This window comes from Callithrix jacchus, chromosome 2 (assembly GCF_049354715.1).
Source record: "Callithrix jacchus isolate 240 chromosome 2, calJac240_pri, whole genome shotgun sequence".
Lineage (NCBI taxonomy): Eukaryota > Metazoa > Chordata > Mammalia > Primates > Cebidae > Callithrix > Callithrix jacchus.
Window position 1 is genome coordinate 191853316 of NC_133503.1, and position 144179 is coordinate 191997494.

General features: G+C 37.4%; 1 long non-coding RNA gene across 3 annotated transcripts; it reads left to right on the forward strand.

The window, feature by feature from the left end:
* Positions 1-23063: 23063 nt before the first annotated feature.
* On the forward strand, positions 23064-107521 carry LOC118151595 (uncharacterized). 3 transcript variants are annotated; one of them, XR_004739991.3, is made up of 5 exons: positions 23064-23142; positions 35020-35110; positions 68998-69129; positions 74361-74461; positions 106985-107521. It is a non-coding gene; the product is annotated as an uncharacterized LOC118151595 (long non-coding RNA). The 3 variants fall into 3 exon arrangements; XR_004739992.3 differs by lacking the exon at positions 106985-107521 and adding an exon at positions 97741-99548; XR_013532687.1 differs by lacking the exon at positions 106985-107521 and having other exon boundaries at positions 74361-75784.
* Positions 107522-144179: the final 36658 nt, after the last annotated feature.

A 144179-nucleotide genomic window follows, 5' to 3' on the forward strand; every position in this document is an offset into this window, starting at 1 on the left:
TATCAATCTCACCATTCTTCACTTCTTGTCTATTCACCTATGATTCCCTCTTCAGTCTACTCTTAATTTGGCTTTGGCTTCCAATAAAGCCACCCCGTCCCAGGTCATCAAAAACACTTCATGCTGCTGAATCTAGTGGGCATTTCTCTGCCGCTGTGGTACCTGACTTCTCAGAAGCCTTTGACACAGCTTTTTAAATAATCTCTTTTCTGTTTCCATGACGCCAAAGCTATCTTGAACTTATTTGTTATATTTAGCTTACATATACACATATATATGCAAATATGTATTTATGTGTATATATGCACACATGTATTACTAAATGTAGTGTATTTCACATAGATATGACACAATAGCATTTATGAGAAACCTCATTTTCTTCATTTGGATACCATTATCATGCTGCAATATTATTGATAGAGTGTGATTATTTACAAGTAAAACACTTCATTTATTTTAGGTTCAGGAGTACATATGCAGGCTTGCTATATAGTTAAACTGTGTGTCAGTCTCGCTCTGTTGCCCAGGCTGGAGTGCAGTGGTGTGTTCTCGGTTCACTGCAACTTCTGCCTTTCTGGTTTAAGTGATTCTCCTGCCTCATCTTCCCAGATAGCTGGGACTACAGGTGTGCACCACCACATCTGGCGAATTTTTGTATTTTTAGTAGAGACAAGGTTTTTCCATGTTGGTCAGGCTGGTCTCAAACTCCTAACCTTAGGTGATCCACCTGCCTCAACCTCCCAAAGTGCTGGATTTACAGGTGTAAGCCACCGCGCCAGCCTGATAGGTAATTTTTTGATTCCCTCTCCTCCCATTTCCACCTTCAAGTAGACCCCAGTGTCTGCTGCTTTTTTTCTTTGTGTGCATGTGCACATGTGCACTCAACGTTTAGCTTTTACTTATAAGTGAGAAGATGGATGTGATATTTGGTTTTCTATTTCTGCATTAGTTTGCTTAGGATAATGGCCTCCACCTCCATCCATGTTGCTGCAAAAGACATGATCTCATTCTTTTCATGGCGTGTAGTATCCTATGACATACATGTACCTTCTTTTCTTTATCCAGTCTACCATTAACGGGCATTTAGGTTGAGTCTATGTCGTTGCTATTGTGAGTAGTGTTGCAGTGAACATAGGTGTGCATGTGTCTTTATGGTAGAATGATTTATATTTCTTTGGGTACATACCCAATAAGTGGATTGCTGGTTCAAATGGTAATTATGTGTTAAGTTCTTTGAGGAATTGTCATACTGCTTTCCATAAGGGCTGAACTAATTTACATTCCCACTAGCAGTGTATAAGTGTTCCCTTTTCTCTGCAACCTCACCAGCATCTGTTGTTTTTCGGCTTTTTAGTAATAATTATTCTGACCAGTGTGAGATGCTCTCTCATTGTGGCATGGTTTTGCATTTCTCTAATGATTAGTGATGTAGAGAACATTTTCATTTGTTTGTTGGCTGCTTGTATGTCTTCTTTTCAAAAGTGTCTGTTCATGTCCTTTGCCCACTTTTTAATGGGGTGGTTTGTTTTGCTTGTTAATTTGAGTTCCTTGTGCGTTCTGGATATTAGACTTGTGTCAGATGCATAGTTTGCAAATATTTTCTTGCATCTGTAGGTTGTTTGTTTACTCTAGTGATAGTTTATTTTGTGGTGAAAAAGCTCTTTAGTTTAATCAGGCCCCATTTGTCAATTTTTGATTCAGTTTCCATTGCTTTTGGTGTCTTTGTCATGAAATCTTTGCCAGGTTCTATGTTCAGAATGGTATTTCCTAGATTATCTTCCAGGATTTATATAATTTTAGCTTTCTATTTAAATCTTTCATTCATCTTGAGTTGATTTTTGTATATAATGTACAAAAGGGGTCCAGTTTTAATTTTCTGCATATGGCAAGCCAGTTATTCCACCATCATTTATTGAATAGAAAGTCTTGTTCCCATTGTTTACTTTTGTCAACTTCGTTGACTATTGGATGGTTATAGGTGCATGGTATTATTTCTGGGCTCTCTATTTTGTTCCATTGGTCTATGTGCTTGTGTACCACTACCATGCTATTTTTGTTATTATAGCCTTGTAGCATAGTTTGAAGTTGGGTAACATGATGCCTCCAGCTTTGTCCTTTTTGCTTAGGATTGCCTTGTTTATTTGGGCTCTTTTTTGGTTCCATATGAATTTTAATTAATTAATTATTTAAATTATATTTTAAGTTCTGGGGTACATGTGCAGATCTTGCAGGATTATTACATAGGTATATACATGCCATGGTGGTTTGCTGCCTCCATCCCCCCATCACCTACTTTAAGTATTTCTCCTAATGATATCCCTCCCCAATCTTCCCACCCCCTGCTCTCCCTCCACTAGCCCACCACCCCTCAACAGACTCCAGTCTGTGATGTTCCCCCCAGCCATGGTCTATGTGTTCTCATTATTCAACACCAACTTCATTGCTTTTGGTGTTTTAGTCATGAAGTCCTTGCCTATGCCTCTGTCCTGAATGGTGTTGCCTAGGTTCTCTTCTAGGGTTGTTATGGTGTTAGGTCTTATGTTTAAATATGTAATCCATCTGGAGTTAATTTTTGTGTAAGGTGTAAGGAAGAGGTCCAGTTTCAGCTTTCTGAATATGGCTAGCCAGTTTTCCCAAAACCATTTATTAAACAGGGAATCCTTTCCCCATTGCTTGTTTTTGTCAGGTTTGTCAAAGATCAGATGGTTGTAGATGTGTGGCATTACTTCCAAGGCCTCTGTTCTGTTCCATTGGTCTATATTTCTGTTTTGGTACCACTACCATGTGTTTTTGATTACTGTAGCCTTGTAGTATAGGTTGAAGTCAGATAGCATGATGCCTCCAGCTTTGTTCTTTTTATTTAGGATTGTCTTGTCTATAATGGCTCTTTTTCTTTTTTTGGTTCATATAAAGTTTAAGGTATTTATTTCTAGTTCTCTGAAGAAGATCAATGGTAGCTTGATGGGGGTAACATTGAATGTATAAATTACTTTGGGCAGTAAGGCCATTTTCACAATATTGGTTCTTCCTAACCATGAGCATGGAATGTTTTTACATCTGTTTACGTCCTCTCTTATTTCTTAGAGCAGTGATTTGTAGATCTTCTTGAAGAGATCCTTTACATCATTTGTTAGTTGTATTCCTAGGTATTTTATTCTTTTTGTAGCAATAGTGAATGGGATTTCACTCAGGATTTGGATCTCTGCTTGTCTGTTATCGGTGTATAGGAATGCTTGTGATTTTTGCACATTGATTTTGTATCCTGAGACTTTGCTGAAGTTGCTTATCATCTTAAGGAAATTTTGGACTGAGATGACAGGGTCTTCTAAATATACAATCATGTTGTCTGCAAATTGAGACAATTTGGCTTCCTCCTTTCCTATTTGAATACCCTTTATTTCTTTTTCTTGCCTGATTGCTCTGGCTAGAACTTCCAGTACTATATTGAATAGGAGTGGTGAGAGAGAGCATCCTTGTCTAGTGCCAGTTTTCAAAGGGAATGCTTCCGGTTTTTGCCCATTCAGTATGATATTGTTTGTGGGTTTGTCATAAATAGCTTTTATTATTTTGAGATATGTTCCATTGATACCTAGTTTATTAAGAGTTTTTAGCATAAAGTGCTGTTTAATTTTGTCAAAGGGCTTTTCTGCATCTATTGAGATAATCATGCGATTTTTGTCTTTGGTTCTGTTTATGTGATGGATTACATTTATAGATATGCATGTGTGGAACCAGCCTTGCATCCCCAGGATGAAGCCTACTTGATTATGATGGATAAACTTTTTGATGTGCTGTTGCATTTGGTTTGCCAGTATTTTATTGAAGATTTTTGCATCGATATTCATCATGGATAACAGCATGAAATTTTCTTTTTTAATAGTGCCTCTGCCAGGTTTTGGTATCAGGATAATATTGGTCTCATAAAACTAGTAAATTGATTAGGGAGACATTTTATGTTGGTCTCATAAAAGCAGATAAAATGAGTTAGGGAGGATTCCCTTTTTTATCTTGTTTGGAATAGTTTCAGAAAGAATAGTACCAGCTCCTTTTTGTACATCTGGTAGAATTTGGCTGTGAACCTGTCTGGACCTGCACTATTTTTGGTTGGTAGGCTATTAATTGCTGCCTCATTTTCAGACCTTGTTATTGGTTTATCCAGAGATTCATCTTCTTCCTGGTTTAGTCTTGGGAGGGTGTAAGTGTCCAAGAATGTATCCATTTCTTCTAGATTTACTGGTTTATTTGCATAGAGTTGGTTATAGTAATCTCCTATGGTAGTTTGTATTTCTGCGGAATTGGTGGTGATATCCTCTTTATCATTTTTTATTTCATCTATTCGATTCTACTCTCTTTCCTTTTTTTTATTAGTCTGGCTAGTGGTCTATCTATTTTGCTGATCTTTCAAAAAAACCAGCTCCTGGATTCATTTATGTTTTTGAAGGGGTTTTTGTGTCTCTACCTCCTTCAGTTCTCCTCTGATCTTAGTTATTTCTTGTCTTCTGCTAGATTTTGAATTTATTTGATCTTGCTCCTCTTGTTCTTTTAATCACGACAATAGGTTGTCTATCTTAGATCTTTCCTCACTTCTCATGTGGGCATTGAGTGCTATAAATTTCCCTCTAGACACTGCTTTAAATGTGTCCCAGAGATTCTGGTACATTGTGTCTTCATTCTCGTTGGTTTCAAAGAACATCTTTACTTCTGCCTTCATTTCATTATTTAGCCAGTACTCATTCAGGAGCAGGTTGTTCAATTTCCATGTAGTTGTGCAGTTTTGAGTGAGTTTCTTAATCCTGAGTTCTAATTTAGTTACATTGTGGTCTGAGAGACTACTATGATTTCCATCCCTTTTCATTTGCTGAGGAGTGACTTACTTCCAATTATGAGTTGCTTTTAGAGTAAGTGCGATGTGGTGCTGAGAAGAATGTGTATTCTGTGGATTTGGGGTGGAGAGTTCTGTAAACGTCTATTAAGTCTGCCTGGTCCAGATCTGTGTTCAAGTCCTGGATATCCTTGTTAATTTTTTGTCTCATTGATCTGTCTAATATTGACAGTGGAATGTTAAAAATCTCCCACTATTGTGTGGGAGTCTAAGTCCCCTTGTAAGTCATTAAGAACTTGCTTTATCTATCTGGATGCTCCTGTATTGGGTGCATATATATTTAGGATAGTTAGCTCTTCTTGTTGCATTGATCTTTTACCATTACATAATGCCCTTCTTTGTTTCTTTTGATCTTTGTTGGTTTAAAGTTCATTTTAGCAGAGACTAGGATTGCAACCCCTGCTTTTTTTTTTTTTTTTGCTCTCCATTTGTTTGTTAAATCTTCCCCCATCCCCTTATTTTGAATCTATGTGTGTTTTTGCACATGAGATGGGTCTCCTGAATATAGCACACCAATGGGTTTTGGCTTTTTATCTAATTTGCCAGTCTGTGTCTTTAGATTGGGGCATTTAACCCATTTACATTTAAGTTTATTATTGTTATGTGTGAATTTGATCCTGCCATTTTGATACTAGCTGGTTGTTTTGCCCTTTAGTTGATACAGTTTCTTCATTGTGTTGATGGTCTTTACCATTTGGTATGTTTTTGCTGTGGCTGTTACTGGTTGTTCCTTTCCATGTTTAGTGCTTCCTTCAGGAGCTCTTGTAAGGCAGGTCTGGCAGTGACAAAATCTCTCAGCAATTGCTTGTCTGTAAAGGATTTTATTTCTCCTTCGTGTATGAAGCTTAGTTTGGCTGGATATTAAGTTCTGGGTTGAAAGTTCTTTTCTTTATGGATGTTGAAGAACTCTCTTCTGGCTTGTAGGGTTTCTGCTGAGAGATCTGCTTTGAGTCTGATGGACTTCCCTTTGTGGGTAACCTGACCTTTCTCTCTGGCTGCCCTTAGCATTATTTTCCTTCATTTCAACCCTGGTGAATATGATGATTACATGCCTTGGGGTTGCTCTTCATGAGGAACATCTTTGTGGTGTTCTCTGTATTTCCTGAATTCGAATGTTGGCCTGCCTTGCTAGGTTGGGAAAGTTCTCCTGGATAATATCCTTAAGAGTGTTTTCCAGCTTGGATTCATTCTCCCCATCACATGCAGGTACACCCATCAAACATAGATTAGGTCTTTTCCCATAATCTCATATTTCTTGGAGGCTTTGTTCATTTCTTTTCACTCTTGTTTTCCCTTATCTTGCCTTCTCATTTTACATCATTGAGTTGCTCTTCAATCTCTGATATCCTTTCTACTGCTTGATCAATTCAGTTATTGAAACTTGTGTATGCTCTGTGAAGTTCTCCTGCTGTGTTTTTCATCTCCATCAGGTCATTTATGTTCTTCTCTAAGCTGATTATTCTAGTTTGCATTTCGTCTAACCTTTTCCCAGGGTTTAGTTTCTTCACATTGAGTTAGAATATGTTCTTTTAGCTCAGAGAAGTTTGTTATTACCCACCTTCTTAAGCCTGCTTTTGACAATTTGTCAAACTCATTCTCCATCCAGTTTTGTTCCCTTGCTGGTGAGGAGTTAACAATTCCTTGGAGGAGGAGAGGCATTCTGGTTTTTGGTGATTTTTATCTTATTTGCACTGGTTTCTTCCCATCTTCATGATTTATCTACCTTTGGTCTTTGAAGTTGGTGATGTTCAGTTGGGTCTCTGAGTGGACCTCCTTTCTGTTGATGTTGAAAGTATTTCTTTGTTTTTTAGTTTTACTTTTAACAGTCAGGCCCCTTTTCTGCAGGACTGCTGACGGTCCACTCTAGGCCCTGCTTGCCTGGGAATCACCCACAGGGACTGCAGAAACAGTTGCTGTTTCTTTTTCTGTTATGTTCGTCCCAGAAGGGTACCCACCAGATGTCAGCCAGAGCTGTGCTGGGAGCTCCATTGCTCCCTTCAGAGCTGCTAGGCAGGGATGTTTAAGTCTGTTGCAGCGAAACTCACCACAGCCCCTTTTCCCAAGTGCTCTGTCTCAGGAAGGTGTGGGTTTATTTATAAGTCCCTGATGGGATGCTGCCTTTTTTCAGAGATGCCCTGCCCAGTACGGAGGGAGTCTAGTCACAATCTGCCTGAAGAGGCATTGTTAAGCTGCTGTGGGCTCCAGCCAGCTGCTGTGTAAACTTCCTTGTGATTTTGTTTGCACAGGTAAGGTAAGAAATGCCTCAGTAATGGCAGACACCCTTCCCTGACACCCACTGAGCTTCTCCTGCAGTCTTTATGGCCCACAGACCAGGAGATTGCCACCAGGCTGACAAGCGCTGCAGGTTTCCAGCACAAATCTGGGCAGCCATTTCAGCCAGTACTGCAGGTTTTCAGCATAAATCTGGGTAGTCATTTTAGCTAATGCTGGAACACCTGTGTGACAGAGAGGCTGGAAATGTCCCCGATGGCCTCTGGTGGGTGGGAGTAGGTGTCCTCCAGCCCACTGCCCTTCCCGGGTGAGACAGTGCCTTGCCCTACCTCTGTTTGCCCTCCTTGGGCTACACCCACTGTCCACCCAGTCCCGTTGAGATGAACCTGGTACCTTGGTTGGAAATGTGGAGATCACTCACCTTCTGCATCAATGTTCTGGGAGCTGTGTTCTGGAGCTGTTTCTATTCAGCCATTTTGGTGGAAGTTCAATTAGTTTTTTTGAGACAGAGTCTCACTCTGTCACCCAGTCTGGAATGCAGTGACATGATTACAGCTCACTGCAACCTCTGCCTCCTGGGTTCAAGTGATTTTCGTGCCGCAGACTCTCCAGTAGCTGGGCCTACATGCTCATGCCATCATGCCAGGCTAATTTTTGTATTTTTGGTAGAGACAGGGTTTTATCATATTGTCCAGGCTGGTCTAGAAGTCATGGATTCAAGCAATACACCCACTTCAGCCTCCCAAAGTGCTGGGATTACAGGTGCAAGCCACTGTGCTTGACCTCATTTGAATTTTAAAATACTTTTTCCTAGTTCTGTGAAGAATATCAGTGGTAGTTTAATAGAAATAGAATTGAATCTATAAGTTGCTTTGGGTAATATGGCCATTTTAATGATATTAATTTTTTCTATCCATGAGCATGGGATGTTTATCCATTTGTTTGTATCATCTTTGATTTCTTTGAGCAGTGTTTTATAGTTCTCCTTGTAGAGATTTGTCACCTACTTGGTTAGCTGTATGCCTGGGTATTTCACTTTTTTGGTTGGGGCCATTGTGAATGAAATTGCATTCCTGCTTTGGTTCTTGGTTTGACTGTTGCTGGTGTATAGGAATATTAGTGAATTTTGCCATTGATTTTATATCCTGAGACTTCATTGATGTTGTTTACCAGTTTAAGGAGCTTTTGGGCTACAACTATGGAGTTTTCTAGGTGTAGGATCATGTCATCTGCAAACAGGAACAGTTTGACTTCCTCTTTCCGGTTGGATACTTTAATTTCTTTCTCTATACTTCCTGGACACATATACCTTCCCAAGACTATACCAGGAAGAAATTGAATCCCTGCACAGACTAATTAGCTCTGAAATGGAATCAGTAATAAAAACTTACTGTCCAAAAAAGCCAAGAACCAGATGAATTCATTGCTGAATTTTACCAGATGTACAAAGAAGAGCTGCTACAATCCCTGCCAAAACTATGCCAAAAATTGAGGAGAAGGGACCTAATTCATTCTATGAGACCAGCATCATCCCAATACCAAAATATGGAAGAAACACAACAAGCAAATAAAACTTCAGGCTGATATTTTTGATATACATTGATGCAAAAATCCTCAATAAAATACTTGTAAACTGAGTTCATCAGCACATCAAAAAGCTTATTCACCATGATCAAGTAGGCTTTATCCCTGAGATGCAAGGTTGGTTCAACAAACATAAATAAATAAATATTATTCATCACATAAATAGAACTAGAGAACAAACCACATGATTGTTTCCACAGATGCAGATAAAGCTTTCGATAAAATTCAGTACACCTTCGTGTTAAAAACTCTCAATATACTAGGTAGTGAAGGAACATTCCACAAAATAATAAGAGCTATCTACAGCATCATACTGACTGAGCAAAAGCTGGAAGCATTCTCCTTGAAAACTGGCATGAGACAAGGGTGCCCTTTCTCATCACTTGTATTAAACAGAGCATATTTCTATTTTTAATTGACAAATAAAAATTTTATATATTTATGGAGAATATAATGTTTTGATATATCTGCACACACATTGTCCAATGATTAATTCAAGTAAATTCACATATCTAGCACCTCATGCACTTATCACTTTTTTGAATGGAAACATTTAAAATCTGCTCTTTTAGCAATTTTGAAATATATGGTACATTATTATTAACTATGGTCACCATTCTGTGCAATAAACCACTAACACTTGTTCTTCTTTTCTAAGTGAAACATTGTCCCCTTTGACCAACATGCTTATATTTCTATTTTCTTAATTATTGGCCCTTTCTCATTCTCCTTTGTCTTGTTTTTCACCTATTTTATTCTATTTAACCATGTTGGATATTCTTGCAACAAGGATTTATTGCCTATTATTTTCCTTATGTAGTGTCTTCATTTATTTCTATGACTTTGCATATAATATTACCTATGTCTTGTCTATATGTTTATATTATATATATAGATCTCCTGTACAAATTTAGCCTCTGATCTATTTATGCACCTAACTTCCCATCTAGTAATTGTCTTATAAAAATGTTACAGGAATTCTCACCTTAGCATCTCAAAAATGGAGCTCCTAATTCCCACCATCCCCTCCAAGATCACTGTGCTTTTCCTCACTTAAGTGAAAGTCATTATGATCTACAATATTTGGATTTGGGGGCCAGTGGAAGGTACATGAGCATCAGGTTCCTGCTGTTTGTAGGGCCATGAATAATAACATCCTCCGTCTCTGACCTAGGAGTCTCAGGTCTTCTGCCAACATCAATGAAACTGTGGCAGACTAACCTGCTAGTGTGCAAGTTGGATAAATCTCAAGCTCTTCACAGTTCGTCCAATGGGTTTTGGCAAGCAATTTCAAAAAATTATAGACATATTCTTTGCTTTGCCAAAATATGTCTTTTAATAACCATTTAGCTTAGTTACAATATTATGTGATGTGCAAAAGTTCCTCAGTATGCTTCTTCCACCTTCCTCCAAACCCCACATGCACTCTTTCCAGGAATGTTTGCTAAGCTATATATCCATATATTTAGAAATGTATGCCAAGGAAGACAATAACCTACTTTGCAAATATTACTGCAGTCTACAAATAGTGAAGTGTCAACAGAGTGAAAAAGCTTTTCATGTACTTTTTGACTGATTTTGCACTGGCATCCTCAGAAGGCCCTATTTCACATCTTACTATATAATCAGTATGAGAACAAAATAATGCACTCTATATTTAAGGATATCAAGTAAGTCATTTTCATATATATAGGAAAATACATACATATAGAATTCTTCTTTCAGGATTAATTGTTTTGAAAGCATAATTGGCACCTATCTATATTTTCAAAATGTGTTTTTAAAACTATAATTGTCTTTTCTCAGGGAAATTAATTATGGCATTCACTAAGTGGACTCAAAAATTTTATATACAGTCAAAGCTGAATAGGAAGACTGGAACAACTGCACCTTAATAAATAGAGCTATCATTATTGACTATTTTTGGGAATTGATTGTACACAAATATTATAGTATACAAAATATTTTACCATGTCTTTTTCTCAGACTAATGGCAAAAGTTGAGGTTCAGAATTTCCTCATCTTAGTTCTCACTCAAAAGACATCTCCTCCCTGGAACTCTCAGTCCTCCTATAAAATTAAATTAGTGCTTTTTCATGCTTATAGTATCAACTAGACTTAGGTTTGCCTTTATTTAATAAGGTACAAAACCAAATGTAAATAGGATAAAGTGGCTTAAGCAAGACAGAAATTTCTTTCTTTCCTCTGACAGTGAGTTTGCTCCATAATCCCCAGGGACTCAGAAGGTTTGCTGTTTACTATTCTCAGCACGTGGCTTTCTTGCTCAGTTACCTCCTGGTCCAAGACAGCTTCTGGAAATCTTATTATAATGGTCCCATTCTAAGGTGTAAACAGAAGGGAAGACGTTACCTTCTTTAAAGAGACTTTCTTGAAATTATTGCAGAACGCTTGCCTACACTCCGCCAGAGGTTGGTCACATGGCTACTGCAGTTGCAAAGGAGGCTGAGAAAGTTATTCTGGGTTTATATATCCAGCTAAAACTTGGGTTCCATTGCTTGAGGAGGGATAAATAATAGCTCAGTTAAGAATTATCAATCTTAATTTTAATTAATTATTAACCTTAATTCTTCTACTTAATTCTTACATCATCTTGTCTGATCATAGTTAATTTTCACATGAACGCTACCATCACTACAAACTCTAAGTTTCTTGTGGGAAGAAATTCTGTGTCATTTTTCCTACTTCTCAGCACCTAGCAACATCCTGCCTTATAATCCATCTTCAATCAATATATGCTGGTTTTAATAGTGTTTATTGAATAACATAGGATATTAAATATACCACTTTTTAGAAATAGAATCTCCATTGTCTTTAATGTGCTATTTAATTCCCATGACAAAAGTCTATGAGGATGCTTTTAATGTTCAAATCTTTATTTAAAACATGTCTCAGTAAACTTCAATTATTTACTAGACAAATGAAATGAAATTTGAGTGTAGCCATAGAATTTATATTAATCTATTTTTTTAATTAATTGGCTTTCTCATTCATAAAATATTTATAAAACATTTTTTGCTTGCAAGGCATTTTGGCAGACTTCTTTGGGTACATAAGGATGAATAAGATGTAATTCCTGCTCTCAACAAACTCAAAATCTAGTGGACATCTATGGCATGCACGGTATCATTGCCTGTCATATACTTGTCCATATGGCACAGGTTTTCAATTCCTTTACATTTTGATGTAAGTAATTTTCTTTTGTAATATTTTCCTTTGATTGCTACCATAAAAAAAATTAACGGCCCTTTGGGCAGAGGATTAATTCACTCTTTGTGAAAAATCTATTCCAGAATAGAATTGAGATAAACTGATGGAGTTTAATTATAAAATAAAGATACTTAAAAGGACTTCTTTACCCCATAATTTCTTCTGTTAAATTGTTGAATTTCTTTTTATAACCACATAAGATTTATCTCAACAGGGTATTCTTTAAAGTCTAATATGGGTCTGTTTCAATATCTTGTATGACCTTACAGAAATCAATAAATCTATTATATGTATTTTTTCTGGTTAGTACTCTTGTTGCCATTGTTCCAAACTGCTTTTAAAACTTTTTTCTATTGAATACAAATTTACTTATTTCATTGCAGTGCTAAATTAATTTTGCCTCATTGTGGATTTTAGTCCCATGCCTATTTACTGCTAATCTTGTGCATTTGTTCTCCTGGCTGCCATGTGTTGCTTACTGATGGCTCACACTGAGTCCATTCTACTCAGGATTGCCTGCAATTGGCTATTAAGACTCATGGAGAATATGTGCACTCTTAAAGGGAAGTTCTCATGGAATGACTTAATGATATAAGGGATTCAAAGACCTGGCTGTCTTTCTTTAAATATATTTCTCAAGGCCAAACCAACTTCACAGCTTTCCACAGAATGGGCTGAGGCCTTGAGGAATTACCACACTGTCTTCCGCAATGATTGAACTAATTTACACTCCTACCAACAGTATAAAAGCTTTCCTATTTCTCTACATCCTCTCCAGCATCTGTTGTCTCCTAATTTTTTAATGATCGCCATTCTAACTGACATGAGATGGTATCTCATTGTGGTTTTGATTTGCATTTCTCTAATAACCAGTGATGATGAGCTTTCTTTCATATGTTCGTGGGTTGCATAAATGTATCCTTTTGAGAAGTGTCTGTTAATATCCTTTACCCACTTTTTGATGTTTTTTTGTTTGTTTTTTACTTGTATTAAGTTCTTTGTAGATTCTGGATATTAGCCCTTTGTCAGATGGATAGATTGCAAAAATTTTCTCCCATTCTATAGGTTGCCTATTCCCTCTGATTATAGTTTCTCTTGCTGTGTAGAAGCTCTTAAGTTTAATTAGATCACATTTGTCAATTTTGGCTTTTGTTGCAATTGCTTTTGGTGTTGTAGTCATGAAGTCTTTGCCCATGCCTGTGTCCTGATCTTATGCTTTCTTCTAGGGTTTTTATGTTTTTTTTCTTGGAAACACAGAAAATCACACCTATTGAATTGAAGGGCAGAAAAAGCTGAAGATCAGGCCCAAACCAGGTATTGCGTAGGTTTTCTTCTAGGGTTTTTATGGTTTTAGGTCTTATGTTTAAGTCTTTAATCCATTTTGAGTTAATTTTTGTATAAGGTGTAAGGAAGGGATCTAGTTTCAGCTTTCTGCATATGGCTAGCCAGTTTTTCCAACACATTTGACCCAGCAATCCCATTACTGGGTATATACCCAAAGGATTATAAATAATTCTACTCTAAAGACACATGTACCTGTATATTTATTGCAGCACTGTTCACAATAGCAAAGACTTGGAACCAACCCAAATGCCCGTCAATGATAGACTGGATTAAGAAAGTGTGGCACATATATACCATGGAATACTATGCAGCCATAAAGAAGAATGAGTTCATGTCCTTTGCAGGGACATGGATGAAGATGCAAACCATAATTCTCAGCGAACTAACACAAGAACAGAAAACCAAACACTGCATGTTCTCACTATAAGTGGGAGTTCAACAATGAGAATACATGGACACAGGGAGGGGAACATCACACACTGGGGACTGTTGTGGGTGGGGAGCTATGGGAGGAATAGCAATAGGAGAAATACCTAATCTAGATGACAGGTTGATGGGTGCAGCAAACCAATGTGGCACGCGTATACCTATGTAACAAACCTGCACACCCCACACATGTACCTCAGAACTTAAAGTATAACAACAATGACAACAACAACAAAAGAGTGGGCCGAGGCATCCATTGTGAATGCCATGCAGTAGTACTGAATGGTAATGCTTCCACCGCATCGGGATGGAAGGCGGTTAAAGAGAATGCAGTGGTTGGGGCTATATCAGGCATTTGAGAAGTTTGGGACAATGAGTAATTACTAGACTATGGAATAGAATGGCTCATGTGGAGTGCTATTGTGTTGTAGAGAAAGAAATGAAACACTTAGGGCAATTCATTCCTCATTTTGGTCAGAGACTGAAGTGTGCATAACCTTCTTTGTAACACACAAAATCACACCTATTTAACTGAAGAGCAGAAAAAGTTGAAGATTGGGCCCAGAACTTAATTATAATGATGCTAGGAATCTAAAGATGTCTAAGTTTTCGACCTCATAAAAATCTGCTATGCTGAAAATAGCAGGTTGGATAGGTATGGCACCCTGAGACTTGAGATGGGAGACATCTGGCCTGATTCTGTTGACAATCTTGAATCCCTAGTTTTCTCTGAATGTCTTGGATCTGCAGATGTGCCCCCTTTCTGTTAAGAGCTAGCACTCTGCATTGTTTGAAAACAGTGCGGGGGCCTATGCTGTAAGATGAAAATGGTGCTGTAATTTTGTACAAGGTGAAAATGGACTGCTGCTGCCCAATCCCCCAAGTCTGATGTAGTCCTGAAAAGTGGTGATAAAGGAAAATTAAAGGGGAGAACTTTGTGAGGAACACTTTATCATTCACATTGTATGAAAAAAGAAGCAGTGAGTGTTTAGACTCAAGACCATTGGTGAATGGTTTGTTTGGCTGTTCCTGGGCCTTGAAGGATCAAGATTGGCATGTCAAGGACAGGAACACCTTATGAAGTCATGTGCATTGATTTATGGGAGTGGGCATAGAGGGAAGGTCTTAGGATCCCATGTTTAATGCCCACTGAAGAGCATTAATCACAGGATAGGTATAAACATAGACAGAAGGACTTGGCCATATGTCAGGCAGCTCTACTATTATCCACTCCAGAAGTGGCACAGTTGGCTTGTGAACAGATGAGCCATTGTGGCAGAGAAAGGGGCAGCACATGAGACCAATGACATGACCTTTCACCCACCAAGCCTGATCTAGCTGATCCTTTGCTGAATGCCAGTTGGCCAGAATTAGAGATCAATGCTGAGCTCCGTATAGGGTGCTACTCTTGAGAAGACCAACCAGCCACTGTGGCAAGTTGATTACAACGTACCTGTTCTGCACCAGAAGAGATAACAGTTGACTTTGAATGGAACCATCATATACTTTAGGCATGTGTGAGCTCCTGCTCACAGAGCCTGTGTCAGCACCACTCTCTGAGAGCTCACAGAGGATTTGATCTTCGGACACAGGATCATACTTAATATTACATTGGACCAAGGAATGAAATCTGTAGCAAAGGAGGATATAGCCAGCCATTCTACTATATTCTGTACTATCCTGAAACTGGGGTCTGAAGTAGATTTTTTGAAGCTGCAGAAACCCTTTGATAATGGGGTCTGAGCCTCCATAATATAGTACACACACGAAATTAGTGACTTCTAGAATTGTGTTTCCAAAAGGGAGAATATATTGTCTGAGAATCCAAAGCAAAAATAGGATTGGCCCTGCTTCTCATTGTTCCTAGCGACCTGCTTAGGGGAATTTGTATATCTGGGCCACATAACTCTATGCTTTGATAAAAGGTCTTCATCCTGTGGGGGAAATTTGCTACTAGTTAACAAAACAGGGTCCATTAAATTTTAAGTGACATCTGCCCCCCATTTCTTTGAGCTTCTTGTGCTCAAAGGAAAAGAAATACCTTTAGGAGTTAGTAATTCTGACTGTCAAAAAGTTGGTAGGGCTGTTATTATGTAATGCAGAAGGGTTGTATCTGGCATCCAGATATGAAAACTTGGGAATTCCACTCTATATGGAGAAGTCCACCTATAAGGGCATGGTGGTCAGTGACTCCAAACCTCTCAGGAGCAAGGGTCTAGATCTATCCAGCAGGTAAGCTATGTAGACAGGAACATTGTTAGATGAGGATGGATGTGAGTCTAGAATGGATAATAGAGAAGGAAGGTGGATATCAGTTGCAATCTTGCAGCCAGCAGTAACAGGTTTTATAGTTTATTCTGCTAGGTTCCTACAATTTTTTTCTAGGAACAAAACCAAAACAAATTAGAATCTTTGACGATAAAGTCAACACATTTATGAAGCAAGTAGCAATTAATAGTGCAGGGAGGTACTTCAGTGGTTAATAAAGTGCATTGCCCAGATCACCCCAAGATGCTGAGAGCAATATCTACTCAAGGTTCAAAGTTCAGTCCCTCCTAAAGACTTGCCCTCAGCCAAAGAGAGCTGCCTAAAATTATGCCACCTTTCCAGGACAAGCCTATATTAATGACTAGCCAATGAGATGATGAACATTCTGGCTCCTTTTCTCAATGGTGAATAACTGCATCCTTGTTGCATGATTCCCCAGTGGGATCAGTTGAGGACTTTATGGCAACTTAGTCTCAACTCAAGTTTTCTTTCTGCTCATTTTTTTCTTTTATTCTTGTTACCTTTACTCCCTTACAGATATCACTCTCAAGGGCACTCCTTGGTAAAATTCCTTGATGAAAGTCTCCATTTCAGAATGTTCATGAGGAATCTAAGTGACAGTGCTTTGTTCTCTCTAGTATTTTTTTTAAGTTTTTCTATAATATCTTATTATTATTTCTATTTTATCTCATAGCTAACAATACTTTTTAATTCTACTATAAAATACATATTTGTTGCAAATTAAGCTTGGTGAATGCACATTCTTTTGTAATTTATATCTTCTAGTCCATTGTATATTTTTGATTCAATACTTACACTTAGCTCACTGACTAATCTTATGGGAAACATTTTATCTGATTTGTGCTTTTCCAAAGAACCCTATTTATTTTAGCACCATTATATTATCTATTAGGGTTATATATCATTTTCTAATAAATGTGGGGTTCAAGTTCCTTCAGTTTTATTCTAGGAAACAGTTGTTTAAAATTCATGCAGAGATGTTACTCTTCTGCTTCAGTGCAGGTTTCATTAAATATATAAATCAAAAGTGTCGTTTGCAGGCTAGAGCAAATCAAGATTCAAGTAAGTAAGTAAAATATTGCTCTTGGCAGGGCTGATGGATTTTCTATCCATTGTCTTTATCAATTTCTACATATCAGAATGGCCTCATCCATTTTTCAGTTTTACACAGTACCTTTTTATGTGTCTATCTATCCATCCTACTGAGACCTATTGAGCATCTTATGTAAGATGCAAGATTATCCATGCCCCCAAAACACATGATGCTGGTCACAGCTAAGTTTATTAGTTATGGTAATTTATAGGAGAGAAGGGAGTGCGGGCTTTCTCATAGTTATTACCCAGGGTCATGTGGTGGTAGTTATTCATATGGGTCTGCAGCAGCCTCAATTCTTGCCACCTCAGAAGAAAGAATTTGGTTGAGGGGCAAAAGGCAGAAGGGAGACGGAGGCAAATTTTAGATTGGGAGTGAAAATTTATTAAAAAGTTTTACAGAGTAATTTACAAAAAAAGAAAAAGGAACGTATACTTGGAAGAGGGTCAAGTGGGTGCCTTGAGAGACCACATGCATGGATTGACATCTTGACTCCAGGTTTCATACATTGGCATACTTCCAGGGTGTTTGTTATTTCACTTCTGATATCTTACCGGGAAACTGCTGATCACCAGCTCAGATGTTTTCTGTCTATTAGAGGGCTGCCGTTCCCTGGCAGCAGCTGCGACCAATTATTACTTTAGCGAGTGAGTTAACAACTGTCTGACCGACCATCACCTGATGGTTGCCCAATACTCCTAGTGTGTGTGTGTGTGTGTGTGTGTGTGTGCGTGCGTGCGCGCGTCCTCTCCTGCTCTGCCCTTACCTGACTAGCTACCTACTGCTGTAACACCAGTAGCCTGAACATTCAGCAAAGAGAACCTTAAGAGGGAGGAAATCCCTCCTAATGTGAGCTCCATACTTGGGTGTTGGTCTAAAACGGGTCTATTGGTTTGCTAGGGCTGCCATAGTAAAGTGTTACAGGCTGCGTGGCTTAAACAAGAGAACTTTATTGTATCACAGTCTGGGAGACTAGAAGTCCAAGGTGTAGGTGTTGTAAGTGAGGCCTTTCTCCTTAGCTTGCAGATGGTTCCCCGTGTCTGCACATGGTCTTTTTCTCTGTGAGTGCCTGTTTCCTATTCTCCTCGTCTTATAAGGATACCAGGCAAATTGAATTTGGGATTACCCTAATGACCTCACTTTAACGTTAATTACCTCTTCAAAGACTATCTCCTAAGGTACTGGGGGTTAGGACTTCAACATATGAATTTTGGGGAGGACACAACTTAGCCCGCAGTGAGGGAGTAGGGAACACCTACTTACTCTTTCAAGTAGCAAGAAATAGAAAGAGGTCCCACTCTGGACCCAGCACAGTGCTGGGGAGAATGCATACTGGGGTGGGTCCAGATCTGCATGCTGATATGGGAAGCAGAATATTCCTTTTTAAAGTTTCCTTTCATGTTAAAGAATGAGTGTGCTAATAACGTTGTTAAGCCCTATTATATGTAGCATTAGACATGAGATGCTTACAGACACATAGTACGTTCTATGTCCTTGTACTTTAACCAAGATATCTGTGCTGGTTGTTCTCACAGGCATGTCCCAGCTTTTCATCGCTTTTACCTGTTTAGAAAAGTTTTAAGTTGTTAGCCCATTGGGTTTTAGTTTAGATTGTGAGGTTTGGCTCCAGCCAACAGAGAATAGACACAGCAGCAAGGACAACCCCAAATGTGTAAGGGATAAATTTGTGTGTTTTCCTTTGTTCATTGTTCTCTCATGGCATGATGGCTAGCGAGGGTAGCCTTCCTGTAGTCCAGGAAGTAAAGATGGAGTTGCTGAGGCCGGGTGGGGTGGCTCACGCCTGTAATCCCAGCACTTTGGGAGGCCGAGGCAGGTGGATCACGAGGTCAAGAGATCAAGACCATCCTGGTCAACATGGTGAAACCCCGTCTCTAATAAAAATACAAAAAAATTAGCTGGGCATGGTGGCACGTGCCTGTAATCCCAGCTACTCAGGAGGCTGAGGCAGGAGAATTGCCTGAACCCAGGAGGTGGAGGTTGCGGTGAGCCGAGATCGCGCCATTGCACTCCAGCCTGGGTAACAGGAGCGAAACTCCATCTCAAAAAAAAAAAAAAAGATCGAGTTGCTGAAAGATCCTTTTCCTCAGTGCTGATTTTTCTTTGTGGCACCGAGCATCTATTTCCAACACTGAGAATCCCAGGAACAGTGATGATATTGCCCCAAAGCCCTGCTGTCTTTCTGCAAAATGTCTTGGTGTAGGTGAGCTGGCTTGTTGCCAGGCATCAGGTGATAGGAAGGAGAAAAGTCCTTACAGACAGCTAAAAGTGGATATGGATTTGGTTCCTTTCACACCTACTATATAACAGGCACTATTTGAGGCTATATATTAGGCACCATTGATACCTGCATATCTGGTGGGCCATTTACTTGTAAATTTAGAGTGGCTTCCATAGGGAAAGATGTTCACTAATAGAGGGGTCCTAGGGTATCCCTAGGGCAGTCTGTGTTGGTTCTGGTTTTAGGTGGTCACAGTGGCATAGCTTCCATTCAGCTTTTTCAACTGTGATCAATGTCAGCAGTGACTGTGGGTACCTCAGTGGCCGAGGCTGTACAAGTTCATGGCAGTGATAGTGAAAGTGAAGGTTGTTAGGGTTCTCAGTGGCAAGGGCTTTAGTTGTCCTTTCATTCTCACTTTTTCCTCAGTGAGGAGGCTTGTTCGGAGAGATCCCTCTTGGTGTCTGGTCTTACGTGACCCACAGTGGCCACAGCTACACTGTGTTCTAGGGTGTAGGAGTGACTGTGAAGCTGCTATCCCATGCTTGGTGTCCTGTTAAACTAGGTCTCTCATGGCACCTGTGTTGTGGGTGCAAGTTCACTCTCTGAGGCATGGGTAGATGCAGCTCCCCTACAAAGCTGTGGGATGTGACTCTGAGGCACTCCCTGGTAGCTTGGGCCCAGGGAGTGTAGATACAGCTGTGACTCTGATCTTAGGAGTCAGTCAGCAGCACTAGCACAGCTCCAGGGAAGAAGGAGTGTTTCAGAGGCTTGGGACCTGGGGAGCTGGGCACAACTTTGGCTCTCAGTGCCAATAGGGCACAGTGGTAACTTGAGCACCCAGGGAGGAGCTATTGCCTAGTGATGACCCTGGATGTTGGGAGGTGAGACCCAGAAGATACCCAGGTTCTGTCAGTCTAGATTCAGTGGTAGCAGGGACTCAGGAAAAGTGAGGCACAGTGGTGCTGGGATCTGAGGGTGGGGAGCAGCACAATGATGACTCTATTCCCCAGGGATGTGGGGTGCCTCAACAGCTCAGACTCTGGAAGGGCTAGGCCAAGTCCTGGAGCACAGGGTTTGTTCCGCCAAGAGGGTGAGGTGGCACAGCCCAATCAAGGCTTGGCTTCTCTGGTGGTAGGGCACCATATCAGCTTGGGGTAAAGATGCTCCACCAGACCAGTGCTTCTGGTCACCAGGGAACAGGGCACCATGTTGCCTGGCGCACCTAGGGTGCAGCTGCTTTGCTGAGCCACAACTCAGATTTCTAGGGGTCTGGGTGCTATGTTGGCTCAGGTGCTGGATTTGTGACTGCTCCACTGGACCGGAGCTCCTGGTTCCACAAGGAGTGGCCTGCCAGTCAACTCAGGCTCCAGGGGGTATGGCTGCTCTGTGGGGCTGGTGCTCTTGGTCCCAAGAGGGAAGTGTGCTGCATGGGTTCTGGCATAAGGGTCATGACTGCTCTGCTGGGCTGAAGCTCCAGTTCCCATGGGGTTTAGGCAAGGGCTGGTTCTTGCACAGGCAGGTGGTGGTAGCAGCTTCTCTGCAGGCTTTGAGTAGTTGTGGGTTGGAGCACATCTGCAGTGGGACTGGGGGAGATAAAGTGCCTCGGGGCAATCTGGCTGCAGCAACTCAGCTGGGGAATGGTGCGCCACTGTGTATGTGAGCATGCGAAATGATGGAAGACCTTCAGAGATGCAGAGATCAGTGGCTAGTGGCCCCTGGAGCAGGATACCTTCTGGCAGTGGCTCCACTTTTAAGATGCCATGTGCAGTGACAATCTGGCCACAGGAAATGAGGCATAACCCAGGCTTCTCCTCTGGAGTAGTGCTTCCATTACAACTTCAGGCAGCTCCCTAAGCTGGGCTCAGGGCCTGCAAGGACTACAGAATCCTCCAGTAGCAAAGGCTGCAGTTGTCCTCTGTAGTAATGGGAGCTGCTGGGAGCCTCCTACTCACCTTTTCCCTTGTAGGGAGAAGTCTCTCTTGCTTGTGAGCTGATACCTACCAGGTAAGTTAGGCAGGTAGAGGAGATGGATGTTTCTTTCCCTTTTCCTTGGGGCCATCCTGAGTTTCTCTGCTCCACACGGTTTCTGCCACTCCCTTGCTATACTCTGGCATGTTCCTTTAGTCACTCTGGTCAAACTGTAGTTGTTTACTGTGTTGTTCCTTTTTTGTGTTTGTGGGAGAGGAGCATTTGTACCTTCTCACTCATTTATCAGTTTATTATAAAGGATATTTCAAAGGATTTTAATAGCCAGAGGAAGAGATGCATAAGGCAAGGCCTAGAAGGGTCCTTAGCACAGGAGCTGCTGTCTTAGTGGATTTGGGTCCATCAACATCCTGACATGTGGATGTATTCGCCAACCTTGAAGCCTGTCACGTTTTGTTCAAGGATTTTTATAGAGTTTGATCTCCTGAGTTGTACAGAGTTTCACCCAGAGGTCAGTGGGTGGGGCTGAAAGTTCAACCCTCTAATCCTCTAGTCACTTGGTCTTTCTGGCTGTGACTGGTCCCATCGTGGGGCTCTCTAGGGGCCCCACCCAAAGCCACCTTATTAGCATAAATTCAGGATTTGTCAAAGCGGCTTATTGTGAATAATAAAGATATCCCTCTCAGGAAATTCCAAGCATGTTAGGAGCTCTTTGACAATAACCAGGGACAAAAACCACATATATTTCATATTAAACCACAGGTACTCTAGCCAGAAACCATGAAGCATTCCAGCTGACCTCACCTGCGTGGGCAAACTTAATAGAGATCACCCAATTCAAGCCTAGACCAGAACAATCAGCAGATGACCTACAGGTTATTGAGGACATTAAATACTTACTGTTTTAAGTTGCTGAGTTTTGGGATGGTTTGTTATGCAGCAATAGCTAATTAATACATATGATGAAAACCGTTTTCTAAAATGAAAATAGATATAGAAAAAATAAACTAAATCCAGAGAAGAAACTAAAACATAAAATGCCTACTGTTACAGTAGGTAGCTAGTCAGGTGTGAGCAGGACAGGAGAGGGCTTTCCCCCCACCACACTCCAAGAGTGTGGGGTGACCATCAGGTGATAGGCAGCTGTTAACAATCTCCCTCAGGCTTTCCCCCCACCACACTCCAAGGGTGTGGGGTGACCATCAGGAGATAGGCAGCTGTTAACAATCTCCCTCAAGTAATAATGGGTCACAGCTGGTGCCAGGGAAGGGCAGCACCCTAATAGATAGAAAACACCTGAAACTGATCAGCAACTTCACAATAAAATCTCAGGAGTGGAGAGAAGTGATGTAATGCAAGATCCCGGAACTATGCCCGCGTATAAAATCCCAGGTCAAGTGGTCAATCAGCACACTTGGTCTCTCAAGTTGCCCATGAGGCTCTCTTCCAAGCGCACCTTCCTTCCTTTTCTTCTTTTCCTCAGGTATGTAAAGCTTTTTAATAAACTTTCATTCCTGCTTGAAAACTTGTTTTAGTCTCTCCTGCCTTAAGCCCCTCAGTCGAATCCTTTTCTGAGGCGGCAAGAATTGAGGTTGCTGCAGACCCACCCACAGATTACCACCGTGATATGATTTGGCTGTGTCCCGCCCCTCACAATCTGATCTTGAAATGTTGCTCCCATAATTCCCAGGTGCCATGGAAGAGACCCAGCAGGAGGTAATTGAATCATGGGGGCAGAGCGTTCCTGTGCTGCGCTTGTGGTAGTGAATAAGTCTCGCGAGATCTGATGGTTATAAAAGTGAGCGTTCCTCCATAGAGGCGCTCGCTCGCCTGCCGCTGTGTAAGACGTCTCTTTGCTCTTCTGCCTTAATTGTGAGGCCTTCTCAGCCGTGTGGAACTGTGAGTCCTTTAAGCCCCTTCACTTTATAAATTACTCAGTCTTGGGTATGTCTTTATTAGCAGCGAGAGAATAGGCTAATATACACCAGTAACAATACTATATAAAATGTGTTCATTTGTTAGAAGTAGCTGAATTTTGTTTTCTGAGCTTTATAGCAACCAACGGGAGGAGGACTAGCCACCTATTACACGGTACATAATATAAACAAAATAGAAGTAAGCTAGTTATAACGATGCCTTCAGCATTTCTAATAAACCTCGGAGTAAAATTATGCCACATTTGAAATTGAAGAAGAAATGATATAAATATAGCCCTCTTCGGTTTTAAGCACTTTTATTTATTTATTTTTTAACCATGGAGAGGTTTTGATTACAGTAGAATGTTTTTATTACTGCTACTTTACATACTACCTTTTTATTCCTCTTTTATGTTCTTTGCTTCACATTATTTTTCTTGCCTTATTTCCCTCCATTTATACTCACTGGTAAAGGTCCACAGAGATTAGAATGGCAAAGTTAGCACTGAAAAATATTAGGTCAAAATTAATTGGGAAGGATAATTCTGATCCCAATTTTTGTCTTCTTCAAAATATATTTAGATACATGACCTTTCATGCTATTCATCATCAACAATGCTTCAGTAGTTAATAAACTTCCCATTTCACAAGTTTATCTGATATCATATTAATTAGAATTAACAGGCAACTTATCAGTGGAAGCATGTGGCAAAAGATTTTTTTGTGTCAAAATTGCAAATTATTTACTAGCAAGTGTAGAAATATATCACCACCACGCTTTCAAAGAAATCTTTGAATATGTGTGAACATGTACTACTCTGCCTTTTTGGCTTCTGAAAGACTTATTATCAAATTCTAGCTTCAAAACTTAATGGATTTTATCTTTCTCCACTCATCTCTTTGTTATAAATCATGAAAAAATATGCTTACCGAATGCCAATATTGGCCACAACTAGAAAGAATAACAGTCACCAGAGTAGTAGTTGCTAGAACATGAAGGCAAATGAGCTCTTCTGGGGCCAATAAAATAAATTGCCATTGGCCATGGTGATGTCTCTATTCCAGTCTATCAGTGCTTGGGGCAGTAAGGTGTTATGGTAGGTACCCTGATGACCTGAGGGGTGGCAGCTGGTCAAAAAAAAAAGACTTGAACATGTATAAATTTAATATAAATTTTAGTGACATAGAAGATTCTTAAAGATCTACTGTGGAATAACTTAAATAGAAAATTGAACACTAAAGTATACAAGTCAAAAAATACAAAAATGTCCCTTCTCTTTCTGAGACACATTTTAAAGCAGGTAATTATTTTTTCATGGTGTGTAAAAACTGAAAAAGTCTTTGGTTGAGCAGCTGAAAAGGGTTGTTAAACTCTTTAACCCTTTCTTGATCTGTTGATGTATCCCGTTTTCTCCTCTCTCCCTCTTTTACTTCTTTCTTTTTCAGAATTGGAGTTTCAGAATAATTCTGGAGAGGAAATGCTGTGTTCAATGGTAGTTATTAAGGAAAGATCTATCTGCTCTCCTGTTACCAGGAATACTGGAAAAAGTGAGGTGTTAGAACAGAAAGCCCAGGTGATTTGATGAAAATGAATCTTAAGTGAATGGGTTCTACCCAGCCTAATCTGCATACACTCTTTGAACTTTAAGTGTGAATCGGTGGGCTGGTTTCTAAATTTCTGATGGAAAAGCTAAAAGCAAAAGATGGAGAAGAAAGCAAAGGATAGAGAAGCAGACTGGAAGATGATCCCCAATGATCCCAGACGCCTGGCATTTACAACCTTATATAATCCCCTCCCTTTGAGGGCAGTGTGCACTTACTGATGAAGAGACTACAGGAGTGGTGGAAAATCATTTCTGTGATTAATTTACATACGTACACAAAAGTAGCTTCTATTTTGAGCATCCTTTTGCCCTTTCTTACTCTCCCAGAGAGACCATTCACTCTGGGAGGAACAAGCTGCTGTGTCATGATAACCTATTGAGAGCCTTATGTGGTAAAACAACTTATGTCTTTGGCCATAGCCAGTGAGGACCTGAGGCGTGCTGATGGCCAAGTGCATGAGCTTAGGATTCTCCCCCAGCAGATTGTGGAAGGCGACTGCAGTCCTCACTGACTTCCTCGATTGCAGCTGTGAGAGTCCCTGAGCCAGAGGCAGTGGCCCAGTCTCACCTATGTTCCTGACCCACAGAAACTGTGAGGTAGTGAAGATTTGTTGTTTGAAGCTGTTATTTTTTTGGGGAAACACAATAGAAAACTAATACAGGGAGAGGCAATTTGATTCCTCCATCTTGTGCCTCAGTTTCTACTCTCTACGTCTGTTGTCTAAGTTTTCATATTTTTGTTTTATTTTACGTTTGAGACTCCTTGGACTTGTTTTTAGTGGTAGTATATCCTAAGGGCATGCAATAGAGAGCCTGAGGCAATAGGGCAAAGCAGTATAACCTCCCTGGTTTTATATGTGTCTGGCTCTGGTGTTTAGAGAAGGCCTTCATTTCCAGAGCAGAGCCACTCTATCTCCTCTCATGTAATGGACAGAGAATAGAAAAGTAGGCCAGAAGGTTGGGCCGGGAACTCCTTTGCTTTCATTCTACTCATCAGTCATCTTGCGGTTTTTTTTTAAAGCAACTAAAAGAGGACAATGTTTTTCATATTTTTGGTTGTTCTTTTAAGTTCTGGTTTTCTGTAACCAATCTCACTAAACATTAGTCCTGTGTCTTTTTTAAATGTCACTTTCTCTCCTGACTGGCCAAATTGAAATTGTATCCCATTGTCTTACCTTTACCTTCCTTACCTCTTATAACTTACTCTATTTTTTTCTTACAAAATCACTTTATCACCAGCTAATGTAATATATAAGCAAATCATGTTTGCTTACATATTACATTTATTATTTAATATATATGTCCACTAACTACAGTATAAAAAATTCATAAGTAGTTTGTTTTTATTCACTGGTGTATTTTAATTTCCAAAAAGACTTAATAAATATTGCTTGAATTAATGGATTTATTAATAGTATTCTGCAAAATTAATGTATAATGATAATATAGAGAGCTTAAATGTCTACCTTCTGATTAAAATATAAGGAAACAGAGCTGAGACATAAAAGTAACTTTGCTAAAGTCACTTATTTAATCATGGACTAAGGACTATATACTAGATCTCAAAATCTTTTTCTATTATGCCTTCACATTTCCAAAACAAACCTAGGAAAATATAATTAATCATATTATGAAACAGTAACTTTGGATGTTTTTCTTTTTTAATATTTTTCATGTGGAATATTATCTCCAGAATTTTTAATCTTTCTAAATTTTCTCCATTTAGTGCATTTCAGTAGAATTTTAACTTTAATTCATGAAAATCCTCTATCCTTCCCCAAATTTGCCAAAATCATATTGAATGCCTATAAGTCTGCCCCCTAAAGTCTTAGAAACTTACACTGTTATTGAAAGTTACAATTTTTGTTGGAATAATATTCCCAACCTAATTTTTGGCAGTAAAGCAGCATGCTTATAATAAAGATTATGTTTTTAGTTTGGGGGAATAGCTATGTTTTATCTCCAAAATATGTGTTATGCTTTCAGGTTTTTAAGAACTATCATCTGTATAGTCCCAGGCTTGTTTGTGTGCTTCCTGAAGCCTGGCCTTTGAGCCAGACCATTCCTTCCCGACTCTGTCATTCATCACTTAATCCCTTCATCAGTGTGCATTATGGAATCCTTTAACCTCAAGGCCTGCCATCAGACTTGGGTTTTTGATGTCAGATTGCCATCCAATGCCCTAGCCTTTCAGTTTCTTGGCCTTCTCATCTGTGGGGTGTTCATCTCCCTGTACCCCAGTCATTCCTTTTCATCCCTTAATTCCAATCCCTGGACCTCATAACTACTGCACCTTTGAAATTGTCAGACCATCCCATTCTCTGATCATAACTGCTGCTCCTTCCACTTTGGCTACTCCCATGATGACCACTTATCAACTTCAACAACAACATGGGTCCATTGGGTCTTTGGCTTTGTTTTAATTTATTCGTGTTCTAGAGTCATCTTTCTTAGATGTCATGGGCCAATATTTCAACAACATTCTTGCCAATACTGTTATCATTCTTCCCTGATTTCTGATTTTGTCTATGTGGCAAAAAACTAACCATGGACAAAACTATTCATGTTTTTACTTCTGCACCTATGTAGCAGTCTCTCTGGAGAGAATCTTAGAGCAGGAAAGATGTGGTTTTCTCTGAATTCACAAGCCACATCCTCCACTGCATCAACCCTGATCACCTTCTCATATGCCTCTTTCAAATGTTAGCCTCTCTCTTCAAACTGCCCTGTGCCCTCTTCACGTTCAATTAGACTTGGTTTCTGACTTTTTCTGGTACATTATGAAAAAAATGAAAAGGCTGAAGGTTATTAACCTCCCAATACCCATCAATAGGCATCAACATTCGATATTCCCACTCCTAGTACAATAAAGGAGCTATCCTAGGCTAATCCCAGCTCCACTTCAGTTCACAACCCCTCCCACCTTTGCAGGAACTTTATACTACTGACTTATTTTTATCTTGTGTATTCAAGTTTTTTCATTTAAATAGAATATTTCCCAAGCTTGCTTATTTCACTCTTATTTAGAACAAGCAAGGATGACTCTTGACTCCACCTCTCTTTCTAGTTGCCACCCGTGGTGTGTTGTAATTCCCAAAAATGGGTTGCAATAATGTCTCCCATGCCACACACGTTTCTTGCAATGTGACCTTCACTCTTCTCTCACTAAGTGCTGGGAACAGTTTTCCTCCCCACAGCCTGGACAGAACTTTACAGCTACCTCCACTAAAACAGAGGAAATGATATAAATGTGGCCTCTTCATATGATCTTTCCTGTGGTCATGTTTGAACTTCATCACAGCGTGGTAGTTAAATTCCAATGGCAAGTATCCCAAACAAACAGGGTGGAGCTACATACCATTTTTATGACCTATCTGACCTCGATAGTCTTATGGGGTTACTTCTTATCACAGCCTATCAAAAATGCATGTTGTCAAAAGACTTATCACTGATGATGAAAGCCTAGATCACCTGGCTGAGATAGAGTTTGTTAGGTTTTTCCGCAGCAAAGTTATTCTTTGTATTTCTTTCCATACTGTACTCTTAGAAAGGCAGTCGCTTTGCACTGCTCACACATCTGGAGGGGGGATTTATTTACATGCTCCATTTCCTTGGAGTGTCTACATAAATTATTTAGAATTCTGCGTGGGAGATCTATTCTCTCCCAGTTGTTTATTATTTGATCACTTATTCCTATCAGTATGGATGCTTGAATATTTATTGTATATGTTGTATTATCATGGAATACTATGCTATTTTTTTGGACTTGAATATAATTCTGATTATTTTTGTTCCAATGTCAGCTTTGGCATTGGGTGTTCTGTTATCTCCCTGTCCCTTTGATATACCCCATTAATGTGGCATTGTTTTTAGTACTTCCTTATTTTCTGGCCCTACATGATGCTCCAGGCTCATCTTCTGGATTCCCTTCCCAACTCCCAGAATCAGCCTTTTCTCCAACTAGCTGTTGCTTTAATTGGAGAAAGGTATTACTGACATCTGAGTGCTAGCATGCTACTTGCTACTGGGATGTCATTACCTTTAGGTCCTATTAGGTGACAAAGTGAGGGAATATAAACGTGCATACTAACCCATGTATGAGGTTTTCTCACCACAAGTAATGGGAAAAACTTTTACTATTAATGGGAAAAACCCATTTTAATGGGAAAAATGTTAATCACTTTTGCACCAATCTAGTATTTACACATATTGGTAATATTTTTATAGCCTATTTTTTATAGTTTGAGAAAAACAATCTTAGTTCATTTTCAAATATCATGAAATATCTTTTTTTAAACGGCCTCTGCAATGAACTAATTATGAAAAGCTACTTAATCTGTAGAAACTTCAGTTTTTTAATGTGTAAAATCAGGAAAGGTTCACTGGATGACTTGAAGTCTTAACAAATTTGAAAGTCTTTATAACCAGCATACCTGTGCAGATTCCTTTGAGGGACCTTACTCTACATTTATAAAACTTAAATAAGTTTTATAATGACTATCCATGAAGCCTGTGTGCACATGTGTCTGTGTGGAGGTTGAAAATGCTCTCACCATTTGGCCACTGGCTTGCTCAGTATATTCATTTGCATTATTCTTGTCTATATGTTCTATATATAAAAGTGACAATGCACTAGTGAATATATGTAAGACGCTCTATGTATAAGGTACCATATAGCTTTTATTATTATCCCATCCCTCACAAGTCTGTATTACTTTTATGAGAATGACTCCACCTCTTTTTAAGTCACACCTTCCTTTCTTCTTCCCTTGTTTGATTATGAAGAGATCTACAGTGTTTTCCTTTCTTCGCCAATTTGAAATCTAGCTCTCCATGGTACAAAGCTTCTCAATGTTAGGAGAGAAATAAGGACTTGGTATGTTTCCGACAATCGTTTGGATAATAGGTTTCATCACTGCACCTCAAAGGCATGGCATAGACTTCTTTCAGTGTGCTGGACCATGAAAAGAGGAAACAAGAATAGACTTTCACATATTTTTAAATGAAATAACCACCAAGTAACTATATGGTTCACTGCTTTAGGTTATTTTCACAGATGAAAGCAAGCTTTTTATGACAAGCAGTTTTCTCTATTCTTCCCTTCATGGTGACATCATTGTTTTTGTGGGAGGAAGGGTATTTTAGAAATTATGGGGTGCCCTGGGTCTAGAGTCATCTTTATCTTTTCAGTGCACAGCCAGCTTAAGCAACTCATTCAGTTCTGAACTCTAAAAACAGATCTGCCAAATAATTTAAGTGAAAATAATTTACATCCGGCCATCATATTGTCTGGGCATTAGAAATGGAATCTTTATTGGCAGCTGTAAATTACACAGTATTAACACTGAGTTTAAACTCAACCATTGATTACAAAAGGAGACAGAACTTTAAATATTTTAATTTTGGAATTTTTCTCTCAGGATTTTGTTTTCCCTCTAAGAATCACATTTTCTTTCACATAGCTTAGAAGTGTGGGTGATGCTGGTCATACAAGGTATGTCAATTAAAGGGAAGCTAGCTTTGTTTTGCTTTGTTCTGGTTTGAAAACAAAGTTTTTGACAGCATTAAATGCAACATTTTCAAGAAAGCATCTGGACTACGATTATAGATGAACATTTCTCATTTCATTGTCTGAGTACAAAGCCATTTATAGGGCAACTTATCACATAAACACCCCTTGGCATCTTATAATAGAAATCAATAACACAGCAAAAAAGAAGACAGATGCAATTGAACCATATGCTACATGAAAGATACCCTGTGAACTTCTTAAAAACTTTGTGCATATGATATTTACCTTGTATTGGTGTCTGATATATACATTTAATTTTTATTAGTTTTTAGCAAAAGAAGAACAAACGATTTATCTTAATAGGAAGATAAAAAATACCATGTGTAGATTCATGATACATATTCAGATTTCTCACTGTTTGCAAACACACCATCACTGATTAGGAGAAATGCTTTTGAGACCTGAAAGCAAGTGGAGAGAAGTTCATTTATTCATAAGAAGTCCAGAAAGAAGCAGGAAATTATCATCTAATATGAGGTGTGGCCTAGGTAAATAAGTATGTGCACGGGCAGGGGAAACTGATTATCCTTGAAAGGGATGGTGTGGGTTGGGGCAGAGGTGACCAGGAACTAGAAATAGCAGTATAGCTGGTGGACCAGAATATGACACTAACATTGAAGAGAGTGGCACTGACCCAGCCCAATTAGGGTGTTGCCATGTGTCTCCTCAGAGTGGCTCAGTTAGATGGTGGCTAAGGCAAAGATGACAGCATTGACCCTGAAAATCAGTGGTAACCCCAAGAGTCATCCCTCATTTAGAAAAGAGTTGTCTAAATGGGTAGGAAATTTACCTGGTTGGCCTTTAAGGAAGGCGTTCAAAGCCGTCAAATTTGGAGAAGACACAGTAAGAGACCCAAGATGGCCTTCTTACTCACGGAACCTGTGGCAGAGGAGAGAATGTGCAGAGAGCTGGGAAACCAGGATGGATCTATGGTAGTGGGAATGCCACAGAGACCGATGGTTTTCTGCCAAGGGTCTCTCGTAGGCTGGGGACTGGGAACTATCTGTCACTCAGGATACACAAAGAGTTCGTAAGTCAATTTTGTCTAGGCACCTTAAGGACAAACTCACAATGTCTAGTGGCCATGCCAACCTCTCATAGATGACTCCAAAGTCACTGCCTTTTTAGGTGTCCCCATTTTGGTAAAAGCAAACACCTGATTTGTGTTGTAATGTTAAGGGCAAGCCCAGTTAAGCATCCTGTCATTTCTTCTAATAATTGATATTCTCTTAGCTTTCTTTTATCCAAGTATCCATTTTCTCATTTCCCTCAATTCCTTTAATTATTCAGTATCAGAGTCTCACATTCACAGGAGGTAAAGTTGTTTTTGTTTGTTTGTTTTTTCTTTTTGCTCTATTTTAATACATTTAGCATTTGTTCTTGTCACCATTTACTTTTGGGATTTTGTTAAAGCATAAAGAAAAAATTTAAATCAGGGCTTCATAAAGTAAAAAGCCATATTCTCATATTTCAGTTTTGCATTTCACTTCCAAATATTAGAGTGGGTGATTTTTGTTTCTTGCTTTAGTTCTTTCCTTTGAAAGAGCTTTCTTTCTGCATCCGACTTACTTTTGAAGAGCTTTATTTCTGCATCAAGTTTTAAAGAAGACAGGACTAGTCTCTTCTCTTTTTTATTTTATAGGTTTATTGAGATATGTTTCATATAGCATAAAGTTTTTTTTGTTTGTTTTTTTTTGACAGTCTCACTCTGTCATCCAGGCTGGAGTGCAGTGGTGCGATCTTGGCTCACTGCAACCTCTGCCTACTGGTTTCAAGTGATTCTCTGCCTCAGCCTCCTGAGAAGCTGGGATTACAGGCACCTGCCACTATGCCTGGCTAATATTTGTATTTTTAATAGAGATAGGGTTTCACCATGTGTGCTGGCTCACACCTGTAATCCCAGCACTTTAGAATGCTGAGGAGGGTGGATAATTCAAGGTCAGGAATTCATGACCAGGCTGGCCAACATAAAATTTACCCTTTAAAGTGTACATGTTGTGGTATACCTTAAAGTGTACATGTTATACTTGAAAAAGTATATCACAAGGTTCTGTAACAATCACTACTATTTCCAGAATATTTTTATCTTCCCCAAAATAAACTCTGATATTCATTAGCAGTCACTCTGCATTCCTCTTTTGCCAGCCCATGGCACACACTAAACCATAGTTTCTCTTTCTCTGGATTTGCCTATTCTGGACATTAATTTTTGTAGCTAATATTCCATTGTATAGATATACCATATATTGTTTATCAGTTGATAGATAATTGGGTTGTTTCTATTTTTGGCCATTATGAATAATGCTGTTATGAACACTCATGTAGAATGTTTTGTGTGGACAAATGTTTTATTTATCTTGCATACATACTGTATTAGTTTGCAAAGACTGCCATAACCAATCTCCTCAAGTGGGTTGCTTAAACACCACAGATACATTCTCTTACAGTTCAGGAAGCTGGAAGTCCAAGATCAAGGTGTCAGCAGGGTAGGTTTCTCCTGAGACCCCTCTCCTTGGCTTGAAGATGGCTGCCTTCTTGTGGCATCCTCACATGGCCTTTCCTCTGTGCATGCAAGTCCCTGCTGTGTGTCCTAATCTCTTCTTCCTTGGATGCCAGTCATATTGCACTAGGGCCCACCCTAAAGACCTCATTTTAACTTAATTGCCTCTTTAGAGATCTTATCTCCAAAAAGGATGACATTTCGAAGTATTAGTGGTTAGGACTTCAACATACTAGTTTCAGAGGCTGCACAGTTCAGCCCATACCATACACCTACAAAGGGAAATGCTTTGTCACATGGTTATTCTACGTTCAGCCTTTTGAGCAACTGCCAAAAGGTTTTCAAGTTAGCTTTGCCATTTTATCAGCCATGAAGGAGGGTATCCTCACCTACATTTGTTAATATCTGTCTTTTTAATGATAGCTATTCACAGGCGGTAAACCCTCAAAGTGTATCTTTTCATGAGTTTTCTGTTTTTCCTCATTTCTATGTTTCCTCTCTCATGTTGTTCCTCTTGATGGTGCTGTCAACATTATTTTCATTTGTATCCTGCACCTTGAGGGATTAAATAGTTGATCATAAGACTGGTAATAATAATTCAAATAGGTGGGGGAGGCCTGTGAAACCTGATCAGTAGTGTAGTTTATAATTAATAAAAGAAACTGCATAGATACTGTACAAAATATATACAATTACCAAGAACAAAGACAATTTAGATGAGGGATTTAAGTGTTCGTTTATGTATTATTCAGGCTAATTTTGAAAACAGCTTACATTGTGTGTGTGTGTGTGTGTGTGTGTGTGTGTGTATATATATATATATATATATATATATATATATATATGAAGCCAGTAAAGCATTTACCACTTTGTCCTTTCAGTAATCTTTTTGCTTATTTAAAAGCACTACAGGTTGGGTGCAATGGCTCATGTCTGTAATCCCAACACTTTGGGAGGCCAAGGTGGGTGGATCACTTGAGCTGAGCGGTTCGAGACCAGTCTGGATGACATGGCAAAACCCGTCTCTACAAAAAATACAAAAATTAGCTTAGCTGAACTCCCAGATACTTGGGAGGCTGAGGTGGGAGGATTGCTTGAGTCTGGGAGGCAGAGGTTACAGTGATCCCAGATCACACCACTGTACTCCAGCCTGGGTAACAGAGAGAGACCCTAACTTAAAGAAAAGGCAAAGAAAAAGAAAAGCACTACAACTTGTATGAAGCTATGGCCCTGGCCAAATGCATTTTGGGAAGTGTGGCTCCATTGCAATTATTTCTCTTGCAAAATGGAACTTATTAGATAATTGTCCTTAGAGAATTCCATTAGAATTACATGAGTTGGCAGTTCTCTGCAGACACCTATTTTCATTCCAATAGAGAATTTCTGAATTTTGTTTTTAAGTTAATTTATTTTTCTGGACGAGCATAATTCCTGCATACAATTGCATTAAAAAATAGTCATATTTTTCAATAGTCAACAAAGAACCATTAAAACTCAAAGTTATCCTATGAAGAGCTCTGAGTGGAAATAATCCTTCTTTTTGCCAGGTGTCTGGGAAAGTATTTTACATTTTGCCTGAAGCCAATACTTTTCTAATGTCTTCTTAATATCTTTGAAACTTACATCAATGCAAAAAAAAAAAACAGTTATATTATTCTTTTTTTTTTTTGAGACGGAGTTTCACGCTTGTTACCCAGGCTGGAGTGCAATGGCGTGATCTCGGCTCACTGCAACCTCCGCCTCCTGGGTTCAGGCAATTCTCCTGCCTCAGCCTCCTGAGTAGCTGGGATTACAGGCGTGCGCCACCATGCCCAGCTAATTTTTTGTATTTTTAGTGGAGACGGGGTTTCACCATGTCGACCAGGATGGTCTCGATCTCTTGACCTCATGATCTACCCACCTCGATTATTCTAAACTCTAAGGTCTCATTTATAGCTAGGCTGTGTTTTTTTTTCCTGGCAAATTTAATGAGTCTGAGCTTCTTCCCTGTGTGTATCTTTCTGTTGCTCACACCCCAAACATTCAGCCCATGTGTCATCTCCTCTAAGTGTTGGTTGCTGCCCTAAGTGGAATCCTCTCTCTCTCTCTCTGTCTTTCTCTTTTCTTTATGCTCCTCTTGCAGTTAGTTGTAGTCTCATTACCGTCAGATACAGTAATTCTGCATGTTTGTACCTCTTCATCCAGGTCAGTGGGCCTCAAAGGCAACAATACATCAGTACTGTCTGAAGAACTTCTCAAATACGTGCTCCTTTCTAGGATCCAGACACAGGATAAGGTAAGTTGTGTCCCAAACTGAACAGACTCCCTCCAATTCCTAGATATTGGCAGGCTTAGACCCTGGGCAGTTAGTCAGAATCTAGAAAGGGTCAGACAGCCATTCCCCACTGTGGTTTTAACACAGAGATTCTTTCCTCTCTCTTCTCCTCCCATTCGCTTCTCTGTGGTTTGATTCTGCCAATGGGAGATATCAGAGATTTGTAAATGAAGAGCTTACCAGTTATACATTTCATATACATATATGAATAGGGAGGTCTTAGATGACCTTTTTAAGAAAGAAGCCTTGGCTGAAAAGACATCCTATAAGAAAACTGGGTAAAGAATAGAGAGATTTTATGTTCAATAGATATGTTACATGCTAGACATCTTGTTAAGCATTTTATCATAATTTAATTCTCCCCACAACTCCATAAAGCATGTACTGTTATCTTCACTTGACAGAAGAAAAAAAATCTCAGAAAAGTTGAACAAATTGCTGGAAATCAAACACCAGAAAGTGATGGAGCTGGAATAAATCCAAAGGTTGTTTACCTCTCACAGAGCCTTGGGGTTAAAGATGGTTATGTTTGTATCAATTTAGGTAAAAACTTTAATACCTATTCTAACCCAGAATGACAATGTCTAAATGAACTTGTGAAATGTTGCTTTCTTTATGGAGTATCCAGGCCAGAGCTGGGTCTGCTGGTTGTGGCCATGTAATTGCTTTTCAAACAAAAGACAGTTGCCACAGTCTGGACATGGTAGTCTGTGTATGTCTCTCTGCATGCTTTTCTGCATGATGTGCCTGCATGTGTATGTGTGTGTGTGTGTGCGTGCGCGTGTGCATGTGTGTGCACTGGATGTGATGTTTATGATTAAGGTGGGTGGCTGTTTTTTGATGCAAGGTGTGGTCTTCACTCAGAATCTGATTTGAGTAGGAGACTTCCAGGTGTCCTTCAGAGACGAATCAGTTATTTTTTCAGATTAATGCTCTCAGTTTCAAGCACTGATAGTACAACTATGATGTGCTAACAGTTTTGGAGTGCTAGTGGGTGTGTCTGGGAGGGGCAAAGCTTTTACTTAGACATGACACATCAGAGCTTTGTATAAACAAGCATGGCTAAGTTATGAATGGTTGGGGTGAAATTGGGGGTGGGGAGAGTAGGTTTACATTCATAGGTGTCGTATACATTCACGGAGTGTTGTCTAAGAACTCTACTGGAGTTAGAAGATCATTGTGCATAAGTAAGCATCATCTAAGGCATTGTATCAAGTGTCTGTTCCCATAACATCTACTTATAACATAGATTTACATTTATAGGTGTTAATTCCTTAGCCCAGTTTCTCAGCAGACCACAGATTCTGTGAGACCAGGAAGCTTGGGGCAATATTTAAGATGAAAAATCCTTGAAAAGGAGGTGAGAACATGCTCTAGATGAATTCTTTAAACTATCTTTCATGAAGACCAGTTACTTTTCTCCAACTTGTTGTAGACCAACACTGGTATCAGTTCACACCAAAAGTTATTCGTCATTTGTGCTTGGCAACATCAAGGTGGGTACTAACACTGCTTAGTGAGATATGTCCACTGAGCATACACTAGAATATCAGGCAATGTAGAACTGCTATAAAAATACCTAAATCCTCACCTGCAATTTTCTGTACTTATCACATTAAGAGATAGATAACAGGAGACTGGTGCTGGTCTATGAACCACATTTTGAGTAGCATTGTTGGGGACAAACTTTACCTACTGGACAGTTCCACCCAAGGCCAACGCTGCCCGTAGAGGAGGTAGACACTCTTGACGTAATGCCTTAGGTAAATGCTTATTTATGTACAAGGATATTCTAACTCTATGATCAACCTTATAAAACACTATAGGTTTGAGTAGTCATGACCTCTGACTATTTTGTTTTTTAATCAATGGACATAACAAGGGAACAACTTTTCTGACCTGAAGTAAGAATCCCTTGTATAGAAATGCCATAAGAGCAAATATTGTAGCTGCAGAAGGAATTAGAGCATTGACTGTATGTGTATAGTACCAGTCAGTAAAGCACAAAAAAAGTAAGCAACTTGCAAAAATAAGAGAAATGTCGGGTTGCTCCTGGGGAGGAAAATCATGGCTGGAAAGAAAGAACAGAGATGCTGCTGCTTCAGCAGAACATTTGGAGAAAGAATAAACATGCTGAAAACGATTCGATAACATTTTGTTTCCTCCTATTTTCCTAATTAATCATGTTATTTATTGTTAAGGTTCTTTGGAGTTAGACTTATTTTTGAAAATGTTCAAGTACCCAGTCCTGGAGAGACTTACTTTAAAGTGAGAGGTGAGCAGTTTTGACCAAAAACAAGGCCATTCAAGTGGAGGGACAAAGTGAAGCGTGTATTTACTGGATTGGAGCATTTCATTTCATCAGTATAAAAACCGGCCTCCATGATCATTTCCTTATTTGGGTGACTGCATTATTTGTCTTTCATTTACATAAAAATCAACTTTCCAGTGTTTTGATGCTTTGATCATTATGAGAAAGGGGGTTTCTAGTTCCTTTGAGCTCCCTCTCCGCTCTGTTATTTTTCTGTTTGTGGAATGTGTATTTTAGAGGTTGTTGGGCTTTTCGTTTTCAGTGTTTTATGTCAGGAGTAAATGTCTGTGGGGGTAATTAAGTTGAATGGATGGAGTGGGGATTAAGTTTTGGTGCTTAAAATATTCAGGCTGAGGCAGGAGGTCTAGTTATTAAGGTAAACATTTGATCTCTAGTGTCATGCCTCGATAGCTACAAAGCTTATTCTATAGCCAAGCATTTGATCACTAAGTGAACTCTCTCCCTTGATTCCCAGGCAGGGTGCACATGTAGTATGCAGGATTTTTCACCTCTCTCTTCTCCCACTCCAGTAATTTTAACATCTGTGTATACTTTGTAAGACAAACCTGGAAACAAGGAGAAAATAGAAATGGTAACATTGCTTGTTTCAGGAAGTAGTCACAATTCTTAGCAACCTGCAGCCACGAATTATAATTTTTTTTGTGATAATGTGAAACTACGTGGAAGATGAAAATCTCCATGCTCCAAGTAACTATAATTTGATTAATTGTGCATCCTAGGGATAGAGGAAGTAGAAGAAATATAGAATTCTCTAAAATGTGAATTTTCAAAATTTAGACCATCAGCTAAAAATTAACCCTTTCTTTTTTTTGGCCACTTCAAAATCTTCCATTTTTATTTGAGGTGCCTGGAGAATCATCTCTCGAACAGAGATGGCAGTTTTACAGTTGCAGGTCAATGTCTGTTATGCTTAAGCACAAATAGATATAGCCACTTTCCTGGAGAGCAGGGGAGAACATGAGGGTGAATAGATACTGAATGTGTATAACTGAGAGTCACTGTAGACATTCCATCAAGGACATCAGGAAATGTGAGAGCGCTGAACTGGAGAAGCGGGAGGGGAAGCATTTGTGGAGAATTCAAAGTGTTGAATTTGGGGCATTGTGGTGAATCCACTGCCAAATACTGCTCCACAACACTCTTCAGTCTCCAGGAGTATTAGATTTTTCTAATAATGTTAGTCTTAAAATATTTCATTAGCTTGTTTTTAAATTGAAGTTACTGTATTTTATTGAATCGGGACTGCCATCAATTATAAGAGTGAGCTTTTTACCACTAAAAAAAAAGACGTTTCAATTAAGCTATGACACAATAATACCTTCTCATTTAGACTTTTTATTCGATATTTTTTGTAAAATCTTTTTAGTACTTGATTAATTAATTGGTCACACCAGTCTCCCATTATTTTAAAATATCCTTTTTTCCTAGGGATATAGCCTTGTCCTTTTGTATGTATCTCGGGAATAAAATTTTAACAAACTATCTTTTGTGGATTCAGTCCTTCTTTAGATTACATAAAACTATTTTTTTTGTGAGAAAGTATAGAATGTGATCATTCTTTAGATCAGTTTTATTACTATTGAATGTATGACCCACAATTCTATTTCCATACCTTTCTGCATAAACACTACCTTTCTGATTCAATGTTGAATTCTAACGTAATATTTTAGAATACATTTTGTTTTAAATAAGTGTAAAACTAACTCCAATATTGCCCAAAGTGAACATTACTCAATTAAATTGACAATTGAACCACAATGATCAAGTTCAAGCATTCACAGACAATACCAAGTACAAGACAACTGTTTCATGGCTAACAGCTACTGGGAGAAATTGACTGGGAGACATGTCAGATATCAGAGAGGATACATTTTTAGGATTGAAAATAACTGACTGAGGTCAGCGTGAGCTTAGTATACCTGATCTTTAGCCAAAATAAGTTTGAAAACAAGTTTCAAGTTATTGTACTTTTACAATAAGATATATATTTATACAAAGATTAGAAATGTAGCAAAGCACATGAAAGGTAATGGAAATAAAAGTAACTTGAATGCTGCCACCCAATGATAAAGGTAGCCTCTCCCACCAATGATAAAGGGGGTAGAGCACATATTTTGCAGAACACACTTGTTTTCTGTACATGAATTTTCCAAGGAAAGAAATCTTATTCATATTCCCAGTACAAGTTGTTTTGTAAGAAGGAGAATTACCCAGATAACTACAACACAATCAGAAGCACGGGAATGGCTGAGCATGGTGGCTCATACCTGTAATCTCAGCACTTTGGGAGGTCGAGGCAGACAGATCATCTGAGGTCGGGAGTTTGAGACCAGCCTGACGAACATGGAGAAACCCCATCTCTACTAAAAATAGAAAATTAGCTGCATATGGTGGCACGTGCCTGTAATCCCAGCTATTTGGGATGCTGAGGCAGGAGAATCACTCGAACCCAGGAGGCAGAGGTTGCAACAGGCCAAGATTGCACCATTGGGAACAAGAGCAAAGCTCCATTAAAAAAAAAAAAAAAACAGAGGAAGAATAACTCCAGAGTGGGCAACAAGAGCAAAACTCTGTTTTTTAAAAAAAAAAGGGCATAGGAAGAATAACTTTTGGCTCCTGGCTGTGTAAATTTAGCCTATTGCTCCAGCAAGCGAAACTTTGTTGATATTTTGTATTTTATGCTTTACCTCTTTCTCATTTTGGAAAGGTAGCAAAGCTTAACATGTTTTTGCAAACACAAGCCTTACCTTGAAAGATGAAATAAGAAGGTTATATTTCTCAAAATCCACACAGTGCTCAATTCCACTTAATTGAAAAAAGGACTTTTGTGTGATGAATGCAGTCATTAGTTTAATATCTAGCTCTACTGCAACCTTTAACAATCAGCTCTTGAGTAAAAGGCATTAAGGTAAAGCCTTAACGGATTTCCTAATGGGAATGTATTATGCATTATAGATTTTTACTTGTTACCCTCTAAATTCTACACCAGAGTGCAGAAGGTGATGTGAGAAATTCTTTACAGGATTTCAGGGCTCCAGATTAATGATGTTTGTATATTGTTATACATCAAGTTTTAATGTCAACAGTTGATAGATGTTGACCTTATTAAATAATATTTATTATTTATTTTAATTTTGAGAGCCCTACACCAGGAACATGCAAGTCATTTTCTTTTTTTTTTCCCAATTATCCTTTTAGGTTCAGAGGCTATGTGTGCAGGTTTGTAACATGGGTAAAGTGTGTCACTACGGTTTGGTGTACAAATGATTCTGTTACCCAGATACAGAGCATAGTCCCTGATAGGTACATTTTTGACCCTCAACCCCCTCTCATCCTCCCCCATCTGTTTGTCCCCAGTGTTGATTCTTTCCATCTTTATATCCATGGATGCTCAATGTTTAGCTCCCATTTATGAGTGAAGACATATTTGGATTTCTGTTCCTGGGTTAATTCGCTTAGGATTATGGCCTCCAGTTTTATCCATGTTGCTGCAAAGTATATAATTTCATTTTTTCTAATGGTTATGTAGTATTCAATGGCATATATGTACTGCATTTTCTTTAGTCCACTATTGATGGGCACCTAGGTTGATTCCATGTCTTTGCTATTGTGGCGAGTATACACATGCATGAGTCTTTATTAAAGAATGATTTATATATTTTTAGTGTATATTCGATAATGAGGTTGCAGGGTCAAATTGTAGTTCTATTTTACTTTCTTTGAGAAATTTTCAAACTACTTTCCACAGTGGCTGAACTAATTTACATTCAAACCAACGGTACATAAACTTTTCTCCACTGCCTCATTAGTATGTGTTTTATTTTTTCTTCTATTTTTAGTAATAGCCATTCTGACTGGTGTGGGTTTCTCACTGTGATTAGTGATCATGAGCATATTTTTACGTTTATTGGCCGCTTCTCTGTTTTCTCTTGAAAGGTGTCTGTTCATGTTCTTTGTCCATTTTTAAATGAGGTTATTTGTTTTTGCTTGTTTATTTAAGTTCCTTATAAATTCTGGATATTAGATCTTTTTTCAGATCCATGGTGAATTGATATGGTTGAATCTGTGTTCTTACCCAGATTTCATGTCAAATTGTAATCCTCAATACTGGAGCTGAGGCCTGGTGGGAACCGATTGGATCATGTGGGCAGTTTCTCATGAATGGTTTAGCACTATCTCATTGGTGCTGTTCTTGTGATAGTGAGTTCTCAGAAGGTCTGGTTGTTTAAAAGTACATAGCATCTCTCTTCTCCTCCTCTCTCTCTCGCTTTTGCCATGTGGGATGACTGCTCCACCTTTACCTTCTGCTGTAATTGGAAGCCTCCTGAGGCCTCCCCAGAAGCAGGTGAAGCCGTGCTTCCAGTATAGCCTGCAGAACCATGAACCAATTAAAGCCCTTTTTTTATTACTTAGTCTCAGGTAATTTTTTAATAGCAATGTGAGAACAGACTAATACATGAATATTTTCTCTCATTCTGTAGGTTGTCTCTTTACTCTTGACAGTTCTTTTGCTGTTCAGAAGCTCTTTTAGTTTAATGAGGTCCCACTTGTCAATTTTTATTTTTGTTGCAATTGCTTGTGGTGACTTAGCCAAAAGTTTTGTGCCAAGGCTAATGTTAAGACAAGTGTTTCCTAGGTTTTCTTCTAGGATTTTTATAGCTGTTATCTTTAAATTTTAATCCATCTTGAGTTAATTTTTGTATGTGGTGAAAGATAAGGGTCCAGTTTCAATCTTATGCATATGGCTAACCAGTTATCCAGCACCATTTATTAACTAGGGAGTCCTTTCCTCATTGCTTGTTATTGTTGCCTTCACCAAAGATCAGATGATTGTAGGTGTGGCTTTATTTCTGGTTTCTAGAAACTTACAATGATGGTGGAAGACAAAGGAGAAGCAAGGCACATCTTACATGGTGGCAGGAGTGAGAAACTGCCACACATTTTTAAACCATCAGCTCTCATGACAACTTACTATTATGAGAACAGCATGGGGAGAAAAAAAAATGCTTCTGTAATCCAATTACCTTTTACCAGGCTCCTCCTCTGACACACGGGAATTACAATTAAAGATAAGATTTCGGTGGGGACTATAGAGCCAAACCATATCATTCCACCCCTGGTCCCTCCCAAATCTCATGTCCTTCTCTCCTTTCAAAACCAAAAATGCCTTCCCAATAGTCCCTTAAAGTCTTAACTCATTCTAGCATTAACTCAAAAGTTCAAGTCAAAAGTCTCATCTGAGACAAAGCAAGTCTCTTCTGCATATGAGCCTGTGAAATCAAAAACCAGTTAGTTACTTCCAAGATGCAATGGAGGTACAGGCAGTGGGTGAACATTTCCATTCCAAAAGGGAGAAACTGGTCAAACCAAGGAGGCTCAGGCACCATGCAAATCTGTAACCCAGCAGGGGAGCCATTAAATCTTAAAGCTCCAAAATAATCTTCTTCGACTCCATAATTTACATCTATGACATGCTGATGCAAGGGGTGACTCCCATGACCTTGGGGAACTATGCTTCTGTGTCTCTGCAGGGTGCAGCCCCCATGGCTGCTTTCATGGGCTGGCATTGAGTGCCTGTGGCTTTTCAAGGTGTGTGGTGCAAGTGGTTGGTGGATCTACCATGAAGGGTGGTGACACTCTTCTCACAGTTCCACTAGGTAATGCCCCAGTGGGGACTCTGTGTGGGGGCTCCAACCCTATATCTCTTCTCTGTACTGCCCTAGTTGAGGTTCTTCATGAGGGCTCTGCTTCTGCAGCAGACTTCTGCCTAGACATCCAGGCATTTTCATATACCCTCTGAAATCTAGGTGGAAACTCCCAAAGCAGAAGTCTTGTCTTTTATGCACCTACAGGCCCAATACCATGTGGAAGTTGCCAAGGCTTGGAGCTTGCACTCTCTAAAGCAATGGTCTGAGCTGTACCTTGGCCCCTTTTAGCCATGGCTGGAGCTGGAGTAGCTGAGATGCAGGGTAACATGCCCCAAGGCTATGCAGAGTGGTGGGGCCCTGGTCCTGGCCCACAAAACCATTTTTCCCCGTGATCCCTCTGGGCCTGTGATGGGAAGGGCTAAAAAGAATATCTCTGAAATGCCCTGGAGTCATTTTTCCCATTGTTTTGGCTATTAACATTTGGCTTCTCTTTGCTTATGCAAATTTCTGCAGCTGGCTTGAATTTCTTCCCGGAAAATGCGTTTTTCTTTTCTACCACATGGTCAGGCTGCAAATTTTCCAAATTTTTACGCTCTGCTTCTCTTTTAAACATATCTTCCAATATCAGACCATTTCTTTGTAAATGCATATGACTATATGCTTTTAGAATATACCAGATCACTTCTAGAATGCTTTGTTACTTCGAAATATCTTCTGCCAGCTAAAATCATTTATCTCAAGCTCAAAGATCTACATATCTCTAAGGCAGGGGTGAAATGCTGCCAGTCTCTTTGCTAAAGCATAGCAAGGGTGGCCTTTACTTTAGTTCTCAGTAAGTTCCTCATCTCCATCTGAGACTACCTCAGCCTGTACTTCATTGTCTATATCATTATCAGCATTTTGGTCAAATAGATTCAACAAATTTCTAGGAAGTTCCAGACTTTCCTACATCTTTCTGTCTTTTGAATCATCAAAACTGTTCCAGCTTCTGCCTGTTACGCACTTCCAAAGTTGCTTCCACATTTTCTGCTATCTTTATAGCAGTTCACCACTCTCTTGGTGTCAATTTTCTGTATTAGTCCATTTTATGCTGATATAAAGAACTACCTGAGACTGGGTAACTTATAAAGAGAAGAGGTTTAATTGGCTCACAGTTCATCAGGGCTGGGGAGGTCTCAGGAAACTTATGATCATGGTGGAAGACAAAGGGGAAGCAAGGCACATCTTACATGGCAGCAAGAGAGTGAGAGAGTGAAGGGGAAATTGCCACATACTTTAAACCATCAGATCTTGTGATAATTTATTCACTATTATGGGAACAGCATGGGGAAAATCTGCCCCATGATCTAATCACATCCCATCGGTACCTTCCATTGATGTATGAGATTACAATTGGAGATGAGATTTGGGTAGAGACACAGAGCCAAACCATGTCATTCATTTTGCATCCTGAAACCTTACTGAAGTCATTTATCAGCTCTGGAAGCCTTTTGATTGAGTCTTCAGGGCTTTACAGGTATATATTCATATCATAAGCTAAGAGAAATAATTTGACTTTTTTTTAATTGGATGCCTGTATGAGAGTGGACATCCTTGTCTTTTCCAGTTCTTGGAGAGAATGTTAAGAGCTTTTGTCTGTTTAGTGTAATGTTTGTAGGTTTATCTTAGACAGCTCTTATTATTTTGGGTTATGTTCCTTTTATGCCTAGTTCATTGAGAGTTTTTAATCATGAAGGGATGCTGGATTTTGTCAAAGGCTTTTTCTGTTTCTATTGAGATAATAATGTCTCTTTTTTTTTTTTAACTCTATGTGATAAATCACATTTATTGATTTGTGCATGTTGAACCAGACCAGCATCCTAGAAATAAAGCCTACTTGATTGTGGTGAATTGACTTTTTGATGTGGTGTTGGATTCAGTTTACTAGTATTTTGTCGAGGATTTTTGGGCCTATGCTCATCAGAGATATTGGCCTGTAGTTTTCTTTTTGTTGTTGTTGTTGTGTCTTTGCCAGAATTTGGTATCAGAGTGATTCTGACTTCATAGAATGAGTATGGTATAAATCTTTATTTTCCGGAATGGTTTCAGTAGTGTTGGTACCAGCTCTTTGTACATGTAGTACAATTCAGCTGTAAATGCATATGATCCAGAGCTCTTTTTGATTGGTAGGTTTTATATTGCTGATTGGATTTCAGAACTTGATTTTGGTCTGTTCAGAGTTTTTATTTCTTCCTGACTCAGTCTTTGGACATGTGTTTCTGGAAATGTATCTATTTCCTCTGCATTTTCTAGTTTGCATGCATAGTTGTGTTCATAATAGTCTGAGGATCTTTTGTATTTTTGTGGCAATGGTTGTAATGTTACCTTTGTCATTTCTGATTGTGCTTATTTGGATCTTTTCTCTCTCTTTAAATTTAGCTAGCTAGCTATTGATCTTGTTGATTCTTTCAAAGTAACTGCTTTTGGTTTTGTTAAACTTTTCATGGATTTTTGGGTCTCAGTTATGTTCAGTTCTACTCTGATTTTGGTTTTTTTTTTTTCTGCTGCTAGCTTTGGGGTTAGTTTTTTTTCTCATTTTTTATAATTTATCTACATGAAATGTTAGATTGTTTATTTGAGAACTTTTGAACTTCTTGATATTGGCATTAGTGCTATAAACTTTCCTATTCATGCTGCTTTAGCTGTATCCCAGAAAATTCGGTATGTTGTGTCTGTTTTCATTTATTTCCAAGAATGTTTTCATTTTCTGCCTTAATTCCATTGTTTACCCAAAGGTCATTCAAGAACAAGTTATTTAATTTCCATATAATTGTGTGGTTTTGAGGGATCTTGGTCTTGATTTGTGTATTTTTTCCATTGTGTTCCAAAAACATGGTTAGTATGATTTTAATTTTTATGAGTTTATTGAGACCTGCTTTATGGCTAAGCATATAGTTAATCTTAGAGTATATTTTGCGATATACATGGAAAGACTGTGTATTCTGTGGTTGATGGGTGCAGATGACTATTATATTGAATTGGTCAAGTGTCAAATTTATGTCCAGGAATTCTTTATTAGTTTTCTGCCTCAATGATCTGTCTATTACTGTCAATAGGGTGTTGAAGTTCCTCACTATTATTGTGTGGCTGTCTAGTCTTTTTGAAGGTCTAGAAGTACTTGTTTCATGAATCTAGGTGCTTCAGTGTTGGGTACATATATGTTTAGGATACTTAAGTCATCTTGTTGCATTGATCCCTTTATTGCTACGTAGTGCCCTTCCTTGTCCTTTCTTACTATTATTTGTTTATAGTCTACTTTATCTGATATGAGAATAGTGACCCCTACTCTTTTTTTCTCTGCCATTTGTGTTACAGATATTTATCCAACCCTTTACCTTGAGTCTGTGGGCCTTGTTACATGTGAGATAGGTCCCTTAAGACTGAAAATGAATGAGTCTCGCATTTTTTTTTCTTAAAACAACTTGCCATTCTGTGCCTTTTAAGCGGAGTGTTAAGATTATGGATATTCAAGGTTAATACTGAGGTTTTGATACTATCTCAAAGTCATTAACTCATTGCTTTGTAGTTACTATTGTGTAGTCTCTTTAGAGTGTCTGTGGGCTATGTATTTAGATATAGTTTTGTGGAAAGATAATTGTTCTTTTTCCTCCATGTTTAGACTCCTTTAAGAATCTTTTATAAGATTGTTCTAGTGGTAACGCATTCCTTTAGCATTTCTTGTTTGCAAAATATTTTATTTCACCTTTGCTTATGAAGATTAGTTTGTCAAGGTATGAAATTCATGACTGGTATTTCTTTTCTCTGATAATGCTAAAAATAGGCCCTCAGTATCTTCTGACTTATAAGATTTCTGCTGAGAAGTCTGCTGTTAGCCTGATGCGGTTTCTTTTGTATGTAATCTGACCTTTTTCTTAGCTGCCTTTAAGATTTTTTTCTTTAGTGCTGACCTTAGACAGTCTGGTGAGTATCTGGCAGGTATTTTCTGGATTTCTTGTATCTGGATGTCTACCTCTTTAGCAAGATTCAAGAAATTTTCTTAAATTATTCCCTCAAATATGTTTTCCAAGTTGTTTACTTTTTCTCTTTCTCTCTAAGGAATGCCAGTAATTTGTAGGTTTGGTCCTCAAAGACTTTTTTTTTAATTCGTAATTTTTTTTTTTTGGTCTGATTAGCTTTCTCTGAAAGATTGGTCATCAGTCTCTGAAACTCTTCCTTCTGCTTGGTCCACTGTATTGGTAAAGTTCTCAGTTGTATTTTGAAATTTTTTAAGTGAGTGTTTTAGTTTTAGTAGCTCTGATTGATTTCTTTGTAAGATGTTTACCTCTTCTTTTGTTTCCTGGATTACTTTATAGATTTCTTTGTGTTGACTTCAAACTTGGATCTCATTAAGTTTCCCTCCAACTCATGCTTTGACTTCTCCATCTACCATCTTTGTGCCTCCATTTTGGCTAGGGACCATTGCTGGGGAGCTAGAGTGAGCCTTTGTTGTTGTTACAACATTCAGATTTTTACGGTGGCAGAATTCTTAACACTGGTTCCTTTTCATATGGAGAAAGTTTTGTTGGATAGGATCTTTTGACTTTGCTTCTTTAGTCCTATGCTCTTCTGTCAACAGATTTTGTATTAGGTTGTGGGGTTTGACCTACAGGCCAATAGCTGGCAGTTGCAGGTAAAACCTAGCTGCCACACAAGCGGGTGGTTATAGACTTGCTTTTTGTTTCCAGTGAGGTGCTCTTTGTTGTTTCATGTGAAGAAATGGACAGTGGAGTGCGAGGTGTTCCGAGCTTCCTGTTCTACCAGGGTGGTGAAACACAGCTGGGCATAGGTGGAGACTCTGGCTTGCTTATGTGTATTCCAATGGCAAGCACAGGCTCCATCTCTGGTAAGGGTCGTTGGGAGGAGTTCCTGGTGAATTGCACCGAGGTCTCTGTGTGGTGGGGGGTGAGAGGCTGCACTGGTTCTGCATCTTAGATAGGCAAGAACATAATCTGTTTCCTTGTCATACTCATGTTCCAGGGCTCATGATTTCTAGTTGAGATGCACACTATAGTGAATCTCTAGACTGAAATGTGGTTGAGACCTATGGGGAATGCCTGTTTTGTGACTCCCTGTGGGAGTGATTTCAGGGTATAACTTCATCACTTCACCTGATAGAGGTGTCTTTAAGGACTGCCTGTTCTGATGTGGTAATATTGCTGCTACTTGTAAAGGAGTGGGCTCATGTGACTTGGTGTTGGTCATGCTGGTGACAGCCTGTTTAGTGTCAGCCCTGAGGGAAGTGATCAAGTGCCAGCAGAGTTGGGATGGGGTAGTTCCACAGTTCCCAGGCTCCTAGATGGCCTGCTGGACAGCATGTGTGAATCTGGGAGGGGTTCGACTGGGGTTGGGCTAGCCCAGAGTTCAGGTGCTGGTCCCTGGGTCACCAAACTCTCTGGCAGGGGCAGGTAGAAGGCTTAGGTGGTGGGAGTCTGAAAGAATATCACAGGCCTGTGGGAGTTGGGTTTTCAGAAGGGCTCTAGGCCACAGGTAAAATGTCAGGGTGGGAGTCGGGTGGCTGTGCTGTGGGTCTTTCACTGGAAAGGGTAGGACCCCTCAGCTGGGGCAACAGAAACTGGTGGCTGTGGGGCATGTGGCACCCTTGCACTTCCCTCCCACTTGAACAATGCTGGATTTCACTGTTGGGGGCACATAAAAGTGCCAAGCATTATCTATTACCTTTGGGAGTCTTGCCCCAGAGGAATGTAGAGCTGTGATGCACTGCAATGTTCAGAGAAGGGCAGAGACTCTGTGCTGGGTGTCTGAGCAGAGCCTTGCCTGGCTTAAAGCATCTGGGATGGAGATGTATGATCTACTGTCTGGGCATTTTCCAGGGGAACAAATAACTGTGCCAGCCTGCAGGGTTCAGGTGGGGGTGGGTCACTGCACTGGAAGCCAAAATATCTGGCTTGGAGCAGTAGGATCATGATCTGCTCTATACTTGGTTCTTAGGGGAACACAGAGTTGTGCCCACCTATGGAATTCAGGCAGGAGTGGGGCTGTTGTGCAGGATGCCAGAGCTGAGCCTTGCCTGGCATAGAGGAGCATGGGCAGTCTAACTGCCCCTCCTCACCCATGCTGTTGCCAGTATCAGGGCTATGGCAGCTGGTGCAGGACTGCTCAGGGATCTTGGGTTTGTAGAGCTCCGTGTGTGCTTCACCTCTGGCTCTACAAAAACTCCAGGAGGCTCTCTGTGTCAGTTTAGATGCCCAGGGGGATGGTACAGGGAGGTTAGTGGCTTCTTCCATTCCCAGGATTGCAAACATCTGTGTGTGATGTGTGCATCCCCTGGGGATCTGCATTCACTCATCCTTTCCCCTTGCCAGGGAGCTTCTCCCAGTTCCACTTCAGTCTGTGATGTACCCCTGCCCAGCTGGGCTCCTCTCTGTTCTCTGTGGGTCCTCTCACTTCCTCTGTGAATCCTGACTGGTCCCTTAGATGATTCTCTTAAAGAGCTGCTATTTTCTCACCACTTTGTTTCCACTCTGTGAGAGTGGTGTATCCTAGCTGCCTCTAGTCTGTCATCTTGCACCTCCATCCGTTACTTTCTCTATAATGTTAATTTGGCCTTGGGAATTCAATCCCTTTTATTTTGCAATAAAGTCAAACTGGAATGGAAAGATTGGCTCAGCAATTTCTCCAATTAAGATTATTCAAAGCCACCCACCACTGACACATTTGCTCACTCATCCACATCCTGGATACAAAACCTCAGTTTAAAAGTACCTGTCTGAATTTCCACTGCAAGCGTTTTCAATATATACCAGTTTTATTAAAAAAATAAACTGGAATATAGTCTTGAGAGAACTCAAATTCACATGATGAACTAAATTTTATTTTTTCAGCCGATACTATAGGCAATGTTTAAAAGGGAGCCTTAAATTATGATCCCCCCAAATTAAGTACATTGAAAGCTTATTCTAACAATCCTTGACATCTCAGTAAGTCAGTGAAGATGTTTCCAAAATCACATTGACAATATATTTAATACCAATGTATTTTCGTAGCACCCAGAGTCTTGTTCTGAGGGTGTTTCACATTCAATATGAACCTAAGGATAGCATCACTTACTCATCAAGCATTCATAGGGCCCTTTCAATAAAGCACTATTTTAGTTACTGGGGATTCAAAGAAGAAGGCAATGTCACTCACACTTTGAAAGAAGCTTATGTGTAAATAATAGCAATACAATGTAACACAAATTTTTACTAAGCTGGATCTGGTATGTTGGAATAGACATATTGTTATACTTGATTTACCTTCCAAGAACTAGTAGACTATTCTCAATCAGAAAATGTGGAAGAATATTCTAGGCAGCAAAAACAGCACAAGTGATGTTTCAAAAGCATAGCAGTGTATGGACAATTTGGGGCGTAGCATGGATTAGACTTGGTTAGAGAAATAACTATTCATCCAAGGGGCAAATAATATAGCTAAACATAGGTTTGAGCAGGGTATTCATCCAAGTAACAGGATATTTTGGAATTATAGAGCTGATGGAAATGAAAATAGACTCTAATAGGCAGACTGATTCAACCAGCAATGACTTCCTGGGAACAGAAAATGTGAAAGTCATGTTGAGCATGTATAATTGCATCATTCCAGTTCCAGTTCTGCCACTGATTATTTAGGTGAGCTCTGCCAACTCATCCAGTCTCCACACACTTATCAAATGAAGTAGCTGAATCAGAGGATCTATAATCCTAGTTATAGCTTTAAAAGAAGCAAGTGTTCTGAAGTGACCAGTTTGGTTGTTACTGGGTACTAGAATATATACATACTTCATCATGCATATGTGTTTAGGAAAAAGCTCTCTCAAACTGTTTTTCCTCTGCTCTCACACCACCATAACAATCAACATACAAGAGGACTTCTCTAATCAAAGGTGTGGTTTTTGTTTTTCCCCAACATACCAAGCAGTGGACACCACCAGCTGGGTGTCCTCCAATTTAATTTTGGCACTATCTGCCTGGTGGTAGTGTCAGATCCCACAGGTTGACAGCACTGTGTCGAAGACTGTTCCCCCTACCTTCAGACACCAGTAGCGAGTATGGACCTCTAGAACTTCTGACTATCCAGCTTCAAGTTGGAGTCTCCACGACCCCCTCTTTAGGTTCAGTTAATTTGCTGGGATGGCTCACAGAACCCAGGGAAACATGTTTACTGGTTTATTATAAAGGATGTCACAAAGGATACAGATGAAGAGATGCATAAGGTAAGGTGTGTGGAAAGGGGAGCGGAGCTTGCGTGCCCTCCTTGGGTGTACCACCCTCTGGGGAGGTCCACAGGTTTAGCTATCTGAAAGTTCTCTGACACTGTTTCTCTCTCTCTCTCTCTCTCTCTCTCTCTCTCAAATGGAGGCTTCTTTACGTAGGCTCAATTGATAACCATGTAAAAATCTGATTAGACAAAAGTCACATGATCTAAACTCAGCAAGGCCCATCTGTTCAGGCTTTTCTTGGCCTCTCTGTGAAGCATTCCTTTCTCTAGGGTATGGGGCAGAACTCTTTCTGGAATGAAGGTCTGTTGATCTACAAACAGATTAAAGAAGGTGGGCAGGAGAAACAGGAACAGAAGGGGGGTGAGTGCGAGGGATTCTGGTTCCTGGGGCCTGCTCCTGAGGCCTAAAGCACCCTCTGTACCAATGGCTATGGGAGTTATAAGCCAGGAACCATGGAATGAAAACCTCTCTCTCTCTCTCTCTCTCTCTCTCTCTCTCTCTCTCTCTCTCTCTCTCTCTCTCTCTCTCTCTCATATATGTATATATATGTGTGCAATCATAACATAACAGTATGCACACTGCCTTCTCAGAGAAACCAATCCGTGATGGTAAATACAGACATTTGATACATCCTTTGATATTTTTTTCTTAGTATTTAAAGACCTTGAGTTTTCTACTGAAAGCTTTTCTACTGCAGTGGACATTTAGTATATAGTTTAGATAGCTAGCACCTCTTGAATGTTTCTCATACATGAGAATTTTCCATCTTATGCGTTCCATGTCCTCAAGGTATGAGTTAGGAACTCATTTTCCCACTTCCTTTTCCCTTTCCTTTCCTTGGAGCTTAGCACATGACCTCAGCTCCATCCACAGGCATCTGACCAAAATTTCATTTTACAAGAGAGTGAGCCAAAAAAGTAGAAATCCATATGGCAGACACTCTTTTCATGACAGCCATTGGAGTGGTCCTGCAGAGGTTTCCCACTCAGCATCAACAATGCAGACTCATGTGTCCCTGTCTGATGGCAGTAACCAGATTTTACTGCAGCCATCTGGCAGTGGGACTTGAGCATGCAACGTGGCTGTACAGTGTCCAAAGGTGGTTCTTCATCCTCTTGGAAGGTCTGTGTGCTACCTATATTGTTTAACAAATTTCTGTCTAGTGTAACTAGTGAGAAATGTATTTACAACTAAGAATCCTTTCTGATCTTGAATCTGACCTCCTTATCTCTCGACCCTCTGTTTTTGCCAAGCTCCTTGTCTGCTGGACAGGTATATAGCTTTTCAGAATGAGTCAGCGCCAGCAGGCTTTTTTCCTCGTAATAAATTAAAAATGTGTTTCTCTTTTTGTGACCTTTCAATGATGACAAAGGTGGCCAGTGTTCAAGCAGACCATTTCAAGACTCAGCTGTGAGTCAATCTCATGTTATTACGGTTCTCCTCTGTCTGCCTTCTCACTCCAAAAACTGATAAAGAACATTGATAGAAGGAGATAGCTGCTAAACCTTGAAGTCTCTTGATAGAGAGATTGATAGAGAGAAATGGTAAGGAGGAGAGGAATTAGAATGAATACAGAGAAATTGGATCTTTGATGGGAACACCAACAAAAACAATTGGAAGAGAAGAAAGTAAATGAAAGTATAATGAGGGTTGGTGATAGTCTGCCTGCAGCTCTCAAATTGAAAAGAATTCTGTACATTTAAATTTGTCCCGGGGCCACCATGCCTTAAATTGTACCACTCAAGTGTACTTGATTTTGATTAATTGCTGTTCTCTCCAGCTATGTTTTTCACAATGGCTCAGTCAAGCACAGGTAACCCACCAAGTCATTAACAGCTCCATGGGACACTGAGGCACGAAGAGTCTTAAGATTCTCATTGCCTGGTTTAGCATCCTTCCCTCATAACACCAGCCTTTTTAATTCCACCCTACTTTCTTTCCTGGCCCTATCACTCTTTTTCCTGGAAGAGTGCCCTACCTATAATTTCCCATCCTGTCTTCATGGGCGTTCATGGGTGTTTCTAAAGATTCACATTTTTTGTGTGTGTAATGATAACAGTTTTGCTTTCCCAAAGATGTGAAATCCCTAGATGGGACAGACTTTGGGTGCTGTACTTTTCCCATCTTTCATGTCTGTCCCAAATATGCAATTTCTATGGAGAGTCACCTTCAGTTTTACTTTAACCAAATGTTTTTATAGCACATGGCATCAAAGCGTACCGCGAGGCTCTAGTAGAGACTTATGCTAAGGTTCATGTGCTGTCTCTCTTCATTCCTTTTATGCTATTGAGCCTGACTTTGGATCACCTTAAGATCCTTTGCATTTTATTCTTTGCACATTTCTGTCTTCTTAGACACCTCACTTCTGTCTTCCCATACCCCCTTTCCCACCCAGAACTGACATATGAAATGCATTTTGGAGGGTTATATGGACATGCATATGGTAACCTAAATTCAGCAAAGGTTTGTGTAGTGGCTGTTACAGCCAGTTAACATAGGTAGAGTTCGACATGAATTCAGTTCTCTGGAGTTCTGTGTCAGGATAAGCCAGCAGTTCATGAGGGCCCTGGAGAGTACAGGTTGTGTGAAGTAGTGGTTCCCAACATTTTCCTCCACAGAGTGCCCGTGACAGATGCATTTTCAATCCCCCTATTGGCAATTCTCAGTAGATCCATATTTCTTTTCTTCAAGACAGGGAAACCAAATGCACTGTTCATTAAAGAGATTTTAGGGATTTACTGCAGTCTGACTTCAATTTAAATATGCCAGTCAGTCACAAATGTTAAGTAGTCTTGGTAATAGATGCTTATGATAGACCACACTATTGATTAGAACACACTGGCAAGAGGTGGCTCCTCAGCCCCAGGTTCTGTGACCTGATTTCTCGCCTATCTGTCTACTGTCTCCCGTATTCCCTGTACTCACTGTTCCATGGTTACCCCGTGGGTCTTCTCATCTCACCTTTTTGTCATTGCTTTCTCTTTTGGCATATATTTACATATAAAATGTAATGTAAAAGCTGCTGTCTCTTAGGTAATTTTAAACTGTGCAGAATTTTCAGAGTTACATAATACAGTCAGCTCTTTTCTTCTCTGCTAGGAAGAAATGAGATATCCTGATCTGATTCATCTACCCATACCTACCCTCTCCCACTCAGCCTTACCTTACCCAACTAGCTTTTTGGGAAATAGATGAATAAGACACTGGCCAACTCTTGACTTTCAACAAGACTGGGCTTATGCTCTAGAGCAATAGGAAATGCTGACTGTCATAGCAGGTAGCAGACGACTCCACTCGGTAAAGGTCCAGAAAGACACAGCTAAGCATGTTTCACTACGGTGCACAGTGAGATGGAACAAGTCTGTGTAAATTCATTTTCTGCCTCTGTGCTGTGAGTTCTCTGGGCCACACACCTGCAGGACTGCTGAAAATAATTAGATACAGGGGTAGGGTGAGTTCTCTCCTTAAGCTCTTCACCAATTCAGTGAAAGTCAAACATATTTGTGAGGAGGACTCACAGGCATTGTATTTTTAAAACATAAAGTCACACTGAATTTTGGTTTTTATGTAAAACTTATATTTAATGAGATTTACACATTTATGTTCAGGGAAAGCAGAAGTGAACTCAGGGTGAATATGTTCTGGTTTTTTTTTCAATTATATTTTGTAATTTAAAGAAACGTGCAATGATTTCTGAATAGCACTTTTAACTAGACACATCATTTTATCAAATCAAGTCTTCTGGAATCCTCTCAAAAGGGTACAATATACATTCAGCTCTGTGTATATTTCAGTTTGCTATAGATGTATATCCATATAGAAATGTACCTAAAACGTTTTAATTTTTAAAGATGAAAAACTAATAAATATACTTGTTAAAACTGGTTGTTGCAGTACTTTCTTTAGAAAATATTTTTAACGTATTGATTTTTCCATTATTTTGAAAATATTTCCAGGGACTTTAGCTTCAAATGGGATTTATTTACTTGTGTCTACAACTCCAATACTGTGTAATTTTTCTTTCTGAAATTGTCATAAATAAGGATGCGTTTGGTTTTAGCTGTTACCATTTTAGATGACTGTAAAGGTTATTTGTTGCAGAGTCTAAGTGGAGAGATGTTAAATTGACACTCATCAGAAAGGTCTATTTATTATTTCTTTGTCTAATTAAATAGAATAAGTCCACTTTAAGAGACTTTGCTCCTGGTGTGTAATGCCTTTTTCACTCTCTCATTGAACGCTGCACCCGTATCACCCATATTTATGCACAATGGAACACAGAAGCTGTGTGCTCAGTTCTAAGGACTTGGTTCTCTTTTCTGGGGATTGCATGATGAGCATTTGTTTGTGTGCTCATGGGGGATAAAAACAGACCATGAACATGCTTTTCTTGTGTGGCCCACATTGTTCCTATCTCACTAAGATGTTTGCATTAAACATGCTGGTGTCATGATTTGGGTTCCTTTAGTCTTTGCTTATGAATTTTTCTGCAGTAGAGTTTGAATTTCATGAGACTTTAGCAACTGATTTCCATGCAAGGCTTTGGCTGCCTTCCCTGGCACTCAGAAAAAGTCAGGCCGAGGCTGTTGGTGTCTGCCATTCCCTAACTCAAGCGTGTGCTCATTCTGCCTCTTCTCTGGGACCAGTACTCCGATGTACATGTTCATATAGAGGAAAACACAATTTTTCTTTTTTGAGACCGAGTCTAGCACTGTCGCCAGGCTGGAGTGCAGTGGTGTGATCTCGGCTCACGGCAATCTCCACCTCCTGTGTTCAAGCAATTCTCCCTCTTCAGCCTCCTGAGTAACTGGGACTACAGTTACACACCACCATGCCTAGCTAGGTTTTTTTTTTTTTGTCTTTTAGTAAAGACAGGATTTCACCATGTTGGCCAGGATGGTCTCAATCTCCTGACCTTGTGATCCACCCATCTTGGCCTCCCAAAGTGCTGGGATAACAGGTGTGAGCCACCGCGCCCAGCTGGAAAACACGATTTTTACAGCCTCACAATACTTACTAGACAACCTCACTGCCATCACCATGGTAACCCTCCCATAGCAATTACTAGTGACCACTTTGTGCCCAATAATGTGAGCCCATAACATGTGTGTATATACGTGTAATTACACACATAAATACATGTATATACATGCATATTACACTGCATAATACAGAATACAAAGGGTTCTGTTTTCTATGACTGCTGAAATTTCAAATGTGTACCTATGAAAGAGCATTGTAAATAAGATACTGATGTTTTCACATAATAGTATCCCAAAGGCAATGTCTGTATGGTGGCAGAGAAAAGATCAAAACCATCAACAGACCAAATCCTGTAAATAAATGTGTGCATGCACCTGTATGTGCATGGATGTGTGTGGGGGAGGTGGTTTAATATGTGAGTATAGAAGTCACTCCTTAAAGAAACAGGTCTTTTGCTCTAATAAAAATGTTTTTTTCATGACAAACCAAAACCAAACAAGCCTTCCTTTCTTTCTTGACGTCTACCCCTAGATTTAACAAATGATCCTCTTGTCAGGAAACACAGAGGTACAAGTGAGGAAATGTGGTGACTTCTTGGGTAAATAATCAATTCTGTCATTCACTAGACAAATTCCTTAGCCATTTGAAGTTTCAATAAGCCTATCAATCAGAGTTGCCTGATGGCCTGCGGGATGTTGGCAGGGCCCAGTTCCCACTGCTGAAGCTAACAAGATATTTGTTTTCCACACTACTGGTAACCAGTGCAGTAAGCATGTCAGAAGATTTGTGTGTGTGTGTGTGTGTGTGTGTGTGTGTGGTGTGCACTTAATAAGGAGAGACAGAAAGATACAAAACTGCATGGTCAGTGGAGCCATTATCCTGGCAGTGATTACTGAGCAACGTTCAGCGTCTGCTCACATGTGTTCTCAGTGGACAAGACTTCCAGAGTTTTTGCTAGTTTTTCAAATCTGGTACTTCAGTGTCAACACTGACTCTAGGAGCTTCTCATTATGTTTTTGTTAACCTTACAAATAACTTAAAGCAATTATATATGCTAAGTCATATCTAGAAACATAATTTAAGCATTCACACACATCCCTAAGTTTATCTTCAGAAGTAAGACATTCAGCAAGATATCATGTATTATAAAATAGAAGAGAAGCTTTTGAACATCCTTACCTCAAAGAAATGGTAAACACATGAGAGGATGGTCATGCCAAGTACTGTGATTTGATCATTTTATAACATGTATGTGGATTCAGACACTAAATTATAGCCCATAAATATGTACAATTATAATGTGTCAATTACAAAACTAAATAAAATTTTAAAATGCCACTTTTGTGACACAAAAGGAATGCATTTAAAATTCAAAATGCTTTTAAAATGCATTTCTTTGTATATTCTTTCCTACTTACAGAATCTTCCTCCTCACAAGATTATAAGCACTCTTTGATATATTAATAATTGTTTTGCCTTTTTTGAAGTTTTATTACATATATACATAGCTATAAACAATACATTGTGGATTTCTTTCATTTTCTTTTAACACAAATGAAATCTTTCTATGTATTTTTCAGTGTCTTTTCTCAGTTGTGTTTTTTTGAGACTCCATGACTGTGTAGTTTTATTTCATTTACAATGCTATATAACAGAGGTTAATCAACATCAATGCACATTTGACTCAGCTGGGAAGATTTTCAAAACTGTTAATGCCTGGCTTCTACCAAATACCAATGAAATTTTTGTCTCTTGGGGTAGTGCCTAGTCATGGGTATTTCTGAAAACCTCCTACCCATTTCCAATGTTTAGCTCCCGTTAACACCCTCTGCATATTGGCATTCTATTGTGAAACTACAGCACATGTGCTTTTCTCTGCCTCTGTTGTTTGTAGTTTTTTACTATTACAGATGATGCTGGTATAAATATTCTTATAAATTATATCTCTTAAGGCCCTATGCCAGATTTCCTGTAAGTAACATATGTAGAAGTAAAATTTTCTGGATCATAGAAGATGTGTGTATGTTCAAATTTACTAAGTTATAATCATTTTAAAATGAGAGTTCTCATTTGTCCATGTATTAATCTGTTCTTATGCTGCGAATAGGACATACCCAAGACTGGGTAATTTATAAAGAAAAATGTTTAATGATTGCACAGTTCCACATGGCTGGGGAAGCCTCACAATCATGGTGGAAAGCAAAGGAGGAGCAAAGGCATGTCTTACAGGGCAGCAGGAAGACAGCATGTGCAGGGAATCTCCCATTTATAAAATCAGATCTCATGAGACTTATTTACTGCTTTGAGTATGGCATGGGAAAAACCACTTCCATTATTCAATTACCTTCTAATAGGTCCCTCCCATTACATGGGTGGGGATTATGGGAGCTACAAGTCAAGATTTTCTTTTATGGGTTAAGTTTTAAACATGTTTTGTTGAAGAAATCTTTCCTTACTCTAAAGTCAACAGCTTATTTAAGTATATTTTTCTTACATATTTAAGACCACGATCCATCTGAAATCTCTCTCTCTGTGTGTGTGTTTGTGTGTGTGTGTGTGTGTGTGTGTGTGTGTATATGTGTAGCATAAGCTAGAGGTTTCCTTTCATTTTTATTCCCTATAGATAACTACTTGTCCTGGTTCTGAGTTTTTTATTCTATTTCACTGATCTGTTTATCTTTTGCTGTGCCAATATTACATTGTTTTACTAACAATAGATTATTTTTAACAATTCTTAATATCAGTGGAGGTTACTTTTGTGTCATGACTATTACTGGGCCTTTGCTTAAATAGATTGAAAATTACCAAGTTCCATGGAAGATCCCTTTGTGGTTATGATTGGGACTATAATGAGTTTATAAATAATTTAGGGAAAATTAATTTGTAATTTGGATCATCCCATCTATGAATGTGGTATGCATTTTGTTTATGTTCTTTACTGTTTTTCAATAAAGTCTTACAATTTCTATAAAATGTCTGTATATATATATAATCTATATATATATATATATATGCTTTTAATTCCAGATATTTATTTTCTTTTTCTTTTTTGTTAGTAAAATGGATGTTTTAATTTAATGTTGTAATTGTTCTTTTATGGCATAAAATATTTTTATTGTGGTAAAATATACATAGCAGATTATTTAATATTTTAACTATTTGGAAGTGTATATAATTCAGTGGCATTAAGTGCATCCATGAGGTTGCATTACCATTGCCACCATCTATATGCAAAACTTTTTCATTAACCCCAACATAAACTCTGTAGTCATTAAACATAACTCTCCATTCCTTCCTCTTCACTGCCCCTCATAATTCTGTTCTATGTTCTCTCTCTAGGAATTTGCCTATTCTCAGTATCTCATATAAATGGGATCATGTAATATTTGTCCTTCTGTGCCTGGCTAAATTCACTTAGCATAATATTTCAAGGTATATCCCTGTCATTGCCTGTGTCAAAATTTCATTTTTTTCTTTTCAACTTTTAGATACATAGGGTACATATGCAGGTTTGTTAAATGGGTATATGGCACACAAGTAGTGGGCATTGTACCCAATAGGTAGTTTTTTAACTTATGCTTCTCTACTCCCTCCCTCTACTCTCTAATAGTTCAGTGTCTATTATTCCCATATTTATGTCTATGGGTGCTCAGTATTTCCCTCCCACTTACAAGTGAGAACTTGTGGTATTTGGTTTTCTGTTCCTGTGCATGGTTTTCCATTCATTTATGTAATCTCTGATGTCTTTCAGCATTGTTTTATGGTTCTCTTTGTAGAGATCTTTCAGCTCCTTGGTTAGCAGTTTTTCCAGGTATTTCATTTTATTTGTGGCTATTGTAAATGGAATTGTGTTCTTGATTTGACTCTCAGCCTGGACATTATCAGTGTATAGAAATGGTACTGATTTTAATACATTGGGTTTGTATTCAGAAACATCACCAAAGTTGTGTTTTCATTCTAGAGTTTTTAGGGTTTTCTAGGTATATGATCATATCATTAGTGAAGAAAGATAATTTGATTTCTTTTTTTTCTATTTAGATGCCTTTTGTTTCTCTTACCTGATTGCTCTGGCTATGACTTCCTTGTTTCTTTTTATACGTGAATAATATTCCATTTACTGTTCATAATGGAATTTTTTGTTTAATTATGTTAGTGAACACTTAGATTGTGTACACCGTTTGGCTCTTGTGAATAATGCTGCTATGAACATTGGTGTACAAATATCTGTTTGTGTCCCCACTTTCAATTTCAGTAAGTTAAGCACAGATTACCTAGCAATTCCACTCCTTGGTATGCTCTTTGTTATATATTCCACTAAGGAGTTGAGTTTCTGGGTCATATTATAGATTTATGCTTATCTTGTTGAGAAACCACCAAACTGTTCTCCATAGCAGCTTATGCCATTTTATATTCTTCGTAGCAATGCACAAGGGTTTCTATTTATGTATATTATTAGCATTTTTAAAGAAGTGATAGCCATAGTAGTAGGTAGTGGTACCTCCTTGTGGTTTTGATATTCACTTCCCTAATGACTATGTTGAGCATCTTTTCATATGTTTATTGGCCACTTATATATCTTCTTTGGAGAAATGTCTATTTAAATTTTTGCTTATTTAAAAGATTTTCACTGTTGAACTGTAGGAGTTTGTTTATATATTAGGGGTATTAACTGTTTAACAGATATGTGGTATGTGGTTTGTAAGTATGTTCTCCCACTCCATGGGTTGCCTTTACACTTTATTCATTGAGTCCTTTGATGCACAGGTTTAATTTTGGTGTAGTGCAATTCATTTATTTTTAATTTTGTTGCCTACGCTTTTGGTGTGACATCATAAAATCATTACAAATCTAATGTGATGAAGATTTATCCTAAGGTTTTCTTGTAAGAGTTTTAAAGTTTTTGCTGTTTGATTTATGTCTTTGGAACCATTTTTAGTTAATTTTTGTATATTGTCTTAGGTAAAGGTGCAACTTCATTCTTTGGCATGTAGATATCAAGTTTTTCCAGCACCGTTTGTTGAGAAGATAAAACGTCACTTTTCAAATCTTTATTAACATTTTTTATTCTAATACTTTTTCAATATATAAATTAGATTAATTTTTTTCTGTGAAGACACTTATTTCAGCTCCCAATATGTTTCTTTTTAAAACCTTTTGCCTTTTTTCTTTCTCTCCCCTTTCTTCTTTTCTTTCTTTTATACCTCTAAAATGTCTCCCTACTTCTTTCCTGGTTTACATGTCTTTGTAGAATTTACTTCAGTGTGTGTTGGATTTACCGACTTCAAAGACTGTGGCTTTCTTCGTAGGCCTTCCTCTTACTTCTTAAGAGTTCACTGCCTCCTGCTCTCATGTTTGTGTGTTGTAAGCAGTGTTGAATGAAGTGGTGATAGTTGGTACCCTTGTCCTGTTTCAGATTAAAGATATGCTTTCATCATTTATAAATAGTTGAAATGTTTTTTATAGTTTCTTTGTTTTATTCTTTATATAGTCTCTAACAGGTTGAGGAAGTTTCTACAAGGATGATTTCAGGTCATCTGCAAACAAAAACTTTCATTTCTTCCTTCAAAGATCAAGATAATATATAATGTGATGTCTTTACTGGCTTCAGGGCCACAAAATAGTTTTTTTTTTAAATTTTAGTTTCTTCTAGTTTTCAGATGTTTTTTAAAAATATTTTTAAACAAATTTTATTTTTGAAGAGCAGTTTTAGATTCAAAGCAAAATCGAGCAGAAGGTACAATGACTTCCTATACCCGCATCTCACTGCTTTCCTCATTATCAACATCCTCCACCGTAGTGGCACGTTGGTTAAAGGTGATGACCTTACATTGAGCTACCATTATCACCCAAACCTATAGTTTACATCAGGGTTCAGTCATGGTGTTGCACGTTCTTTAGGCTTGGATCAATCTATTTTGACATGCATCTTCAATTAATGTATGTATAAATAATGTGTATATGGATCAATTCTACTGCCCTAAAAATCCTCTGTTTCGTTCATTCACCCATCTCTATACCCAACCCCTAGCAACCACTGATCTTTTTACTTTTTCCATCATTTTGCCTTTTTCATAATGTCATAGAGTTGGAATCATACAGTATGCTGCCTTTTCAGGTTGGCATCTTTCAGTTAAGTAATATGCAGTCAAGTCTCCTCCATATCTTTTCGTGACTTCATACCTCATTTCATTTCAGTGCTGAATGTATTCCCTCATCTGTATGTACCACAATTTATTTATCTTTTCACTTAGAGGAGGACATCTTACTTGCTTCAAGTTTTTATAATTGTTAATACAACTTCTGTAAACATCAGTGTGTAGGTTTTGTGTGGATATAAGTTTTCAATTTCCTTGGGTAAATGCCAAGAAATGTGAGTGCTGGAACATATGATACCAGTATGTTTAGTTTTGAAAGGAACTTCCAAACTATTTTCCAAAGTGGCTATACTGCTTTGCATTCATACCACTAATAAATGAGAATTTCTGTTGCTCCATATGCTTGCCAGCATTTGGTGTTGTCAGTGTCCTGGATTTTGGAAATTCTAATAGATGTGTAGTGGTATCTGGTTGTTAGTTTGCCTTCCCCTGATATATGTTGTGAAGCATCTTTTCATATGCTTCTTTGTTATCTGTACGTCTTTGATGAAGTGTCTGTTCATGTATTTCACCCATTTTTTAAATGAGATTGTTTTCTTATTGCTGAGTTTTCAGACTTGTCTGTTTTGGATAGCAGTCCTTTATCAGATATGTCTTTTGCAAACATCTTCTCCAAGTTTGTGGCTTATCTATTTAAGCTCTTGACATTATCTTTTGCAGAGCATAAATTTTTAGTTTTGATGAAGTTCAACTTACTATTTCTTTGTTTCCTGAATCATCCAGTGATGTTATATCTAAACAGTTATCTACAAGCCCAAGGCCATGTAGATTTTCTCCTGTGTTATCTTATAAAAGGTTTTATATTTAGTTCTCTGATCTGTTTTCAATTAACTTTTAAGAAGATGTTAAATCTAAGTCTAGATTCATTTCTTTGCATTTGGATTTCTATTTCATTAAGCACCATTTGTTGAAAAGATAATTTTTTAAAAGTTATATTGCCTTTGTTTCTTCGTCAAAGATAATTTGATTATATTTATGTGGGTCTATTTCTGGGCCCTTTATTTTATTCCATTGAGCAATTTGTTTATTCTTTTACCACTACTATGCTGTCTTGATTGCTGTACTTTTCTATTAAATCTTAAAGTACTGTTACTTCTCCAACTTTGTTCTTCTTTAACATTCTGTTGGCTATTCTGGGATTTTTGCCTTTCCATGTACACTTTAGAAGCAGTTTGCTGATGTCTATAATATGACTTGCTGGGATATTGATTGGAATTGCATTAAATCTGTAGGTCAAGTTGGGAAGAATGAACATCACTACAATATTGACTCATCTTATCCATGAACATGAAATACCTCTTCATTTATTTAGTTCTTTGATTTCTTTTATCAGAGTTTTGTAGTTTTCCATATTTATACCTAAGTATTTCTTTTATTTATTTATTTATTTTTTGATGGAGTCTCGCTCTGTCACTGGGCTGGAGTGCAGTGGCAAGATCTCAGCTCACTGCAACCTCCTCCTCCCAGATTTCAAGTGATTCTCCTGCCTCAGCCTCTCGAGTAGCTGGGACTACAGGCATGTACCACCATGCCCAACTAATTTTTGTATTTTTAGTAGAGACAGGTTTTCACCATGTTGGCCAGGATGGTCTCCATCTCTTGACCTCGTGATTCACCTGCCTTGGCCTCCGAAAGTGCTGGGATTACAGGCATGAGCCACTGCGCCCAGCCAGTATTTCATTTTTTGCAGCACCGATTGAAATGATATTGTGTTTAAAATTTCTAGTTCCACATGTTCAATACTGATATATAGAAAAATAATTGACTTTTGTATGTTAACTTTGTATCTTCAACCTTGCTATAATTGGTTATTAATTCCAGGAATTTTTTTGTTGTTATTGATCTTAGAGGATTTTCTACAAAGATGATTATGTCATCTGTAAACAAAACAGTTTTATTTCTTTTTTCCCTTAAATATCAAGAGAATAATTTAATATCTTTGCTGGTTCTAAGGCCATAAAATGTTTTTTTTTTTCAATAAAAAATTTGATTTTTCTCTTCTGATCTTATTACATCAGCTAGGGCTCCTGGTATGATATTGAAAAGGAGTACTGAGAGCAGACATTCTTGTCTTCTTTCATATCCTGAGAAAACTTTGATTTTCTTGACATTAAATATGATAGTTGTAGATCTTTTCTAGTTGTTTATCAGGTTGAGAAAGTTCTACTTTATTCCTGGTTTGTATCATGAATCAGCACTGGATTTGGTCAACTGCTTATTCTGTATCTATTAAGGTATTGTATGGTTTTTCTTCTTTAACCTCTTGATGTGATATTTTATGCAAATTGATTTTCAAAAGTCAAACCAGCCTTGCAAATCTGACATAAATCCCATTTTGTCATAGTGTACCTTTTTTAAATACAATGTTGGATTGATTTTGCTAACATTTTGTTGGGGGTTTTTGCATATATGTTCATGAGATATATTAGTGTGTAATTTAGTGTAATGTCTTCATCTGGTTTTGATGATCTGGTAGTTGGCCTCATAGAAGTATTAACATTTCTCCTCTTCTGTCAACTGAAAGTGATTGTAGAGGATTAGTACAATTCATTCCTTAAATGTATGCTGGAATTAGTGAAGTCATCCAGGTCTGGTGCAATTGATTCAATTGATTTCATTGTTATCTGCCTATTCAGATTGTCTACTTGTCCATTTGCTAGATTTAGTGGATTTTGTCTTGTAAGGAATTGGTTCACTTTACCTAAATTATCAAGTTTGAGGCATAGACTTGTTTACAACATTGACATATTATCATTTTAATTCATATGAGGTCTTTAGTGATGCCCTTCTTTCATTTCTGATATTAGAAGTTTTGTCCTTTTTTTTTTTTGTTAGCCTGGTGAGACACTGTATTTGTATATTTTTAAACTCACATTAAATAACTAATATTTTTCTTGCACATTTTGAGGGAATAATATAGTTTTTATTCCTTAATATAAAAATATGAATTATAAAGATAAACCAATTTTGGATTTTTGGACTAAATCTGTCTTAGTAATGATATGTTTAGTACCCTTTTTATTCATTGCTAAATTCGGTTGCCTAGTATTTCACCTTGAGGTTTAGCATCAATATTCTTAAACTTGATATATATTTTTAAAATATTTTAATTATATAAGGTTTCTAGCATGCTAACCTTGTAAAATGAGTTTAGAAATATTTCCTCTTTTTCTGTTCTTTTTCACTTATATTTACCTTGCATATATCGTAGATCCTAACTGTTGAAACTTCTGTAACGAATGTTTTTTTTAGAAAGTTTTTAAAGATCAAGATAATTTAGTATCCTTGCTGGTTCTAGGGTTACAAATAGTTTTCTAATTATTGAATTTTAACAATTCATATTTTTTTCTAGGAATTTGTCAATTAAAAACAATTCAGATTTATTAGTGATGTCAGTTGTAACGTTGTGAATAATCTCTTTTAGTCCCTGTAATTGTTATCTTTAAGTACCAAAAGGACTGGGTTAAGGGATACCAAGGTAGCTGGCAGCACGTTATTTCTGGATATGTCTGTGAGGGTGTTTCCAGAAGAGATCATCTGAATCAATGGACTGAGTAAGGAAATCTGCCCTCCCCCAGTGTAAGTGGGCACCATCCAATCCATTGAGGAGAGAAAGGCAAAGGAAAGTGAATTCTTTCTCTCTCCTGGAGCTAAGACATTCATATTTTCCTGCCTTTGGACATGAGAACTCCGGGCTCTTGAGTTTTCATGCTTTGCAACATATAGCAGCTGATCCCTTGGTTCCCAGGCCTTTAGACTCACGCTGAATTATACCACCAAGTCCTGTGGTTCTTCAGCTTGCAGATGGTGAGTCATGGGACTTCTCACCCTCAATAATCATTTGAGCTAATTCCCATAATCTGTCGTCTCTTATACAACTATACATTTATATCTATACGTGTTTATATGTCCTATTTGTTCTGCTTCTGTAGAGAATCCTAATACCATTTTGTTTTTCATTTCTAATGTTTGTGATTTCTCACCTTTTCTTTCTTTATAAATATTACAATAAATTTATTTTTATTAGTTATTTGACAATTTTCTTTAAATTTTGTTGTTACTTTTAGATTATGCTTTTAACTTCATTACTTTATGATTTGATTGGTTTTTGATTTATCCTACTGTCCATTTTCTAACTTCTTAAAACTTTATTCTTTGTACATTTATATTCTGCTTTTCTTCCTTTAAAAATGCATTAAGATACTAATTTTCTTCTATGTCCCATTCTACTTGTATCTAGTACATTTCATATGTAATATTATTGTATTGTTCATGTCTTTTCAGTATTATATTTTTTGTTAAAGACTTTTATATTTTTCTGTATTTTACAAATACTATTCCTGTTAATTTGCCGACACTATATGATATGTTTAAAATGTCCCAGTGTAACGGTGTACTTGTCAGTTTCTCCTAGGAGTCTTTTCAAGTTTTGCTTTAAAAAATTCAAAGCTCTATTATGGAGTAAACTTCTGGTGCATTGAACCTTTTATTGATAAGCCATGATCTATTTCTAGCAATATGCTATTTTGCTTCAGGTCTAGATTGTCTTATAGACCTGTTATCTTTGATCTTCTCTTATCCCACATTTAAATAAAAATTATGAGTGTTTCTATTTTGTTCTTATTCTGCACATGTAGCTTAAATTTGAGTCCTGATTGGTTGATCAGAGGCTAGGGTTTAGGATTCTTATGGAAGATTTTTCTTCTTTACCTCTCATCTTCTCTAGCAAAGGCAACAATTTTGTCTACATTTGTAAAGTGGGTTTGTTTTCCTACCAGAGAAAATACATTTCAGAAGATGCAGCATTCCTTCAGTGGTTCTGGGTTTTTGCAAGTGAGAAGCCATTCTCTTCAATCTCCTACTTTTCTTGGACTCTAGTCTTTGTTACCTGTGCTTTATGTCCCTTCTCAAACAATCTTTTTGTAATTAGGGATAACCATAAGTTCTGCCATCAACACTGGCTCCTGATGATCAATTATCTATAGATTTGTTCTTTATTGTCGCTTCCAATCAGCTAAATAATATGAGCATGTTTTTAATGGTTTTACTCAGTAATTTTAGCTGAGCTCTTCTTACAGTGGTTTCTGTGGACATTGCTTTCACACTTACACCTATCACTTAGACTTCTCTTTCTTGCAACCAAGAACCTTAAGCAACCTGTCTCATGGTGTTGTGGAGAGGATCTGATGACACAGTTCCATCACTAATATACTACCACTTAGCCAGTAAATTTTAATTATTGTTTTATTGTCATTATTATGATGTAATCATAAGACAAATGATAACAATCTCAGGAATACTTGAAAATTTCCAAAGGATAATCCCTAAAAGACAATACTGAATTCAAAGACGTATATTTTTTTTGGGCAAATATAAGACATGGATAAAGCAGGTGTTTTGAGGAGGAAATGAGATAGGTACTATCGCTTCATACATTATAGGTATGAAAACAGTATGAATACGTTTCTTGAAAAATGCCATCTACTCATCTGTGAGTTTTACTTTAATATGGAAAATATTCTAGTATAGATCATTGCAATATTTCCTTTATATGTTTCAAACTGTAGAACAAGATCAGAATAAGAGAGCAAGATTACTAATTTTACTTTTGGAGTATTAGTAAGTGTCAAACTACTAACAAAAATTCATTAGTGAGATTGTATTCCTTCAGGGCGGAAGTTGGTAAATATTCAAGGGTATGTTTAATTTTGAATTATTCTAAATTTTTCTTTAAACCAGGAAGTTTTTCTGAAAACACATTATGCATATGCACAGAGAGTGATTAGTAAAGTCATATTTGAATTTCATGTGCTTCTGGTTTGAATTAGACTTTTAATCCTCAGTATTTTAATATAATTTGCAATTTCTTTTTTATTTTCAAAATTAAAGTTTCCCAGTAAGTTAGGTTTTAAAATGTTATATGCCTTCTGTTTTCTTCTAGAAATTTCAGTATTTGCCAGTAGGTTTTATGCCATTATATATGTGATAGTTCAGGTAAACTGCAGTAATTTTAATGTACATTAAATGCTCTTCTAATGTGTTGGCAGAGCCTTACTCAAACTGTTCTTTATTGTCTATTTACATGAAACCAAACACCTGTGAAAGGATTTTACCATTTTTTTCTTGAAAGAAGTTAGCAATAAGCCTTGGTCAGCTATTGTTCACAAGCAAGTCACAAAAAATCTTGCTGTCACTTTCTTAAGAAAAATAAATTTTACTTTGGCCTAATGAATTTGCAAAGTTACTTTGAGGAAACATTTTCAATATACTGTAATGTCTTCCTAGTTAATATTGCTATTGAGGGTGATCAGGCTGTTGAATCCATCATCAGTGAGAAAATGAAATTACAACTTGGCTTCATCTCTGCCAATCATTTCCATCTAGAGACGTCTGTAAAAGGAGCATGACTTCCCGGCGCTGTTTTTTGAAATCATTTCCTCATTGTAAATAACGTTGTGCTTTCTTCTTCCTAGAATTGGACTATCAAAACGACCTAAAATGTCAAAGAATTACTCATAAGAGACATGGTAGGGAGAAGATGTTCATGTCCTAATCCTCAGAACCTATGAAAAAGTTACATGGAAAGTGAAGAATTAAAGTTACAGGTAAAATTAAGATCGCTAATCAGGTGATGTCAAAATAGAGCAATTATCTAGGATTATTTGTATCCTAGATAATTTGTATCCAAATGTAATCACAAAGTACTTTACAGGGGAAAATAGAAGAGAACTGCCGACAGTATCGTGAGAGGAATGGGTTTGAAGATAAAGTAAGGCAGTAAAGGAATGAGGTTAGCCCTTAGTAGATGGAAAAGGCAAGCACACAGATTTTCCCTGAGCTTCTAGAAAGGAATGCATCCTGCCAACAACTTGATTCTAGCCTAGTGAAAGCCATTTCAGATGTTTGACTACCAGAACTGTAAGATCTACATTTGTGTTTTTATAGACCAGAAAAGAGTGGGATAATTTGTTACAGCAGTAATAGAAAACTCATACAAGGGGTAAAACCAGTGTAATCATATATTAACTTTCATGTCCTGTTTTTAGTAGAGAATGAAAAAATGCAAGATATTATTTTAACTGGCCTCTAGACTTTTAAAACTAAAGTTTCCATCTTCTTGTTTATCTACCCTAGTCTGGAGACTCATACAGGTGTTGTCTCATATAGTTCAGCATAGAATGAGTTGGTATCATGAAGTGGTTCAGGTGAGTATATTAGGAAGGGAAGCAACAGAGGTGTAGTTTACTGTAAGCCAAGCAATATTTCAGACTATTGTAGATGGCCATGTTCTTGTTGGGTCAGACTGAAAGGACAATTATCAGTGTTATAGTTTCTTTTTTGGAGAGGGACAAGAAAGCTCACCCATCACTTATTTAATTCTTTGAAAACACTATATGGGAAGTGTCACCTAGGACCCAATCATTAGACTTTAGAAAACTTTTTATTTGAAGAAAAACATAGATATGAAATCTCTACGAAGAAGTACAGAATAATTGATGTGCAGCTAACCACAGAAAAGGTAAATAGTAAAATCCTTGCACTGGAACTCAATGGATAATCCTTAAACTAAGTTCCTTCAGACATTGAGCAAAGGTAACCTTTGAAAAATATGCAACACCATAAAGCAAAGGTTATAGAAATAATGTGCTAATATTTCCTGGGTTCAAAATTATTCTTTTTTCTGTCAATCCAACAAGAAAAACATAGTAGGCATTTTTTTTCCTAGTGTTTTTGTAGTAGGCTTTGTTGACAATAAATACATAGCTTGAGTATGCTAGAGAGAGAGTCACTCCCCCCAATTCCAGTGCTTCCATGACATATGAAAGAGAAAGTAGAGAACTATTTAGAAGCAGCAAATTCAATCTGATGAAATACGTGCAGTATAAGTCCAGGGGCAGCAGACGCTCTGCAGTAGTGTGCAATTTCTGATTTGTGAAGTGACTAATTCTACAGTTAGTAGGTGACTCACATGGGAGTTTTAGTGTAGGCTGCAATAATCAATCAGAATAATGCAGAAACCAACAACAACAAAAAAAAAACTAGACTATACCCTCTCTTCCATGAATGAGAACGTTCTAATAAAGTAATTAGCAGGACTTGATTAAATGTAAAACCACTCTACACTATATTATGTAACTGTAGTTTCTGTGACGGTGTGTATTGTACGTACTTGTGTCTGTCTACATCTCTCTGTGCTTAAGGTATGTTGGATGATTAGATCATCACAGACACTTAATTCTATAAAATGGTTTCATTTTCTACTGATACTTTCTTGTCTTTATAAGCTCTACAATAGGGGAATTTCCCTTTGTACTATTTATCAGAAGATCTGAACTGGGTAAAATCTTTGGCTTTTGAACCAGTAAACTGAAACCAAGCGTAAACACAATGTCTTATAAAATGGTGCCTAAACAAGACCTAATCCTCTGAGTATATGACCTTTCATGTAACTCTTACTAAGAGGATTTATAATAAAGTATTACAAAACAGCAGTATTTCACACTCATTATAAGTAGATTGTCTTTATTCTCTCAAAAAATACCATGAAGCATGGACTAGTATCATTCCTATTTTACAAAGAAACTGGGGCTGAGAGTTCTGGGAACTTATCCAAAATCAGCTAATAACAGAATGAGGATTTGAATACAGGGCTGCCTAAACCCAAAGGGTGTGGGCTTAATGAGTATGTTATGATAGAGCCACACATTCCTGAAGAAAATAAAGGGTTACACTGACCAGAAGCATTGGGGTATCTGCAGTTTTTATTCTGAGACTCTTCTATTTCTCTGAATGCTGAAATTTTCCAGCATTAGACTGATGTGACCTCAATTCAGTATCTCTATATCTCTAAGTTTGTCGACAGGGAAGTTGCAGAGGAAAGCAAAGCAAGGTGTATATTGTCATCAACTGCGTCTTGTATTCTTATCTCAGGTTTTGACTGGGCTTCAGCTTCCTCACCTTCCCTATCTAAGTCACTGCTGTTTCAAGGCTTACGCGGAGGAGTTTGCCTCAAATAGATATGCACCTTCTCAGCCTTGGTCATACAAACAAATATACTGACCTTGGGTAACAAGGAGTCTGTTTAAGAGTTGGATGCAAAGTTATATGTTTCCAATTACCAAGAAATATGGCAAAACCTCTCAAACCTGGCCAAATGCCTGGGACCCTACATAGTAATTTATTCAAGGGCATTCAAAATATGATATTCATATTGTCAAATATTTTAAAGTGATAGCAAGACTAAAGCACAATGCAAGATGGCTGAAAAGGACTGACAATTTTTTTAGTGAGCCAGCAGATGGCAAATGTAGTTCAGTAGCAGAATGCAAAATGAAGTGATCGCAAATGTTGTGTGTTCATCATACAACATACCGATAGGAAAACAGATTTTTTGTGGCCATTATATAAAAATTATGGAAACTATTAGTTTAATCCATAACTATTAAGTTCCATTTTTAATATCCACTATAATATATGCATGCATATATTTAAATAAATAAGGTATGAATATATTTGCAACAGTCTGAGAATTCTTGTGCTGGGTCATGTTCAGCAAGGGGTTGTGTGGCTCTAAACATAACAGATATAAAATTTCTGTCGGGAGGTTTTCCTATTCAGGAATATTCAAGTTGCAATACAAGAAGCTCCAGTGCTATGAAGTGGACTTCTTGGGAAAGATTGATAAGACAATATATTAGAATAGAAAGCTAATTTTTTTTTTGGTAAAAAATTCTCCCAAATAAAACTATTACGCTCTCAAATTGGTCTGTATTCCTGTCTATATAAGTTTTCTGGGGCTGCCATGACAAAGTACCGTGGGCTAGGTGGCTTAGATAACAAACATTTGTTTCCTCCTATTTCTGGAGGGTGAAAGTCCAAGGTCAAGGTGTTGGTAGGCATGGTTTCTTTTGCGACTTTCGTCCTCCTCCTCCCTGTGTCCTCACATGGTCTTCTGTTTGTTCTGGTCTGTGTCCCAATAGCCTCCTCTTTTTTTTTTTTTTTTTTTTTTTTTGGAAACAGCGTCTCAGTCTGTCACCAGGCACCAGGCTGGAGTGCAGTGGGGCAATCCTGGCTCACTGCAACCTCTGCCTCCCAGGTTCAAGCAATTCTCCTGCCTCAGCCACCTGAGTTGCTGGGATTACATGTGTGCACCCATGCCCAGCTCATTTTTGTGTTTTTAGTAGAGACAGGGTTTCACCATTTTGGCCAGGCTGGTCTCAAACTCCTAACCTGAAGCGATCTATCTGTCTCAGCCTCCCAAAGTGCTGGGATTACAGGCATAAGCCACAGCGCCCAGCCATACCCTCTTCTTATAAGCACAACAGATTGGGTAAGGGCCCACTGTAAAGGCCTCATTTTAACTTGGTCACCTCTTTAAAGGCATTATCTCCAAATGCAGTGACATTCTAAAGTACTGGGAGTTAAGACTTCAACATACACATTTCAAGGAAAGAAAATTTAGGCTGTAACACTGTCTTGAAAGTATAATGTTAGAAATAAACTTTTCTCATTACAATTCAGTGTTCTTTTACTATGGAATACACATTAATTGAAGTATCTTGTATAATAGATATGGCTGTGTTGAAGTTTGTAGTTTAATTGCCCAGAGTATGGAGTCTAACTAGATCATAAAATACTATTCCCATTTCACATAATCACAGATTAGTCTCTAGGCACTTCATTCACTTTTCTACCCACAGGTAAAACTTATTGCTTCATTCAGGCTCAAATCTACTCTCCAGATGAATTAATTTTTTGTTCAACAAATATTTATTGGAATGTTCATACAGTCTAGAGTTTATCATTGCATCACTGGGTGCCTCAACATTGATTATGGTTGGATTGGACTACAAGCTAGTAATGGTGTCAGTAAAAATAATAAAATAATGAAAAAACCTACTCAGCAGTTTGCTATGTGTTTGGTACTGTAATAAAATTAACTACATTATTTAATTTCACAATACTCCTATGAGGAGAGATAGTTTTAATCCACATTGATGAAAATGGGACACAGAGAGGTTGTATCAGGGTGCTCATTTTCTGTTGCTGTGTAAAAAATTACCACAAATGTAGTAGCTTAAAACTACATCCTTTTAACAACTAAGAGTTCTGCAGGTCAAAAGTCTATCATGGTGTGGCTAGATTTTCCGCTGAAGATATTACAAGGCTGAAATCAAGGTATTGGCTCAGCAGAGTCTTCATCACAATGCTCTGGGAAAACACTGCTTCTAAGCTCATTCAGGTGTTGGCAGAATTCAATCCCTTATGGTTGTAAGATGGAGATCCCTGTTTGCTTGCTCAGTGTCACCTGTGGGAACCTCTCAGCTTCTAAAGGCCACCTATATTCCTTTTCATCTGGTTCCCTCCATCTCCCAGCCAGCGATAGTCCATTATATCCTTCTTATGCTGCAAATTTGACTTCTCCCATCTTTTTGACCTCAAGATGCAGATTTGAAGGACTCTTATGATTAGTCTAGTGATACTCAGATAATTTCCCTTTCTTAAAGTTAACTGTGCCACGTACGATAACCTAATTGTAGAAGTAAAATTCATCATACTCACAGACTTGGGTTTTATAAGTCATGTATACTAGGGAGGGATATATATTGAGTGTCATCTTAAAATTCTACCTAGTACAGTCAGTTAACTCTGGCTCCAGTGATGTCGTGTAACAGCACCACAAACCCTCAGCAGCATGTAAACCTCTGCATTTATTTGCTTAACACATCTGTGGGTTGGTTGGTGGGGACAGGAGGTCAGTCAGTCTGATCTAGGCTCATTTTGGGTTCCTTCCCTGTGGCAGCTTTCTTACATGAGTTTCTTGTCTCTGTCCTAGGCTGATGGGCTACTTAGGCCTGATGGTGCTCAAGCAAAGATGCAGAGGCAAGCAGAAAGTTGCAGGGCTCTTATGGCATCGTCTCAGAATCAATGCTTCTGGTACTGGTCACTTGCTTTTCATTTGATTGGCATAAGCAAGAAAAAAGATGAACAAAGTAAAAAGAAAGATGAATAAAGTCAAAGAAATACTAATTTTTTTATTCCTATAGTGAGAAGAACTGCAAAGTCAGAAGACAAGGTAAATACAGGGGTGAGTGCAGAACTGAGGCTGAAGATCCATCTATCAGAGCTAGGCTTTGCCACAGTGAACTTCCACTCAGCCTTTCGTGGGAATCCTATTTCATGGGAATCCTGAATGGGTGATTAGTTCTGATCACTCCTTGTATGAATCATTCTTCCATATTTGGTAGATCAGTGTTTTCTGTAAAGATCAGACAGTCACTATTTTAAGCTTTGTGGACTACGTTGTTGTTGCCACAATTGCTCTGTTCTGCAATTGGTGCATGGAAGCAGCTAGAGACAATGCATAAATAACACTTTATTTTAAAAAACTGTCCACAGATTGGATTTGGCATGTAGGTTGTAGTTTGCTGACTTTTGGTCTATGCTGTGGTTTGAATGTGGTCTCTTTGGCCCCACCAAAGTGCATGTTGAAATTTGGTTTTCAATGTGGTGGTGTTAAGAGGCAGGATTTAATGAGCAGCTTTTGAGTGATGAAGGCTCCGAGCTTTCTGGAGACTGGATTAGTTCTAGAGAACTAACATAACACTCCTAGAGAGTAGGGTGTTATAAAGCCAGAAGGCCTCCCAGTTTGTTTCTTCGAACATGTCTGCTCTTCTTCAAACTTGTCTGCCATGTTGTAATACAGCACGAAAGCCCTTACCAGAAGCCAGGACCATGCTCTTGAACTTCCCTGCCTGCAGAACCATTAGCTAAATAAATTTCTCTATAAACCTCTTTTATTTATAAACTACACAAATATTCAGTGGATTCCAAAAGTAAACATTTATTGCTTATGCTCAAAGCTCTGCAGAGAAACTACAGTTTGGCTCTTCTGTGTTGGCCACACTAAATGGCTCTGCTTCAGGCTATGGGTTGGCTGGTCTTGACCCCAGGCAGCACACTGAGTTAGGTCTGCTACATGGGTGTTTTTTCTTGGGCCCAGGTTAAAGGAGAAGTTATTATCTGATAGACACTCTGCTTGTGGTAGTTCAAAAACTGGAAGATCCAAGAATGAGCTACAAGTTTTTATGTCTACTAGTGTTCCATTAGCCAAAATTCACATGGCCAAGCTGAACATGAATAACATGATAAAGGATACTCTATGATGTGAAAAGGAGGGGAATGAATATTTGGAGAAAAATAATCCAAATTATTACACTTGGTTGAATTACAAAATAAAACAATTTTTAAAATTGTCAATATTTTTGTTTCTTGTGCTTACAAACATTTTGTACAAATTAACTCATTTATTAAGTCGTGGAACATTTTTAAATAGACAGGAGGCTCTCCACTCTAAATATGTACATAGAAGAGAAGAGTTTAGATTATCATTTACATATTCTCCTCACCCCATTAATTCACTTGGGATATCCACCAGCTAGGAAACATCAGGAAGAAAACTGACTGGATGAGGTCAATCACTGCCCACAGAAATTATGACAACTGCCAATCAAATTCTCAGCATGGAAATCTGCAGAAGCACTGCAAGGAAATTTGTAGAATCTACTCTATTGCTGATTAGTTCAATTTCATGTACTTCTTGATGCATCGAGGTAAAATTTGGCCACATAAACCAAGGGGGAAGTCCAGATATAAAGCTGACTCCAAGAGTTGAGAATCATTTCTTGGAAACACTTTATATAAACAGGTGGTTCTCAAATTTGTCAGGATATTAGTGTCACCCAAGCAAATAATAATAAATCCCACTTGAAGATTCTGGCAAAATAGTTGCAGTGGTAGCATACTTTTTCCAAATATTCCATAAAACCAGCTAGAATAATTCAACAGCAAACCCAGACACCCTTGGCCTGTATTTATAATAAAGCTAGGTGACAAGAATTTTGGGTTATTTGTTGCTGCAAAACAAATCATCACCAAATTTAGTGGCTTAAGATAACATTTTATTATCACTCATAATATCTGTCGGATAGAAAATTTTATAAATGGCTTAAGCGGGTGGTTCTAGCTCCAGGCTTCTCCTAATGCTACAGTCAGACTGTGGCTGGAACTGGAACAATAGGTGCTGAAGCAGCTCAGGATTGGCCAGGTAACTTCCCTCTTCATGTGTTCTCAGGATCTCTCCTTATGGAATCTCCAGATCATGTCTCATGGGCTTCCTCAAAACATAATATCCTCTGGAAAGACAGCATGCCTATATTATGGCTGAAGATTTCAAGAGTATTTCATCAAGAAAGGCAAAAGCTTTGTACCTCAGATCCAGCCCCAGCAGTCACCAGTGGCATTTCTGTCATACTCTACAGATTCAGTCCAAAACGCCAGTTAAGTTTCAGGGAGAGAAGATACAAATTCCATCTGTCGAGGGCATGATGTCAAAACCACATTGTAAAGCAACTGTGTGGAATGAAAGATATGGCTGCAGCCATCTTTAAAAAAGTATTGTCCTCTACACAGCACATCTTCATAAACATATAGGTGACTGGAGGACATTACCTATAGCCCCAAGTCCCGCTTGGAATTGGCATGCTGTGGGAGGAAACAGCAGCAGCAGGCAGCTTCTGATGGACTTGGGAACAGAAAAATCGCAGAATAGCTGATAGGTATTCACTGGAAGCACTGCAGGTGAATTTCAGAAGAGCAGCTGCAATTTTGCCTTTTCCACTAGGGAGGTTATGTAACAGTTAGGCTGGAGAGGTCTAGCCCTTATGTACACTCAAGACAATCCTTCCAGCGGTTTCTTATAAAACAGTGTTCACAATGGGGAAAAACTGCTGGAAAATGAATCTTAATAAGTAGGATGGGGCATTGTACATGAAGAAAAAGTTGCTCATAAAATTTCAGAGGAGAATAGACTCAGGATAACTCAGGAAGTGACTTGTCTTAATTTGGTACTACACAAACACAATAGGACATTCATGATCAAGGACACAAACTACGGATAAACCTGCTAGATTCAAAAACTTAGCAGTTGGGTCATAACCCTGGTTTTACACAGCCTGGATGAGAGTCTAAAAGCAGACAAAGGCCAAATAGATACAGGCTGAAAACCAGGATCTTTCAATCAACCAGAGACTCATAAGAAATAATTTGAAAGGCAGAGAGTGAACACCTCATGTTGTTACTTTTAACTCTCAGTTTTATGATAAGATATAACCAGCTGAATAAAGCATGGCTGAAAATAACCCTCATAATTTTTGCCAGTTGAACTTCCATTCATTTACTTATGCATTCATTCCTTAATTCACTCATCAAGTATTTATTGAGCCCCTACTGTGTACTGGGAACTGGCACAATAACTGGGAGTATACTTGACTTGCTTCTTTGCTCTTCTGTTGCCTGCTCATTTTATTCCCAACTGAATCTCATTTGGATCCTAACTCAGTTCAACTCGGTTTCTTTTATCTTCATGTGGTCTCAAAGCTTGTATTTGGTTTCCCTGAGTTTGACTCCCTGTTCTCCCTAATGTGCTCTGTGTGGACTAACCTCTTCATCTTTTTATTCTGTATTGTAGAAGATCTGTCCACCTTAGACTTGAACTCTTGGTCTCTGGAAAAGTTAGTATTGTTCTTTTTCCAACAGGGGTAGGAAGAAGTTTTGGGTAGATTGCATGGAGAGGAAATTTTGACACACGGTGATTAAGGCTTTACTAATGTGTTGGGCACAAATGTGCAATATTAGAGCCAGAAAAGAAATGTAAGATGATATGTGTCTTATATTTTAATACAGATATATAATTTTGAGAGTATATAGAGGTGCATAGTTTCTGTTTACCTTACCATGTGTTAATATTATACATATCAAGAAAGACTGTGTTAAATCATAGTTTGAAGATAACTGACTTTTGATTTTTATAAGCACTTGAACTATTGATATTTCGGGATTTTTTTTTTTAAAAGAGAGAAGCCACCATATGCTATTGTTATCAGATGTGGGATGTGCCATAAATGGCAATTAATTCTGAATATTAATGAGCTTAATTAATATTCTTGCCTAAAAGTAACATATATTATACAGAAGTACGTCCAAAGATTATCAGCAAAATAGGACATATATACATCTTATTCACAAAAGTAATTTTAATATGTTTTAAAACATGAGATACGTACCTGTTTCTGTGTCATACTACACTTGAAACATTGATTTTGGTATTAATAATTCAAATGAATATGTCAGCAGTCAAGAGCCATCATGAAAAAAATCTCGTCTGTCCAAGAACAACTTGTTTTGAATGGAACTTAGTGCAATTCTCCTGACATTACTGAGTTAATCATAATGAATTGACTCATCGTAGAACCATTTAACACTGCCCTTTAAAAATTTGAAGAATGAAAATATAGTTTAAGTAATTGATGCTAAATTGTTCTTTCTGCCAACATTTAGTTGGAGGGTTTAATTACTTTTTAAGGCAGTGTCTTGTCTATGCTACCTAAACAGTAACATTGGTATAGACAGTGCTTGTCTCCTTATGAGAAATGGCAATTAATCACCCAGTCAGCTCATTGCATGCACCATCTGTTTTTCAAATGCAGACACGGAAGAAGGGGAGGTGAGCGATACAGCAGCCCTGCTTTACAGGATTTCAAATGGGGATATTTTTTGTTAAAACATTGATCTTATTCATCTTGAGTCTGGTTGAAAAACAGTGTCACTGTATAGGATTTGACGGAACACAATAGATTTGAATCTGTGCTGAAATTATAAAACTGGTCACAGGCACAATATTTGATCAATGCAAAAAAGTTAGTATTTTCTTTGGTAAGAGGAAGGGAAGTTGCGCTTCGAACAGCACTTGGATGGTACTTTGTAAAGCCCTTAGGCGTAAGGCATCTATTTGGTCCTCACAGCAACACATCAAGGTAATTTGTCCAAGGCTATGGACAGAACTAGAAGCCAGAGCTGCTGAACTCAACCCAAATCATTTTTATTTTATTTATTTTGAAATAGAGTCTCACCCTGTCACCCAGGCTGGAGTGCCATGGCACGATCTCAGCTCATTGCAACCTATGCCTCCTGGGTTCAAGTGATTCCCCTGCCTCAGTCTCCTGAGTAGCTGGGACTACAGGCACGTGCCACCACACCCTGCTAAGTTTTTATATTTTAGTAGAGACCAAGTTTCACTATAGTATCTGTCTCCTGACCTCGTGATCTGCCCGTCTCGTCCTCCCAGAATGCTGAGATTATAGGCATGAGCCATTGCGCCCAGCCTCAAATAATCTTTTGATTAAAGGATATTATTTTAGTGTTTGGTGGTCAAATGCTTACTATCTGGTTTTGCAATCTTGTTTTTAGGTAAGGTCTTAGGTAATAGTGTAATCCCATGGTGTTAGGGGCTGAGTAGTACCCTCTTTACTGGGAATTGACCACTCAGAAAAAGACACAAACAAGTTCACATGTTGAGGTCTGAGAACTACAGGTGATTGTACAGCTTCTTTCCCAAGAGGCTTAAGGACATGCCAGTTGAGAGATCTAGCCTTACCACCATCCCTTGTCCCTCCTCTAATTCTTCCCCACCCCTCCCTTGCCCCTCTCTCATTTTTAAGGCGCATGTCTGTGAATAATTATAGCCACAGTTCCATTGAGCACCTACTATGTGTCAGACACCATGCTGAGAGCTCAAGATGAGAGTTCTCTGTTGCCTTCCACTCACCAAAGTAAGGAAGACACCAAAAAAAATGACTTGTAATATTTGCTCATAAATGTGAAAAGAGGAAAGAAGCATGCTATTTCCTAATCTTACGTTCGATATATCTGCTAGATATGACTAATTTGATATGACCCAGCCTCTTCTACAAGAGAAGGTGTGCTGGGGAGGTTTCAACTCACATTGAAACTTAAGGCCCAATATGATAGTATGGAAAGATGAGGCTTTTAACAGGTGACTGGCTCATGTGGGATGTTCCCTCATAAATGCTTTAATTCATTCATGGATTCACAAATACATGGGTTAGTAGATTAATAGGACATCATGGGAGGGAAAGGGGTAGCTTTACAAGAAAATAAAGGGGAACCTGAGCTGGCATATGAACCAATCACTGTGTGTGTGTGTGTGTGTGTGTGTGTATACATACATATATATATGTATATATATACACACACATACACACATATATGGCATATATAGAGAGATAAATCTCTCTCCATATATATATATATACACACACACACACACATACAGTCCCCAAATAAAATCTCTCTCATAGAGCAACAGAACTTGGGGGAAAAAAGTAAATCTTACATAGGATAATCAATACCTAGGCAGTCTGTTTAAATATATATATGAACATGCACACACACACTCAGAGATACATATAGATAAAGAAATATTAAGGAATTGACTCACATAATTGTGGGTGCTGGAAAGTACAAAATCTGCAGAGCAGGCTGTCTGGAAACTCAGGCAGGATATCTATGTCTCAGTATTGAGAATTCCTTCTCCTTCTGGAAACCTCAGTCTTTTTTCTCAAAGCCTTCAACTGATCAGATAAAACCCATCCACATCATGGAGGGTAATCTGCTTTACTCAAAGTCTACTGATGTAAATATTAATCACATAACAATATACATTCACAGTGACATCTAGGCAGATGTTGGACAAAACAACAGGTGACCATAACCTAATTAAGTTGACAGAAAAAACTGACCATCACAAATGCAACACAGCTTGGAGTAAAATGGAAAGTACATCAGGGAATGCAATGAGACACCTGTCCAGCCAGGGTGCTGGCTAGAGAATATGAGTCAGTCTTACATGGGATGAGCAATGTCTAGGCAGTCTGTTTGGATGAATCTATCAACAGATGAAACAGTCTTCCACCTGATACCTAGCCGGCTTGGCAGGTGTGACAGAAAGGATTCACCATAGACACCGAGTTCCCTTGTGCTTTAGGGCCAAATACCATTTCCAGACTGATAGGAGGGTTATTAGGGAAATTGACTACTTCTCAGAGCAATTGGAATCTCACTTGCTCTGAGGAGAGATGGATGGGAGTCTGGGGATATGAGGAGGAGAAAGAAATTTAGCACCATGGAAACTGAAGACTTGGGACTGACTACTGCTTTAACAGCAAAGGTTGCTGAGACAGTTTCTAAAAATAGCCTGAAATTACATTAATGGAGCTTGCTTTTAGGATGTGGGAAGGAACTGATGGAGCATGGCTGGAAATAATTAGGAAATGTGACAATCAGTACATTTTTATTCCACAACTAATAAGACTCTCACTAAGCCAGTGTTGTAGAACAAGAGTTCCTGCAAAACATTACTTCATTTAATAACCACAACAATTCCATGGTGCAAGGAAGACTCTCTCCATTGTATGAATGAAGAACCTGAGTCAGAAAAACTAAGCAACACTACCAAGATCATACAGACACTGTGAGGTGACTTGGGGCTTTTACTCAACGTTTACATTTAAACTCTATTATTTTCTTTCCTTTTTAGTTTTTGGCCTGTGTTTCATGTTGCATCTCTCTAAGACATATTTTAATACACACCTATCAAACTGATGGCTTTCTTATGAATGTAATTGAAATTGAGTGAGTCTGTGGAAAGTCATCTACATAGTCCATACATTGTCTTCATACTTTTGGCTTATCTTTTCTTTAAAGATGGAGAAACAATTTGATTTGGCCACTATCCAATGAAAGGGTAAATTTTCCTGTCTTCTGGGGGAATGTAAGAATCATATTTTGATTCTCAAAAGAGTTGAGAGAACTTGGGTATTTGTGGACACTCCGTGTAATCCGTTCATCTTTCGACGGGAATTACTGCAGGGGAAAGATGTGCTCTCCAGAATGTTCCATTCTCATCCAGGTCTTTTGCTAAAAATCTTTTCACCTCTTACCTTGTTAAAGATTTTATCTTCTTTCCTCCATCTCTTACATTAGATTATTCTTGATTAACACTGTTCCTCGGGCTTCCTTGTCTTTTGTTATATTACAGAAAAAGAACATAGCACAATCACTTCAGTTTCCCAGCTGAAAAGAATTTGTAACCCAGCTATGTATTTGCTGTGTCCCGCAGCCAACAATAAATTCTGTAAGAAATACTGTGTTTGTTTTCACTTTTCCCCCAGCAAGGCCTTCATGGTTTTGCTTAGTTGTCAAGTAAACTTCTATTCCAAGCAAGCTTAATAATGACATTTCGAATTCAATGAGCTTATTTCTTAATATAATTGTATGTTAATAAAAATATGTATTTATAATTTAGTGCATTTTCTTCTGTATCCTTAGCTTCAGTGCCTTTTAGATTTAATTTCCTTGAAATACACTGTAAGGTTATTAATATTTTTAACAAATATTCCACATGTACTAAATTTTATACATAGGTGTATATGTCTTCCTAAATAAGTAATGTGTGTGTAACTACTGGTTTCTATATTTCTCTCTAAATTAAAATGATAAAGATATCATTCTTTTTTATATTAGTGAAATATGCCTTTCTGGGATACTGTAGTATTACATTTATTTGACAGGGCAAAAAATGTTTTGGTAAGATTAACAATGAAAGGTTGTTAATTTTGTCAACCAAAGACATCTAAAATTTAAAAATGAAAACTTGGAATCCAGCCATCTGAATATGTGATGAATTTTGTGGTCAATGGCTTTCCCAACATCCAGTCCCTCTTGACCCATCCTAAGAATGACCTGCTTCCACTGGTGAGCAGCTTGGCTCTGGGGGTCTGCCTTTAGCTGCAGCCCCAGCCAGCCCTAAATCCAGCTCTGGGGAGAGACTCTCAGCATGCTCATCTCTGTGGCTACAGTGATTGTATCAAAAGTTGATCTGAGACTAAAGTGATTTTTTTCTGAGACTATCAGTACTCAGATACTCATCTCATGGACTCTGACCTTGTTTAAATTTCTTCTTGGCTCGCTGTACCTTTTTGGAGAAAGTTCAAACCCCTTTTTTCTACACCTAGGGCCCATGTAAACCAACGTCTGATATACTTCTCCAGATTAATGTATTGATTTCTTCTCTTCCCTACCCTGCTTCCTGCCTCACCCACCCTCCTCCTTCTCTTGGAAGGATCTGTTTTAAGAGCTCTTTTTCCTACAGATTTCCTAAATGAAGTTTGTTCAGGCCTTGATGGCTTACACATGGCAGCTCATGTCTGGGACCGTGGTGCCTTGGCTGCCTCTTTCTTCACCTGCTCTGTAGGTTTCCTGGTCTTACTAGAGTTGGTTAAATCTCACTCCTTCTGAGAATATTTCCAGAGAAACAGAATTGTGTCTTGGTGTAATCATCTATACCCCAAGAGTATAAGCTTCACATTCTTCTCCAGCATTCATCACACTGCTCTGTAATGGCTGGTTTTATTATCTATCTCTAGGGAGCTGGGACTGTGTCTTTGTCACCAGAATAGAGAAATAAAATAGTATGGAGAGGAAGATAATGTACTTTGGAGTCTGATGAACCTTCAATTTTAGTCCTGCTTGAATATTTCCAAGCTGTACAACTGTAGGCAGGTTCCTTTATTTTCCGAGTCTTAGACTGGTTACCTTTATTTTAAAGAGATGACTTAATGTCTGCTTCTCAAGGAATTTGTATATATACAAAACACTCTATATAAACCACTTAACATGGTATTTGCTGCATTTTTTCTGTTTTATTTCCATTGAGATGTAGCTTCTGTAATATCATTTTAACATTTATTAAAATAATATCCTTAAAGTCATCAGTGGCCAACTAATGCTTTCTAATTTTTCTTCTTGTGCCTTTCCTTATATTTGATTAATTCTATCATTTTTTTTCATAAGATTCTTTCTGTGTGTAGTTTCTATGATACATTAACTCTTTGTATCTAGCTTTGGATTATCGGCGGATTTGAATGACTTGTCATCTTCATCCCTATCAAAGACATTGATACCTTTTAAGAAGAAGAAAGGCTTTAGGTTATGTCAGGAAACTGGTAGTAGTGTAATTTTGTATTTTCTCAAAACTCCTCTTGCAAACTAAGCACAATGACCACAGAATATATACCAAAATTTAAAATTCTACAAAAATATCTTCAATAGAAAGAAGTGACAGGACTCAGGTATGTTCTAATTATTTATAACTGCTGAGCAAACCACCCCCAAAACTTAGTGGCACAAGCCAATGACCACTTCATTATATGTCATCATTTTGTGAATCACACATTAAGGTAGAAAATGACTTATTTTTTTTCTTTAATAGGACATGGCATCAGCAAAGCCTACAGTTCACCTATGGGCTGGTCCAGAGGGTTCAAGATAGCTTTTCTCTTGGCAGGGATGGCTGAGAGTTTGGCTTTGGTGGCACATTTGATGGCAGACCTACATGTGCCTGTCCAGCAGAGTAGCCTTAGGGCCTCAAGTCAGATATCCTGCCTGGTGGCTCAGGGCTACAGGAGGTTGCACCAAGGAATTGGGTAGAAACTTCAAGGTCTTTTTATGACCCAGACTCAGATGTCATGTGGCAACTCTACAGGTTGAAGTGCTCACAAGTCCTTTCATATCACAGAGGAAGGGCATAGGCCCTACTTTTGCATGGGAGAAGATTCAGCAATATTGAAGAATCACAATATCTGTTTGCAACCATAGTTATTTACATTCCTATGCAAAATGCACTCAGTTCTTCCCAAGCTCTTTCCAAAGTCTCATCCTTTTATGGCTTCAGCTCAGACATGAGGTTCAAGTATCTTATATGGATTAGGCTCCACTGCAGATAAGATTGGTCATATTCAGTCCCTCTTGATTTGGAGACCAGTTAATTTAAGAGATTAGATATCTGACCTTATTCATCCCTGTTCCCATACATATATCCAATATACAATAATGGCAGGTAAAAATTAATTGCTATGGAAATTCCTGTGAAATTGAGGGAAACCAGCACACAAAGAAGTTACTGTTCTCTAACAATTCTGAAATTGAGTTGGACTCAGTTACCAGTTATTTGATTTGGGCTCAGTCATACTCTCTGGAAAACATTTTTTTGTGTGTCTCTTGTCTCTGTTCTCTGGCCTGTTGTGTCTACCCTATAATTCTGTGGCTTCTGGTCACATATTCCTTCCATTTTCATGTATGGAATTGAGTAGTTTTCTTAGTCTGCTTGCTGTAGTAAGAAATTTGCAGACCCAACGGCCTTGTATCCTTGTACTGTCATTCCAAGTTAGCACAATTACTTTAAACACTTTATAAATTGTTTGAAATATATTAAATTGTAATCTATATCATTAGATCAAAGCAATATCCAGGAATATCTTTGATATAATTCCTCTTCTGCCATTAATGAGAATAGCATTGAATATATAAATTACATTTAGCAATGTGGCCATTTTCATATTGAATCTTCCTGTCTGTGAGCATGGAAAGTTTTGAGCTCTCGGTGAAACCACTGTGGGACAATACCCTTAAGAGTCTTGAAAGCAGCATTGTCTAGCCCAGAAGGACAAAGAGACATACAGTTAAGTTTTTAGGGACATTTTTGTTTTATTGGGTTGGTATCTGAAGCACTGCCTTAACATATTTCTGAGATGTTAACAAAGTATCTTAAAGGCACCCCCTGCCTCCAGATTTCCTGGAGCCACATATTTCTGGAAGTTGTTAGATTTAAATTTGCTCTAAGACAGTAGTTCTTAATGGACGGGGACGCATTTGTCAATGTCCAGATAAACTTTTATCACAAATGAAGAGGTGCTGCTGTTTTTACTGAAATGTTACGAGTGAGTTCTAGGTCTCATTGCTCACTGCACAGAGCCAGTGAAGAAGCCTACTGCCAAGGAAGAAGGCTTTATTTGGGTGCTGCAGCCAAGAAGAATGAAAGATCAGGTGCAAAATCATCACCTCAACCAAGTAAAATCAGGCATTCATATAGCAGGAAAAAATGTAACTATGTATGGAAAGCAGGAATTTGGGAGGGGTAAGAAACAGAAGTTGCTCAGCAGGCAGCAGGTGGCCAGTTAGTAAATCATGACAGGTGAGGTGTCTGGCATCTCATTATCCAGATGTGATTGTCTGGTAAGTATCAGTTTCTTGAGATTATCTGGGAAAACTGATGGTTAGTTTTCTGAGAAAGGGACTCAAGTAAGAAAAATGTAAGTTTCTCAAGATTTAAGACTGGGAGTGTCAACTTCGATGCTTATTTAAAAAAATCCATAGACAACAGTTCTGTGGAATAACCTGGCCAGTTTCATTGTCATCTGGTGGGTAAAAATCAAAACTTTTAACATACACAATATATGGGATAATGTCCCCATAACAACAGATAACTGACCATTCCAAAATGTCACTGGTGATGAGACTGAAAAATATTTCTCTGAGGCCATTTATTATTTTTTTGAGAATATTTTGCTGGTATAAAAAACTGTTCATATCATTTGCCCACTTTTTAATGGAGTTGTTTGTTTTTTCTCATAAATTTGTTCAAGTTCCTTGTCAACTCTGGGTATTAGACCTTTGTCAGATGGACAGATTGACAAATGGGATCTAATTAAACTAAAGAGCTCTGCATAGCAAAAAAAACTACCATCAGAGTGAAGAGATAACCTACAGAATGGAAGAAAAATTTTTCAATTTTTGCTTTTGTTGTAATTGCTTTTGGCATTTTCATAAATCTTTGCCTATGCCTGTGTCCTGAATGGTAATGCCTAGATTTTCTTCGAGGATTTTTATAGTTTTGGGTTGTACAGTTATGTCCTTAATCCATCTTGAGTTAATTTTTGTATAAGTTTTAATGAAGGGATCCAGTTTCAATTTTCTGCATATGGCTAATGAGTTTTCCCAGCACCATTTATTAAATAGGGAATCCTTTCCTCATTGCTTATTTTTATCAGGTTCATCAAATATCAGATGGTTGTAGGTGTATGGTCTTATTTCTGAGTTCTCTATTCTGTTTCATTGGTCTATGTGTCTGTTTCTATACCAGTACCATGCAGTTTTGGCTGTAGCCTTATAGTATAGTTTGAGGTAGGGTAGCATGATGCCTCCGGCTTTGTTCTTTTTGTTAGGATTGTCTTGACTATTCAGGTTCTTTTATGGTTCCATATGAATTTGAAAATAGTTCTTTCTAATTCTTTAAAAAATATCAATGGTAGTTTAATGGAAATGGCACTGAATCTATAAATTACTTTTGGCAATATGGCCATTTTCATGATCTTGATTCTTCCTATCCATGAGCATGGAATGTTTCTCTGTTTGTTTTTGTCGTCTCTAATTTCCTTGAGCAGTGTGAAGACATTTATGTGGCCCACAAATATGAAAAAAAGCTCAACATAACTGATCATTAGAGAAATTCAAATCAAAACCACAGTGAGATACCATCTCACTTCAGTCAGAATGGTCGTTATTATAAAGTCAAGAAACAAAAGATGCTGGTGAGGTTGTAGAGAAAAAGAACACTTTTATACTGTTGGTAAGAGTGTAAATTAGTTCCACCATTGTGGAAGACACTGTGGTGATTCCTTCAAGATCTAGAAGCAGATATATCATTTGACCCAGCAATCCCATTACTGGGTATATACCCAAAGGATTATAAATTGTTCTATTATAAAGATACATGCACCCATAGAGTCATTGCAGCACTATTCACAACAGCAAAGGCAGGAAATTAACCCAAATGTCCATCAATTATAGACTGGATAAAGAAAATGTGGTACATATACACCATGGAATGCTATGCAGTCATAAAAAGGAATGAGATTATGTCCTTCACAGGTACATGGATGGAGTTGGAAGCTATTATCCTCAGCAAAGTAATGCAGGAACAGAAAACCAAATATTGCATGTTCTCACTTATAAGTGGGAGCTGAACAATGAGACTATATGGACATATGTTGGGGTGCAGCACATGCTGGGACCTGTTGTGGGGTGCAGGGAGAGGGAGAAGATCAGGAAGAGTAACTAATAGATGCTTGATACCTAGGTGATGGGTTGATCTGTGTAGCAAACCACTATGGCACATATTTCCCTATGTAACAAAACATGTGCATCCTGCATATGTACCTTGGAAATTGAAAGTTGAAATATATATATATATGAGTATGACTGAAGACTGGCTTAGAACATTTATTTTTTCCCAGATGTTAATTCAAAAGTGAAAAATTTGGTTTTTGGTTAGGTATTTTTTCTCACGTTTAGAGCAGGCAACTAAAAGACACCAGATGGTGACACCTTCAGTACTCTCTGGAAATCTCCTTAACTAGATCATCAGGTTTATTAAATACATTTCCTTCTCTTCCTGTTACTGTTACCAAACCAAGGATATACATGTGAGAGTTTGTTAGGACAGCTCCCCACTTTCAGATACAAAACCATGTTTCAATTTTCTACTCCTATGCAACAAACTAAAATTTAGTGGCGTTAAATAACAATTTTCTTACTTCTCCTTATTTTTTGGTCAATAATTTGTTCAGGGTTCAACTGGGTGACTCCTCATTTAATGTAATATCAAGAGAGGTTGCTTGGTGATACAAAGCTGGCAAATGAGCTGGTCTGTAGCATTCAAAATGGCTTCAATTTTTCATTGGATTTTTTGCTGGGAGTGGAAGCAAACCTAGGATAAGGTGAAACTGTCAACCGGTGTATCTACTCTTGGCCTTTTCACCTTTGTAGAGTAGTGTTAGAAGTCATGCAGCATCACTTCCTCTGTCCTCTATTGGTCAAAGCAGTCAAGGTCCAACCAAGTTTAAAATGTTTAGAAACCTAAAAAGTCCAAAAAGCTAATTAGAGTTAACCTCCAATTAACTCTGCCTCTTAATTGGAGGAGAATTATGGAATTGGGGCCAGATTTCTAAAATAATCATACATAGGAATTCTAGAACTAGAGTGGGTTCACCCAATAATAATCTGCAGTCCATCAGCAGCTTTGTGGAAAGAGCAGAGAGGATAGGAAAGGAAAAGTGATGGTTTATGTGAGATAAACCCAGAATGTACCCATTCTATTTGGTACTTGGCATCATCTTTGTCAACTGTCACAATTGAGAGAAAATGTGGGCAATGGGAAAATATGAATAATTGGTATATGTGGTTAGTGAGAGTGTCAAACAGTGCCATAGCCATTGAATACTTACTGGTTAGGAAAAATAAATCTAGGGACTATTCCATATAAGAAGACCAGAACCTCACCTTGTAGGAAAATGTGAGGAGCAGAATGCATGTTGAGTAAGACAGGAACACCCTACACAAATGAAAGAGGTTTCTGAGGAACTGAGAAGTAGATTCCCCAAAGCTATATCAATAAAATGCTACATTCAAGGAATAAGTACTGCCTCGAAGTCAATGCTTTGAGTCCTGAAAATCCCAAGTTTGGGGATTAAAGTCTTTTCTGAGTCAATCGTCTCTCTGAAAGGTAGAGAGGGGACTATACAGAGAGCATATTTTGAATTCTTCAAAAACAGGGAAGGCCGGGTATGGTGACTCACACCTATAGGCCAAAGCACACTGGGAGGCCGAGGTGGGAGGATCACTTGAGCCCGAGAGTTCAACACAAGCCTGGGCAACATGGCAAAACCCTGTCTCTACAAAAAAATCCATAAATTATCTGGGTGTGGTAGCACATGCCTGTAGTCCCAGCTACTTGGGAGGCTGAGGTAGGGGGATAATCAGAGCCCAGGGAGAGTTAGGCTGCAGTGAGTCATGATCACGTCACTGTACTGAGTGACAGAGGAAGACCTGTCTCCAAAGAAAAACACTTCAAAGCAAACAAACAACAACAACAACAAAAAATAAATAAGGGAAGAGACCAAACATGAGCCTGAAAGCTAAGGAAAGTACTTAGCCCATGATTGTACTATCCTTAATAATCCAACAAAATCCATCTTGTTTACACACGCAAAACTAAAGAAAACAAAAAACGTATATAACACAACTTCATAGTATTATAAGAAAAACTAAGAACAACTAAAAATACATAACAAGATGTTATGAACTGCCCCAAAAATATGCTACAAAGTAATTATAATCCAGTATTTCAAAATTAGTTAAAAGATTAAAGTAAAAGGATTGAAATAATGATAATGTAAGTTGCAAATAGAACAGATAGAAATTTCATTAGACTATAGAGGAATGTGAAAATCACTCAGGAAAGGACTAGAAAGATACAAGAAATATATCACTAAAATGGGGATTAAAAGAAAAGAAATACAAGAATCAAAAGACTATAAAAATCACAGTAATGTAAATGTAATAAATGGAAAAAAGTGAAGAAAATGGGAAATGTAACAAAAAATTAAAAAATGCTAAAGAAAGATAAGAAAGGCATGGAGGAGAGGCAAGTAGTAGAATATCTATGCTTAGAATACTCCAAAGAGAAAAAAAATAAAAGACTGAAATAGGAAAATTATTTAAAACTATAGTTCAAGAAAAACTTCCTGAAATAAAATCTAATCTACATATTTGCAAAAACATATCTAGTAATTTAGAATATTATTCCAGACTGATCAATATGGAGAAATATGGAACATTATAGATTTTTAAAAATCTACAAGTTTCCCATCAAAATGATGTAACTTATAAATAAAATATCAAAAGTGTTATGCTAGAACCAAATAGAGCAACTCTTCTGTATGGTATGTGCTGTGGTTTGGCTCTGCCATCCTCATCCAAATCTCCTCTTGTATTGTAATTTCCTTGTGTTAAGGAGGGACCTGGTGGAAGGTGAGTGAGTTCTCATGATCTGAAATTGTAATACTTCCCCCTTACTTGCTCTCTCTCCTGCCACCATCTAAGATGTGCCTTGCTTCCACTTCCCCTTCTGCCATGACTATAAGTTTCCTGAGGTTCCCCCAGCCATGTGGAGCTGCAAACCTCTTTTCTTTATAAATTACCTAGTCTCGGGTAGTTTTTTACAGCAGTGTGAAAACAGACTAATACAGTATGCAAAAGAAAAAAAAAGTGAAGCAAAGATTTTATATATAGGCAGAATGTAAACTTTGTATATAAAGATCATCAAGAAACAATCAAGAACTCTGTGGATTTCATATGAGACCATCCCAAGGGCTCTACTTGGAATGAGTTTCAGCTAATCACAAAGTGACAGCAGAAACTTTGATGTAATTTTGGAGATAAACACTAACTGCAGAAATAAATGAAGAGAAAATACGAAAGATTAATATAGGAGTTATAGGCAGAGAAAAACATAGAAATAACAAAATTTGAAGAATAAGGGATAGAGCAAGTAGAAATTACAATAATTTGGTAAATTACTTTATAAATATTCCAGAGAAGTAAAAATATATCCTTTGTAGCTAATGAATCGAGTAGTTAATTAATCTTTTGATCTAATCAAAAAGTTGTGATTATGATCATGAACGTTAAAACTAATATGATAGTGAGTGGTATACTGATGTGTTAAGAATAATTTGTTGTAGTAAACTGATAGAAAACATTTTAAAGAAAGAAAGGAATAAGGGTCATATAAAAAGTTTGGAGAAAATATTCCAATTGTTGTTATATCAACAGATATTTTTCTAAAGAAAAAAAGGAAAACAGACCATAATATGGTAAAATATACTGGAACAGTAGGGTATTTCATTGTGCCAGAAAGCAAGAATACCATCAAACTTTAATTGGGGGCAAAGATTGAATTGTTAGAAAATGAAAAAGCATCTGCATACAATTAAATGATACTCAAAAAATAGAGACGGAACAGAAATAAACAGAAAAGGAAACCAAAAGTTGTGTGAGCTTCTGTTGGGGATGATAAGAATACTAACTCTTCGCTTAGAAATGTGGCGATTATATGAAAAAAAACTTAAGCATTTGCCCTCACTTTTCTGTAAGAATTGTTTTTCAGGATGGCAAAGTAGTTGATTAGGAAATGTGTTCTTTAGAGAAAAGTTTCATCTAATAAATGTGGGAGAAATGTTCAAATTAGAAAATCACCATTTTGGCTTTAACCTTGATGATGGATAGATACATTATTGGAAGAAATGTTAATGGGAATTTTACAATGAGTGGGTCAGGGTTTCCACATCAGAAGCTACCAATTTATCTTGATTTTCATAGAATAACTAGGTGTTAGATTCCTCTTGATATGATGCAATATGAAATATGAAATAGTAACTCCTGAGCTGAAATATGGCTGCAACAGTATCATCAAGCTTTTAGAACTCACTTTGAATTTATAGGAAATACTAGAACCAAGTAGCAATTAAAAATATAGCATATAGAAGCAAACAGGCAAATCTACAATGTAAAATATTCCAGAGAATACCAGACCCAATCTCTTTAGTGAGTCAGAAGTATGGCTAATATAGGGCACTGCTTTGTATTAAAAGAGGTTTGAAACCATTAACAACCAAACACAGTACATGGAATTTGTTTGGATCTCAAGTTAAACTCACAGAAAAATAAAAGGAAGGGATTTGATTATAGAGTGTGTATTTGACATTATGAAGTGTGGTAAGTAAAATTTTAAGATGACTTCTTGACCTTTGCTCCTTGAGTTACTCCTGTCGTTGTGTTAGGAAGAGGAGATTATTTGGTGGGCCTAACATAATTCCACGAACCACTTAAAAGTAGACAACATTCTCTGGCTCAGAGTAGAGGGAAAAGTCAGAGAGTAAAAGTTGAGAGGAATCCAAGAGAGGGATACATGCACCTGCTGATCACAGTAATGTGAGAGCCCAGGAGAGAGCATCTGAAGAAACCCAGAGCAAGAAATCATGAGTGGCTGAGGAAATGAGAATCCATACTGGTTGACAGTCAGGAAATGAAACCTGAGTCCTACAAACACAAGGCATTAAATTGTGCCAATAACCTGAATGAGCCGGGAAGTGGGTTCTTCCCAAAATCCTCAGCTGGGGGCACAGCCAGTCTACAACTTGAGTGTGAGAGTCTGACTAGCTATGTCAGATTTTTGCTCCTTAGAAACTGAGACACACAAAAAATGGACAAATGGGACCCAATTAAACTAAGGAGTTTCTACACAGCAAAAGAAACTATCAACAGAGTAAACAACCTCTAGAATGGGATAAATTTTTTTGCAAACTATGCATCTGACGAAGGTCTAATATCCAGAGTCTATAAGGAACTTAAACCAATTTACAAGAAAAATTCCAAACAATCTAATTAAAAAGTGAGCAAGAGATATGAACAGAAAATTTTCAAAAGAATATATACATGTGTCCAACAAGCATATGAGAAAATGCTCCACATCACTAACCGTTAAAGAAATGCAGATCAAAACCACAATAAGACACTATCTCACACCAGTCAGAATGGCTATTATTAAAAATATGGCTATTAGTAAAAAATGTGGGGGATTGTGTGATTTTAAACACCAATTACAGGCATATAACCTCTCTGCTAGTGAGTCTGCAAAGAAAAGGGAACACTTGTATATTTCTAGTAGAAATGTAAATTAGTTTAGCCATTGTGGAAAGCAGTATGGCAATTCCTCAAAAAATTTACAGAAAAATTACCATTCGACCCAGCAATCTCACTACTGAGTATATACCCAGAAGACTATAAATAGTTCCACCCTAAAGACGCATGCATGTATATGTTCATTGCAGCACTGTTTACAATAGCAAAGACATGGAATCTACCTAAACGCCCATCAAGGATAGACTAGATAAAGAAAATGTAATATGTACATACTATGAAATCCTGAGCAGCCGTAAAAAGGAATGAGATCATGTCCTTCATGTCCTTTGCAGCAACATGGATGGACCTGGAGGCTGTTATTCTAAGCCAATTAATGGAGGAATCGAAAACCAAATAGCACATGTTCTCACTTACATGTAGTTGCTCAACAAGGAGATCCCATGGACACAGAAGGGAACAACAGACACTGGGATCTACTTGAGGGTAGATGGTGGGAGGAGGGAGAGGATCAGGAAACATACCTATAGGGTACTGTGCTTATTACCTGTGTGATGAAATAATCTGTATACCAAACTCCCACGACACACAATTTACCTATATAACAAGCCTGCACATGTACCACTGAACCTCAAATGAAAGTTAAAAACAAAAACAAAAATCTGTGAGATAAAAAGATTCGTGTTTTCTTTTTTAAGCCGCTAAATTTGTGGTAATTTGTTACCTGGCAATAAATAACTACTACAGCAAGTAATTATTATTAGTTTTGTTAGTATAATAATAGTATATGATATAAGAAAATGCCCTCATATTTAAGATTCATATCAAATACATAGGGGTAGAATGGCATTATATTGCTTAAAAATACTTCAATATAAAGAAAAGTAACTACTTTAATTAAATGTCATTTATTAAGCTATGCTGGCCTAAAGCAAGCCGTGCTTTCCATTCTGAGTGTTCAGAAGCTATCCCTTATATTTTCCGTTTTACACATTTACCTGATATAAGGATCAAGCCCTTTAGTCATTTGAATCACTTTCCTTATCTATTGTTGGCCAGTTCTTCTACCTTTCTGTTTCCCTGGCAATCTCATTTACAGAGTCCCTTAGTACACAAGAATGTAACTCATTTAAGACAAGAGATGTAAACTTGTTTAAAGTAGCAACAATAAGCTCTGTTGCAATTTTCTCAGCTATCTGGGGTTTTAATTTCCTTTTGCAAATATTTATTTTAGTCTCCCAGTTATGATTTTAGGGCACTTTTCTTATCAGAGAAGACAGAAACAAAATGGGGACTGAATCATTCTTTATGTTTTCCTCTGTCAGTTAATAATCCTACATTTCCACAATGCTTTCTTGTTCACCAAAATGGCCATTTGGTTTAGAGGTGTTACTGTTTGTAACTCTGTGCTATTTGCTTCTTACATAGCTGTTATAGCTCCTATGTACTTTGTCCTGTTATTTGCAGCTTTGTTGGTACAAAGTTCCCTTATTTGCTTATTAGATAATTTGGGTTCTCTAGATACATTAGTAATGCCCTCAACATTAGATATTTATTGAAGAACTGTTGTTTCAGGAAGCATACTGGGTACTGGAGACACAGTAATTAAATTAGAGACAAAAGCCTGCCCTCAAAGAACTTATAAAAACTCATAAACCGAAGGAAACAAGCAATGGGCTTAAGAACATGTGAATGTTAGGACTTCTGATTTAGACCTATGAGGATCTCTGTAAGACCTACACATCTTTCAACATGAGCTAGACACTATGAGCTGTTCTATATACTAAAGACACAGTTGAAAATTTGTAAAAAGCCAAAAAAGAGATATCTTTAAACACCACTCCTTTGCATTCATTATGAGAAAGCTAATGATTGCAATTTCAGAATTTTATGATTAATATATGCCAAACTCTATTGATCTGTTTTTCCAAGTCAGATTGTGAGATCTGATAGATCACCTCTCTGAAGGCTTTCAGGTTCTGTGTCCTGAAGATCTTAGTATCCGCAAGGGAAAGATGTGTGGCAAGTATTGTGATGAGTGGATAGTTGGGAACTAACCGTACTTTCTCACCTTGCCTGTTCTTTTTATATTTATTTTATTTAGATTTGTATGTTATTTTTAAAAATTGATAAATTGATAATAATGATTGATTTAAACACAATATACTCAACATATTGTCATTTTAATATATGATTATTATGTAATTATTAATCAAATATATAAGTTTTGGTACTAAATCTTTGAAACACACTCTATTTTTCCTTCCCAGCACATCTCAGTTCAGACCAGCCACATTTCATGTACTCAGTAGCCACACATGGCCAGTTCCTTCCACATAAAAGTGCAGTTCTGAGAACACACACAAAAACTTACTAATCTAATCAGAAACAGGTCTGTCTTTAAGGGATTGAACATTCCGTCTTTTTCGTCTTCCTTATTGCTAAACTCTCTGGGTTTCCTGTGCAAATACATGGTTTAACATTCAGCCAGGAAGATCATGATAAGGGGTAGTAAGTTGATGTGGAAATGCAAGAGTGGGTGGGGTTGTATTCACATTTTTCAACTCACCTCTTCTGAGATTTTCTTGCTTCTAGAGTATATTCCTTAAACATTTTATTCATCTGCTTTGATGCCACAAACTTTATCATATTCCATTTTCAAGTGATAAGGCTATAGTTTTCTGGTGTCACAGATGAGTGAATTGTACAGTGCTGTTATGCTAAAAGCTATAAACCTGCAATTCTTACTTAACAAAATAAAATGTCTTGTTTCTTTCTATTGCCTTCAAATTCTGTTTTAATGTAATTGCTCAAGTTTTATAATTATCACCTGATGAATAAAGTGCCGGAACTCTTTATGCTACCATTATTTGCAAATCCTGCTGTTTTTTTTTCATCCTGAGCCACGCTTTAAAAAAAATGTGGCTCAGGATAAATCAAGTATTTTCTGGAGTCTTATATTTTAATCTGAAGAATGACTGGGTTGCTACTAGATTTCCAGTTTATTCATGATCCATATTTATTGATCTATAGTTAAAATACTTTTCTAACACTCAAAACTTCTCATTTTTTTCATTGTATAATAATGACATATACTCTTAATGCCTAAATTTAAAGAGAGATAAGTATTTTCACAGTGTTAAAATTTTAATTTACTTCTATTACATAAAGACTTTCAAAAATAGCCAAGACAAGTATAAATAACTCAGGAAAATAAAAATTTAAAAAGAGCAATGTATAAACCTTGATTATGTAAAATTATACATCAGATCATCATATATCATCCCATGATCCCTTATCTGAAATCACTGGGATGAATTGTTTTTCAAAATTCAGTACGGTTTTTACTTTAGAAACATAGTCTTGTATGTTATTTAGCATGTAAAGGAGTGCTTGGGGTAGCACACTGTAATAAAATACATTAATATTTCTGTTGTTAAATGTTAATTTGCATTAACAAAAAATGATGACTATATGTAAGCTCATGTCAGGACTTTTCAGGATTCATCACCAATGGGTTATATTAAAATTTTGTTTTTGATTTCCTATTTTAGAATTGCAGATTATTTGCCTGTTTATAAAAGACATATTTATAAAGTAATCACTAAAACAACAGGGTTAGGTAGTTTCATCAAGATTTTATCTTTCTTATTATATTTTTAATTATTTTTGAGTGTTTTTATAATTTAGTAGATTGTGAAAAAAAGTATTTTTAAAAACCTCTTACAAAACGTTTAATATATTGTCTTAGGCCTTCTATTAAAGCACTTTGTACTTAGTTCTCATCATTTAAAACGTTTTAACAGCATACTACTTAGATGAGCGCTCATGATCATGTAGTATCTTAATCTGTTTTCTTTTGCTATAACAGAATACCACAGATTGGGTAAATTTTTAAAAAGAAAATTTGTATCTTCCAGTTCTAGAGGCTGAGAAGTTCAAGGTCAAGGGACCCACATCTGGCAGGGGCCTTCTTGCGGCATCATCCCATGGTGGAAAGGAGAAGAGAAAGTGAGAGAGCAAGAGGGGCTGCCTTTATGTTCGTAACAAGCCCACTCAAGAAAATTAGCCACTCCCATGATAAGGACATTAATCAGTTCATGTGGGCAGAGCCCTCATGAACGAATCACCTCTTATTAGGCTCCGAGTCCCAGCCATATTGTATTGAAGGTGAAATTTTCAGCACATGAACTGTAGGGGGCACATTCAAACCATAGCACATAGAAACAGATCATTGCCTTGTTAAGGTCCTGGTTTAATGAGTGAATAATGGCGATTGATTTATGATTTACACATCAAAGTAGCAGGTTAGCAAGGCTGGTCACATTGGCATGCTGCACTTATTGGTAAAGAACATTTATTATACGAAAAGGTAGATGTTGTTGTGTCTGAAAGAAGCTTGCCTTTTGAATGTCTTCTAATCTTGTTCATTCTACTCATTTGCTAGTTGAGTCCATTTCCTCAGGCATCATACAAAGGTAAACTTTCTTTTAGTCTTTATTTGCCTATAAATAGCAAATTAATTAAGACTGCTTTAATAAGATCTACAGTGCCTACCAGCACATGTTTAGTCTCTTCCATCCTCTTTTGCTAAGAAAAGATCAGTTTTAATTCTTCTTTCCGTGTCTGACTTATTATTCAGTAAATTCTTCAGTGCCCTTGGACTTGATTCTCATTCTTCTCTGTCTCCCTGAGTGATTCACCTACATTCCTTTGAAGTTGGTAGAGGTCTGATACATGAAAGAAATAGGCAGTGTTAGGAAAGGGACCAAAAAAACAGAGCAAGCATTTTAGGCCAGGAGCTTCTGGTGCAGAAAAGGAGGGGAAGTGAACATCTTCACATGAGTTATCTTCAAATGATATTCTATTTAGACAAGTAGAAAGAATGCACCTATATGTCAGCACGGTACTGTGTTATTTATATTTGATATATGGATAACATGAAAATAAAATGTTTATGAAATTACAGAAAATATATGATTTCCTACTCTGTTGGCTAAACGGCCATTAATAGAAAAATAGAACAAGACTTCCTTTTCGAAGCGTAGTAGCTTTGTGAAATGCTAAATTTTGTAAGATGTTTTATCTCATAAATCAATGTGGATTTCCATAATTGTATCTCTTTTGTTCCATTCCTAATAGTAACATTTTGACACCTACACCCACACACATACACACACACAAACACATACACACATAAACACACGTGTGCCTGGTATTTTATGTGAAACAGAATTTTTAACAGCTATAGAATTGGAAAATTATTTGCCTATATTCTTAAATTTGATTTGGGTAGAAAATTACTGGAAGCAGAGTCTATCATTTCCAGCTAGACTAATGGTTATTAATAACTAATGTTGAAGAAATGGGGGTTTGCTGACACAGGAGCTTTCTGAAGTCAAGCCTTCAGTTAGTCATTTTATTAGATAGCTATAATAGTTACTTATTTTTGTTTTTTGAGACAGAGTCTTGCTCTGTTGCCCAGGGTGGAGTGCAGTGGTGAGATTTTGGCTCACTGCAATCTCTGCCTCCTGGGTTCAAGCGATTCTCCTGCCTCAGCCTCCAAAGTAGCTGGACTATAGTTGCCTGCCACCAGGCTGGCAATTTTTGTATTTTGAGTAGAGATGAGTTTCACCATATTGGCCAGGCTGGTCTCGAATTCCTGACCTTGTGATCTGCCTGCCTCAGCCTCCCAAAGTGCTGGGATTACAGGCATGAGCCATTGCACCCAGCCCAATAATTACTAATATTTTATATCTGTCATTATACAGTTGAAGTGTTTATATCTACTTCTTACCTATCTTGTCATAGAGTTAAACTTCTTTCTCAGACTGTTTACCAATCAAGACAATGAGGTTTCTTTATAATAGGGAAATATCTGTTTTAACAGATAAAAGATTGTTGATTTGTAAACTTGAGGCTAAATTAAATTTGTTGTTCAAAACTCAATTTTTTGTAACAAACTATATTCATTCAAATTTGTGAACTTTTCCAATCAGTTTTCCTCTTATTCACTAAGTGCAGGTTATAATTACTCATTAATGGCATTATTAATATAGTTTTAATTATCTCAACTAGTTAACAAAGCCAATGCATATCATCATAAAAATAAATGTCACTACAACAGAATAACTTTAAAAACAGTGCAGAATCTCAAATTTGTTTCCCCAGAGCTTAAGTACTTGTCTTAGAGGATTCCAAGTCCTGTTTGACTCACATGTTTACTGACATTGCATCATGGCCCTTCTTCTGCACTCCTGATAATGGTTTGTCTGTTGGATGCAATGTTCATGCTTCTAGTCATTCGTTTCATATAGAATTCACTGATTGCTGTATTAACAGCTTTAATTTAGGAGAGAGAAATAATTTAGCTACAAAGATAACACAATCTGTTTCCAGAAAAGTATGCATAGCTGAGAGAGGAATATTTTTAGTGTTCTTATGATGTTTTAACCATAGTAGGATAATGGGCAGGAGTGTGTGCATGGAGAAGGTGATCAGCTAGACTCAGAGATCTAATGTGATTTGTTTGACTCACTGGAATTGCCTAAATCATAAATAAGTTTTTGTAGTAATTGTGTTAAGGCATACATTTCAAAAGGTATAATTTATATTCAACCATTCAAATAACAATTTGACACATGCTTTGATTTGCATTCAAGCATATCAAAAGCATGTGTCAAATTGTTATTTAATTTATTAATGAAGAAACCTACAGGATGGGAAAGCTGATTCAGAAGAAAATTGGTAGATTATGCGTGGTTACTAGAATAAATAATGCTGGAATAAGGTTGCACAAAAGCATTAATAGTGATGTCCTGCAGAACAATTGAAATTATACCCTTTTGGTGGCCTTTTCTATCAGAAAATAATTATTGCATCTTTATTAGCCAAAATTATTTATAACTGATTGTTTTACAAGTCTAACTTTATATAGTCTGGGCTTGATCAATAGTGAACAATAAGTCAAAAATTGGTACCTTTCCCTAAAGAATTAGATAATAGTTGGTTGGGTCTCTTATATGCAGCAGTATAATATTGCAAACAAATTCATTTGAGTTTCACTTTCAAGTTTTCGATAGCATTTTATTAATAATTATGATTTCTGGAATAAGCTGTAAACGCATTTATGGTCCTTTAAACATTTTCTAGAAGCAGAACCACATTCTCTTTGAAACTTGAAGTTTCTGTGGTGTAGTCATGGTTTGATATTTGCAAATGTAAATAGGACTTCGAAATAACCTTTAAAAAGATTTGCATATTTTTCAACTTTGGACTTATTTATTTTAGATTAGCAACAAGTGAAGTTATAGACAATTATTTAAAATTTAATTTCATACTTTGCAATTTGTGCAGTTTTCTGGAGTAGGTGTGACATTTTGCTGGAGCCTAAATTACAGCGTCAGAGATGGTATAAAGTTCAAAGAAAGTTTTTTTTCACCTGAGAAGGGATCAAATTTTGGGAGTTGCACAGAAAGATAGGTTGCTTAGGTTGAAACTCTTATAGATAAAGAAAAAATAGTGTTATTCTTCCACAATAAGTATCAGTGTTTTAGCTATCTCTTTAACTTGTAAGCTTGGGGAAAGATGTTAAAATCTGGGTGACTTCAGAGCCATGCATTCGTATTCAGGAAATTTTAGGGTTTTATTAATATGTGCACATATTATAATTACGTGTAATATTTTGTTGGTTAATTTCATAATAAGGTTACTGTGGTTGTAGTTTAAAGTCACCTTCTGTGAACAACCTTTGTCCTTCTTGGTCAAAAGAGGACAGAGGCACTTTAGTAAATCTATGTCTTTCTTTTAGGTGAATGTGGAGAGGGGAGAGAGTTTTTCTTGTATATGCTTAAAATAATCTTTATGCCAATGTGGCATACTTTGGGATGGCATATTAAGCCCTCACTCAAAGTATTATATCTCAAAGTTTGAGTAAAGGCTATCAACTTTTATTTGTTAATTTATTCTGTTGCTTTTTCACTCAAAAACAAATTGTTGTTGAATCATGATAATGCACCCAGCCCTGTATTTAAGATGTGATAAGAAGCCAAGGAAAAGAAGTAATCCTTGTCCTTAAGTAGCTTATAATCTTCTAGAGGAGGGTACAGATATTTGTCAAATGCTCATACACATAAATATGTAAAACTGTAATAAGTACTGTGAATAAATGACCAAGGGTGCTATTGGGGAGGGGGACCTAAGTGGTGGGGCCTGGTGGAGGGTGAAGATAAGAGCTTTTTTAGAATTTTGATATTTTAACTGAGAACTCAAGGATGAATAGTCTGGAAGGAAAAAAATAGGATTGTAACTTAAGAAATTATCACAAGTTTTTGGAGTTTTAAAACTAATAATTTTTAAGAGAGAAGGATCAGGCATTAGGTCCTTCACTTAATTTGAGATAACTTTGGACTATCAAGTTCTGCATTTTACCAGTCTAGGACATGATGAGCCAAATTTTGGAGACTACAGTTATTAGTATTTGCATAATTATTATGTTTCGATAACTAGTCAAAGAATCCCTCTTGGAGTTTGAAACAAGGTATAGAAAATTATTGCTTCTTGTTTAACATGCCCAAGATCATACAGTCAACAAGTGATAGAGCAAGACTTTGGACATCAGTCTTCATGTTTCCAAGGCTTCTGTTCTTCCACATGTTTAGAAAAGTAATCATCGATTGACATTTCTCATTAGCACAAAGTCAAATTAATACTTTAGCTTGTTATTGATCATTATTCTATTTATTAATATTCTCAATACATACTTGATTTGAAATATGTAAATAGAAAAAGGACTTTCCCTTATTAAGGTATCATGCTTCAACCAAATTTAATGGGCAAAATTTACATGGGTACTTTTGCTTGTACAAAACACAACCACTATAAATTTTTCAGAAAAAGTTCAATTCATGTACAGCAACAGACTTTCAGTGCCCCACACCCTTATTTAAAACTATAATTGTCATTTGGTAATTACAACGAGTCTATTTTAAAAAGCAGTTGACAAGAAACAAGATGAATAGTACAAAAGCACCGTGATAAAACAGCAGAGGTAGGTGACAAGTCCTTCCCTTTGAGGTTCTAAGGCAAAGGCTCATTTTTCAAATATGACAGAATTGCTTGAATAGCTGGCATTTCTTCCTGGGATGTTTGGGATGCATTACTTTGAAAAGAGCCAATGAAAAAGCCATTTTATTTTTGCAGAATTCTCAGCAAAAAAGAAATGATCTTCAATTGGGTAGATGGAGGAATTTGTTCCTTGCTAATGAAATAAAACCAGTAGTACAGCATTATGCAATATTTTTGTAAGCAAATTGCCTACAAAGGCAGTCTTTTGTAGAGAGATGTTGCCAAAGAAATCCATGTCAAAGATAATCCTAAAAATGGTACTAAGAAGACATGTAAGTCTCACTTTTCTTCTGCTAGCTCACTGCAAAGCTGAGAATATTTCAGACACAAAGATAACTTTAAATAATACTTAAGTCATTTTTATTAATTAAAACATCAGCCATAATATTATCATTTGTCTATTAATTCAGATTATTATACATTGAATTTGTAAATGAGCAAATCATGCATTCATTACTAGTTAGGAGTTTTTACAATTATTAAATAAAGATACCATTATTTTGTGTACTTTTTATTTTATTGAAATATTTAAAGAAGTTGCAAGACTTTAACCCATGCTACTATGACTATGCTGTCTTTTATTGATAATAATTAACAGAAAGAGTCAACTTTAAAACTCTGAAGTTTATTTATTTATGCCTCTGGATGTTGATTCCTAAAATGGAAAAAAAGGAAATTGCATCAAGTTGAATAAAGCAAAAAATGCATATGAGGCAGATGAAAATGATAATGTTTTGCAATTATTAGTCTAATGTTTAACAACCTTAGAGCCACTGATTATTGCATTGTTCCCTTACAAATCATTTCTTTTTTAATTTTACATCTCAGAACATTTTATCTTCACTGTTTTTTGATTAGAAAAATTTAGAATACATGAACAATAGAAAATGAATAAAATATATATTTCATGCATATCCTTTCCTATCTAATTAATGATGAAATGGTGACTGTTAAATAACATATACATAGAGCCACGCGGATTGAACAGTGTTACAAAGAGGTGGGAAGCAGAACATCATGGAAAGCTCCAATTCCAATGCTACCTACCCTATCTCATATGGAGTTAAGATATCCCAACAACCTTGAGCAAAAAGAGCAAAGAACTACCTGACATGAAAATGTACTAGAAAATGTACTAGAAAGCTATAGTATTTAAACAGCTTGGTACTGGCATAAAAGATACCAATGGAAGAGTACAGAGAACCCAAAAATAAATCCAAATATTTATAGCTAACTGAATTTGGACAAAGGCACCAAGAACATATACTGGGGAAAGGACAGCCCTTTAATGAATGGTCCTCAGAAAACTGGATATCCATAGGCAGAAGAATAAAATTAGATCACCGTCTGTTGTCATACAAAAAAATGAACTCAAAATGAATTAGAGACTTAAACATAAGACCTGAAACTGTAAAACTACTAGCAGCAAACATAGAGGAAAGACTTCAGGGTCTTGGTCTAGGCATAGCTTTTGTGGTTAAGAGCTCAAAGGCACAGGCAGAAAAAGCAAAAATTGACAAATGAAATTACATCTTAAAAGATTCTGCGCAGAATCTTTTCTTAAAAGATTCTGAGACAGTCAACAGAATGAAGAGACAACTTACAGAATGGTAGACAATATTTGTAAACTAGCATCCAGCAAGAGATTAATACGTAGAACATATAAGCAACTCAAACAACTCAACAGCAATAAAACAAATAATCTAATTCAACAATGTGCAAAGCATCTAAATAGATATTTCTCCAAACGTACAAATGGCCAAGAAGAATTTTTTTCATATGATTTTGGGCCATTTGATTTGGGGAAATGCAAATCAAAACCACAATGATATATTATGTCATGGAAATTAAAATGGCTATTATCAAAAAGACAAAGAGAGGCAAGTGCTGGCAGGGATGTGAAGGAAAGAGCACACATACACTATTGGTGGAAGTGTACATTAGTACAATCATTATGGAAGACAATGTGGAGGACCCTCAGGAGCTAAAAGTAGGACTACGATATGATCTAGCAGTCTCATGGCTGAGTATATATTTCCCTTTTCCCTACCAAAAAGGAAATAATTTTGCAAAGAGATATGTGCAATTTCATGTTTATTGTGACACTATTCACAATAGCCAGATATGGAAGCAACCTAAATGTCTCTCAACAGATGAACAAATAAAATTCTGTATATATACACAATAGAATGTTATTCAGCCATAAAAACAATGACATGCTGTCATTCCCAGCAACACAGATGAGCCTGGAGGACATTATATTAAGTAAAATAAACCAGACACAGAAAGGTAACTACTGCATGTTCTCACTCATACATGGAAGCTAAAAAAGTTAGTCTCAAAGAAGTAGAGAATAGAATAGTGGTTACTAGAGGCAGGAAAGGGTAGGGAAAGAGGGACTGGAAAGAGGCTGGTTAATGGATACAAAATTATAGCTAAGTAGGAGGAATAAGTTCCAGAGTTCTATAATGCTGAAGAGTGACTATAATTAACAAATAATTTATTGTGTATTTTCAAATAGCAAAAGGACAGGAGATTGAATGTTCTCAACACACACACACACAAAATAAAATTTTTAGGCAATGGACTTGCTAATTATCCTGATATGATCATTATACATTGTATGCATGTATTGAAATATCACCATGTAGTCCATAAATATCTGCAACTATTATAAGTCAACTCAAACATATGTATAAAAATGTAAAATGTTATCCTGATAGTCATGTAATGATACATAGGATTTACCTGACAACGAAAGAGATTAGGGAATAATTATAGGAGGCCTCAGGGAAGTAAATACATAAGGGTGTTTTAGCAATCAAGTATGAGAAAGAACTACATTTTTATGATTATGGAATTGAGCATAGACCCTTTAAATGCTTAAAGTCACTTTAGAGGAAAATGTAGGCTGGAGTGAGAATGGAAGGGAGATGATAAGGTCAAGGGCTGAATGTCTGAGGACACGGAACAGGTGGCTGCCTGCTTTGTAATTGCTGAACCTTCCAAATCATCTTCCCAGGTGACTTGGAAAGTCTCCCCTGCATTCAGTGAGAAAAACCAACTTTCATTTCAACATGTTAGACAAGGCTTAGAAACATTCAGGAGCCCTGACAACACGCCGATTTTAATCAATATGGGACCGTGATGAGGTCCTGTTTTTTTTTCTTAAAGTTGGTTTTGTTGGTGATTGATCCTCCGTATGAGGTTGGTCCTGTGAAGGGAAGATCTAATAACATACATAGTAGAGGTAACTTATAGGTGAGATGATGGGCTCCAGCCCCATAGTATTACCTACCACTGATTATTACTTTCTTCAGTTTATTACCTACCTCTATTACTTGTCTGGCTTGACTATGCCAGGACTGAAATATGAGATGTATTTGTGAGGTTAAAATTCTTTCAGAAAATTTGCTAAGGGAAAGAAGTATCAGAACTCTCTATTGTTATAATATACTGGCATTAAGATTTGAAAGTCAAACCTTTCTAGCACAGGCAGCCAAATGATATTATTTGTCAAATACTGAGAATTCACTGAAAATACATTTTTATGGTTATAGAAATGACTGAGCTGCTCAGCCCCTTTCCTTAGATATTAGCCAGCCATGGACTATTGCATTTAAATTTTGGAACTTATGGATGGCATTCTGAGATTTTATGTCTGGCTTGGAATCTTAAATACTCTCTCTTTTGAAAGACCTGCTTTCAAATTACTTCTTCTGAACTGTGGCAATGGTGTTAGGTTTTTGTTTTGTTTTTTCTTCTAAATTTTTTTTAATGTTGATTAGGCATTCATATGATGAGTCAAGATATACTTTTCAAAAGTTAAAAATATAAACAACTGCCATTGAGATAGAGAATGTGTATATGTCAAAAATTATTTTATTTGTAAATTAGACAGGACTGTAAATCTGATTCAAAAAGCATTTGAGGAACTGGATATATCTATATTTATATATATATGCATTTTAAATAGAAAAAGAGTATTAGAATAACATTATTATTCCATAGGCCATTTTATGTTATTTTCTTTTACAGGTTAATATCCTATAGGACAACAAAACCATCGCCTGACAGGTTTTTCTTTTCTGCCAGAGACATTTGCATCTATTGACAAAAATCTACAACTTAAAGGCTAATGGCATATATCTAGGATTTTAACCGATAGTAGATTGAATATCAAAGGAACATTCCCATGGAATTTAAATTATTCCTAGGTGAATTTTTAAAGATGTAATTGCTACTTTTCCTTTGTCTTATTTATTGTTGTGGATTTTTTTTTAAGATTGGATGAAAATAATTAAAAAGAATCAACCAAAATGCTGTTGTGCACATTACTGTTCTGAAATATTTAATGGCCTAGAATATATTAGGGCAAGAATGTCAGCTCATTACTACTGGCCAAATAATTTCTGCTTTGCTTAAGTTTCGTGGAGTGGGAGCATCCAAGAGACAACAGAAAATTTCAAATTGACTGCCCCATTTATTTGGAGATAAGACATAATATTAAATTAAAATGTATAAATAATAGGGCTTATGGAGTTTTTAAAAATAGTTCACATGCAAATTTATCTTTAATGATAATATATTTTGATGTACTTTTTTTTCTAAAGATTTTGTTGTATGTCAGCTGACATCAAGTGGTTAGGATAAATACAATTTTTATAGTAGTTTATTAATTTAGATGATTCATTCTGATATGCTTTGTCAGAAATTTCATTGCACTGCATTCACCCTTTTAAATATTTAATTGTCAAGTGCAGAATACTTATGCAGAAGAAACAAATATTAATTGATTCATATAGCAAATATTGATTGATTTCTTGCTCTGTGCCAAGTACTCTTCTAGGAACTGGGTATAACACAGTGTGGACCAAAAAGGAAAATATCCTTACCTATGTGAACTGAATTTACATTTTATCTAGAATGGACAATAAAATAAGACATATGTGTAAACAGTGTGTTGGATGAGGATAAAAGAAAAACAAAGAAAAGTATGGAAAAGTGTGTAATCAAGCCCCTGACTTCATTTTTGAGGTTTGATTGCTGACAGCTTTTAAGCCCTCCTCACCCTTCTCCGTCTCTGGCCTACATCTGAGAAAGCTGATAAGAAAACCCAAGCTTTCCATTTTTTGACACTGGCAGAGAGTGAAAACCATACAAACTTTTGTCCATGCCTGCATGCATGAATGCTCAGTTGAGCCCTACTCCCTAACCACCATAATAAAACTCCAAGACAGTCTCCTCTCTCTGTTATCACAAGCTATTTTTTGAGTGCTCAGCAAATCAGCATTGCTCATTCAAAAAAGCCTCATTATGTGAGAAATAACCCTTCTTATGCTTTTTTCACGTGTGTTTGGCATCATTGGTCTCAACATTGGAACCAAATTTTGGATGAGGAAAAATCCTGACTCTGTGGAGTACGACTGCAACATGGGGATAAGAAGTGTCATTTGGGGGAAAAGGGCTATGGGAGGTCTCATTGAAGTGGAAACATTTTAGTGAAAATCTGAAGGAAGTGGAGTGTGGCATGTGGCTGTCTTGGGGAAGATACTAAGGGAAGAGAAATTAATCATGCAAATACCTGGATGCAAGGGCATGCTGTGTGAACTTAAGAGGGCCAACAAGGCTGGAATGAGAAAACCAAAGGGGAATGTAGGAGTGGTTGTGACCAGAGAAGTTGTGGGAGGAACACATCAGAGATCTCACAGGCCATTATTAGGAGGAGTTTTTGGCTTTTTCTTTGAGTGAGATGGAAAGATCTAGAGAAATCTGGGTTAAAATCCTAGATGTATGCAATATAAGGTTGCTTAGAATAAGAGTAATCTAACTTTCAACATAGAAGTATGTTGCTGTTTTCAGAACTGCTAAAGCTTGTGGTTACATGTGAGTATGAAACATACTTGCACTTGGATGGCAAGGAATATTATACATTTTAAAATAACTTTCAGGATTGCAAACCAGACAGATCTACTCAGAAAGCCATAAAATTTACCTCCATGCAACATGGCCTCACACCTGCTCTATGTGGTTGAACTGTCACCTGATTGGTTGAAATGGAAACCAAACAACTTTATTTTTCACAAACTTCTCTAGCAAGTCTTAGAGACAAAGAATGACAAAAATAAAGAGGAGATGAGGAGAAGCACATTGGTATTGCTGGAAATTCTATCCTCATTGTTCATTAAGTTTTTTCTTTTTTCTAAGATGTTCACTAACACATAGGATTTTGCTACAAAGAAAGAAAAGAAAAAATGTTGACAGCATAACAGAAAAAATGTGAGGCAAACAGTATAAGAACAGAATAAAAACTGTTTAAAACCCTAACTAGAAGTTTCCTCTTTAACAAAAAAAGCAAATATTTATTTTTAAATAAATATCAAAGATTATTTCATGAATATCATCTATATCATTGGAAGGCACTGTTTTAGGCTTCCAGTTCTGTGCTTTGTTTTTATGAGCAGCAAATTGCTACAAACTTAGCATCTTAAAAAGGCAGACATTTATTGTCTCAGAGTTCTATAGGTCAGAAGTCCAGCGTTCCTCAGATGGGTTCTTATTTAGGGTCCCACAAGGGTAGCATTAAGAATTTAGATGTGCCGAACTCTAATTTGGAAGCTCTGGGGGAAATAAAAACGTTCTCCAAGCTTATTCATATTGTTGGCAGAATGTATTTCCTTGCAGATACAGGGTTGTGGTCTCTGTTTCCTTGCTGGTAATCAGGTCAGAAGTTGCTCCCAGATTCTAGGGATTACTCACTGGTCCTTGCACATGGATTCCCTCCATCTTTAAGGCTAAAAGCATGTCTAGAAGAATTCTTCTGCTTCCAATATCTATGAATTCCTCTTCTTCCCCCAGACAGAGAAATCTCTGTTTTAAAAGGGCTCATGTGGTTAAATAATGTTCACTAAGATAATCTTTTTTTAATCATATAAAATAATATAGTCCTAATCATAGGAGTAACACTAGGGGCTGAAGGTCAAGGGATCATCTTAAAATTCTGCCTTCCATAGGTTTCAAAATCTATGACCAGATAGAAAGACTCAAGCTAAGCAGGTTGGGACAAATTAAGACATGTACTTACTTCAGTTTAGTATATGATATATAGCAATGAATAAGATTGTACTTAATGTGACCATTAAATGCAAATTTATCAACTCTCCCTAAGAGGCTTGTCAGAATATGACCTACTTTTCAGAATTTGGTCAGGCACAAAAATGAGTCATTCGTCTTTCAGAGGGTTGAAAATCTCTCAATGTGATCCTTACTAAAATTTCATGGAATATACATCTATAGATTTTTGTTTGATATCTCACTGTGGTTCGCCTCTCATAGTGGCCTTCCTAATGTTCTCAACATGCATGAACTTGAGAGGGAAGTGCAATTCTCTTTAAATCCAATATACAGAAAATATTGCTAGAAATCCATGATTGAAAGGTGGTGAACACAGAATGTATATCTATTTCTTTCTTAAATTTGTATTGAAAATTTAATTATATATAAAAATGATGGGAGCTCAGAGGTGTGTTTAGAGATCCAGCAGGTTAGAATACAGAGGAAGAGCTTACAGGTGACGCTTCACTATCACGAAACACCAGCTGCGGGTAATACTAATAATATCATGTCCCGTTTTCTTTAGGCACAATTTCCTTATCTTTGTATCTGTTTCCAAGATAGCTCCAACCATTTTGAAAGCGACAAAATCAAGCACACTGGCCGTTTTATAGAGGATAGGATCCATAAAACATTTCACTGAAAAGTGGGATTCTATAGGAGGTGTGTGAAACCAGAGCAACTCCATCCTGAATAGGAGTTGGGTAAAATGAGGCCGAGACCTACTGGGCTGCATACTCAGATGGTTAAGGCACTCTAAGTCACAGGATGAGATCGGAGGTTGGCACAAGACACAGGTCATAAAGACCTTGTTGATAAAACGGTGCAGTAAAGCAGCCAGCCAAAACTTGACAAAACTTGCCAAAACCCAACAGAATCAAGATAGGCATGAGAGTGACCCCTGTCGTCCTCACTGCTACACTCCCACCAGCAACATGGCAGTTTACAGATGCCATGGCAATGTCAGGAAGTTACTCTATATGGTCTAAAAAGGGGAGGCATGAATAATCCACCCCTTGTTTAGGATATCATCAAGCAATAACCATAAAAATGGGCAACCAACAGCCCTCCTCAAGGCTGTTTTTTGGAGTAGCCATTTTTAATTCTTTAACTTCCTAATAAATTTGCTTTAACTTTATGGCATCATCCTGAATTCTTTCTTGTGTGAGACCCAAGAACCCTCTCTTGGGGTTTGGATCAGGATCCCCGTCCTGTAACATCTTTCTAGCGAATGTGGAAGGGAATATAGTGAAGAAACCCCCAACCCAAAGACTAACTTTTGGTAAGTGGTGGTAAACCAACTTAAGAAACCCCCTTGACACCGTATTTCTCCTTTTGATCTATGCTAATCCTAGTACATAATTGGCTACTTGCTCTCCCATAGCTAATGTGAGAAATCTGTGATCATACATATCTACATAAGCAGCAAGGCATTCACTTTACGCATGCTTAACTACCTGACAGTTTCTCTCTAGAGCTTTTGGAAGTTCTCTCAGTAACCTCCGGAGGGTATAGCCAGTGAGTGACTGTCTCCAATTTATACCTGACTCTGCTAAACTAAACCTGACCTTAGTTTTCGTCTATCATCTTAATCTCTTCCTTATTCTGTCCCATCCTTTCCATATTTATCTTCCTTCAAACTCCTCGCATCTTCCCTTCGAATGATTATTGTTTTTCAGGTCTTCGATATGTACCTTCATTCGGTCTACAATAGCTCATTCATTAAATTATGTGATGCTCTATCTTGCTAGATCATCAAGATGCCTTGTTATATTTAGAGATGCATGTGGTCTCCAAATACAGAACGAAATACAAAACATTAGGAAAAAAGATACATAATCCATTGCGTAGGCAATGCTACAGATAATTTTTTTTTGGCCAAATGAAAATATTTGGCCAAAGGGAAATTTTTTTTTTTTTATAAATCAAGATTCCAATATTGAAGCTATCCTTATCACACATACTCATTAATCTAGATATGGGATTTTTTTTTAAGACAACTTTTTGTGTGTGTTTCCTAAGAGCTTTCTATGTCTCATTTTATTTAACATTGTCAACAATGTGATGAGGTCATGTTTAGAGGCTATGGTACAGAAGCTTTGAAAAAGACAGTCTTAATGTCCCTTCAGCTTTCTACCTGACTATTGGCCCCTGCCTTTCTTTTTGTTAGAGCATTTGCTTTTGAAAACTTGCAGTTGTAAATTTTTTTTCTGCTCTCTTGAGATGTAAATCTTCTCCCAGCCTCTTGTCAGTTTGACTACTCAGAAAATGTTTTTCTGAAGGATTTGGGATCTAATCATCAGAAAGATAGGGTGAGCCGGGCATGCACTTCGGAAGACTGAGGCTGGAGGATCACCTGAGGTCAAGAGTTCCACACTAGCCTGGCTAATATGGTGAAATCCTGTCTTTACTAAAAATACAAAAATTAGTTGGGTATGGTGGAGGATAGCTGTAATCTCAGCTACTGCGGAGGCTGAGGCAAGAGATCGCTTGAATCCGGGAGGAGGAGTTTGCAGTGCTGAGATCATGCTACTGCACTCCAGTCTGGGTGACAGAGCGAGACTCCATCTCAAAAAAATAAAAAAGCTTTCTTGCTTTCTCATCTAGGAGGGATGGTAGGAACCTAACTTTAATAAGTGCCAGTTAGCAGACACAGCTGGCTTAATCACACTGAGCAACTTCTCCACTAATGTCCTTTGCTACTTCTCCACTTGCTCATCTCAGACCTTAAGAACTCTCCCACCTTTTATTTTAGCAGGATTGAGTTCATCTCTCTCTGCACAATAATCTTGACCCTCATTGCAACAGTCAAGCCTATTTAACTTGCCTGGTGCAATTTTTCTTTGGCATTTCAAAGAGGTGAAATATGATTCCCAGGTTCACGTGACTACCGTTGGGAGAAAGCTGATGTTCAAAGCTACACCCTCTAAATCTGTAGCTTAATATTTCAACAGTGTACTCTGTGGCTACACAAACATTTTCTAGGAAGGGACAAAGAGGGAGTGAATGCAGAAATAGCACAGAGGAGAGACAGGGACAAAGAGGAACCTCACTCCTCACAAGGAAAGGGAAGAGAGCTGATTTTTAGGCCAGTTCAGGCTTGAGGCAGAGAAAAAATAAATTTCAATAAATTGTTTTCAAGAATTTATTAAAAGCAAGATGTGTTGCTCCTTGGTAACTGAAGCTTCTGAAAACTTTGAGGGATAAAGAAAGAACCCATTAGAAAAATTCAAGCATCTGACATAGAGTGAAGGAAGAGTATCTTCTACCGCCTTGAGACTTCCCTGGTCATAACTATTAAGGACTGCGAGCAGTCAGATTTTGCCCTACTTGCAAACTCCATCCACTGCCTGATTCACATCATCATTTCTCCTCTGTACTTCTTTGTTGTTTACCTGCCTCTTTACATTATTTCTCCACAGAGAAGTCAGAGTGATCATAGTAAACATTTGCAACCTTAAATCAGACCATGAAACTCCATCACCAAAGCCCTTCCATAGTTTCCCATTGTACTTAGCAAGAAAGCCAAACCCCTTAGCACACAGGACAACCTCACCAAGCTTCCCCCACGCCCTGACTCCTGACCCTCAGAAGCCCTGGGCACTGTTTTTACTTCACCTAGGCTGCTCTTTTTTTTGCACGTCTGGTTCCTATTTATTTAGATCTCAGTTCAAATATTTTATCCTCTTCCTGTTTCCCACTTTCTCCGCCATTGAGACCATAATCTATCTAATATTACCATTCATTAGTTCATGTCATGTAGCAACATATATCATCATATCATTTTGACTTTTTTATTTTTAGTTTCCTCCTCTGTCTTGGCCTTAATGTAACTTCTTGAGATTAGGGACTTTCACTCTTTCCATCAGTTGTATTCTTAGCACTTAGAGCACTACCTAACACTGATTAAAAAATATTTGATAAAACAATGTAGGAGAATGAGGCTCTTAATTTAGCCAAGGATAGAGAGTTTCTAGGACTTCTCTGGTTTCCTCTTCTATGACCACCTAAGACAGGTGAAGTTTCCTGTGCTGCAACCTTAGAAGTAGCAGCAATATATTAATTTTATGAGAGACCAAAGAGTCTGCACAGCTTCTGGGCAGTCATCCAAGGAGCATTGCTTTAGCAACCTGCAGGTATAGTACCCATCAGGAACTGGAGAAAAGTGGAATTTTCTAGAAAACCTAGGAGCTTCTCCTTGCAATGTGGCAACCCCACCCAACACACACGTTTTATTTATTTATTTTTAGTAAGCTTTATTTTGTAAAGCAATCTTAGATTAACAGCAATATTGGGTAGAAAGGACAGAGATTTTCTTTATATCTTCTGCCCACCTCACTCTGGCATGCATAAGCTCCCACTGTATCAACATCCTTTACAACGGTGGTACACTTGTTCCAATTGATAAACCTGCATTAAGAATTCATTATCAGCTGATCATGGTGGCTCATGCCTGTAATATCAGCACTTTGGGAGGCTAGGACAGGTGGATCACCTGAGGTCAGAATCTCAGGACCAGCTTGGCCAACATGGTGAAACCTCATCTCTACTAAAAATACAAAAATTAGCCAGGCATGGTGGTGCATGCCTGTAATACCAACTACTTGGAAGGTTGAGGTGAGACAATTACTTGAACCTGGGAGGTGGAGGTTGCAGGGAGTGGAGATTGCACCACTGTACTCCAGCCTGGACGACAGAATGAGACCAAGTCTCAAAAAAAAAAAAAAAAATCATCATCTGCTGGGTGTGGTGGCTCATGCCTATAATTGCAGCACTTTGGGATCCTGAGGTAGGCAAATCACTGGAGGCCAGGAGTTCAAGCAGTTTGGGAAATAATGGTGAAACCCCATCTCTACTTAAAATACAAAAAATACCTGGGTGTGGTGGCGTGTGCCTGGAGTCCCAACTATTTGGGAAACTGAGGCATGAGAATTGCTTGAACTCAGGAGGCAGAGGTTGCAGTGAGCTGAGATCTAGTCATTACGTTTCAGCCTGGGTGTAAAATATTATTAATCATAATAATAATTCATTATCACCCAAAGTTTATAGTTTACTTAGGGTCCACTCTTGGTGTTGTATATTCTTTGGATTTGGACAAATACACATATATATAGCCTAGGTGTGTAGTAGGCTGCATCATATGTAGTTGGCTGCATCATGTTTGCACAAATAGGAAATTTCCAAATAACATATTTCTCAGAATATATGTAATATGGTTTGGCCGTGTTCCCATCCAAATCTCATCTTGAATTGTAATTCCCATAATCCCCATGTATGGTGGGAGGGACCTGATGGGAGATAATTGAATCATGGAGGCAGTTACCTGCTTGCTGTTCTCATGATTGTGAGTGAGTTCCCATGAGATCTGATGGTTTAATAAGGGGCTTTTCCGCTTTGACTCAGTCTACTTCTTGCTGCTGCCATCTGAAGAAGGATGTGTTTCCTTCCCCTTCTGTCATGATTGTAAGTTTCCTGAGGCCTCCCCAGATATGCTGAACTGTGAACTGTGAGAAAAAAGAAACCTCTTTCCTTCATAAATTATCCTGTCTCAGGTATGTCTTTATTAGCAGAAAAAGAATGGAGTAATAAAATATTCCCATCATTAAGTGATGCGTGACTGTAGCTGAAATCATACAGAAAGTAGACTTTTTCAGATTGGTTATTTTCACTTACTTATATGCATTCAAGTCCCTTCATGTATTTCAATGGCTTGTTAGCTCATTTCTTTTTAGTGTGGAATAATATCCCATTGTCTGGATATATCATGGCTTATTTATCTATTTACCTATTGAAGGACATCTTGGTTGCTTCAAATTTTGACAACTATGAGCAAAGCTGCCATAAATGTTTATTTTCAGGTTTTTTTGTGGACATATAAATTTTCAACTCCTTTAGGTAAATAACAAGGGTGGTTATTGGTGAATCATATCACAAAAATATATTCAGTTTTATTAGTGTAAGAAAGCACCAAACTGTCTTCCAAAATGTCTTCACTGTTTTGCAATCTCACCAACAATGAATGAGAGTTTCTGTTGTTTTGTACTATCAGGATTTGGTGTTAGTGTTCTGAATTTTGGTTATTACGATATTTATTCTTTTTTCCATTTTTTTTCTTGAACAGAGAACAAAGTTTGGAGGGTCTGAGGTACAGAAAACCTTTTATTGTTACTTTGCAGCCATAGGTTCATGGTCTGAAAATAGCTGTTTAAATCTTTCCCCACAGTTGGCTTTGTGCAGCCCCGAGGCCCTGTTGTTAGCCTGCACTGGATCTTGTCTGCTCTGGTGCTGAACACTGAAGAAAAGAAATGCAGGCAAGAGAATAACAAAAAAAGAGTTGATTCAATATCAACTTTTAATAACACATTAGCAGTATTGTTTTATCTTTCAATAATAATTTTATCAAAACTGTCTTGTACAATTATAGTTTCGAAAACAGTCCTTGTAAGGAGTGTTATAATTGTTTCCAACCAGCAGGTATTCAATTAACTTAATGTACACAGTGATGAAAGATGTTATAACATGAAAATGTGATGCTTGTGTGTAAAATATAATCCTAATTTTTTAAACTGTTTCTTTTAATTTTTAATTTTTTTGTGGATACATAGTAGGTAGATGTATTTATGGAGTACATGAGACATGCAATGTAGTACACAGGCATGCATGTGAAATAAGCACAAGATGGAGAATGGGGTATCCACCTGCTCAAACATTTGTCCTTTGAGTTACAGATAAATTACACTCTTTAAGTTATTTTAATATGTACAGTGTTATTAACTATAGTCACCCTATTGTGCTATCAAATAGCAGGTCTTATTCATTCTTTCTAACTATTGCTTTTGTACCCAGTTATCCCCATCTCCCCACCAGCCCTGCACAACCCTTCCCAGCCTCTGGGAAGCATCCTTCTTCTATGTCCACTATTTAAATTGTTTTGATTTGTAGACCCTACAAATAAGTGACAACATGTGATGTTTGTCTTTCTGAGCCTGTCTTATGTTACTTAATGATTGCAGTTCCACTCATGTTGCAAATGATGGAATCTCATTCTTTTTTATGGCTGAATAGTTCTCCATTGTGTATATGTACCTCGTTTTCTTTATGCATTCATCTGTTGATTAACACTTGGGTTGTTTCCAAATTTTAGCTATTGTAAACAATGCTGCAAGAAACATAGGAGTGCAGATATCACTTCAATATACTGATTTCCTTTCATCTGGGTGTATATGCAGCTGTGGGGTTGCTGGATCATATGGTATCTCAATTTTTAGTTTTTTGAGGAACCTCCAAACTGTTCTCTATAGTGGTTATACTAATTTCCACTCCCATAAACAGTGTGCAAGTTACCTTTTCTCCTCATTCTCACCAGCATTTGTTATTGCCTGTCTTTTGGATATAAGGCAATTTTACTAGGGTGAAATGGCATCTCATTGTAGTTTTTTAAAATTAATTAATTAATTATTTTATTTTAATGGTTTTTTTGGGGGGAACAAGTGGTGTTTGGTTACATAAATAAGTTCTTTAGTGGAAATTTCTGAGATTTTGGTCACTCATCAGCTGAGCAGTGTACACTGTACCCAATGTGTAGTCTTTTATCCCTCACTCCCCTCCTACCCTTTTCTCCAAGCTTCCAAAGTTCATTGTATCATTCTTATGCCTTTGCTTCCTCATAGCTTTGTTCCCACTAATGAGTGAGAACATACAATGTTTGGTTTTCCATTCCTGAGTTACTTCAATTAGAATAATGGTCTCCAATTCTATCCAGGTTGTTGCACATGCCATTATTTCACTCTCTATTACGGCTGAGTAGTATTTCATGGTATATATACGCACCACATTATCTACTTGTTGACTGATGAGGATTTGGGCGGGTTCCATATCCTTTCAATTGTGAATTGTGCTGCTATAAACATGTATGTGCATGCACCTTTTACACGTAATGACTTCTTTTCCTCTGGGTAGATACCCAGGAGTAGGATTGCTGGATCAAATGGTGGATCAATTTTTAGTTCTTTAAGGAATCTCCACACTGTTATCCATAGTGATTGTACTAGTTTACATTCCCACCAGCAGTGTAAAAGTGTTCCTTTTTTACTACTTCCCTGCCAACATCGATTATTTTTTTATTATGACCATTCTTGCAGGAGAAAAGTGGTATTGCATTGTGGTTCAGATTTGTTTTTTTTTTTTTTTTCTGATCGTTAGTGATGTTGAGTATGTCTTCATATGTTTGTTAGCCATTTATATATCTTCTTTTGAGAATTGTCTATTCATCCCTTGGTCCACTTTTTGATGAGATTTTTTATTTTTTTCTCACTGATTTGTTTGAGTTCCTTGTAGATTCTGGATATTAGTTCTTTGTTGGAAGTATAGAATTCTAAGATTTTCTCCCACTCTGTGGGTTGTCTGTTTTCTCTGCTGTTATTTCTTTTCTGTGAAGCTTTTTATTTTAATTGTTACATCTATTTATCTTTGTTTGGTTGCATTTGCTTTCAGGTTCTTGGTCATGAAGTCTTTGCCTAAGCCAGTATATACAAGGGTTTTTCCAATGTTATCTTCATGAATTTTTATAGTTTCAGTTCTCGGATTTAAATCTTTGATCAGTTTGAGTTGATTTTTGTATAAGGTGAGAGATGAGGATCCAGTTTCATTCTTCTACATGTGCCTTGCCAGTTATCCCAGAACCATTTGTTGAATAAGGTGTCCTTTCCCACTTAATGTTTTTGTTTGCTTTGTTGAAGATCTGTTGGCTGTAAGTATTTGAACTTATTTCTGGGTTCTCTATTCTGTTCCAGTGGCGTATAGGCCTATTTTTATACCAGTAGCATGCTGTTTTGGTGACAGTGGTCTTATAGTATAGTTTGAAGTTGGGTAAAGTGAGGCCTCCAGGATTTGTTATTTTTGCTTAGTCTTGCTTTGGCTATGTGGGCTCTTTTTTGGGGGGAGTTCCATAAAAAATTTGAGATTGTTTTTTCCTAACAGTGATGATGTGAAGAATTATGGTAGAATTTTGATGGGAATTGCACTGAATCCATAGATTGCTTTTGGCAATGATTCTACCCATCCATGAGCATGGGATGTGTTTTCATTTGTTTGTGTCATCTGTGATTTCTTTCAGCAGTGTTTTGTAGTTTTCCTTGAGAGGTCTTTCACATCCTTGGTTAGGTATATTTCTAAGTATTTCATTTTCTTTACAGCTGTTGTAAAAATGGTTGAGTTCTTGATTTGATTCTCGGCTTGATTAATGTTGGTGTATAGCAGAGCTACTGATTTCTGTACATTAATATTATATCCTATAACTTTGCTGAATTCATTTATTCTAGGAGCTTTTTGGATGAGTCTTTAGAGTTTTCTAGGTATAGGATCATGTCATTGGCAAACAGTGACACTTTGATTTCCTCTTTACTGATTTGGATGATCTGTATTTCTTTCTCTTGTCTGATTGTTCCAGCTACGATTTCCAGTACTTTGTTGAATAGAAGTGGTGAAAGAGGGCATCCTTGCCTTGTTCTAGTTTTCAGGAAGAATACTTCCCGTTTATCTTCATTCAGTGTAATGTCTGTGGGTTTGTAATAGATGGCTTTTATTACCTTAAGATATGTCCCTTCTAGGACGATTTTGCTGAGGGCTTTAATCATAAAGGGATAGTGGATTTTGTCAAATGCTTTTTCTGCATCTATCATGACGATCATACAATTTTTGTTTTTAATTCTCTTTATGTGTGTATCACATTTATTGACTTACATAGGTTAAACCATTCCTGCATCCCTGGTATGCAACCCACTTGATCATGGTGGATTATCTTTTTGATATGCTGTTGGGTTTGGTTAGCTAGTATTTCACTGAGTATTTTTGAATCTATGTTCATCAGGGATATTGGTCTATAGTTTTCTTCTTTGTTATGCCCTCTCCTGGTTTTGTTATCAGGGTGATATGGGCTTCACAGAATGTATAATTCTACTTTTAAATTAAATATCATTTGTTTCAAACCTGAAAAAAATTGGAATTTGAGATGCAACACAGAGAAATTGACTTCATTGAAATGTGAAGTTATTTTATATTCCTCTTGGAAAAGATGAGGTCTGGAGGATATTTCAAATTATTAATTAATTTTGCAGTGGAGAGATATCCCAAGGTGATAAAAGTCCTCCTTGTAAGTTTTGACATAGGTGATCTGGATGCATTTTTACTACATGACTTAAATTTTCCCGTTGTGCTCTCATAATATTTATTTTATTGTAACTTAAGAACAGCTCTTGTATCCTAGGCAACATATTGAGACCCTGTCTCTACAAAAAATTAAAAAGAAATAGCCAGGCATGGTGGTGTGCACCTACAGTCCCAGCTATAAAGGAGCCCGAGGTGGGAGAATTGCTTGAGCCTAGGAGATCAAGGCTGCAGTAAGCTCTGATTGTGCCACTTTAGTCCAGCTTGAGCCACAGAATGAGACTCTGTCTCTAAAAAGCTAAACAAAAAAAATCCAGGCCTTATGTACTCTTTTATCTCTCAGCAACCCAGAATTTTTGTCATTGTTAAGAAATTGCCAGCATAGCTAGATGATCTATTAATTTCCTAGTATTAAATTCCGGTGTATTAACTGCCATATATATTTATTACAAACTGAGTGGCTTAAAACAATGTAAATTTATTTTCTCACAGATCTGGAGGGCAGAAGGTCCGTAGGGTTGATTTTTTTTGGTGGAGGGTCTAAGAGAAAATCTATTTTCTGTCTCTTTCCTAGCTTTTAGGCTCTTGGCATTCCTTAGCTGGAAGCTGCATAACTTCAAACTTTGCTTCCAACTTCTTTTTCTGTAATTCTGTATCTTCACTTCTTTCTTATGTAAAAACATTCATCTTTGAATTTAGAGTCCAGCTATCATAATCCAGAATGATCTTATCTCAGAATCCTTAATTACATCTGCAAATACCTTTATTCCTAATTCCTAGATGTCACATTCTTAATTTAGCAGTGGACAGGAATGTTGGGGAGGACACTATTCAACTCACTATAGATGAAAATAAACCATTGCAAAGCATTTGGAACAACTGATTGCACAGCAGGAAAATTTTCTACCTATGGGTGAAATTGAGAGTTTAAATACTTTAATAGCATAAAGAATATAAGACACAACAGTAAATTTAAAAATATGGGTAAACTATCTAGAGGAAACAATTCAACTCAAAATGGATTACAGAATATATATCATCAGAAAAAAGACTTACCAAAGAAAACCCAGGGAAATTTATAGTAATCTTGGGCTAGGCAAAGTTTTCTTTTTTGTTGTTGTTGTAAAATATTTTTTATTGTAAAAACAAAGTCAATAAAAGTTGACAATGTAAATGTTATCTCAGAACATTCCCCTTGTTTCCTGAATTTGCTAGATTCCTATGTTCAAGCAAGCCTCCATTAGCATTTCTCAGGTTTCATGATCCTTTTCAGATATGTTGGTTGATTATATGTATAAAGTTTTCTAAATACAATGTTAAGATACACGAAGTAAAAATAATTAACAAATTAAACCTTTTTCTCTTTGAAAATGACTGCTTATTACCAAGATCGGGAAGGGTGTTATTATGGAGACATAGCATAAAGAGTTAATTTGTGGAGGTGAAACAGTTCTATATCTTGATAAATCCACATGTGATAAAGTTGTGTAGAGCTATACACATACAAACATAAATTAGTTTTAACAAATGTGCTATAGCAGACCTAGAGTTAGAACCTGAGCAATGCCATTTTATAAGACAAAGCTGTTTTTCCAAAAATAAGTTGTAACAGCTGCCCCATTCTCCTTGCAATAACTGCTAACCTTGGCTTCTGTAAATAAAACTGCTAGCTTGCTCTAAAGAATGCCTACCACCTAAAGCTGCTTGCCTTTTTCTTATCAGTAACTGTCAGAGTTGCTGGCCTTTGCTTATCATAAATTGCCAAAATAAGCTTCTGTTATGTTGCTTGCCCTGCATCCCCTTGATCCTAAAACCAGGATGTGGTTTTTCAGCTTAAATACCCTGATCCCCCTGAGTTCGGGGCCACGGGTTGGAGAGACATGAGTCCTCCGTGGTTGCCGGCAATAAAGACCCTGCAATTTGGCATACTTTTGTCTTGTGTTAATTTCATAATCTCGCATTTCAATACTTCACAAATACGTAGAAAATCTGAATAAAATATCTAGTAAATAATATTGTACTACTACACCATGACAAAAATGGGCAATTACAAAGTTTCCCAAAGAAGATATTCAAATGGAAAATAAACACATGGAAAGACATTTATTATTAATCATTAGAGAAATGAAGATTAAAACCATAATGATATACTACAACATACCTATGTACCTTTAGATGGCTATAGTTACAAAGACTAACTGGCAAGGATGTGGAACTAGAATCTCAGAATTTCATATGGGAATGCTTTAAAATGGTACAACCGGAGGACTCAAGATGGCACTGTGAGAACAACCCAGGATTGGAGTTCTCGTTGTGTCGGCGGAGAGGTGAGTCTGAGCTGCATTTCCAGACTGATCTTTGTTGCCCACGGAACGGGGAAATTCCCAAGTGAAGAGGAGACGCGGGACGCCAGGCAGATATTCCGCTTGGCGAAGCCGGCAGCCTGGGTGGCGGCGGCCGGCCCTACCCAGTGCTCCCCACAGGGCGCACTTGTCCGTGTGCCCCGTTGAACCGGCAACCGGAGACGTGAGAGGGCTGGACTTGAGACTGAGCTAGACTTGGACAGTGGGCCAGCCCAGGGGATTGCAGGAACAGAGCGTTAGGATTGGCCCAGTGGGACGAACAAAACTGCGATTTCAAACAAGCCCCGTGCAGACGGCCCGAGACGCTCTGAGGGGGAGGGGCAGCCACCATTACCGAGGCAACCCGCCCCAACTGAGATACACGCCCATTGCTGACGCAGCCAGCCATTGCGGAGGCAACCCGTCCCTACTGAGATACACGCCCACTGCTGACGCAGCCTGCCGTTGCTGAGGCAACCCGCTACAACAGAGAGACTCCACCACAGGGCGTGGCGGAGAACAGCAGAACAGCTGAGCCAGGGTGAGCCTCAAAACAGCAGGGCGGAGCCTCGGCAGGCAAACAGTGGCTAGTCTGCATCCTAGCTGGGCAGGACCTCAATGGACATCCAAAAATAAAGCCCAAACCCCTCAACACAGAGCATTTGAGAAAAAAAAGGTTTTTTTAAATGAGCTCTGTTGCAGCAGAATCAAACATAGCAGCCTAACAGCCCTGAATGAACAACACAGCTCACAGCTCAGCAATTAAACCCCTATAAAGTACAAACTGTCTCCTCAAGCAGCTCCCTGACCCCTCTATATCCAAAAGACTGACATTAGGCAGGCATCATCCTGGGACAAAGATAGCAGAAAAAGAAACTGGTAGTATCCCTCGCTGTGCCACAGCTGCTAGAGGTGCACCCAGACAAGCAGGGTCTGGAGCGGACCTCAGCACTTGTACAGCGAAGGGGCTAGACCGGTAGAAGGAAAACCAAGCAACAGAAATACTTCATCATCAACATTCAGGGTGTCCACTCAGAGACCCAATCGAAAAGTCAGCAACTACGCAGATGACAAGCAGACAAATCCACAAAGATGGGAAGAAACCAGCGCAAAAAGGAGGAAAACACCCGAAACCAGAACACCTCGCCTCCTAGAAAGGACCAAAACTCCTCACCAGCAAGGGAACAAAGCCGGATGGAGAATGACTGTGATGAAATGATGGAATTAGACTTCAGAAGATGGATAATGAGAAACTTTGGTGAGCTAAAAGATCATGTATTAAATCAATGCAAAGAAACTAAGAACCTGGAGAAAAGATTTGAAAAAAGATTTGAGGAAATGATAACAAGAATGGATAACTTAGAGAGGAATATGAATGAATTAAAGGAGCTGAGAAACACAATACGAGAACTTCGCGAAGCATGCACAAGTTTCAATAGCCGAATTGACCAAGCAGAAGAAAGAATATCTGAAGTCGAAGACCAACTCAATGAAATAAAACGAGAAACCAAGATTAGAGAAAAAAAACGCAAAAAGGAATGAACAAATTCTCCAAGAAATGTGAGACTATGTGAAAAGACCTAACCTACGTTTGATAGGTGTACCAGAAGGGGACGAAGAGAATGAATCCATGCTGGAAAATACTCTTCAGGACATCATCCAGGAAAATTTCCCCCACCTAGCAAGACAGGCCAACACTCAATTGCAGGAAATTCAGAGAACACCACAAAGATATTCCGCAAGAAGAGCAACCCCAAGGCACATAATCGTCAGATTCAACAGGGTTGAAATAAAGGAGAGAATACTAAGGGCAGCCAGAGAGAAAGGTCAGGTCACCCACAAAGGGAAGCCCATCAGACTCACAGCAGATCTCTCGGCAGAAACACTACAAGCCAGAAGAGAGTGGGGGCCAATATTCAACATTCTTAAAGAAAAGAACTTTCAACCCAAAATTTCATATCCAGCCAAACTGAGCTTCAGAAGTGAAGGAAAAATAAAATCCTTTGCGAACAAGCAAGTACTCAGAGATTTTGTCACCACCAGGCCTGCTTTACAAGAGCTCCTAAAAGAGGCACTAGACATAGAAAGGAACAACCAGTTCCAGCCATTCCAAAATCACACTGAATGCTAAAGAGCATCAACATAATGAAGAATCTACAACAACTAACAGGCAAAACAGCCACTTAGCATCAAAATGGCAGTATCAAATTCACGCATAACAATATTAACCCTAAATGTAAATGGACTAAATGCACCAATCAAAAGACACAGACTGGCAAATTGGATAAAAAGCCAAAACCCATCAGTGTGCTGTATCCAGGAAACCCATCTCACATGCAAGGATATACAAAGGCTCAAAATAAAGGGATGGAGGAAGATTTACCAAGCAAATGGAAAGCAAAAAAAAGCAGGAGTTGCAATTCTCATCTCCGATAAAATAGACTTTAAAGCAACAAAGATCAAAAGAGACAAAGAAGGCCATTACATAATGGTAAAAGGATCGATACAACAAGAAGAGCTAACGATCCTAAACATATATGGACCCAATGCAGGAGCACCCAGATACATAAGGCAAGTTCTTAAGGACTTACAAAAGGACTTAGACTCCCACACAATAATAGTGGGAGACTTTAACACTCCACTGTCAATACTAGACAGATCTACCAGACAAAAAATCAACAAGGATATCCAGGGCTTGAACTCAGACCTGGAGCAAGCAAACCTGATAGACATTTACAGAACTCTCCACCCCAAATCCACAGAATACACATTCTTCTCAGCACCACATCACACCTACTCTAAACTTGACCACATAATTGGAAGTAAAGCACTGCTCAACAAATACAAAACAACTGAAATCATAACAAACAGCCTCTCAGACCATAGTGCAATCAAGTTAGAACTCAGAATTCAGAAACAGACCCAGAACCGCACAGCTTCATGGAAACTGAACAACTGGCTCTTGAATGTTGACTGGGTAAACAACGAAATGAAGGCAGAAATAAAGAAGTTCTTCGAAACCAATGAGAACGAAGACACAATGTGCCAGAACCTCTGGGACACATTTAAAGCAGTCTCTAGAGGAAAGCATATAGCAATAAGTGCCCATATGAGGAGAATGGAGAGATCCAAAATTGACACCCTATCGTCAAAATTGAAAGAGCTAGAGGAGCAAGATCAAAAAAACTCAAAACCCAGCAGAAGACAAGAAATAACTAAGATCAGAGCTGAGCTAAAGGAGATTGAGACAGGAAAAACCCTTCAAAAAATCAATAAATCCAAGAGCTGGTTTTTTGAAAAGATCAACAAAATAGACAGACCACTAGCCAGATTGATTAAAAAGAAAAGAGAGAACAACCAAATAGATGCAATAAAAAATGATAAAGGGGAAATCACCACAGATTCCACAGAAATTCAAACCATCATCAGAGAATATTACAAACAACTCTATGCGCATAAACTAGTAAACCTGGAAGAAATGGATAAATTCCTGGATTCCTGTGTCCTCCCAAGCCTAAACCAGGAGGAAGCTGAAACTATGAATAGACCAATAACAAGGTCTGAAGTTGAGGCAGCAATTAAGAGCCTACCACACAAAAAAAGCCCAGGTCCAGACGGGTTCACAGCCGAATTCTACCAGACACACAAGGAAGAGCTGGCACCATTTCTTCTAAAACTATTTCAAACAATCCAAAAAGAGGGAATCCTTCCCAAATCATTTTATGAGACCAACATCGTCCTGATACCAAAACCCGGCAGAGACCCAACAAGAAAAGAAAACTTCAGGCCAATATCCATGATGAACATAGATGCAAAAATCTTCAATAAAATATTGGCAAGCCGATTGCAAGAGCAAATCAAAAAACTTATTCATCATGATCAAGTAGGATTCATCCCAGGGATGCAAGGCTGGTTCAACATACGCAAGTCTATCAACGTAATTCACCACATAAACAGAACCAAAAACAAAAACCACATGATTATCTCAATTGACGCAGAGAAGGCATTTGACAAAATTCAACAGCCCTTTATGCTAAAAACCCTCAATAAACTCGGTATCGATGGAACGTATCTCAAAGTAATAAAAGCTATTTATGACAAACCAACAGCCAATATCATACTGAATGGGAAAAAACTGGAAGCATTCCCTTTGAAATCTGGCACTAGACAAGGATGCCCTCTCTCACCACTCCTATTCAATATAGTACTGGAAGTTCTAGCCAGAGCAATCAGGCAAGAAAAAGAAATAAAGGGTATTCAAATAGGAAAGGTGGAAGCCAAATTGTCTCTATTTGCAGACGACATGATAGTATACCTAGAAGACCCCATCGCCTCAGCCCAAAAACTCCTGAAACTGATAAACAACTTCAGCAAAGTCTCAGGATATAAAATCAATGTGCAAAAATCACAAGCATTCGTCTACACCAATAACAGACTTAAAGAAAGCCAAATCAAGAGCGAACTGCCATTCGCAATTGCTACAAAAAGAATAAAATACCTTGGAATACAACTCACAAGGAACGTAAGAGACCTCTTCAAGGAGAACTACAAACCACTGCTCAACGAAATCAGAGAGGACACAAACAGATGGAGAAACATTCCATGTTCATGGTTAGGAAGAATTAATATCGTGAAAATGGCTATACTGCCCAAAGTAATTTACAGAATCAACGCTATCCCCATCAAGCTACCATTGACTTTCTTCACAGAACTGGAAAAAACCACCATGAACTTCATATGGAACCAAAAGAGAGCCCGCATAGCCAAGTCAATTCTAAGCAAAAAGAACACAGCGGGGGGCATCACACTACCGGATTTCAAACTATACTACAAGGCTACAGTAATCAAAACAGCATGGTACTGGTACCAAAACAGAGATATAGACCAATGGAACAAAACAGAGGCACCGGAGGCAACACAACATACATACAACTATACAATCTTTGATAAACCTGACAAAAACAAGCAATGGGGCAAGGATTCCATGTTTAACAAATGGTGTTGGGAAAACTGGCTAGCCATGTGCAGAAAGCAGAAACTGGACCCCTTCCTGACACCTTACACTAAAATTAACTCCAGATGGATTAAAGACTTAAACATAAGACCTGGCACCATAAAAACCCTAGAAGAAAATCTAGGCAAAACTATCCAGGACATAGGAGTGGGCAAGGACTTCATGAACAAAACACCAAAAGCATTGGCAACAAAAGCCAAAATAGACAAATGGGACCTAATGAAACTCCACAGCTTCTGCACGGCAAAAGAAACAGTCACTAGAGTGGATCGGCAACCAACAGAATGGGAAAAAATTTTTGCAGTTTACCCATCTGACAAAGGGCTGATATCCAGAATTTACAAAGAACTCAAACAGATTTACAGGAAAAAAACAAGCCCATTCAAAAGTGGGCAAAGGATATGAACAGATACTTTACGAAAGAAGACATATATGAGGCCAACAATCATATGAAAAAATGCTCATTGTCACTGATCATCAGAGAGATGCAAATCAAAACCACATTGAGATACCATCTCACGCCAGTTAGAATGGCGATCATTAAAAAATCTGGAGACAACAGATGCTGGAGAGGATGTGGAGAAAAAGGAACACTTTTACACTGTTGGTGGGAGTGTAAATTAGTTCAACCATTGTGGAAGACTGTGTGGCGATCCCTCAAGGCCTTAGAAATAGAAATTCCATTTGACCCAGCAATCCCATTACTGGGTATATATCCAAAAGACTATAAATCGTTCTACTATAAGGACACATGTACACGAATGTTCATTGCAGCACTGTTTACAATAGCAAAGACCTGGAATCAACCCAAATGCCCATTGATAATAGACTGAATTGGAAAAATGTGGCACATATACACCATGGAATATTATGCAGCAATCAGAAATGATGAGTTCGTGTCGTTTGTAGGGACATGGATGAATCTGGAGAACATCATCCTCAGCAAACTGACACAAGAACAGAAAATGAAACACCGCATATTCTCACTCATAGGTGGGTGATGAAAAATGAGAACACATGGACACAGAAAGGGGAGTACTAAACACTGGGTTCTATTGGGGGGAAAAGGGGAGGGCCAGTGGGAGGGTGAGGTGGGGAGGGATAGCCTGGGGAGAAATGCCAAATGTGGGTGAAGGGGAGAAGAAAGGAAAGCACACTGCCATGTGTGTACGTATGCAACTGTCTTGCATGCTCTGCTCATGTACCCCAAAACCTATAATCCAATAAAAAATTAAAAAAAAAAAAAAAAAAAAGAAAATGACTTTTTCGGCTGCGCGCAGTGGCTCACGCCTGTAATCCCAGCACTTTGGGAGGCCGAGATGGGCAGATCACCTGAGGTTGGGAGTTCGAGACCAGCCTGACAAAAAAAAAAAAAATAAAATAAAATAAAAAAATAAAAAAATAAAATGGTACAACCACCTTGAAAATTACTTTTGTTCTTTTTAACAAAATTAGACACTTAACATACAACCTAGCAGTTCTAAATATTTATCTTGGATCAATAGCAATATATATTCATATAAAAGTTTGTGTTTGAATTTTAATACTGGCTTTATTAGTAATAGCTAGAAACTGGAAACATGCCAAATGTCTTTCTAACTGGTAAATGAATAAACAAATTGCAACATGTTTATTCAATTGCATACTAATCAATAATAAAAAAGAACAAACTACCGATACATACAATCACTATGGAAAATGAAATAAGCCAGATACAGGAGACTATATATACTGAATGATTTAATTTACATGGGATCCTCTAGCAATAAAAATACATGGATAAAAAGCAGATCAGTAATTGTCCTGGGTAGAGAGTAGATAGATTGATTGAAAAGGACAAGAGGGAACTTTTGAGGTTGTGAGAATGTTCTATAGCATTGCATAATTTACTATATATAGTTGCTAAAATTCATCTAATTTTACATAAAGTTAATACATTTTATTTTAAGTAAAGGATAATTCAATAAAGTTGATTAAAAAATTTAAAAATGCTGAAGAGGATTACTAAATCAAAACACTGAAAATTTAAATGAATACTTAGTATTCTGATTGAAAGAAATATCAATTTGTTAGAAAGTAATCCATGAAAATGACAATAATAATCTATGCAATTTTTAGACTGAGGCTTAATTCTATATTGGGCTTTCTGTCTGTAGAGAGCTAATGCTTCCTGTTGTACCTTATAACAATGGTTGGTTGTTGTTAGTGGGCTTTCCCCCACACATAAGTGTGCTTCAGAATTTTCTGTATTAAAAACGGAACAAAAACACTCAATTAATATCCTGCTTCAGTTATTAATTTGTATTTCTTTTTATCCTTTCATACAGGCTTCTCAGAAAAAAAAGAGGTCTCTTCTTATTTTCACTGTTTATCGTATTCCCTCCTTAACCTACAGAAACTGGACTGTTACCTACCTCTGTTACTCCAATGAAGTCACTCCCTGGACATCTCCTAATTCAACAATTACACCAGTTTTGTCTTTACTTCATTTTTTTGTGGTCACATTATTGTTGACTTCTTTGATATCCTTATTTCTTCATATTCTCTCTTCCTTGCTAACAGCTCCCTTTCAAGTTTATCTTTCTGAGTCCTTGCATAACTGTTGTTGTTTCCTGGCAATGGTATAAACTCTTCTCTTCCCATTTTATGCCCTCCTTCCAAGCAATCTTTCCTGTGCCCATGGTTTTTATTGACGGCTTGTATGTTGATAATTCCCAGATTTAGATTTATTTTTAGAATTTTTGGTCTATATATGACAATGTCTACTAAATAGTATTCAACATGCCTTAAAAGATGTTAGCTACATAGTCAGAAAATTACCACCTAACAATGAAAACAAATAATATATAGCTAAATTCAATTACATGAATGAATTTCACAAATATACTATTGAAGCACATTTATAAGCAAGTTGATTAAGAGCAAGTACTATACTTACATTCAAATAAAATTCAAAAATGCTCTACTGGGCATTATAATTTAGAGATTAATAAACTGGAATTTTTTTAAAGGAAATAATTAACACAATTTAAGCCAGCGATAGCATCTAGTAGGGGCTTCTGTTGTGTGTTGACCTGTATTATAGATACATGGTTATCATATTTTTTTCTATTTAATAAATTGTGTGTATATGTGAATCCATGCTCTAGGTATTTTGGTGTATGTTGGAGCTGTTATAACAAAGGGTCTTAGATCGTGTAATTTACAAAGAGCAAAAACACTGGTGTTTGGAAAAGCATACAACATACATTGGGGAAAGGACACTCTATTTAATAAATGGAGCTTGGAAAACTGGCTAGCCACATGTGGAAGACCAAAACTGGGTCCATATCTATCAATTTACAGAAAAATCAACTCAAAATAAATCAAAGACTTAAATCTAAGACCTGAAACTGTAAAAATTCTAGAAGATAACCTAGTAAAAACTTTTCTGGGCATTGGTTTAGGCAAAGAAACCATGACCCAGACCCTCAAAGCAAATGCAATAAAAACAAAAATTAGTAAATGGTGTCTAATTAAACTAAAAAGCTTTTGTGCAGCAAAAGAAATATCCACTGGAAGCTTTTTAGTTTAACGAGATCCCATTTGTCAGTATTTGCTTTTGTTAGAATTGCTTTTGGCACCTTCATCACGAAGTCTTTGCCTGTGCCTGTGTCTTGAACGGTATTGCCTAGGTTATCTTCCAGGGTTTTTATAGCTTTGGGTTTCCCATTTAAGTCTTTAATCCATCTTGAGTTACTTTTTGTGTATGGTATAAGGAGAGAGTCCAGTTTTAATCTTCTGCATATGGCTAGCCCATTGTCCCAGCAACATTTACTAAGTAAGCGATCATTTTTCCATTGCTTATTTTTGTCAGCGTTGTGGAAGATCAGATAATTGTAGGTATGCAGTCTTATTTCTGATTTCTATGTTCTCTTCCATTGGTGTGTGTGTCTGTTTTGGGGGCATGAATGCAGCTAGAGGCCATTATCCTTAGGAAAGTAACACAGGAAAATAAACACAAATACCATATGTCCTTACTTGTACGTAGGAGCTAAACTATGAGAACACGTGAATACATTGACGGGAACAACACTGGGGCCTATCAGAGGGTGAAGGGTGAGAGGAGGAAGAGAATCAGGAAAAATAACTAATGGGTACTAGACTTAATATCTGAGCGATGAAATAATCTGTACAACAAACCCGCGTAACACAAGTTCACCTGTGTAACAAAGCTGCGCTTGTATCCCTGAACTTAACAGAAAAGCTAAAAAGAAATAATCATCAGAGCAAACAGACAACCCACAGAATAGGAGAAAATATTTTCAAATTATGCATCCAACAAATGACTAATATCCAGAATCTACAAGGAACTCAAATCAATAAGACAAATCTCATCAAAAAGTAGACAAGTAACATGAATCGATAGATATTTCTTAAAAGAAGATAAAAAATGGCCAGCAGACATATGAAAAAAATACTCAATATCACTAATCATCAGGGAAATACAAATTAAAGTCACAATAAAATACCTCCTTACTACTGCAAGTATGGCCACTATTAAAAACTAAAAAAACAAAAGATGTTGGGATGTATGTGGTGAAAGAAAATGCTTATGCACAACTGGTGGGAATGTAAATTAGTACAAACTCTATGGCAAACACTATGGAGTTTTCTTAAAGAACTAAAAGTAGATTTACCATTTGATACAGCAACCCAATTACTGGGTGTAAATTCAAAGGAAAGTAAGTCATTATATAAAAAGTATACCTTCGTGCAATAAAAATTTATTGCAACACAATTTAAAATTGCAAATATATGAAACCAACTTAAGTATGCATTGATCAATGAATGGAAAAACATGTTGCCTGCCTATCTATCTATCTGTCTTTCTGCCTGCCTGCCTGCCTGTCTGTCTATCTGTCATCTATCTCTCCTTTGATTTAAGAAATTCAAAAATATTCATAAGTGTTAATCTGGTTATGCAAGAAAACCAAAAAACTATTTCTGGGTGATCTTAGAAACCATTTCTTTCATTCTGGTTGGGTAATTAGGGATGGCTCTATTTTAATAAAAATATTCATTAAATGCATATTGTAAGGTGAAAGAAGCTAAGTTGAAATGATGACATACTATATGATTTTCACTAAATTTTGAAAAGGAAAAATTATGGAGACAGTAAAATGAATGATTTCCAAGGGTTTTGAGGCAGGTGTGAGAATGTGATGAGTAGGTGGAGTGCAGGGAATGCTCAGAACAGTTAAACTGTTCTGTAAGAAATAGAAGATACATGCCATACATTTGCCATATGTCATACCTTCATGCATACAATATGCAACATAAATCCTGAACCCTAATGTAAACTGTGGAATTCAGTTAATTATAAGGTATAAATATTGCCTTATCAATTATATCAAATGTACCCCACTAACAAAAGATATTAGTAATAGTGGAAACCAAGTAGTGAGAGGGTTTCTGGCAACTCTACTTTGTGCTCAATTTTTCTGTAGACCTGAAACTGCTTCAAAAACTAAAGTTTATTACTATCTGTTTATGTCCTTTGCCTACTTTTCCATGTGGCTAACAAACATATGTGCACCCATATGTTCACTGCAGCACTGTTCATAATAGCAAAGACATGGAACCAACCTAAAAACCCATCAATGATAGACTGGTTAAAGAAAATGTGGCACACATTACACCATGGAATACCATGCATCTATAAAAAGGAATGAGATCATGTCTCTTGCAGGGGCATGGATGAAGCTGGAGGCCATTATATTCAGCAAGCAAATGCAGGAAGGGAAAACCAAAGACTATGTTCTCACTTATAAGTGGGAGCTGAATGATAAGAATACATGGACACATGGTGGGGAAAAACAAACACTGGAACCTGTTGGAGGGTGAGAAATGAAAGGAAAAGTGCAGGGAGAACATCAGGAAGAATAGGGAATGCATGCCGAGCTTAATACCCAGTTGATGGATGTTCTGTGCAGCAAACCACCAATGGACATGTTTACCTGTGTATCAAACCTGCACATCTTGCACATATACCCCTGAACTTAAAAGCTGTAAAAAAGAAACAAAAAATAAAATGAAAATTACTAGAGCTTATTAATTAAAATTAACTTTATATAGTCATAAAGATAGACTACCTGATGCTGATGAAACATCAGCCCACACATTTCATTAGCTTAAGAGAAAAAATATATGTATTTTTCCATTCCAGCTAGATTTGCAGAATGGTCAGCTCGGTCCCTCTCCACTCATGTTCACTTTGGGCACCAGATGAGGGAGCGAGCAGCTACCATCTGTAATATTATTATCATAGGGAAGAAAAGAGTGCAAGAAATCCCCACTGGCTGTTAGAGTTCCACCTATAAATAGTATCTAGCCCGTCTGCACACACATTACTGGGATATTGCTAGTCTTATGGGCACATCAGACACCAAAAGAATTGTGACATGCCATTCTACCTTTTTCCCAGAATGAAAGGTGGGAATATTCGGTGAATGGAATATTTTCATTTAGTGAATGGAATAATGACAGGCCACCTTCTTTTGTTCATGTATTTGTTTACTCTCCTTTCCATACACAGAAATACACTCGTCCCTACTTCAACAAAGACAATCCAATATTTCAATCTAGTCATGCTAGCAATCTCAAATACAGGATCTTTGGACAATCTGCAGAGGTCTTTTTATTACAGGGTGATGTGCAGATGTCTCACATTAGATAAGCATGTAGCTCTTCTTAATCTAGTGACTTACGGACTCAAAAAGAAAGTTACTTGAATTAAACCATGAGGGAATAAGTGTAAGATTACATTTATATTCAGAGAAGGGAAAAGTGTGACCACCAAAGAAGTGGCAGGCCCAAGGAAATTAAAAAATCCTCTTTACAGATGTGACGAGTATTCCCTACTATGGCAATGGGAGGTTCCCCTTGAGTGGGACTTGGTTCTATTTTCATTGAGAACAGCTCCACATTTGCTTGTACTCCATGGTTCCAGTAATTCCTCTCTTTTTCCAGATATCCCCTGAACTCATGTTATGAGGGATAAGTGAAAATGCCTCCAAGGAATATTATAATCTTTTTCAGCCTAATTCTTTTACATAAGTCATGGGGACCCAAAATTCATTTTCAGTCTCAAAAGTTACAGCATATTTTGGTCTAAGCTCGCATCACTTTGGAGGATATGATTCTCAAACCTTAACTGCCAATTACTTATCAATATCATTATTATCAGATCAATATGTCTGTAGCTCTTTTATGAATTTTCCAAACCTACTTAAAATTATGTTGTTGTTTTTTTTCTTTCTGGTCTTCATGTCACACTCTCCCTCTCTCACTCTTGCTCTCTTGCTCTCAGTCTTGCTCTTGTTCTCACTCTTTCTTCATATAATAGAGACACAATGAACTCCAACCATAATGAAAGAAAAAATGCCTTTATTGAATTATGTTATTATCAAATAGTCAAAAATCAAAGTCAAAAAGAGGATCTTGAGAGCATCAAGAGAAAAGCAACTCATCAACTACAAGGAAGCTCCTGTAATATTATCAATGGATTTCTTAATAGAAATCTTACAGGCCAGAGGACAGTGAGACAATATAGTTTAAGGGCGAAAGGACAAAAGTAAAAGAACTCAAAAAAATAATTTAGACAACCCTGTATGTTAGTCTGTTTTCATGCTGCTAATAAAGACATACCCAAGACCAGGTAATTTATAAAGGAGAGAAGTTTAACTGACTCACAGATCAACATGGTTGAGAGGCCTCACAATCATGGCTGAAGGCAAATGAGGAGCAAAGTCACCTCTTACATGACAACAGTCAAGAGAGCTTGTGTAGGGGAATTCCCCCTTATACATCCATCAGATCTCATGAGACCTATTCAGTATCACAAGAACAGCCTGGGAAAGAACTGCCCCCATGATTCAATTATAATTGCCATATCCTGGGAGAATTGTTGTAGCTACAATTGAAGATGAGATTTGGGTGGGACAAAGCCAAAGCATATCACCCTGCCAACCAAGAACACTATTATGAGCAAAACTGTCAATTAAAAATGAAGAAGAAACACAGATTTTCTCAAAACACAAATGCTAAGAAAGGTCATTGCCTCTAGACACATCTTACAAGAAATCCTAAAGGGAGTTTTTCAAGTTGAAATGGAAGAACACCAGATAGCAACTAAAAGCATATAATAAGAGAAAGAAAGCTCTGTGGTAGAGGTAAATACACATATAAATCCAGAATCCTGTGATGTTCTGATAATGGTACACAAATAACTTTTAATTCTATAAAACATAAATATAAAAGCATAAAAATAAGTATTACAATTAACTATGCTAATCAGTATACAATATTAAAAGATGTGACATTAATCACAAAGTGGAGCAGGGGGATAAGTAAAGAAAGAGAGCTTTTGTATGTTATTAGTGTTAAGTTGTTATTGGCTTAACATGTATTGTTATAATGGTAAGATCTTTTATGTAATACCCATGGTAATTATTGAACACAGTACTCAAAGAACTAGCCAAAGCAATCAGGCAAGAAAAAAGAAATGAAATTCATCCAAATTAGAAAGGACATAGTAAAATTATCTCTGTTTACAGATGACATAATTTTATATGTTGAAATCCTAAAGATTAAAAAAGGTTAGAACCAGAAAACAACTTTAGCAAATTTGCAGGATACAAAATCAACACACGAAACTCAGTTGCGTTTATATATACATATAATAAACAATCTGAAAATAAAATTAAGAAAATAATCACATTATAATGGTACCAAAAATAGTACTAAGAAATAAACTTAACTAATGAGGTGAAGGAACTGTATGCTGAAAACTACAAATAGGGCTAAAAGAAGTAGGCTGGGTGCGGTGGCTCAAGCCTATAATCCCAGCACTTTGGGAGGCCAAGGTGGGTGGATCACGAGGTCAAGAGATTTAGACCACCTGGTCAACGAGGTGAAACCCCGTCTCTACTAAAAATACAAAAATTAGCTGGGCATGGTGGCATGCGCCTGTAGTCCCAGCTACTCGGGAGGCTGAAGCAGGAGAATTGCTTGAATCCAGAAGGTGGAGGTTGCGGTGAGCCGAGATTGTGCCATTGCACTCCAGTCTGGGTAACAACAGTGAAACTTCATCTCAAAAAAAAAAAAAAGAAATGAAAGAAGTCACAAGTAAATGGAAAGACATCCCATGGTTATGTATTGGAAGACTTACTAATGTTAAAACGGTCATACTACTCAATGAGATCTATAGATTCAATGCAGTGTCTAACAAACTCCCAATGCTATGTTTTATAGAAATATAAACAATTTGTAAAACTCACACAGCATCTCAAAGGGCTCTGAATATGAAAACAGTCTCACGAATGAAAAACAAAATTGAAGATCTCATATGTCCTCCTTATAAAACATATCATAAAACTACAATAAGTCAAAGCAGCATCATAGTAGCATAAAGACAGACATACTGACCAATGGAACCAAAGGCAGTGCCCAGAAATAAGTCCTCTGGTATATGACCTTATATAAGAGTGCCAAGAGTACTGAGCAGGGAACTGATAGTCTTTTCAAATAAACGGGGTTCAGAAAACTCAATATCCACATGCAAAAGAATAAAATTGGAGCCCTACCTCCCACCATGTACAAAAATTAAAATGTGTTAAAGACCTTTATGTCAAACCTCAAGGTATCAAAAAAAATTCTAAAAATATAGAGAAGGCCAGGTGCAGTGGCTCACGCATGTAATCCCAGCACTTTGGGAAGCCAAGGTGGGCAGATCATGAGGTCAAGAGATTGAGACCATCCTGGCCAACATGGTGAAACCCTGTCTCTACAAAAAATACAAAAATTAGCTGGGCATGGTGGCACACACCTGTAGTCCTAGTTAGGAGGCTGAGGCAGGAGAATTGCTTGAACTTGGGAGGCGGAGGTTGCAGTGAGCCAAGATCGTGCCACTGCACTCCAGCCTGGCACCTAGTGACAGAGCAAAACTCTGTCTCAAAAAAAAAAAAAAAATAGAAAACCTTTATGACACTGGATTTGTAAAAAAGATTTCTTGGAAATAACATCAAAAGCACAGGCAACAAAAGCAAATAGGTATCTGGAACTATATCAAGGTAAAAACATAAACTTGCATGCAGCAAAATAAAGAGCACAGTGAAAGGGTGACCTACAAAATAGGAAAAAAATACAAACCACAGGTCTGATAATGGTTAATATCCAGATATATAAAAAACTCCTACAATTTAACAACTATAACAAATAAATTTATTTTAAAATGGGCAAAGGAAGAAAACTAGCCTGACAGCCTGATGCTGCCACCACTGGTGACTCCACCTCCTCTGTAGTAGAACCACCATGCACCTTCAGACCCTCAAACACCACACAGGGACTTGGAAACTGGTTTCCCCAGCATCATTCCCTCCAGCACAGCCATACCACAGCTTCCAAAAACAAGCATTACCTATACCACTGGCTTATTTTCAGACACTGCTAATGTTGAAAAAGCTGAAAAACTTACATAGACATTACACTGCTATTCCTACCCAGAAATGAAGTTAAAGCACTCTACCTCGCACTATAGGACAGACACCTCTGTAGGGGAAAAGAAATCCTGCCCTCTGAAAGCTACTTCATAGAACTGGATTAAATGACTGTTCCATTAGATGCACAGATGTTAACATAGGAACATAAGTAACACGAAAAGCAAGGAAACATGACATCTTCTTGACAAGTCCCACGGTAAGCATCATACTGAATTGGGAAAAGATGAAAATCTTCCCTCTACAAACTAGAAAAAGATAAGAAAGCCCATTTCGCCACTCTTATTCAATGTAGTACTGGAAGTCCTAACCAGAGGAATTAGGCAGTAAGAATAAATAAAGGATATCCAGATTGACAATAGGAAGGTCAAATAGTCTTTTTTGTTGCAGATGACATTTCCTTATATATAGAAAAACTAGACTCCACCAAAAATCTCTTGGAACTGATAAGTTCAGCAAAGTTACAAGATACAAATGAACATATAAAAGTCAGTAGCATTTCTTGGCCGGGCGCGGTGGCTCATGCCTGTAATCCCAGCACTTTGGGAGACCGAAGTGGGTGGGTTACCTGAGGTCAGGAGTTTGAGACCAGTCAGAACAACATGGTGTAAACTCGTCTCAAAAAAGGAAATCACTAGCATTTCTGTATACCAATAACAAATCAGCAGAAGAGAAATCAAGAAAGCAGTATATTTATAACAGCTATCAAAATTAAATACCTGATACTTAACCAAGAATGTAAAAGACTTCTATAATTAAAACTACAAAACAATGATAAAAGAAACTGAAGACTCAAAAAAAACCTCAAGTTCATGAATTAGAATAATTAATATTGTCCAAGTGACCGTAATAGTCAAAGTTGTCTACAGACCATTGCAACCCTTGTCAGAATACCACTGGTATCCTTCACAGAAATAGAAAAATAAAATCCTAAAATCTGTGGGAACCACAAAAGACTCCAGATATCTAAGGCAATCCTAAGTAAACAGTAAAAAGTTACTACTTCGAAATTTACTATTAAGCTAAAGTAACCAGAATAGCATGGTACTTGTATAGACCAGTGGAACAGGATAGAGAACCCAGAAATAAATCCATGTATTTATTTGGATATTTAGTATTGATATATATAATCAAGCATGATTATTTTGATTTGTCAATAAATTTGAAACACAATCTTCTATCTCTTTTCTACTGCTGTTCTTTTTCTCAATTAAAAATAACAACTGACTACACCATAAAGCTAGTATGTGATTATATACAGGCCATGTGGATGTACATATGACATTTGGGGAAAAGAAAAGATGAGATTCACAACAATATATACTGACGCAGGCTCCTAACATTGAATTAGCCCTTGCCTTGGGTGTCATTACCGTTCCATGGAAGGCCATGTAATAAATTTTGCCTGTTTGCATAAAATTGTTCTTATAATATTTATTCCAGCTTAATTTTAGATGCTACTTAAAACTGCAAAGCCAACACATTTGACTTCAATTTAGTCATGCTACAATATGCTTATGGGAATTAATGCTGTCCTAACAACATGTATTGGTAATATTAAAAAAATAGAGAATGTTCTATAAAATGGCTATCCTCTTGGCTATTTTAATGACATTCTCTTACAACAATTGTTTCCAATATTCATGAATCACTTGTGACACAAATTGCATATCTCTACCAACTTTGTAAATTGAACTTGGTAGAAATAGAAAAATAAATAACTAAAGTAAATATTAGCAAGCTAAGAAATCATCTGTAGAAACTAAGTTCTGTGACTGCAGAAGACATTAAAACGGAAATCTTTCTGTAAGAACAAACTGCAATAACAAATTTTAGACAATATTTTATGTATTACACCAGCTAATTAAATTATACTTTAGTGTTTGCTTTACACATGTCTTACTTTTATCATTTTAATGATCAGTGTATTTTATTAGATGTATTTAAAATGCTATCCAACGTCAGATCCATTTTCTGTTCTATCCTCTTTGGAAAAAATATGAAGATCACAATTTAGCCAAGTATGTTTTTATTTAAGGAGATAGCCCTGAAACATCTTTACTTTTCTGTTTAAAATTATATTTATCTTTAAATCATACATTTGTTTCAACATTTCTAGAACTCTGTTTTCAGCCCATACTACCACAAAAGATAATAGATGTAATAAGTCAACAATTTTATCAATAAAATAGCATTTCCTTTTGCTTGTTCTCCTTTCTTTTTTCTTTTTCTTTTCTTTCTTTTTTCTTTCTGTTTTTTGAGATGGAGTTTCGCTGTTGGTATCCAGGCTGGAATGCAATGGCGTGATCTCCGCCCCCTGGGTTCAGGCATTTCTCCTGCCTTAGCCTCCTGAGTAGCTGGGATTACAGGCACGCACCACCATGACCAGCTAATTTTTTGTATTTTTAGTAGAGACAGGGTTTCACCATGTTGACCAGGAGGGTCTCGATCCCTTGACCTCGTGATCCACCTGCCTTGCCCTCCCAAAGTGCTAGGATTACAGGCTTGAGCCACTGCGCCTGGCCTGTTCTCCTTTCTTAAAACACTAAAGTTGTTTCCAAGTTAAATTTTCATGCCTTTCTTCTTTTGTACAATTTTTAATCCTTAATTGTATCCTTCCCAATTTTCATATTGCTAATAAAATACATTATTATAAAAAAGAACACTAACAATCTTGGCACTTTTAACCTCATGGAAAAGCTAAGACATTATTATCTCCAATTACTTATTTTATTTATACTCAATTTATTATTCTCCTGTGCCATATACTGAAAATATAGTACCATGTAAATTATGTATAATGTCAGTCATTCAGTCCACTCAAAGGAGATTCCTATGCCCTGTAGATGTAATGTTTAGACTACCTACTTGCTTCTTAAAATCACTACCTACTTGCTTCTTAAAATCCAAGACTCAAGAATGGCTGTCAAAAGAAAATAAAAAAATTTGTTGACTATAGTTGGTGATCTCAGCATAGTTCCTTATGTAGTCTGCCCTAGGCCTAGTTAGAGACAATAAAATGGAAATACCTATGAATAATTTTCTAATTGACCTGTTCACCATTATGTTTTTGCTGCTTTAAATGCTTGATGAAAATCACTTTTACTATAATGACTTAATCTGACCTGGGTAATATGGCATGCACGTAGCAAAAATCCCAGAAGTCCTCTATTTACCAATAGAGTCAATTAGTCATTAGAGACTCAGTTTCGGCAAATACACAGAATAGAAACATAACCATTTGCATTGTCTTGAATGTATGTCAGTTAGGGATTTTTGCCAAAGAGTTTCTATCTTTCCCCCAACCACCTAGACATTTTTGTCCTGTGGACTGGGGCCTGGGGATGAAGTCAGGTTACAGTATACTCTATGTCTACTTTATGGCTACTAACATTTTTCTTTGGAAGTACCATAAAGTAGTTTTTGAGTTTCCAGATCAATTGGCAAAGGCTGATCTATGTGTTAGCCCCCGTCTTTTTTTTTTTTTTTTTTCCAATAGTAGAAAGCTGATTCATTTTGAAGTCAATCAGACCACAAAGTGAATATCAGGTGCAATATTTACCACTCTTACGGTCTTAGGCAATGCATTGTAATTTTACTGCATCTCATTTTCTCTAGTAATAAAATGTGGGCAGTGTAATAATTTTATGATATAAAGTATGTAAAAAGGTGCCTACTACAATATCTGCATGCAGTGCTTAATGACTATCTCTTTTTTCTCCTCTTTCTTGTTAAATTATGGTTGAGAGGCAGCAGTAATGATTGTGGAAAGTCTATAAATTAGTCATTTAAATTTTGATGGAGAACAGAGATTTAAAGAGAAGGTAAAATGCAGAGGAAAAAAGACCAGAAGAGTCACAGCTTGTTGATCTAGGTTTGCCTTTGTTACTACTTAGAAATTTAGCCATCATTATCCTGAATATCTCTATCTGCATAATGATGGTGCTTGGATTAATATTCACAAGGTTATCATCCAACCTAGGTAGCTTTTCTTTCTCCCTAACGTGGTTGCAAAATAAAAGCACATTTAATTTTATCTGTATTTTTTATTTCTAGTTAATCGATAGATCACTCAGTTATTAATTGGTTCAGTAATGAACTCTGATGAATTTGTTTTAAAGTTTGTAAGGAAATAATTTAGTGAATGGGAATTTTTGCTTTATAAGTATCCTACTCATTTTATGGCATGGAGAAGTAACATCTGTTATGTGAGCATGTTACATTCTCTGCTAAGGAGTTTTCCTTTATCATATACGATTTTACTTCATCATGTTTTGTTAATATTGCTACACCTGAAATTGTCTTCCTTACTTTGGCGATAGTACCTTCTTGACTGTGGATAAAAAGTTTCTGTTACTTACCTCCTCTTTTTTCTCTTACTAACCCTTGGACTAATGCAGAATAATAATAGAGTAGTGAAAGCGAAAGGGGGAGAGAGGTAAACAATTTTATTCAAAGTGCTAAAGTATAGATCTATAGCCTGGGAGATATCTAATATTGAAGATCAATGAATATTCCCTTTTACTTTCTCTGTCCTACTCCAAAGGGAACGAATCTTTCATGTTATCACTTATTTCTGTGTATTACAAAGATGCCTTGATGTTCAATATTGCTCAGTAATTTAGAGATGAAAAATTCTGGATAAATAGAACATTTAATATGGACATTAGTTATTAGGTTTGTTAATGCATAAGAAAGAAATCCTGTCTTTTCAATGCTTTATTTAAGAACATTACATACTTTTATAATTGTGTATACACTTGTCCTCTCAAGTGTTTCACACTGATAGCCTTTCATGGAAGAAACTTGTTATGATTAAATAGTTTAAACAAAGTGCAGGAATTAGTTCTTACTTGATTGAATTATTAACTGCTCCTGTGAAGAATAAAATTATCTACGCAACAAATATAGAAACATTAAATTGTGATACTTTTGTAAACCAATATTTTCATTCAATGCTCTGTGCAAAATAATATGTAAAATAAGTTAAATTTATTTCCTACCAGAGAATCATTCTAAGAACCTTTTGAAGCCAGGAAACCCATCTGCACTTCATAGATATACAGTAATTTATTACAGGAATTTGTTCATGAAAATAATGCAGGTATCTCTTTCACAGTGCATTTTAACCTGGAAACAAATGGCTTATCATGAGCCATAGAATCTGCTGGCTTTAGCAATGTACATCTTGTCAAATAATGAGAATGTCTTTTAAATACTATGATAATGTATTTTGTAACACATAAATAGGGAGCAATAGGTGGACTTGTAGAACTGCTGCAGAATATGTGGAATCCTGAAGGAATTGTAAGAGTATAAATCAGGCTTGTCTTCCCTTCCAACGAGCTTAATTTCTGAAGTCATGGCTAATTAGGATTAATCATATTAGCTCCAGAACAGCTGACACCCCTCCAAAGAAAACAAACAATGGTCAGAGAAGAGATTCCAAAGGGCTGCAGTCTCTTTGAGTAAGAGTGAGGTCATGGAGACACCATACTTGGCCAGGGAATTTGGCTCTGTTTTCTGAGTGTCAAGCATGACAACTCAGCTCTTTCCATCTGCCAAAACTCTCCACATTGCACCTTAGCTCTGCAGTTGTTGAATGTGCACTTCAAAGAGGTAAATATTCAATGAGCTGAAAATCATACCTACCCAAAACCAAGTGGTGTACGACTGCCTGCCTTGAGTTAAGCTGCTCAAGTACTCAGAGCTACTGTTAGTAGTTAATAGAGTAAGACATGCTTCAGAGTGTTATATATACCATGATGCAAGTAATATGAGCAGTGCTATTCCATCACTTACATGATAAAAATAAAGGAAGGACCTACTTATTTTGCACAGCCAGTTTCGGGCAGTCCCCCACCACTTCAATTACCCAACTAATCTTAGAGGTCACAGGATATAAATGCTTCAAATTCTGCCATAGTTAGTTCCAAATTCCATCTAGAGCATTTAAAAGGGGAAAATTAACTGAAGATAGAATAACAGATTAAGAAAAAGAAACAACAATGGAAAAAGTAGTTTTCTTATTTGCATTGAGAAAATTAAATCCTCTCCAGGGT